Source organism: Chanodichthys erythropterus, chromosome 3, assembly GCF_024489055.1.
Source record: "Chanodichthys erythropterus isolate Z2021 chromosome 3, ASM2448905v1, whole genome shotgun sequence".
NCBI lineage: Eukaryota > Metazoa > Chordata > Actinopteri > Cypriniformes > Xenocyprididae > Chanodichthys > Chanodichthys erythropterus.
Window position 1 is genome coordinate 27,247,021 of NC_090223.1, and position 144,179 is coordinate 27,391,199.

Here is a 144,179-nt window from a genome sequence, read left to right on the forward strand (position 1 = left end):
AGCCAGAGACAGCCCGAAGGGCAGGACCGTATATTGGTATGCCACTCCCTCGAACGCGAATCTCAAGAATCATCTGTGAAGGGGGGCTATCTGGATGTGAAAATATGCATCTTTCAGATCCAGCGAGCAGAACCAGTCCTCGTGGCAAATCTGTGCGAGGATCTGCTTCAGCGTCAGCATTTTGAACTTCCTTCTCATGAGGGAGCGATTCAAAAATCTGAGATCTAGGATGGGCCTGAGGCCGCCATCCTTTTTGGGGACCAAAAAGTAATGGCTGTAAAAGCCTGACTCGCTTTCTGAAGGGGGAACTATTTCTATAGCCCCTTTCTTCAGTAAGGTCATGACATCGGCCCGGAGGACAGGAGTGTCGTCCGGGTTCACCAAGGTTTGAAGCACCCCTCCGAAGCGAGGGGGCCGTCGTGCAAACTGGAGCGAGTAGCCCTGCTTTATGATCCCGAGGATCCAGCTTGACACGTCGGGGATGGCCTGCCAGGCCTCGGCCCGAGTGACAAGGGGTTGAATGATGTCGGATGACAGGCCGCTGGGTAGGGGGCCGTGCACCGAAAGAGGTGGAAGAGGAAATTTGCTCTCTTTTTGAGGAAGTAAAATAGTGTTCGCCGTGAAAACAGCGTTTTGTTTGGGCGCAACATGTGTGGGCCCAGCTACAACACAGGGCATTTCTCCCACGCCCGGAATTAAATGAGGCGGAGGGGAGACTGCACGAGGGTGCTTTTGGGGTGGTCCGATCGTAACGGGACATTCCCCAACCCTCTTCCTTCCTGCTGGATCAGAACGTCTTCGGAGTCACCGGGTCCAGCACAATCTTGGGCCGGGGTCCCTGGCGTCTCGGGAAGGAGGATTGGCGCTTAGCAGGGCGAGGGCGCTGACGATGTTCCTTAGGCGGCGCTGCTTGAGAGGTGGATGGGGCAGGTTTGGTCTGCTGAGCCGGCGCAGTCCCGGGGCGGCTAGGAGCAGACGCAGAGCTGGAGCGCTTGGGCAGAAAGTGTCTCATGGCCTGAGACGACTTCTGCGCCGCTGTGAAGCGCTCGGTGAAACTATCCACCGCTGGCCCAAAAAGACTGGAAGGGGAGACCGGGGCGTCCAGAAAGGCTGTCTTATCCAGGTCCTTGATTTCCGTGAGGTTGAGCCAAAGATGGCGCTCAAGCACAACCAGGCTGGCCATGGAATGCCCGATGGCCTGGGCAGTGGCCTTCGTGGCCCACAGGGATAGATCGGTGGCACTGCGGAGATCCTTGAAGGCAGGTGCATAAGTGCCGGACTCGTCCAAGGAGCGGAGGAGTTTGGCCTGGAACACCTGGAAGATCGCCATGGTGTGAAGCGCCGAAGCAGCTTGGCCAGCAGAGGTGTAGGCTCTTCCAGCCAGAGTAGAGGTGGTTCTGCAGGGCTTGGAAGGCAGGGCTCTCTTGGTTTTCCATCCCACAGCCGCAGGAGGACAAAGGTGAGCTGCCACCGCTTCATCCAGGGGCGGCAAATGCTCATAGCCCTTTTCTTCTGCGCCGTCGACAGCAGTGAGGGCAGAACGGTGCATTGTGTGGAGGCGGGCGGAGTAAGGAGCACGACTTCGTAAGCTCCTCGTGCACCTCGGGAAAAAATGGAGCGGAACGCTGGCGAGGGGCTTGGCAGGAACCACTCATCCATGCGGCTGCGCGATGGCTCCTCCGGCGGGGCCCAGTCGAGGTCTAGCTCTTCCACTGCTCTGGATAGGATGCGGAAGAGCTCGGCATCCATACCCTGGCCGTGTTCAATGGACTCCAGAGGAGGCGGGGGAGCAGGTTCGTCCGGCTCGCCAGCCATCCTTCCGCTTCAGAAGCCGCAAGAGACATCGAGTCATCGGGCTCTTCGTCAGATCCTCCAAACGAGACGAGATTGCTCGCATCTGCAGAGGGACGCTGCTCTGGTCGGGAGAACATGACGGGAGAATGTTCTCTCGGGGGAGAAGGCGAGGCATGCGGGGGCTGGGCCGACGTGAGCTCGCACAACTCCGGGCGCTGAGTCGCTCTACCCCGCTGTCTCTTCCTGGCCGGCTCGCGGGAGGAAGGAGACGGGAGGGCGCGAGCGGCGAGATCGCCTTCAGTGAAGAAGGCGACCCGCAAACGCGGAGAACAGAGGCTCATGCTCTCGCAGTGCGGGCATGAGGCTCCAGCGAGCGCCGTCGGCGTGGGACTTGCCTAGGCACTCGAAACACTCGCTGTGTCCGTCATCACCGTCAGAGCCCCTCTGCACGTGCCACAAGAGTGGCGCGGCATTTACAGCAACGCCGCCGCCGTTATAACGGCGATTGGGGGGGCTCTTTTAGAGCGGCGAGGGCCGCGGAAGGTGTGCGCCGGATGGCGGCAGGAGACACGCTGAGAAGGCGGCCGGAAGCTTCTCGAAGGCGGCGAGCTTCCTCAGGCTTCAGGCGGAGATCAGCGAGGAGATGCGTTGTCGTCGCTGAAGGAGAAAGGACTGAAATCCTATGGCGAAACGCCTGCTTATATAGCCCTTTACCCCGCCCATTTCGGCGGGAAAGTTTGCGCGCTCTCTCGCCATAGGTCACGCAGCTATGCCGCGCCGTCATTGGTTCAACGACTTTGTCTATGAGTGAACCAATGACGATGCAGTTATTGAAAAAGGCTTCAGTGACAGGGAAAAAGGGAGACTTTTCCCCATACGCATTACGAGTGAAGTATCGAAAGGGAACTGAGGTTACACCACTGGAGTCACATGGAGTACTTTAATGATGTCTTTCCTACCTTCTAGACCTTGAAAGTGGTAGTTGCGTTGGAAGGACTGAAACCACTCAGACTTCATCAAAAATATCTTAATTTGTGTTCCGAAGATGAACAAAGGTCTTACAGATGTGAAACGAAACAAGAGTGAGTAATTAATGACAGAATTTTCATTTTTGGGTAAACTAACCCTTTAAGTTGAGATGACTTGGGATGAGAAAATTTCGTTTTAGTTGACTATGAGATAACCTCAAATAAGATAAGTTGACAAGAAAAATTGACTTAAGTTGAGATGAGTGAGATGAGTTGATTTGATGAAATGAGATGACTTCAGATGAGGTCACTTGAGCTCAACTTGAGCTGGTCTGAGATGAGAAGCAATGAGATTAGTTGACTTGAGTTGGGATGGGTGGAATTCAGTTTGAGATTTAGTTGAGATGTACTACATTCAGTTGAGGTGAGTTAGGAACAGCTAAACTGAAGTCCTCAGAGAGGAGAGGTATTGTATTGGACTGGGAGGTGGGAATTTTCAATGGGTCAAGTGCCCTGACAGCACAAGCTTTGGGGCCTAGAGAAAAGGTACAAAAAGAAAGTTAGCAGATTTGTTGAGTGAGGAATTAATTGAGTGTTACAGGCATGAGTCCTAAGACCAAGAAACAAGATTGCTCCATTGTTCTGAAGTCAATTAGTTTGAATGATTTGGTTAAATGCCTAAAATAAAGTCTGTGGTTATCAAGCTTAAAGGTGCCGTAGAACGTCTTTTTAAAAGATGTAATATAAGTCTAAGGTGTCCCCTGAATGTGTTTGTGAAGTTTCAGCTCAAAATACCCCATAGATTTTTTTTTAGTCTCGTTGCATTTGCTTGCAATCTTGCAAATTCTATTCAAACTCAACCTTTCCCTAACTCAACTTGTAGATTTAAAAAAAAAAAAAAAAAATCGAAATAGTTGTTATTTTATAGGCTAACTTGAGCTCAGGCTTCAAGTTGTGTTAATTTGTGAAAGACTCTTAACAAAACCTGTAAGAATCATAAACTTTTGTTGTGCACACAGTTTGTTTTCTCCAATAATCCAAAAGCCAATGAAAAAATTAGGTTTTTGTCGTGTGAACCAGGATGATCATGCTAACTTTTGAGTTGGCCTACAAATGTGTTACATATATAGAATAGCGTAACACAGAGAATCACACAAGAGACATATAATAACCTCTGATAAAGATCCTTTCTGAAGCGATTGGAATAAACCTTGCACAGTCACAAACATCCTAAAGTGTGTTGGTCTGTGTGCAGGGGTCTGGTCACATATAATTATATAATTAAGTCTTGTCTGATTGTTCTCTAAGAGAGGGCAAATGGGCTTCTTGAATGTGTATCTCAGCGATTAGGGACTTTTCAGAGTGTGTGTAGGAATGTGGTGCATTTGGCATTTTTGAGTAAAAGGGCAGCTCTCCGCTTGAGAGTGCCAGCGCTGCGGGATGAGATCATGACTGGAGATGCCCACTCGCTGGAAACAGCGGCACGACTTTTGCCCCCTCGCTCCCTCTCTCCTAACAGCTGGGGGAATTCCAGACCTGTTAGATTATGGATCGAGGAGATTAAGATTTTTAGGACTAAATCAGATTTTATGCCTCTGTTGTGCTCCTGCCATTATAGCTGGAAAATTTCACACTAGCTTTCTTCCGTACTCTTGCTTTCTCATTCAGGGCAGGATTTGGGTGTTTGCTGATAAGCCGTGTGTGTACGAGGAGGCAGGCAGGCCGTTTGCTTTGCAGATAGTACGGTGGTGCTATTGTTGCGCAGCAGGAGTTGTGCAAGGGATAAGAATAATCTGGAATAACGCAGGCGTGAACTGAGATTACGGCTGAGGTAAAAGGCACGTTGGACCTGCGGCCTGCTGCGCTTTTAAAACAAAGATAGAACAAATGCACGCTTGATACAGACTCACAGAGGCATTACATAAGAGCCAGCCAGACTTGATGCCCTTTAGCCAAACACAGCACTTACCCCATATCTAACACCAGAGCCCTTTGGCTTCGCCTCTGAATTAAATGCCTGTTCAAGTCAGTTAAAAGGTCACAGTGATGCCATGTGTGAATTTCATGGTGGATAAAGATGGTAGTCTGGGACACTGTCTGGTTGGCTAGGGGAGAAAAGGTGCGGTCACACTAGGCTTTGAGCGTGTGATATTACTGTGCAATGAATATATGACAGCAACAATATATGATATGGTAATTTCTTTTTAATAAATAAGTCAAAGTCGGCCTGAAACAGAAGTTGTGATAGTCTTTTCATCCCTATTGTGACGTATATCCAGGAAAAACAGCTTCTCGAACAAGAAAAAATGTGGGGCGGGACTTGTTGTTTTTTTTTCATGGTGAATTGATTGGATGGGTGTGGTTTGCTATTGCTGTGATGTCATGTGATTGACAGATTTCGGAGAAGAGATGTCATTGAAAGTTATTTTGATTAAAAATTACAAGGGCACGCGAACGAAATAATTACGTGCATGGAAGAAATACTGCAATAATCCGAATTGTCTTCATTCTTAGTGACTTTAAATATTCAATTTTCTCATAACACACACACAAAAAAAAAACATGTAGCATTGAATTTTCAATTTTTTGTATTAAACGAAGTTTAACAAACCAACTGTATCTTATATTAAAGCTTTAGCATCAAGTACATCAGTGTTTAGATGACAGCATTATTCAGTTGACCCTAATCGCCAAAAATACACAAAACAAAACAAGCGGAAATTCAAAGGAGATCGCTCAGATTTTTTAGAAAAACACTGATCATGAAAGGATATTAAAATAGAAAAGAGAAAGAAATAACTGATTCCCAGGACTTTTTAACAGGCCTTTAAGTTCCCTTCATTTGCCCCCTTCTGTCCCTCTCTCCTTTTTTGTTCTGTTTTTTTCCCCACCCATTGAGAGCAATGTGTATGTGAAAGAATGTCATCATGAGACGCACAGACTGCTCCCTACTGCTGTTTCCCATCTGAAAATCATGCCCAATTCACAGACTTATTTGATTGGCTTCTACATGATAACAGCCCAGATTGTGCCATTCAGTTAGATGTAATAAAGTATTTTTTAGTTTTCACATTAGACCTAAATTAAAATATATAATGAAATAACACTATTTGTAGGTGGCTTTCTAAAACAATTACCTGTAAGCTAAACACATGCAAACAAGTGACACAAATGTGAGACAACCAACCTCGGGCCCAGAGCACTCCCTGGTGTCTACTTTGCTTAAAAGCACTTTCATTACATGTTTAAAGTCACCATGAAATCAAAATTTTCAATTGACAGTTTTTTTGACGGAATATTGCAGTATTTATTATAAATGATTCATCCATCCACATCATTTTATTTTTATTATTATTTTATTTGTAATCTTTAATCAAAATATCTTCCCCTTCTCCTGTTTATTGCCACAAGAACGGGAAAACCTGTCACTCACATGACATCACAGCAATAGAGTGCAACAGTGCCCAGCCATTTTTTCAGTGGCATTGGTTCCGGTTAGCCTGACTACGTCAGACTTCCTACTTCCGCTCAATTTCATTTCGCTTCTGTACTCAGTCTGATACAGCGTCAGAGCTTTCTGTTTGCCACCGGTCTGGAAACAGCCGGGCCAATCAACAAACAGAGGGCGGGCTGAGAGCCGTGACGTAGATGCTAAGCGCCGAGTTTTACATTGTAGGTTAGAGAAATCGAAAACCGAAACGACCGCGGAAATGGGAAACAAGACACGGGATGCAATTCGCTCTGTTATGGAGAACATTCAACTCTTTTTCAGCGCTGTGTTTAAAAGATCTAATCCTAAGTTTGAGAGTTGGCTACAAACATTTTCTTGTTTCACTCTGTCAAAAATAAGTTTAGAGGCCGTGATTGTACCGTGTATGCGTAGATTAACTTCACATAATCTGCAAAAGTCGTTTACAGCCATGTTCACTCCGGTATTTCGCTCGCATCATCATGTGTTTACAACAGGTTTACAGTGGAAGTTCAATCATAGATTTGAGTTCGATGCATGATGTCTGTGCTTCGATGCGACTGTACAGGCGCATAACATACGTCATAACTAAACGTATCTGATTGGCTTACGGGTAACCAATGATTTTAAACTTCAGACAAGCGCCCCCTAGCGAGAGAGAAAACACTTCTCTATTATGCCATTCCAGACTCTGTCTACGAAGCAAAGTGAAGTAGCAGAGTCTGGTATTACCAGGCTAGTTTCTGGTAGGGATCACAACGCAAAAACCATGCAGCTTTGAAAGTTATTTTTTTTGTATTGAGCGAAAAGATCAATCTGCGACATTTAGACCCATTATTGGCCAAACATCTTTTTAATATACAAACTGACAGTTCACCAAACTTATTAGTATGCAATAAATAATGAAGCTTTTTATAGTCTAGTATATTTAACCACTACTGATCTCTCGTCCTTGTTTCTTTTATTGCAAATTTAATTGATTTTAAATTGAGAAACACAAGCTACCAGTGAATTCAAAGCTGGATCTACCCCACATCCACTACCTGTTTTAATTACAAACCATATATATAGATATATATATACACACAATATATTTTAAGTTTTTTTTGCAAAATATGCAAATATATTTATATATACATATTTTTTTAGTATGTTCAGAGTGTAGGAAGACAGACTTGTTTAAAGGTGCCATTGAACATTTTTTTTTACAAGATGTAATATAAGTCTAAGGTGTCCCCTGAATGTGTGTGTGAAGTTTCAGCTCAAAATACCCCATAGATTTTTTTTTATAAATTTTTTTAACTGCCTATTTTGGGGCATAATTAGAAATGCACCAATTCAGGCTGTGGCCCCTTTAAATTCTCGTGCTCCCCGCCCCCGGAGCTTGCGCTTGCCTTAAACACCATAAACAAAGTTTACACAGCTAATATAACCCTCAAAATGGATCTTTACAAAGTCTTCGTCGTGCAGCATGTCTAATCGTGCAAGTATGGTGTTTATTTGGATGTTTACATTTGATTCTAAATGAGTTTGATATTGCTCCGTGGCTAAAGCTAACATTACACACTGTTGGAGAGATTTATAAAGAATGAAGTTGTGTTATGAATTAAACAGACTGCAAGTGTGTAAAAATGAAAATATCGACGGCTCTTGTCTCCGTGAATACAGTAAGAAACGATGGTAACTTTAACCACATTTAACAGTACATTAGCAGCATGCAAACGAAACATTTAGAAAGACAATTTACAAATATCACTAAAAATATCATGATATCATGGATCATGTCAGTTATTATCGCTCCATCTGCCATTTTTCGCTGTTGCTCTTGCTTACCTAGTCTGATGATTCGGCTGTGTGCAGCTCCAGACGTTAATACTGGCTTGTCTAATGCCTTGAACATGAGCTGGCATATGCAAATATTGGGGGCGTACATATTAATGGTCCTGACTGTTACGTAACAGTCGGTGTTATGTTGAGATTCGCCTGTTCTTCGGAGGTCTTTTAAACAAATGAGATTTATATAAGAAGGAGGAAACAGTGGAGTTTGAGACTCACTGTATGTCATTTCCATGTACTGAACTCTTGTTATTTAACTATGCCAAGATGAATTCAATTTTTAATTCTAGGGCACCTTTAAAGGTTTTGATTTCCAGAACCCTTCTATTACACTATTGCAAACCACAACTTGTTGACAAATTCCAATCACTTCCCAATGGAAAAAATCAAGTCCCACTCTACATTTTTTTATTGTTAAAGAAGCAGTGTCATTTGGACATATGTCACAATAGGGAAGAAAAGGCTATCACAACTTCTGTTTCATGCTGATTTTAAACTTTAGGGCTACTACTACATATTACCGAACAGTTAAAGAATACCATCATATTTTTTTGCTTTAAATGTTCAATTTGTAGACTCTGCAATTGTTAATATTGTCACATTTATTTATTTATTTGTTTATATTAAATAACAGCTTTCTTTGATAATGGTCAGATAAAATTCAATTATTTATAACATAATATATTTAATAGCATTATGTAAACAAAGTCATTAAGGCTAAAAAACAGACCAAAGAGATCCGGTTTGAGGTATTACCATTTGTTGTACTACAATAACATAAACAAGTAGAATACTACATTGATTATCCTCTCACATTATACACTATAATCATCTTAAGGTATATAACATATCATGTAAACAATGTTGCTCATAAATTCAGCATAGCATTTCCGCAATATAAATTATACTGTAAAATCAAACTGCAAATCAACTCCAAACATGATGTAAAATGGGAGCATTTTATATAATGTGTGTATTTGTGCATTTAGCAATGTTGTGTCCATGTTATATGGTGAGTTTGTTCCAGTTGTATGTATACCACAGCCACAACTTGCAGCTCTTCCTCAGTGAATCTCCTGTAATGTCCACACACCATTAGCATCACAGGCGGGTTTTATTCCCTTCTTCTGTACAGTGAGCTTGTGAAAGTCAATGTGTCTGAACTCTGCTGCAAAAATCCCAAATAGTGCAAAAAAACCCATGACCAGAGCCCACTCACACATGGCAGCTTCAGAACGAAACCCTGTTCTATGGAGAACAAACACTGAGAAGACAGAGGGTTAAGGACAACAAAATTAACACTTAGGATAAAATGTAGTGAAAATGCACTTTTTTCATTTCTCATTTCAGTTATGAAATGTCATTGTCCATGAGAGCTGAAGGATACTGCAGATGACCAAACAAGTACAGTGGCTGCAGAGGATGACACGCACAGGCACCACCCACTTGCGGTCAGGTGACGGCGGGTTGTAGTACGCAAGCCACGCCTGGACCCAGAAGTAAGCCAAACCCAGGAAGAAGGCCATGAGCGCCCCAAGCAGATGAACCCCCATCACTACAGATTGCTGATTGGACACACACATATGGATGTAAATCATGCATTAAAGGCCCTGATATACTCACAGCCAGTGTTGGGGGTAATGCATTACAAGTAACGCGAGTTACGTAATCAGATTATGTGACGAGCAGGGCGGGCGAGAGCCGTGAGGGAACGGCGCGAGGCCGGTGACGCGAGTGATAATGAGCGTCACCTGCGAGGCGTGCCGGCCTCGAGTCTCTCACGGAGGAGCTCCGGAGGCATAAAAGGAGGAGCGACTACAATGAAGGAGAGAGAGGACCAGGCCTGGACTTTATTTTATGTTTTGTTATGTTTGTGTGGCCGGCAGACGTCCGCGAGGGTCTGCCGGCATTACTTTTGTTTTGTTTGTTTATTTTATATTAAAGTTTGGTTGAATGTTCGCCGGTTCCCGCCTCCTTCTTCCCATATCTACTAACCTTGTTACATTGGTGCCGAAACCCGGGAGGAAGGAGGGACATGCTGTCGGAGAGCCCTCGCTGCTGAGGGGGATCGCGGTGCTGCGGAGTTCGGGCAGCGCGGGAGTGAAGACCGCGAGAGGCTGCCCGAGGCGGTGGTACTGGAGCCTAGTGAAAGGTGGGACGGAGAGCTCGAGGCTGCCCGAGGCGGTGGTACTGGAGCCTAGTGAAAGGTGGGACGGAGAGCTCGAGGCCGTGCCCCTGGGACGAGGTGGGGTGGCTGCCGTCCAAGAGGGAGCGGAGGAGTCGCCGCCGTTCGCCGTGGGCCGGAGCCTGCTGCCGTCCGCCATAAAGGGGAGGAGCAGGGAACGGGGGACTCGCTGCCGGCTGCCCTCAGTCGGAGGAGCCATCGCCGGCCGCCAGGAGGCGGTCGAGGATCGGGCCGTCCACCGAGCGTCCAGTGCCACCGCAGGGCACCGCGAAGAAGAGCCTCTCGGCAGGCTGAGGACCAAGCGGCAGTGTGTCGGGGAACCGGACCAAGAATTTTTTTTTTCTTTTTCCTCTCTCCCCTCTCTCGTCCTGTCGCTCCCCTTGCTTCCGTCTCCTTTCTCTCGTCTCGTCTGTCCTTACCCCCAGGTGCTGCGGCCGCCGAGACAGGCCCCGGGGGGGAGTAGAGCGCAGTCTCGGAGGTACCCCCCGGCCTGCGAGGGGCGTTGGGGGTATGTGACGAGCAGGGCGGGCGAGAGCCGTGAGGGAACGGCGCGAGGCCGGTGACGCGAGTGATAATGAGCGTCACCTGCGAGGCGTGCCGGCCTCGAGTCTCTCACGGAGGAGCTCCGGAGGCATAAAAGGAGGAGCGACTACAATGAAGGAGAGAGAGGACCAGGCCTGGACTTTATTTTATGTTTTGTTATGTTTGTGTGGCCGGCAGACGTCCGCGAGGGTCTGCCGGCATTACTTTCGTTTTGTTTGTTTATTTTATATTAAAGTTTGGTTGAATGTTCGCCGGTTCCCGCCTCCTTCTTCCCATATCTACTAACCTTGTTACAGATTACTTTTTAAGTAACTAGGCAGACGTGTGTGTCACGTTTTCTTAACGGTCCGCCTGAAAACAAATGCCGTGATGCCAAACCCCCTCATGGAAGAAGAATGCCGTTGTGTTTACAACTGTGAAAATGAGCGCTTTCCAGAATCAACTAAATGCTGGATTTTCAAAACTATGTGACGTTTGTGGCTCCATTGTTGCAGTAAACTTGCACAAATTGTTCTTGAATGGTTAATTTAATAGATGCACACTTGTCTGTTATTGTAGGTACATCGACTTTACATTTAACGCCCCTAAAAATGACACAGAACAAAACGAACTGTGATTGGTTGTGTTACATGTCAGTCAAAAGTCCTCGGTCCAATGAAAGCTGCAATAGAGTCCAGACCTTCTGCCGTTAGTCTGAAGGTCGGGCTATGCGAGACTCCTAGGGATGTAACGATACCCTCATGTCACGATTCAATACACATATCACGATACGATATTATTGCGATACTTCAAGACATACGTATGGTTGATTAAAATGCTAAATTTGGTATTACATTGGGAGTGGAAATGAACAGGCTTGGACATGGTGCTGGTAAACCAATGCACAGGACAATGTTGACACCAGAATAAAAATATTCATGATTCTGAAGCTGAAAATACAGAAAAACATGAATATGTTTGCACTCTGTCATTGTCTAGATATATTTAAAATAATGTAGGCCACGTTTTACTGTTAACACAAGATATTTGATATTCCCCCATTGCATTGTTAAACATTATGTTCAACATTATATATAGTAGTTCAATGTAGAACTGACACTAAAACTTTGTAAACTTGAATTTTCACCCATTTTGGGTGAACTGTACACTATACATACAGTATTGTCGCATTTTTGTATTGTGATATATTGTTCTAGTATAAAATCTTAATCTTTCCGGTGTGTTCATGTTATCACTCGCATTTGACCCTGACCTCGACGGACTGAACAGAAGAAATGAACCAGAGAAGAGTTCCATGTCAAAGAAGGCGGAGCCTCAGAGCCACACCTACTGTACCTGTTACGTCAGGGATGGGCATCTTTGGTCAGGGAGGGCCACTGCACTGCAGAGTTTAGGTCCAACCCTGATCAAACACACCTTTTATCAGTTAAACTCTGCAGGACAGGACTGAAGTTGCCCATCCCTGTATTACATCATCGCCATGAACCAAGCTGTTTTGAAAAGCACCAAATGAACTATATTTCAAATTATGTCACATCAGTTCGTTCTTTGATTTTGCTTTAAGTATATCAGGGCTTTAATGCAAAAGCAACCACAAATAAGCACAGCACAATTCGCAAGTAATCAAGTAACTTCCATTCGTTCACCACACAAAGAAACTGTACCTGGAAGTTTCCTAGAATGGAAATGCCAATGCTAGAGATGAAGCCAAGCACCAGACCGGCTGTATTTAAATGAGATGCACGACCCAAATCCCGGATCTGTTGAAATCTGATTGTGACAATCCATAGAGCTAAAGAAAGAAAAAGAAGTCACACAGAAGGTACAATACAATACAGTAGGCCTTTTCCTTTTCAAAACGAGATGAAAGGACTCACCCAACACACAGCAAATGTTGCAGATCTGAGAAAACAGGCAGCTCTGGGGGTTGTATGAGCCACACGTGCTGGAGGAAGCAATATTCATGGATTTTCAATGTTATACTTTCAAAACCCCATGCATTTATGCATTTCTGGCTCTGGAACGTCTTACAGACACATTAAGGTAATGCCAGAGGAGAACACTTCTTGAGGAAGATTAAATCCTTTGGTATTAGCAAGAAGCTTCTTTCTATAGACAGCATACTGATTTGAATCAGGAATGATTTTTGCAAATTCAGAAAGATTCATGAGATTCAACACAGTTTTCTCAACGTTAAGACTTTGATGATTGATGAGACGTCTCCTCACTAGAACGAATGACATCAAAATATGGTTTACTGAAATGGATGTCACTGACAATAACGGCTAAGCTGTGGGGACATTTGAGATTGGATTGTAAGATCAGTCAATTGAACAAAATGATGAAAGATTTAAGTCATGATAACAGTACATGCTCTGTGTACTTGGAGGCCTAAATGAGATTTGTAATGAGCAAAAGGTATCATTTGTGCTTCATAAAAGTAAGTAATCAAGTAAGAGTACCAAGTATTCAATTTTAAAAAAAAATTCCCCCAAAAAATAATACTTAAGCTTAGTCAAGTAGACTACAACTCCACTTTAAAGTAGACTACATACATACCTGATGTAAGGGAATTCTTCAGTTATATTAACAGAGTTATTGGACACTGCTATGGCATACCTGCACACAAACAAGCGCAGAAAGGGTCAAATAAAAACAAAACAATGGGGATTTTATAAAGAGTGAGTGAAACTGAAAGAAATACTCACACAACCCAAAGCCCAATTGTTCCAAACACTGCCAGACTGACAGGAAGTAACGCCCACGCCCACATGACGGACCAATCAGATCAGATCCTGTAGATAGACCATGTGACTCTTTACATATTATGAGTTCACATATATTAGCATGCATAAATTATAACTCTCCTCATCACAATGACCAGAGGAACATCCCAATAACCTTGTATTATTTGTGAAAAGATAACTAGAGACCTCAACACATGCTGTTTTCATTTTTATTCTATTATCCCTTTGCATATACTGCATCACACCCTATTCACCCATTGCCCCCTAGTGTCTATATGCAGGAACTACATAACACATCAACTTGAATATTACAAACCTAAGGTGTCTTCACAGGCTATTCAACCATTGTGAGACAGTTTTAAAAGCATAGGCTTACACAATACATGTCACAGGAAGTGCACAGGGAAATACAATGGATTCAGTAACAATACATGTAATTATGTAATTATTATACATTATGTATAATTATAGCTTTCATAAGTGTCTACTAATACTCTGAGCATTCCTCTCAATGACAAAAACGCACAACAAAAATGACAGTGGTGAGAAAAAGCAGTTAAGAAAGCAATCTGATTATAGCGATATGTATGTTTGCACAAGCTCTGAAATTCAGCGTTCCAATAGCCACGTCACATATTTTTATATAGCACTTTATACAACAGAACCAGGGAACCAGAAAGCAGCTCTAGATAAACAGAGTTAGCCACTATCTGCTTAGATTTTTACAACCCCACCAGTAGGCTATAAGTTATCACAGAACCATCAAGTTTAAGGGAAAGTAACGTTTTTCTCCACAAACAGCTCTGGTTACAGTGGTGTTAAATTTTATTCTGTACAACCATCTGAAGAGCAGAAAATGAAAGTGTCTCCTTACTTTTCTGACAGTTAAAACCTCAAAACCAACTTCTCTTTCAGCAGTTTTCCAAGCTGTATGTCTGCCAGTTTTTCTTCGAATGGCAAAGACTGGTATGCAGATACTGCTATGACAGTTTACTGCTTCACTGGGAATTAATATTACCATCGGTTTCTCATGTATTATTTTTTCAGGCCAGCAAAGTAGTATGACATTCCCCTTCAAGCTTTGGTGCCTCTGATGGTCTCTTCCCTACCACTATAACTAAAGACATTTTAAATCCTCTAAAACTGTTTTCATGACAATTATAAGAGAATAATCTGAATTCAGAGAACAAATGGAAAGCATTAGACTGAGGTACCAAAGGATTTCTTAAGCCAGCATTGAGATGACAAACCACTACTGTGTGTCATGAGATTCATTCAACTATTTTTACAACAGAAAAGATTTTAGCCACAAATCACTTAAACCTGTTAACAAAATCTTCAATTTAAGAAAGAAAAAAAAATAAAAATAAGAGTGGTGAGAAGTTTAACTTTAAGGAAAGAGCAGGCATCGAAGTCAGCAAAAGAAGTTGAAAATATAACATAAGATACACATGTAAACACCATTCTAAAGTTTGGGTCAGTAAGACATTTTATTATTATTATTAATACTTTCATTCAGCAAATATGTGTTCAATTCAAAAGTGACAGTATGATTTTTACATTGTCACAAAAAAAAATAAAAAATAAAAATAAATGCTGTTCTTTTGAAACCTGAAAAATATTAAGCAGCACAGCTGTTCTGAAAATAATCAGAATTGTTTCTTGATCATCAAATCATCATATTAGAATGATTTCTGAAGAATCATGTGACACTGAAGATGCTGAAAATCCAGCTTTGCCATCACAGGAATAAATTATTTTGAAAAAAATACATATTATTTAAATAGAAAACAGTTATTTTAAACTGTAATAATATTTCACAAATATGACTTTATCACTGAATTTACAATTATTTATTAGCTAGCAGACGCTTCAAATTGGGAGCCTAAGAAACCTCTTCCAAATAAAAAATCTTACCAAAGTTACCCAAACTTTTGTAGCATAATATTAAAAATTAAATGTCAAAGTGTAAATGAGAACCTCTGACTTACCGCTCTCTTACAACACTTGCTGCTTATGCATGTATACAGTCGGAAACTTTTACTCAGCACACCTGCTCGTTAATGCGAATATCCAGTATAAATGCGTACAGATTAGGCCTAGTGTGCAAACCAAGCGTCAAAATGTGAACGAAATATGATCTAAGAAGTGACTCTTATCATGGGATGATTTGAGTTTGAGTATCCGCGGGCAAATGAATCCCTATTAATCAGCGAAATAAGAGCAGATTCGCCAGACTGGTTCAAGCTGACGGTATAGTGAACGTCCAACAGGTTTCAAACCTTTGTGACTATGGACTTTGCGCCTGCATAATTTATTTATAACTGCACGAGTCACGACTAGTGTGAGTCGTTTAGAGGCTTGTGTGCCTCAGTTCAAACACTCTTCACGTTTTTACACCCACGGTCATGATGAATTGCTAGGACACCATATCACTTACATGTAAGTGGATAATCTGTCGGTGTCCTCCCTCATTATTTTATTATACAGCTAGTTAAGCCATTTATTGCCATGGTAAAGACCTTTTGCACATTTAAATAGTGTCATTATTATTACTTAACACCACATGTAGCCTACAGGTGTTGGACAATTAAACGGAAAACACCTCATTTTAGACCACAGTAATTTATTAATATGGTGTAGGGCCTCCTTTTGCAGCCAATACAACATGAGTTTGTCTTGGGAATGACAGATACAAGTCCTCTTTCAGAACAGTGGCCAGGTCACTATGTGATGCTGGTGGAGGAAAACATTTTCTGACTTGCTTCTCCAAACCCCAAAGTGGCTCAGAAATATTTAGCTCTGGTGACTGTGCAGAACATGCAATGCTCAGCTTCACTTTCATATTCATCAGATCATTCTGTCACAAGTCTTGCTGTGTACTGGTGCATTATGCTGATATACAAGGCACCCTCTTCAGGGTACAATGTTTGAACCATTAGGTGCACATGGTCCTTCAGCAATAGTTTGGTAGTTCAGCAGTGGATCAAGCACAGCAGTTATCCCTACAGTATTCCCTACTGTGCTTAATGCCATGATATTGCAGCCCAAATCATCACTGATCCAACCTGTTCTTCACTCCGGGCGGCAACAGTCCGGGTGTACACACCGTAACTCCCACGGATGTAGGAAAGACAGTGAAGATGGACTCAGAGAACAATACATGTTTCACATCGTCCATAGTAGTCCAATATTTCCTCTGCTGGCAGCATTGAAATCAATGTTTGGCATTGGCTCAAGTGACCAAAGGTTTGGCTATAGCAGCCTGACTATGAATATTGACTCCCGAGAGGAGTCAGGAGAGTCCAGGTGCACATTTAATTCTGTCGTGATCTGGGCAGATGCTTCTTGGATACAATCAGTACCTGGACATCGCTTTCAGACAGCTTCCTCGTGTTGTCAGTTACTCCTGTTGGATGTGGTTCGTTTGCCCACATTACCCTGGATACCATAGCTCTCCATACACCACAGACTTGTGGTCACAGATGAGGCAGCAAGACATGCACCAACAATTTGTCCTCTTTTGAACTCTGATATGACTATTATGAAGACTCATTAGGCCCATCACTCCTTACCTCACCCCAGCTTCTCAAATGTATTTATGTCCACCAATATAGAAACATTTAAGGCTTAAGAGTTGCATAATAAACATAATGAAGGGTTAGTTCACCCAAAAATGAAAATTCTGTCATCATTTACTCACCCTCAAATTGTTCCAAACCTGTATGAGTTTGTTTCTTCTGCTGAACACGCACACAAAAATATATTTTTTTAAGAACGTCTGTAACCAAACAGCTGATGGAAACCATTGACTTCCATAGTATTTTTTCTCCATACTATGGAAGTCAATGGGTCCCATCAGCTGTTTGGTTACAGACATTCTTCAAAATATCTTCTATTCCTTTTAAATCAGTCAAACTTAAACTATTTAAAACACCGATATCCAGCAAAGTTCCTCTATATAGGGAATTTGAATGTCATTTTAATTGTTTTATGATTTTTAGATAATTGTGTAAATTTGTCAATACAAAAGCAAAGGCCAAAGTGTTTGTCAGAAGGTTGAAACATCAATATTACTACACACCTGATGTATGAGAACTACATGTTGTCAAAATGCCACATAAAAGAGCACACGAAAAGTTAAACAGCTAGACATTTATTCATTGTCATACAGTTCTGAAGCGTCAGTCACAGAGTCGCACGTGTCTCAAAGCTCTAGTTCAATCTTCACGTCCATTTTACTTTTGTATGGTTCTAGAACAGGCCTGACCTCCTCAGACAAAAACCTTGTAACCTGAGAGAGAGGGAGTGAATTGAAGGGTATTACAGCCAACCTCATTATTAAACCACTGAGTAAATCATGTGATGAATATTATTAGGATAGTAGTAGTATGTCTAGGCTGAATGCGTGTACCTGTTGCGGGGCTCGGCCGATGAAGGTTTTGGGATCCAGTAAGGTGTTAAGCTGTCCTAGTATGGGGGTGAAATATGGATCAGCTTGAACCCGAGTCAGTAGGTCATTATCTCCCCCTTCCTGTTTGACCACGGCCGCAGCTTGCTGGGAAAGCACACGGATCTTCTCATGGCAGTCCTGAGTGTGTTTTCAGTACAGACAAGGATGTTAGTTAATGGTAAAAGGCACTATAAACATCTGCTTTGCTCACAAAAAGAATATTTACAGCAAGCAATTTATTCAAACATCTTGGGGTTGATTTGCCAAAGCAATTTGCAATTTTAATTACAAGACAAGATTTTTATTATATGCTGATTGTTCAGACCTGTCTGTTTCCTCCAGCTTTCACCATGGCCATGATGATGTTTTCAGTAGCCATGAAGGGCAGCTCATGACGGATATGCCTCTCGATCACCTATAAAAGAGATGAATCCCATAGGAATAGTGTAAGCTTAGGTGAGAGTAGACACCAAATAGGCTGGACAACAAACTCAAGCTCCTCTGACATTTCTCTTTAAAAATTCTCATTTTACACTTCTAATTCATGACTTGAGTTTTGTTTTGCTCCATCTTCCGCTTCCGCATTTGTCAATAAATCACGGATCAGAGGTCAATCTTCTGCCAGAACTAGACTCGCGTATGACCATTGCCGAAAGCCAGTAATTATAGTTTATGAAATATGGATACAAAAACACATTGCATTGAATCAGATGGCCTTTATTAACCGCCTGGAGCCGTATGGATTACTTCGATGATGGATGGATGCACTTTTTTGGGCTTCAAAATCACGAGTGCCATTATAAAGCTTGGAAGAGCCATTATATTTTTAATATAACTCCAACTGTTTTGTCTGAAAGAAGAAAGTCATATACACCTAGGATGGCTTGAGGGTGAGTAAAGCTTGGGGTAACTTTCATTTTTGGGTGAACTATCCTTTTAAGTAATCAGCTTATCACATAGTTAATTTGATAAAAGCTGATACAGATAATTACCAACCCTGATAAAAAACTTTTTAAAATATCTGTTGAAAAGAGATGTGTACTGCACACACACCTTAGGATACACGACCAGCCCTTCAGTGATGTTCTGCAGAGTGCTGAGGATGATGTCAGCTGTGAGGAAGGACTCGGGTAATGAGATCCTCCTAAAAAAGCAAAAAATAGTTGAGACAGGATGTTGGTGAGAGCCTAAAGTTATGTCTTCACAGAGCCAAAATGGTGCAGTGCCACATCATATTGTCAGACAACAGATGTCGTAACAGTGCCTGTTAGCGCTGTCGTCCAGGGTTCTTTCCAGCCACTGCACTGATGCAGTCTGCAGAGGGTCTGACACCAGCGCCATCAGGTGGCGAGCAAGACTACAGCAGCGCTCTGCACGCATGGGGTTTCTCTTGTACGGCATGGCACTGGAACCTAGAAACAGAGGAAACCATGACAGATCAAAGGCTGATTTAAAACAGGATCAAAATTCTGTCTCACATACAAACTCACCAATCTGCTCTTTCTCAAACGGCTCCTCGATCTCTTTCAGATTAGCCAGCAGACGAATATCAGTGCAAATCTACAGTTGAGAAAACAAAAACAGGTTGTTCTAATCAAACAATTAATGTTTATTGCTTTTCTGTGACCATTGTTGATTGTTCTAGCAGCTAATTTATAAGTGATCTCAGTTATTAGTGTCTGACCTTGTGTACTGTGGCTCCGAGGCTGGCCAGCACACAGAGTGAGTCGACATCCACCTTACGACTGTACGTCTGACCCGTCACCAAGTATGATCTAGAAAAATGGAGGAAGAACTGATTAACCATGTGCACACAAAAACATAAAATGTAACATTTAGCCAACAACATTTAGCATTTAGAAGCAAAATGAAGCATTTATTAAACAACTATACAGAAATGAAATAGCTTGAGCATACTTTTTAAATCCAGCCATCTCAGTGACCATCTTATCCAACTCCTCCACCTTAGATAGAAAACCGTCAAAAGTCAGTTCAACCATAGAATAAACCACAAAGATATGATGTTATTGGCATTTTTTCTCTTCATGCTACAAAACTGCACAATCTACAAAAAGTTTCAAAGATGCAATAAACCCCAAATACAATCAATGCTGATATTTTTGGGTAACAATGTCAATAGGAGTTAAACCTTAAGTTATAAAATAAGGGGGCATTTATGCAACAATATTTTCAACTAAAAATATAAAGTTTTTGGGGACTGAAAATGCAAACTTTTGAAAATGGGTTTCAAAGTCCAAGTTTCTGAAAACGATTCTGTTATCATCTCCATGTAAACTACAAAAATGCGAATCTATATGTCTATATGCACGTAGTGTTCCTTTACGAAGTGACATCGCCAACTACTGGCCTGGCATTGAATAATACAGCGATTTTCATTCGTTTTCACTGAGCCCTGTGAGCAGGGGTCATTTTGACAACATTGTCGTCTATACGTGAAAAAGACAAAGGAAAAACATTTCTGTTTTTAGTACATCGTTGTTGTGTAAATGTACCCTAAATGTATTTGTTAAAACAAAGATTAAAAAAATCTAATCAAAATCAAATCAAAGTTTATTTATAGAGCACTTTATAAAAACAGTAATTGTTTACCAAAGTGCTGTACAAGCCATAACCAGGATAAAATAATTTACACACAACAAAAATAAAAACATTAAACACTAACCAAATCAAAAAACATAAACAACAGTTCTCATACGGAGTTAAACTGAAAAAAAAACAAACAAAAAAAAAACACAAATTTAAGTTTACTATTACTTATCATCATGCACACCGATGGGATATTGCTCAATCAATACTTGGGTGAATCCTTATTCACATCCTCCTCCAAGTACACAAAAGTATATACTTAATTACACTTCTGTTCAAAAGACTGAGATCAGTTAAGATGTTTTAATATTTATGAAAGAAGTCTAACACTCATCAAGGCTGCATGTGTACAATTGAGTGAACACAGTGATATTATGACACATTACTGCAATTTAAAATTACTGTTTTCTATTTTAATATATTTTAAAATATTATTTATTCCTGTGATACAAAGCTGAATTTTCAGCATCATTACTCCAGTCTTCAATGTCACGTGATTTTTCAGAAATCATTCTATTATGATGATTTGCTGCTCAGAAGCATTTCTTCTTATTATTATTATCATCATTATCTTATTATAATGTAAACAGCTTCACTGTTCAATAGTGCTTAATATTCTTTGCTACATTTTATTAATGATAATTTAATGAATATAAAGTTTAAACATATTTATTTGAAATGGTCTTTACTGTCACTTTTAATTAATTGAATGCAACCTTGCTGAATAAAAGTATTCATTTATTTTAAAAGTTTTTAAAAATCATACTAACCACAAACGTTTGAAAGGTAGTGTATCTACTATGCTGGAGACAAAGTACACACTACTAAGTATGAAGTAAGCCAGTGTTAAGGCATAAAAATCAAATTCAGCTGTTGATTTTCTTCTCACTTTACCTTCTCATGATCCCCCTGGAAGAGCTGCAGGAAGCTGGCCTGAGTGCCTGTGGTTCCTTTGACGCCCCTGAAGCGCAGGTCCTCTCTTGCACGCTGAAGATTGCGCATGTCCATGACCAGATCCTGCAGCCACAGACACGCACGCTTCCCGACAGTAGTCAGCTGAGCTGGTCTGAGAAAAAGATGAGGATGAGGAGAGGGAAAATAAACCCAAAACCAGCCTAGTATTGTTGTATTAAATGAAGAAAAGTTGAAAAGAAGGAATATAAAAAGTCAGAGATTTGAAGAAAATTAATAATGTTGTATGGGTTACAAAATGAGTGAATGTTGAAGAGTGATAGAGATGTGTCAGAGATTAGATGGACAGGTCATAAATGAATAGAGGATGGGAAAGAAGAAAAGAAAACGGTAGAACAGTTCATTTGACATGCACACTCTAAACATGCTCTAATACAGAAATACTTATTTGTGAGGTTTAGTACACGCACTGAATCTTGACTTTACTCACTGATAGTGGGTGAAGCCTAAAGTTGGCTGGTCAGCGTAATTCTCTGCAAAGTTCGCCAGCCTGTCTATGACACGAGCCAACTGTGGAAGAGAGAACGTGTGAAAACAATAAACACTTTACTGCAGTGGATGGTAATTATGGAGGACTAGGAGTACCAAATTTATGGCCAAAGCATTTATTTGCATTTAAATTTTGCATGATTAAGGTATTATTTTATTACTGCATTTAATTAACATTTTAAACATTAAGTGAATAAACAATATTTTAACAATGCATTTATTAGTCAATTTGACAAGTCATTTATCAGTTCATTGTTTAATGTTACATTTAACTACATTTTTTAAAAATTATTTAACAGTTTTACACTTTATTTGTCAAAATAATTTACTTTTTCTGAATTAATACAGTACATTGATAATTGATTTCTTCATTTTCTATTTAAATGGCACTCCTAAGCACCATCATAAGCATCAGTTGTCAATTGTCATAAGCTGGAAAATATCAGAAAGTCAAACCTTGGGTAGCAGAATATCAAATCCATCACGCAGCATTATCAGATCCTACAAATGAAGCACAGACACATTTCAATAAGACCATTTTAAAATAATATACTGACTTTAGAACAACATGCTTTTTCTTATAAGGATTTTGCATGGTGCCTTATAATTAATCTTGATTTTAATTGCAACTAAGATTAAAAATGTTTTAATTCATGTTCGGTTGGCATATTCGCTCTATAGTCACTCTGCTCTGACAATTCCAGCAGCGCTTCCACTGAGTCCAGTTAATAGGAACAGATAGTGATGTGATAATATTTTTGCCTCACCGTGTTGTCTCCAACATAACAGGATGTGGCACCCAAGTGGATGATGGGAGCAGCGGTGGGACAGCAGTGAGCGAACGTGTGCACATGAGCCATGACATCATGCCTCAACTTCCTCTCTTCCTCTGCAGCCATGACGAAATCAATGTCCTCCGCGTGAGACTCCATCTCGCTCACCTGGGCGTCGGTTATGGGGAGACCCAACGCCTGCAGACAGGATATTAGAGCGATAAAGAGATGTATTAAAGTCATGATGAAACAGATTTAATATATATATATTTAATGCATGCACAGATAAATTGTTCACAATTATTCATTACATGCATTAGAACTGTGTTTCCCAACCCTGTTCCTGCAGGTACACCAACAGTACACATTTTCAATGTCTCCCTTATCTGAACCATATATTTCTGGTCTTGGAGTTTCTACTAACGAACTGATGAGGTGAATCAGGTGTGTTTGATTAGGAAGATTTGGAAAATGTGTACTGTTAGTGTGCCTCCAGGAACAGGGTTGGGAAACACTGCATTAGAAAAATACATTACATTTTCATGCATTTAAAATTCCCATTGTAATTGAAGCACCAAGTAGCAATATGTAGAAGCTTGTTAGCAGCAGCTTATGTTTTTTTCACATTTGAGGTATAACTGTATGTACTTTTTGTTGTACAAGTCTCATGAAATTCACAAAAACCATTAAAACTTCCACAAGGCTTGAAAATGTTTTATTTTCTGTGTTGCAGGACTACAAACTGTACAGCTCCATTCACAATATAGCAAATTCTATCATAGCTTATTGTTAGAGAAGCACAATACCAATATCATATCGGTTATCATCAGCCAATATCAGAGATTACATCAAATTATTGGTATTGTCAGTATTGGATATTTAATCATTAATGCATTCTCATTTCTATTATCTTTATCATTTATTATAATATCTTCATTGTTATTTTTAGCAAATATTACAATGAATATACATTTTTCATACTGTATGTTTTAATGTTGTGATATTTAACTTCACTTGTAACATTTTAAATAACTGATTTTATTTTTAATGTTTTATTTTATTTATAAAATTTATAAAATGTAAGTTTTAAATATTTTATTTAATTTTTTAGTTCATTTATCATTCTAAAATTATTATAAATATACATTTCAAAGTAATTATTTGCTAATTATATCGGCCTGTTTCATCCTTATATCATTTTGCTGAAACATTTCAATAGCATATTCGTTTCATCTTTAGCATTACACAGAGACAGGGGAAAGGTCAACCCTCAAGAGTCACTCTCCTGTTACCCTGACATTTACATTACTTATTTTGGAAACACACACTCATACGCTCTTTTCCAGGGCTTCGTCTACTGTTAGTGTGTCCCAAGGACTAGATTAGTAAAGTTCTGTAGCGTGACTTTACTTCCAGAGCAGCTAACAGAAACCTGTCTGTCTCAACAGGTCAGAGGATGACCACCATGTGACCAGACGACTGTGTTCAATTAACATAATACTCAAGCAGCCTTTACTTGGAGTTACTGGGCGCTCACACAATCTTAGTTCTTGATTTCTATACACACTTCAAACAAACAATCAATGCAAGCCTTCACATGTCAGCAAATTCCACCAGTCTAAACCAGTCAATAATTTGATTTCTAATCAAGTCGACTATTGTTAATCTCAGCAAATTGAATATCTTTTATCTGAATTTGAGAGTTTGTTTCTAATACTGATTCATACATTATTATCTAAACTGCCGAGTTACTGTGAGCTTATGGTTTGACAGATATAATGACCTTTAACCTGACATATACAGAGCTAGACATGACAGTTATAAAACAGAGATATACGTTTTATGGACTGCATACAAAAATACAGTAACGTTACATCAAATTAGCATGGCACTATAGTTTTAGACACAATAATATAGCAATGTTTTGCATTTTGGGAAATGTACCATAGTAAAGTTATGAATACACAGATGAACCATGTACCAAATACCATAATTATAGTAGCCATTCAGTATCATGGAAAATGTCAAACTGTCATTATTATTACAATCTCCAGCCATCCTATAACCAACACTTTTGAGGTACTTCTGTTTTGCTTTGTTTTTCTGTTCATGTACAATGGCCACCATGTAGTATTGGAAATGGTGAACAAATTTCAGTACTAAGGTAAATATTAAATAATGTACAATGATATTACTATGTAATTCAATCAGCGTACCATGGTACCACCATAGTACTTTTTGTATGGGCAAGGTTGTCAGCCTGGTCCACTTATTAAGCATTAAACATTAAAGCACAGCTCATGTCCAACCTTTCAAACTATTTTTAGACTAAGATAGTTGGCAACTTGAGATCTCCACTCACTCACTCAAGGTCAAAAACTTAAGACAGAATCACACTTGGCATTCAGAGGATCACAATAACACAAAGCATCTAACGTATATAGAGAGCCTATAGAAATAAATGCAGGACAAATAAACAGACCTTCTCGGCCTTAGCGAGATAAATCCACAGTTTTCTCCAAGTTGTGAATTTTTTCCTGTCGCTGAAGTTATAGGCCATCTCTTTGCTGGCGTACCGGGACACCAGCGGTGAGCGGTATTTCATGAACTCGTCCCCGGATCCCTCCATGCTAGCAGCGGTTCAGTGAAGAGCCCAACACAAGACTGCAGCACGCGGATATCTCTTGCAAGTTTCCAAGAGAAGGCAAAGCATACAGGATTTACGACAGTTGTAATAGTTTGACGGCACAGAGCATCATGACTTCTAGCAAGTGGACGCCATCTAGTGTTTCTGCTTTTATTGTTACTAGCCCATGTCAAAACAGCAAACCCTAAAGTAGCTATCCTTTGTATAGTGCTGCCAAAAATGAAAATGTTGTCATCATTCACCTCACCCTCAACTTGTTCCAAACCTGTATGAGTTTCTTCTTCTGATGAACACAAAAGAAGATATTTCGAAGAATGTTGGTATAGTATTTTTTTCATACTATGGAAGTAAATGGCTTCCGTCAACTGTTTGACTATCAACATTCTTTAAAATATCCTCTTCTGTGTTCAACAGAAGAAATAAAATGAGGGTGAATGTGACTAGCCTACACATGCCACGATTTTAAGTCCGGATGTCCCATTCAGAGATTTTCAGAGATAACAAATGTTTGGAGGTTTCACCATGACAACTCCCTCTCTTTGGTTTTTAAAAAGGAAATTGCCTGAATGATCAAATTTAGCACTCTTATGGAAATATGGTAACATTTTGTTATTATCATTTAAATCTGACTAATTTTAATTTTTTTTGTTGTAAATAAACATCTCAGGAAAAACATTATGGGGTTTCAAATCAGAAAATGACTTTCTGGGGCATCGATTTCATAGGGGACACCAGCAGAACTTACAGCATGTTTATCAGGCATTTTGGGAGACACAAGTAAAGTAAGTACATATTAATATTCCTATGAAAGAGATATTATTATGAAAATGTTGCCAAGTTATTACTCCCATTATTACACTTCTTTTTTCATTACATGTTGCCCCAAGAACACATTAATAAGCAAATGATATACAGTGTATACAATGTATAGAACTGGACTACGCATGGCCAGTTTACATATATTGCATAAAGTAAAATAGTATATCAAATCATTCTGATATATCTTTCAAAGTTGAACATTGTTTTTGCCGATATGTCTTTTCATGTGTTTTTTCAATAACTGAGTCACGCGTCCTCTACAGAGGACATAGCATAAAATATGAATAAAATATATTTTCTTACGCTCCAAACAGTCTAATGACATTAAAAAAAAAAAAAATAATAATTTTAATTTCTGGTTCTCAGGAGCATATTCACAAAGCATTTTTGTAAAAACAGATTTTAAGATGAGTACTGAAACTTTGTTGAAAATGAAACAACAAACCCTAGACTTTGAAACTTGTAAGCTTTTCAAATTAATGTAATGTCCCTTAATTAATTACTTAATTATTTTGTTTATTTATTTGTTCTGATTTTTTACAACTATGTTTTCATATAAATATTACTGTTCATACTTACTAGACTGCTGTATAGCCTAATACACTAGTGCTTTCTGTATGCTGACACTTTTAAAGCAATAGAAGGAAGAAAAGCTGTCCAGTGTTTGCTTTACCTGCCCCAGTATTTCAATGCTGCTATGTTTAGGTCATTCTGCAGAATCAGGTGGGCGGGGCTAAACTGGATACTTCCATCTTTTCATTGGTCTAATGACAGCTTTTGCTCCACCCCCAAACTCAACACTTCACAATGAAAAAAATAGGAAACCACTCCACAATTATTATTTGTTACTACCTAAGAATTGTGGGAGGTTGCTTACTGTATCATATTTGTCAGACTCAGCCCACTTACTCTCAAACCACATATTGTCTTTCTCACTCCCTCCTTATAGCCCTCTGCTCTCTACTTTCCTCTCTGCAGCTCCTTCTGCTTGTATCATTTCATGAGGGGAAACAAAGTGAAAAAGAAGCAAAGAGAAAGCTTGTGAGGGGGTTGTATAATCTGAAAATCAGTGGGAGAGTGAGCAAAATAGAGTAGGAGGGAGATAAGAGGGGAGAAAGCCATGTTTTGAGCACAGGCAACTGGCTGCTGAGACAAAACAGCAAGACAGAGAGAGAGAAAGAAGAGGGAGAAAGAGAGCGAGAGCAGGAGGCAACGGACCAGCTAGACACAAGATGGCTACGGTCTCTTCTGATTTAAATGCTGGTAAGTGATATTAAACTTTAACTTCATTCTTATGTCAGACAATCTTCCACTTTCAAATCCCACCTACACAGACAGCTGACTCACTTCCCCTCTGCATTACATGTGCTTCCTGTGACTCTGGGGCTTTCTAATGCAGACAGGAGAGTCTCGGCTGTTGATTAGTTTGCCATAATACAAAAGCAGATGCCCACACAAATGTTACTGAACCTGGGCCCGTATGTATAAAGCCGCTCAGAGTAAAATTTTAGTCTTAAGTGTGTCAAAATTCTAAGAATGATGTAATTTTACTCTTATTCTTAGAATTAAGAATAATTGTGATTCATAAAGGTTCATAAGTGTCAAGACTAGGTCTTAGCTCCTAAATTATTTAAGAGAGCTGTAGAGGTGTCTTAACCTAGTTAAGAGTAACAAGATAGCAGCAAATGCTTTCCAATGAAGATATGATGTATTTGAGTTATATGATGACATGGAGTTGATAAAATGATATAAACTTAATTGTCAATTCTTTTTGTAACTGACCTAATAAGAAATGTAATAACTTTAAAATAAATGTAATAAATAATACTTAAACAATAATTAATATGTTTAATGCATTTTAACACATTTAAAGGTGCTATATGCGATTTCTCAAATTCGTTGTTGAACACTGTTGATATTTTAAATAAACAAACCCACCCCTCTCTTCATTGCTCCGCCTCAAACTCACACTCCAATCCTAACCCACCCTGCTCTGAGTCGGTCTCGAACCTCGGCCCAATCACTGCTGGCATATGCACTATCAATGACGATAAACACCTCATTCTCTAGCGACTGTCAGTGTGCAGTAGTTTACCTGCAAAACTCTCACTATCTGGCCTCTGTTACACAGGTAATGCGAGTGGATGTCTGTTTATCGCAGCTGACGTGAAACAAAATGCTTAATGAAAAATAAAGCGCAGATGATGAACGAATGACAAGGAAGCACAAAAGATGAACATACAGTACACAAGAGTAAATACAAACAAGAGTTTCTTGTTAATCGCCAACAATTTTGCTTAAACCATAAAAATATGAAGAAAATATTTTTATTTTTATGTTTATATTATTTAAATGTTTTTAAATATGACTACAACATAATCAGTTTTTAATATTTAATTGGTTCTCTCTTGTTTTTGCATGTATTCAGAATTTCTTTGCATGACAGACTGGCCAAAAATAATTGAAATTTCATTTCATTATCACACATGAAACAATTGACTCCAAGCACAGCTATTCATCAACTTCACTGACTTTCCAACTGACCATCAAACCATGTGGCAAAATAAAGCCACTTTTATGTTGACTGTGGGTTTTCCTGCAGTTGTTGGAGCCATTGATGAACTCATGACACATCATTGCTCTAACTGTAAATGAGGAGACATATATCAATAGAAAAAGATTCCACCTCAATACTAATTTGTGATAATTTTGCACAATGCAAAGCTATTGCTTTTAAATAAATGTAAATATTAAAACGTTTGTGTTTTTCTTTTTATTGTTTTATATAATAACATTAAATGATTGGTATTGTGCTGCTGTGACTTCACCCTTCCAGGCTCACTATTGGCTGATTCAGAGGTTGAGGGCAGCCATTTTGAGTTGACATCATTGTAGTCCTTAGTTCACAACACTTAAGTCAGCACTTAAGAATCAGTCTTACACTTTACTAAAAGTTGCTTTTTAGCTTCTTTATAAGTTTCCTACTCTTAGAAAACTCCTACTCTTTGCTAAGAATTTTTTGACACTTAAGTCAAAACTTAAGACTATTCTTAAGAGCATTTCTGAGAAGCCCTGATCTTGGTTCAGCATTAGAATGAGATCCTAAAGCTAACGGTTAGGGTTACTTAGTAGAGGATGGAGACAAGCTGTTGAAACTGATGCAGCATTGCTGGAACTATTATCATATGCTGGACTGTACCAAAACCAACAATGACAGGACACAGAACACTGAACATTTGCAGGAAATAAAGGAGATTGTAGCAGAGATTTGACAGAAACCTGTCTTACCTGTCAAATGTAAGTGTTTTAGATTACAATCACAAGACTGGTTACGGTTAAGGTTATTTAGAAGGACTACATGCACAAGTTTTCAATTTATACTACAGCAGTCATCAGCAGATTAAAAGTATATAGTTGTAAATGCTCTGGGGTTTCTCAGAATGTCGGTGTTTTTATTGTGGGTGTAGTCTGCATGGACTGAACTGCAAGTAGTTTTGATCACCTGCAATATAATTTTCGCTTTTATCTCTATCTCTCAAAAGCAGAGGGATCCTCTCCACCCATGCGGCGTCTACTGTTGCTGGGGTTCCAGGGCTCTGGTAAGACCTCAACACTGAATACCATCTTGAGCCAGGAGAAAAACCCATCTGACAATTCCCAAACAGACCAACAACAATGGGTAGACATACTCACCTGGCGACTGTTAATCATTGACACCCCTGGATGGAATCTGAAAACCGAAGACACAACCGATGAGACGGAATCAGAGAACCAGCAGTCCATCATTGATCAATGTTCTCCTGGTCCCCATGCCCTGCTGCTGGTGGTACCCATCGGAGTTCCATTCACTGAACACCACTGGCAATGTCTTTGGTCCCGAGTTAGGGCACTGGGAGCAGGAATATGGAGGCACACCATGGTTTTGTTCACCTGTGCGGACCAGTTGCCGCAGGACAAGGGTGTGGAGGAATTTATTGTGGATGGCGGGGCAGCACTGCAAAGGCTGGTGCAGAGGTGTGGCTGCAGGTACCATGCCTTGGACAACACCTGCTCAGACAAAAGTGCTCAAGTTGCAGAGCTTTTACAAAAAGTAGAGGAAATGGTTCAGGAGAATCAAGGCTGGTTCTTTGAAATGGTGAGGCCAAGCCTTGGATACGATGATGAAGAGATTGAAAAGGAAAGAGAAGAGGATGGAGTCTCAGAAGTGGAGAGGACAGCAGCAATGTTTAGATCTCCACCAAGAGGTGAGTTTTGTCTGATTCATTCTCTTGTACCTTTGTGTTGCTATACCTTTAGAGAATTTCTCCTTAGAACATGCGAAGTGCATTTTCATCATGTGAACTTCCTTTTTGCAATCTCTTTCTTTTTAACAGAGTTACGGGTTCTGTTAGTAGGCTGGCGTGGAGCAGGTAAGAGCTCTGCAGGTAATCTTCTACTGGGCTGTCGTGTGTTTGAATCGGGACGCCCCACTGAGGTATCTGTCCGTCGTCAAGCATTGGTTGCTGGTCGGCGCCTCACAGTTGTTGACACACCAGGTTGGGATTGGTTCTCCGTCCAGCGCACACCCAGCAACATTCGAAAAGAAATCAAACAAGGGGCAGGGCTTCTCCATCCTGGCCCACATGCACTCTTACTGGTTATACCTGTGGTCTCGACCCTCACTCCCAAAAAGAGGCAGGCCCTCAAGAGCCATTTGGAAATGTTTGGCGAGGAGGCATGTCTTCACACACTGGTGCTGTTTTCATGTGGCGATTGGCTGTATGGCACATCAATCGAGGATCACATCCAGCGGGATGGAGGTGAGCTGCTGAAATTGATGCAGCATTGCTGGAACTGTTATCATGTGCTGGACTGTACCAAAGCTAACAAGGATAGGACGCAGGTGACTGAACTATTGCGGAAAATAGAGGAAATGGTTGCAGAGAATGGACAGACACCTTTCTTACCTGTCAAATGTAAGTGTTTTGCATCTTATACTATTATTATTGCTGGTTTTCACATAAGGTTATATATTCATTTGCTCATATGAATATTTATCATATGTAAAAACCTGATCTTTGCATCCTTGTTTTACAGTAAATCAAGAACTAGATGAGGAGGAAACGAGTGGAAGATGCATTCTACAGTGAAATATAAGGCAACATAAAGTGCAGCTTCCATTCACACTGTTTGTATGTCATCTTGATAGAATGCAAAGTGAATTTATACTAGACATTCTTCTGATTTTTAACTTCATTGTCAGTTTGTTGACACTATCATACATTAGACTTAAAACCTACATTTCTGGCTTCTTGAGCAATGTTAAGATTTAGTCACAAGATTTTCATTAAGTCTTAAATTAAGAACATTCACTTTTGCTAGAAGCACATAGCACTTTCTAATGACAAAATCTTTACATAAACCTTTTTTTTTTTTGTAATCCTTTGAGCTAGAGACCACAAATAACAGTACACCTACTCAAATATTGATACTATCCCCAAAAGCATGCATTAGTTTCAGAGCTGATAATTTTCAAGTGTTATGTAAATTGCATGGTGGAAACAAACCAAATTACAATTAATTTCCAGCAGGACTCTCATACCTGGTATTGTACAGTAATGACACAACCTCATCGTGCACATTCAAGAAGTGTCATATAATATTTAGTAAAACTCCATTTCACAAACCTAGAATATTGCTTCTGTGTAGTTTGAATGTACTCACTCTATTATAAGTCTAAGCACATTGGGATTATGTGCACCTGGATTCTCGAATATACAGTTGTTCTACAGACTGAACTGAATGTGCCATTGAGCACCTCAAGAACATTCGGTGGTTTTTTTTGTAATGAATTTGATATTAGCAACTAAGAAGGACATTTCATACTTAGGGTTGTGATGAGAGTATTATATTATATCTAAACACATTTACCAATATGTGTTGAGCATTCAGGGCATGGCTGTTACTATTGCATAGTAATATTTATCTTGCCCGCAAATATTTGACACACTATGAGAACATACTATGAAATCCCAAGTGCATGGGCAACCATATCAGCCTCAAATGCGACATTAAACTGGTTTGACTGAAGACACTGATGACTAAAGAGTTTATCTTTTGTATGCTTTTCACTTCATATTAATAAAGAATTTTTTTGGCACATCAAGAGTTTTGTCAAATTCAGCTTCAAGTTTGAATTTCCTCAATCTCGATTTGTGAAATCTTACAAAACAAAAAGAACCCCATTTATTTTTCTGCCATAAATGTAGTTGTCCTTGGTCATGAGGTTTGACACAACAGTGGGGTTATGTTATTAGTGGACATTGCTTTGGCCCAAACAGGCTAAATGAACTCCATCAATATCATATGACCCATTTATGGAGGTAGTGATTTTTTTGTTATAACCAATTTCACAAGAACTAATTTCTGCCCCCGTTTTATAATTAAGAGAATACACATACAAATGTGTTTTCAAATGTTTATTTAAAAAACATCAAGTTATCTGATAAGCAGTGAAAGGCCCATACTACGACAAACTATTGAATACTATACATAACTTAATAAATGCACATCATCTGAAGAGAGACAGTAGTAAAAGTTTAAATATTAAGCATTTGTACAGCACAATTTCAGTTGGAAAATTCAAGACAAAGATCATCAATCGACAATGCACTTCTATATATAATACTGTGCATACAAACAGATACACAAGATAAAAAAAACACATAGTACTATGTTAAAATGATGCATTTTTACTTGACACTGGGGAAAATCAAAACCGTTATTCAAAACTTCATAAAATACTTTCTTTTAGAACCAACATTCCTAGTATTCTGCACTTCAGGCTATGCTGAAACCGTCCATTTCTCTCAGCTTCAAGCCTCTGTGTCCATTTTATTCTATGACCTCACACTTTTGCTCTCTCTTGCCCTCTTGACTTCTTCCATTAGCTCTTTCAGGTATTGGATCTCTTTAGCTATGGACTCTGCTTTTTCCACCAGTTCTTGATTCCTCTCCTCAAGGACTGTACATTCAGACTGGAGGGCCTCTTGCTCTGCACGCTTTTTCTGTCTGTAGCGGGTCGCCGCAGTCTTATTCTGCTCCATTTTCTTCAGCTTTTTCTTCTCAACCACAACCTTTGAGCCACTGACTGACTTCACTCTTCCTGCGAGGGTAGGCGACTCTGACTGCTGATTTTGGGTGGGCTTAGAACCAGGTGTGGGGTAGGGCTTCACCCTAGAAGACCGAGACTGGGGAGAGGTTGGGATTTGTGGGTCAGGGGAAGTTGGACTTGGGGAATTCTCCACAACCACCTCACCTGGATGGGTAACCATCGCACTAACCTCCTCTTTGGGAGAAAGTACAAGAACGATGCGGGTTGGGGAGAGGGACAGGACAATTTTGGGCACCCGCATCTCGACAGGGGATGGACTCTGCACTTCAGCTATGTCTACCTCGCAACCAAGCTCAAGAGTATCAGTAGGGGACTCGGGTGGAAGGATGGAAGGTGATGGGACTGGGGAGGCCGGTTCAGACTTTATCTCAAACTCAGCCTGGGGCTCAGGGACAACAGAGGAGGAATCTGACAATTCACAAGGTGATGAGGGAATGAAAGGAGTAGGAACTGGAGTATTCAAAGTAAATGAAAGGTTGGAAAGTTGATTGATTTCAGGGATAGGCACTATTAGAGAGGGTGAAGGCGTATTGTCAGAAGCTACAGACTGGGACTCCAGGTCTATCTGTGACTCCAGAGAAGCGATGAGCTCCTCAGGAGAACTGGGTGGATCCTCAGAATCATAGGAGCCAATGAAAGACTCCAGGTCAAACTCACTCAAATCAATTCGCTCCGTCATCCAATCCATTTCACTGAACGAATGATCTGGAAAGAAAAACATTTTAAATATGATGATTGCCTGCTTAAAATATTAGTATGCTGAAATTAGAACACTTGTAATTACACTTGAAGTTACTTGCTACACCATACCTTTGCCACTGTCTGCACCATGATTATCTAGGCACAGCTCATCTGAGGGGAACCAGGACAGGGACAGCTGATTGAGCCCAGCCTTCTCCCCCCTCTGAGTGGAGGGAGGAGAGCAGGGTGGTGAGAGAGAGGGAAGTGGAGAGGAAGAGAAAGATGAGAGGGGCGATTCAGCGCCTCCGAGAGGAAGAACCTCCTCATCTTTATCTAGGAGAGACCCTAGAGGGTCAGCCATCGGTGATGATGGGTCCCAAAAAAGGACCTCCATATCGTCCTGGCCAAACCGTGAGCTCATCAAAGACATGGCTGTCTATTTCAAGTGGAATCAACGAGTCTTCTACTGAGAATTCGAATAATTTCGTGCTGTCAGGTACAGCAAAGATCAGAGTTGCCACAAAGGACCTGCAAACAGATATTAAAAGTAGTTAATCACTTATATAACAATTTTATAAATGTATTCATACAACAGTACTTTGCAAGAGAAAAAAGGCTCATTAGTTATTCCTGACTCACAATGACGTCATCCGCCTACACCCTGCCCATATATGGCATCTACCACGTGACCTTTATCGCTTACTGTCAGCAGACTGGGTTCCATTTCTAAAACCTCAACCCCAGTTTACAGGGGCAAAATTGCTTTTTATAAGACCCTAAAGTTAGCTGATTAGTTATTGTTTGAGGCAAAATGTACTCCGATGTTCTATTTTTATCAAGGTGGATAAAGACTCCGCCATTTCAGGGACTAGCCGCTCCCTTTTCAGGAACGTACGCCATTTTATAAAGCGCACGCGGTGATAAAGAAACGTCAATTAAACTGTCTCACTCAAGTTTATTTTGATTTAAACATATTCAGACTGGTTGGAGATGCATTCACTATACAAAATACAAACATTATAGTACATTTTAAAACAGATATGACTAAAAATTCATCGACTGATGTTGTCACTGTCGGCAAGACATATGGCGCGCTAAGCTCGAGACGCTGGTCATGCCAATTTCTATTATCTATTAAAATTCACAAATCCACAATCTACATTAAAGTCACATTAAAAAATACCTGCAAATATTAACCGCCAAAATAAGGCTTAATTATTTAATGTTACACATACGCCCAACCGGGTCGATGAAACGACGTGACATTTTAAGACAAAAACAATTAAAAATATACTTACGCCATTTTGATATAAATGTACTGAGCCAGTGCACTATGTTGATGCACTGATGAGTTTGCGCGCTGTCTACAGGCTGCAGTTCACACGGCCATTTCGGCGGAGAGCAGAATCGCTCGAATATCAACAAAAAATCAGCTGGGAGAAGAAAAGATCTGCAGACGATGACGTCGAGCTTATGTTTATATAGAGCCGCAGTGCCGCTCAGACATATCCTTCCGCCAGAGCGCTTTGTGTTGTGTTACTGGGCGCAGACAGCAAATAGACCCACCACTTTTAGTAAAATTTTTATCATGAATAGGAAAAATAACTATTAAAGCTAATAACTATTATTTTGTGATTAGCCTACTTCTTTTTGTTTATTTAAAATGGGGAAAAGGGAAAAGTATGCTATTAGGCTAGGACACAGCATTGTAAAAATAGACTCTGACAATGACATCAGCACTATCTGTCAGTCGATAGATTGATAAACAAATGTGTTGTGAGCTCAAGTCTACCAAAACAATCATTTGAGGGAACATTATATTTCCCAGATGTGGTGTTGGGTTTATCGCCCTCTGCTGGACGAGAACTAAACTACAGGGAGAGTTTTGCCTCGGTTGTTTTTACGGGAATTATTGTTATGGAAAAAAAAGACAACGGAAAGAAAAGACAGTTGCTCTTGCTGACGGCAAAACTGAATAAAGAGACGAAATAGGTTGTAGTAAACAGAAAGGACAAGCTGTAGTTTGTTTAGTGGTCCTATTTCAGAGAATTGTTTAGAGAAATTCAACACAGAAAGATACACAATCACATCTTGAATGAATGTATTCATTTATTTTCCACAGTTATATTTAAAAACAACACGTCATTATATTATTTTTTTATTTATTTTTTTACAAAATCCCAGCTAATCAAACAATTAAATTAGGCATTGTGCAAATATTTGACCATTTCTTTCAACATAAAAAGCACAATAATTAAAATTAAAAACCCAACATGTTCTAATTAAATTTTATAAACTCACTGTACAATAAATAGGCTATCAACCAAGATCAAAGGTCATAATTAAACCTGACACATCAACACAGACATAAAATAGTGTATTATTGCAAAAGGCACATGTATTAAAAAAAATAAAATAAAAATTGGTCTAGTTTGGAGGCCGTAACATGTGGTTACATTCTAGATGCCTCCATCTTTTGGGGGACAAAAAAAAAAAAAAAAAAATAACAGTGATAATAATAACAAGAATCTATTTTTATATAATTAGGTACAATTTAAATTTTGTAAATATAAAAGTCTCTATAATATAGTAGCATATTATTGCTGATAATATTCCTTAAATCTTTTGAATCAAAAGTGCTGTAGCTGCTATTGTAATTTTTTACCATATAGGCTACTGTAAAATAGAATAAGCAAACAAAAACTACTATCATTACTGATATTATCTTGTGCTGATATATGATTGATTTGATTCCCTCTCAGTGGATTTCTCTTTGCTAAACATTTGCTAAATGTCAGCCTTTCATCAGATGACCACAATGCAGTCCTGCCGTGTGTATCTGTGAAGAAACCTGATCTTTGGGTTTATGCCTGTCTTTGTTCTCAAGCATTAGTATAGATCAGTCACTAATTCATTCAGCGATCCTTTTCTTGCTTCGGGCTCAGCCTCAGGGGATTGTAAACTGCAGGACATCAATGGAAGAGTGCTGCATAGACCAAGGCCCTCTTGAGCTGTTTTACCCACACATGCTAGTGTGTTTACACAGTAGCTCTATTTTCCAGTTGTATTATTCTCGCTAGTTGTAGTTTCTGCCTCAGGGAACAGGTCAGGGTTTTCTGCTAGCGTAGAGCGGATTCTCTTCTTCTCTTTGAACCGGCCTGAATGTGAGACTTTCACATGGCGCCCCTTTGTTGCCGTTTTGTCCACGATACGCTCCAAGCGGGCGTTAAACTGGCTGTCTACGGCTGCGTCGGGGGTCCCAGGTGTCTCCCCGGCGTTGCTGTTGTGGTCTCCAGGGATTTCGTACAACACTTTCGGCTCTGATTTCTTCTTACGCAGGAAGGTCAGTTTCCACCAGGCTGGTGCAGGTTCTGCGGTCGCCATCGAGATGAAAGCAGACTCTGCGAAGAGGACAGAATGAGAGATTTATACATGAGAGATATGATTTAAGACCAAACAGTATGCCTAAATAAGAAAATGAACTGAAAACATCTTGTTTTTTTGTTCAATTTAACCAGCTGTTTTATTTGAACACAAAAAGTAAGATTAGTCATAATGTGTAAGCTGAGGCCTGAGGGTGTGAGCTAATGTAAGATCTGTGTCTTGCATTAGAAGGGGCAGCCGCTAATGAATTTTTTAGTGTAATTCAATAAGCACCATATGGCAGAGGTATGATAGGGTTTTAACCTGTAGAGTTCTGGTTACAGGCCTCAAATTTCACACACTCTGCACTGCAGATATATGGTAGGAGGATGGAAATGCTTAATATAGACCATGCTAATGCTAAATGATAGAGCGCTTGCGCTCATAATGTGTTCAAGTCCTCCTGGGAAGTTTATATTTACAAGGGAAGTCGTGTTTACGACATCAGGTGCGTTCAAGTACCTTCTCTTAATTAACTACACAAAAATACAGGTTTATAAACTTTACTTCTAAAATGAAGAACAAAGAATGTGCATCAGGTGTGTTTTGCTTTTTTTTATGTTTTTAATTAATTTATGAAGCCACTGTGAACTTTATCGTTACATATTATTATATTATATTACAATGCTGTCATATTTTGTGCAAGAAGTTAGCACTGATGTAAATAAACAAGCCTGACAATGTCACTATATAGATACCAATAAGTAGGTATTCCAACATGTTTCTCACTGACACATCCCCAACTCCAAAACATCGGGGCTTAAAGAAAATCCAGAGCTTTCCATTCGTATTAAAGGATTAGTCCACTCATTTGAGGATTACTCACCTCCATGTCATCCAAGATATTCATGTCTTTCTTTCTTCAGTCGAAAAGAAATTAAGGTTTTTGAGGAAAACATTCCAGCATTATTCTCCTTATAGTGGACTTCAATGGTCTCCAAACGGTTGAAGGTCAAAATTACAGTTTCAGTGCAGCTTCAAAGGGCTTTAAATGATACCAGACAAGTAATAAGGGTCTTATCTAGCGAAACCATTGGCCATTTTCTAAAAAAATACAACTGTAATGCTTTATAAACACAAATGATCTCCTTTTACGTGCTTCCGCTTTCCGTATTCTTCAAAAAGCTTACGCTGTATGTCCTACGCCTTCCCTATTCAACTTACGGAATGAACGCAGCGGCAGTTACATTTTTTCCGTAAGTTGAATAGAGAAGGTGTAGGACATACAGCGTAAGCTTTTTGAAGAATACGGAAAACAAAAGCACATGCAAAGCGATCATTTGTGTTTATAAAGCATATACAGTTGTATTTTTATTTATTTTTTTTGAAAATGGCCAACCTTTTCTCTAGATAAGACCCTTATTCCTCGTCTGGTATCGTTTAAAGCCCTTTGAAGCTGCACTGAAACTGTCATTTTGACCTTCAACCGTTTGGGCTCCACTGAAGTCCACTATAAGGAGAATAATCCTGGAATGTTTTCATCAAAAACCTTCATTTCATTTCAACTGAAGAAAGAAGGACAGGAACATCTTGGATGACATGGGGGTGAGTAAATTATCAGGAAAATATTATTTGAAAGTAGACTAATCCTTTAAAGATAGTGTGGTGGCATCCATGTGCGTTCAATTCGTAAAAATGATCTTTCTAATGTGACTTGAATGCACAATTAATACAGCTTATTTTATTTTTTTAAATAATGAAATTGACAATTTATGCTACGGGTCAAAAGTTTTAGGGCCTGTATTATATTTTTAATGCTCATTCAAAAATACAGTAAAAACAGTAATATTGTGAAATATTATTACAGTTTATAATAATTGATTTCTCTGTTGGCGTCACATGATCCTTCAGAAATCAATGTAATATGCTGTTTGTTGTGCTGTTTAATGTTTTTTGGAAGCCATACATTTTTTTGATGAATAAAAAGTTCAAGAAAACAGCATTTATTTGAAATAGAAATCTTCTGTGACATTATTAATGTCTTTACTGTCACTTCTGATCAATTTATTGGATCCTTGCTGAATAAAAATATGAATTTCTTTCAAAAAAAGAGAGAAATCTTACTGACCCCAAACTTTTTAATAGCATACATTTGTACTTCAATAAAACAGGCTCAAAGGTCGATTGTGGCGAGTCACTTTGAAATCATTAACACTGCAATTCGTCTAAAAATGTTGTTAAATGGACCTGATAATATGGCAAAATATTAAATGGAGCTGAAAGCATGATCACATTAGCAAAAATATTTAATAAACAAACACACGAGAGGCTAATTCTGCAGAAATTTGTAACTGTGTCTCCATCCAGGCCCTAAGTGAATACACTCATTATAGCATCTGAACCCATGAGACTTCACTTCACAGGTCTGACTGATGCAGCTGCTTTCATTTTAGCCATAATATCCAGTGTGTTGTTGCTTTGAATAGATTCTACGTGATTAATTCATTCATTTATGTGATTTTACATGGTCCATTCATGTGTTAAGAGCTCACAGTCCAGACAAGAGTTTGCGGTTCATACACATGCTAGAATGGCTTCTTTGAAGTAAACCATTACAATGAAAGCAAGCACGCCTTTGACATACACGTTAAAACACTGTCCAAATGAAACTTCGTATCATATTGTGAGGCTTACCGCACACTTATTTACACAAAGAAAACAATAAACAAATGCTCTGAGCTGCATATCCTGGTAATTTTATTGCTTTACTGCCCATGATCATATCTCGAACTGAATCAGCCTCCTGTGAAATGAAGAAATGAACTCCCACACTCAAATTCACACAAAACTGCTGTAGCGTGTGGCAATATCCATTCACAGGAAAGGCTTGGCTCTGTTGCTTAGCAACAAAGTGGTCATTTTCATACAGTATGCTAATTTCTGTTCGCTCTCTCAGGGTTTTGACTCTTGCTCCTGCTTTTATGTTTACGAGAGCAAACAGAGATCAGGTGGTGCCGACCAGATCCCTTTCAACCTTACAGCCTTGTTTTTTTCCGCTTTTAACCTTATAAAAGAGGGCATTTAATCCAGATGGTTTTAACAATAAGACATACTGTATTACCTCTTATTTAAAAATGCTATAAAATTCTTTGGTTTAGTGATGCCAGAACTCAATAAACTAAACCCTTGAATTTCATTGCACACATTTATCACTTGCAAGTTTAAAGCGCAATTCATAATACAATAAATTGCGAGAATTGCAAGAATTTGTAAATGTTCTGTAATATTATTGCACTCCAATGCACTTGGTTTTCCAATGTGAGATATTATGATTTAGTCAGGGTTTGGATAAGGAAAGTTTCTCTTTGCATGCAAGGGGATTAACTTCTACACAAACATGGTCTTACTTATACACACTTCATGTTGTTAGCATGTGGTTTTCATATTAAGATAAAAATGATGATAAGGGTCAAGGAAATCAGTGTTCAAAAGGAAACGCAAGTGCTTTCCGGGAACATGTCAATGGCCAGCAGGAACTTTCTGTGTGCTGATTATTCAAGGATTTGATAAGACTGACATATCACGATAATGTAGAAAAAGAATGGCTTTGGTGTCACAAAATCCAACTTTATGATGTCTTGTTACGAAAATTATGGACCGCTTGTTAATTTCCCTAAAAGCATTTCAATTTATTTCAGGCATCACAATGATAATGACACAAAGTACATTTAGTTTCAACAGAAGCTCCCATGAGAAATTAAAATCTCTGTAGACATCTTGATTAATTAATTATTCCTGTTGGTGGTTGGAAAAAAACATCAGGTGTTAACTGGAGGTCCTTGGAGAGCTTCGCTCTGGGAACAGTCACACTCTGATGGGGTTAAAGTGAGTAAAAGTATAGTGCAAATCACAGGAATTGTGGTGCACAAAAGAACTGTAGGAAATATATTCTTGTGTTTGACCAGTCGCGCAGGCCCAAAACGTGCAGTGGCATTTAGTTCAGGTTTATTTTTATGTTGTTTTATTTTCGCACCTTATAGAAACATGTCCCTATTTTTAAAGGGCGTAAGAGTAAAATACACTCTTAAAAGTAAAGGCTCTTTATTGGCATTGATGGTTCCAAGAAGAACCCTTAATGTCCATGGAGACTTTCCATTGTCTATATACTGTAAAAAGATTAGATGTTTCTACACAATAAAAAAGAAGTTCTTTAAGAACAGTTCTTTGGGGAACTCAAATGGTTCCATTATGGCATCACAGTGAAAAGTTATTTTGGATTTTCTATTTTAGAGAGTAGCTAAAAAGAATTAAAAGGAAATTGGTTCCAAGTTTCCACAGAGGAAAAATTTATAGAAGCTCTTTCAGAGCTCAGAAGAGCTTGGAGATATTGATTCAGATGTTTCTTCAAAAAAACACATTCAAATAAGACAATTGTTGACCTAAAGTAAGAGTATATAGCTATAAATTGAATATTGCAGATCATTTGTTTTTGATAGAACTGGATGAGGAATGTTTGCGCTCATATTGAGATGATTGCAGACTTTGGACGTAGCAAATCTAAGCATCAATTGAGACATAGTTGAACTTGAGATCTCTTCTGAAACTGTAGAGGAAACGTGTGAGATCATTGGGGCTTTTTCTCTGGAGAAAAATAACTTATATTTGTCTAGGTAGGAGAAACAAAACTGAAAGTTTTTCATTTTTCTTTCCAATGAGGAGAGGGGAAATTCTGTGTATAAATACAAATATACCCAAGCACATGGTAAACGAATAAAGCAGGGAGAATACGAAGCACTAAACAGCATTTGCTTGTAATTTCATAACGTCATTCGTTTCTTCCCTTGTCCACTTGAATGAAACCCTTAATATTCTACTATGAATATACCATTAATTAGGGATTGAGGGACTACACTTTAAAGCAATTATCTTTGATTCATAATGTTTGTGGACTGTTTTAATTTCAATTTAACGAGTTCAGGTGGTCAGAACTTTCTTGGCTCCTTCCCAATACGATGTTTTTGTCAGGATTAATAAGTAAATTTAAAATCCATTCAGAGACGTTCATTTTGCCTGCTGAACTTACAATTGAAAGAAATGTTTTGCATTTCAAAGTGTTCACTTGATTGCAATAATCCCCCCCCCCCCACACACACACACACTCATCTCAGGCTCCTCACTGTGGACGATTAGTCAGTGATAAAGGTTCACTGTTTGCTATGAATGTGTAATCAAATGTGTCTCTGTCCAAAGGTCATTAAAATTCAAACCTATCATATGCTTTTTTTTCTCTAGAACTTCATTTAATTCCCATTTGATCAGCTAATTTTTTCTCTGGAACTCAATATTAATTTCTATTTGATTTTACCTTTAGCAAACAAGTAGCACTTTATATGTAGTCGAATTAATATAAAACTAACAGCAACTGGATTATATTCCATGGAGTTTAAAGAGTTTTTCCCCTCCGGTGAATTCTGGTAATAAGCCTCTCTCACCTGTGCAGGTGAATGTACGTCAGTTGAGATAGTTGTTATCTGCCTTACAGGGGTCGCTATCCTTTGGTTCAGTTCTCCGTCCAGTTGAGTCCAGCAGGTGAGGTCATCGCCCTATAGGACCCAGCTTTTTCTCTGAATTTTAATTTGTTTTTGTCTATCCCTTCTCTTCTGCCTCCTCTTCAGCTTGGCTGTCCCTCTCGCTCTCTCTGGCAACCAGGTGTAGATTCACAGGTGCTTGACTCCTCCCACCCGCAGCCACACAGACACCCACATCAGGCTCCTCCTCCCTCTGCTGCCTGAATAAACAGGCTTATGTGACATCAGCTTCATAGAACAATAGCTAACATATACTTGGATTGGGTGTTGAAGATTAATGACTGGATCAGCTTTTGATATTACATTAGCTAATATTTAAGAGGCTATAAAGTTAATGACATTGGGAATGGAATCAGCAGGGATTGTGCTAATAGTAAGCTTTTTTCTCTCTTCCTTAAAGTTCACCCAAAAATGAAAATTCTGTCATTAATTACTCACCCTCATGTCGTTCCACACCTGTAAGACCTTCGTTCATCATTGGAACACAAATTAAGATATTTTGGATGAAATCTGAAAGGTATATGTCTTGTCCTTAGACAGCAATATAATTAAAATTATAGTTAAAACAGTCGATGTGACTGCAGTGGTTCAGCGATGAGAATACTTTTTGTGCGCAAAAACAATACAAAAATAATGACTTTATTCAACAGTCTCTTCTCTTCTGTGTCGTTCTCATGTTGTTTACATCCAGCGCTTCCAGGTTCTACGTAAGAATGCCAACTCATTATTGGCCGGCTCCTGCGTCACCATCACTCGCATGTGTCGTGGTGCTAGGGCTGCACGATTTGGAGAAAAAATCTAATTGCGATTTTTCTGGTTAAAATTGCGAATTGCGATTTAAAATGCGATTCTATAAAACATAATAATGTTTTATTATGGCTTGTTTTGCTTGTTTGTAGGGCTGCACAATTTGGCCTGAAATTTTGTGCTAATATATTATTTTGACTAATAATTTTTTATTATTATTATTATTATCATTATTTCTAAATAAAAATATTAAATCAAATAAGACATTTTACTGTTGTAATAACTTTCATAATTAAAGTATTTAGCATTAGTATTTAATTATAAATAACTGTAATAATTAGAAAATATTATTTAAAACGTGTATGACAAAATGTGGGGTAACCAGTTAACATGCAAGCAGTATGTCTATAAATCATTAGAAAGGTCTAAGGATTTATTATCAAATATTATATTATTATGATAAAAATCTGTCTCAATAATTTCTTCATTTTTGTCAGGAGGTATGCAAAATCAAAAATGGTGTCCATGTATTTAACATGTCCGTTTCATACTGTGCGCTGGAGGGCGCCCTTGAGCAGATACTCCAAATATACGCGATATAACAAATGCAGTTCCAGGAAATCCCCAATGGGCATCATGCTATCCCTGTGACTGAATAAAAAGAAGGTAGAAATGCTTTGATTGATTAAACATGAATAAAATAAACAGACAACTACAACAATACATGGTTTATATGTTGTTTTCTTCAAGCCTTCTTGGGTATTTCCTTAATAATAAAGTATATTTATAATCCAATGCTAATCAAAATGCTATTTCAAACACTCAACTGACGTTATAAAGTGAGTTTGGAGTAAAAGCACATTAAATGGTGTCTTTTGTTAGAAAAGAAGTTCATAAAGGCTTCGTAAATAATGACAGGGAACAGAAGAGATGAATAAAGTCTGAATAAATGTTGAATAAAGTCGTTATTTTTGTTTTGTTTTTGCACACAAAAAGTATTCTCGTCACTTCATAAAATTCAAGTTGAACCACTGCAGTCATGTTGACTGTTTTGACAATGTCTTTAGTACCTTTCTGGACCTTGAAAGTGGTGGTTATATTGCTGTCTATGGACAAGTCAGATACCTCTTGGATTTTATCAAAAATATCTTAATTTGTGTTTTGAAGATGAACGAAGGTCTTACAGGTGTGGAACGACATGAGGGTGAGTAATAAATGACAGAAATTTCATTTTTGGTTGAACTAACCATTTAAGACTCTTAGGTTTGGTACATGCTTTCTTGTTCAATTTTTAAATAAATAAATAGCATTTCATGTATATTGAAATGCTAATGCTCTCAAAAACTGTGTTTAACAGCATTATTTACTGTGGTGAATGTTTTTCAGACATTTAGAAATACTACCAGTCAAATTATCAGACTCATCTACTCAACTCTTTATCAGCGTTAGGGGTAACGCATTACCAGTTATGTAATCAGATTACTTTTTCCAAGTAACTAAAGGCCTGTTCGCACCAAGAACTATAACGATAATTTTATTAGCGTCCATAACAGTAGATTAAATCAGTCTGTTTCTTATAAGTGCACACTGCAGTGTTTGTTATCTGCCCCTTTAAATGCTCAAGCTCTTTAAAGCAGGATTGATTCTGATTGGCTGTCAATGTTTTTATCATTCATCAGCTTGAAAAAAATTGTTCTGAAAGTGAGTCAAATGATTGTTTCTCTGTGGCGATTTCGTTATAGTAGTGGTGTATAGCCTATAGTTATCGTCCTTGGTGTGAACGGGCCTTAACGCATTACTTTTACATTTACAACAAAATATCTTTATATTTTATATTATAGAGTTACATTTTCAAATAACTAACACAAGTTACTTTGTTTTCTCATTTATTGACTGACAACTCTCCTGTGAGAAATCGTGCGAGTAAGTGTAAACATGATGTGATGTGAGCATGCATTTACTCATCTCACTTGCACAAAAACATTCGTTAAATTTAACTCTGAATATTATGCAAACCTGCCATAGTTAAATATGTTAAATAATACAAATATACTTTATGTATTTCAACTCAATTTATTAACAAATGTCTTTACTGCTGACTTTGATGATCCAATATAAGCAAAAAATTGTATTTTTGTCAGCTGTTAGGGGAAGGAATTTGCATTCCAGCCTTATTCATTTCACTTTTGGTGTTTTTTTTATTATTATTATTATTTATTTATTTAAATAAGTAAGTGTTAAGTAAAATTTTATATTTTACTTTATATTTTTATATTCTTCTTTTAACACTCTCTCAGGCAATATTGTTTGCTGCATTCTTTTCCTTCAATATTTGCTTCAACCATTACATTTATATTTGTCAGCAAAGCTAATTTTAAGCAGTTCTTCAAGAAAGAAAGAAAGAAAGAAAGAAAGAAAGAAAGAAAGAGAGAAAGAAAGAAAGAAAGAAAGAAAGAAAGAAAGAAAGAAAGAAAGAAAGAAAGAACAATTCCACATCTGACCAGTAGAGGGCAGACTCTCAGTTCTGTCTATTTGAGAGGTAATGCTCCGCAGTCCTGGCTCTGGCATTAGTTTGAACAGGAACAATAGCCAGAGAAGTGTCGGATGCCAGGATGCCCACTGGTGCGATTAGGCTGGTTGAGGGATACTAATGGCTGACCGCTGCCCTAGCTGGGTGTGTTAAGGAGGACTTGCCCTCTGTCTGGGGGCTGCTCGGTTCATGTGGTGCGCTGGCGGTAGGACAGGGTAACGCGGTGTTCATACACCCGGGGATTAAATAAGAACAAGCCACATTTCATGGCCCACTCGAAAGGCGTGCGGCTGGGGGGATGTTCGGCACCAGCTGGGCTCTGGCGTTGGTAGTTCGCTCATGGCAGCCAAGATCTGCCTCTCCACAGTCTGCAGAACACACAGTCCATTAATCATTATCTTATAGCTTCTGATGGGAAACTTCATTTGGCCAGACAAGAGTCATTTTCATTTTAAAGGCAACATTTTGAGCATGTAAAGCATTTGGCCTATTTCTGATCTGACCAATTCGTTTTGAACATTCAGCAGTTCATAAAATTCAGAATTTAAGAATTATCTCCCTTTAAATTGATGAGTTGGAACTTGGTACGGGATGAATTGGAATGACAGGAAGATGAATTTACTGAATTGCAATTGAATGATATTCAATTCTGAAAGATATTCACTTCTATTTTGTAAACCTGCTTTTAAGGTAAATTAGAACATTCTGGGAAACATTGTCTGCCATGGTCCATTAGCCTATAATATATTAGATCTATTTATTTTATTATTCTACTATTAATTTATTTTTTGCAATTTTTGAAACGCCATTATAATTAAATGCAAATTTCTATTGATGGTATTTGGCTACTGGTTATAATGTTTTTGGAAAAATGTTGTCTATTTTGCATTGAAATTACAATTCAACATTTTATTACTCCAGTTACAAATCAGGAATTTGATTGATCTTCGATTTGAGTCGAAAAAAGTAGTTTTTCATTAGCCTAAATTATTTTGTTACCATTTAAATCTGACTTTTAATTCACAGCACAACCACATGCCTCATATTGTTGTTATTTACCTTGCGTGGTATGCGTTGTGTTAGTGCGCCTCCTCGTGGCGAGATTCTTGAACAACAGGTTCGTCCTGTGGAGAGAGAAAACAGTTGTTCGGTTAAAGCGCAGTCTTCTATTTGTCCACCAGGTGACAGTAGCTCCCGTCAGTCATCATTACTGCCTCGAACCACAACAAATTGAAAATAAAATTACTGTCAATCTATTGAGAGAATGAAGTTATGTCATATCATAGTCCATAGAGGGAAGGAAATAGACAGATGGGCTACTGGTGCAGACAGAGTGGAGAAAAAGGATGATGACACAGTTATTTTGTCGTTTCTTTGTTTTATTCTACTGAATAGAATCCCCTCTCTCTCTTTCTCATCTCCCATTCCCTTGTTCCTTATTTTCCCTTGTGCATTATACAATGGATGCATCAGGGAAAGAAAACAGAGCTGAATGCTGTATTCACATAAAGATTTCATTGTTCAAGAATAAAAGAAAACTAGAGTAATATTGTAGGGACAAAGAGTGGACAATAGACCCTGAACAGGATTATTATGGGGTTGGAAAGCGTACCAGAAGCACAAACAAAATGAGTGCACTACATAACTGAAATAAAAATAGCTGTAAATGAATGAAAAATTCTAATGAAATAAACAATGGTTGTTGATCTCATTCTTCCAGAAATCTCGCTTAGAGCGAGGTCTTATTTTGTGGCTACCAGACCTCATCTGTACTTGACGTGCACAAACACAGAGACACTCGTTCATGTCGATGTGGAGAAGGGACGTTGAATGATAGAACCCATCAATCAAAACATCTCTGCTTCCATAGCTTTTTATCCACTGCATCTTCCTGCTGAAGACATATAATCTTAATGCCTCTTGAATAAAATAAACTTCGAACATTAGATTCTGAGTTCAGACTTTGTGGTGGGGAACATTTAAATTCACCAAATTTTCTATTCTTTTTTTATTATTATTTTGCAGTATTTGTTGTAACTGATTTATTCATCCACATCATTATTTAATTAAAATGTATGTGTCCTCATAATCTTTAATCAAAGTAACTTTACATTTCTACTTTTCTCTGATGAAGTTTTTACTGGCTCAAGGGCGGGACAACCTGGCTGTCACTCACATGACATCACAGCAATTGCAAACCACAACCATCCAATCAATTCCCCATGGACAAAATCAAGTCATTTTTTCTTGTTCGAGAAGCCATTTCACTCAATAGTAGCCTATAGGATATATATCACAACAGGGAAGAAAATACCAGTTTCAAGCTGACTTTAAAGGCCCGCTGAAGTGTCTTGGAACACGCAGCATTATTTAATGTGTTAACGCAATTTCTACTGAAATAGGAAGACAGGGCGATATATTGAACAGCCCTACCCCTTTTTTTAAAAATAGCTAATAGTGTTTTGTTTATCACAGCTCGGCCAGAACCATTAAACTCAGTAAAACCTCTGTTTCCTTTTAAAAGTGCTCTATGTAAGTTTTTTAATGGTACTAAAGCATAAAAATACCACAATATGTTTGCAGATATTTATTAAACATGCTCAGTTCACATACTCGTTTCTCTGAAAACCATTGCTACAGACAGTTATTTTACTTCGAAATGTGCGTTCAGTGTCAGAATTTCTGTTTTTGTTTCGGTGCAAGACCGCATGTTGCCAATCTACCCAATAGTATTTCGCCACCCCGGGTTGCCAGTTGGTGGAAAACACATGCAGCGAATTGCAGCCATGGAAGCCAGCGAACAAATTGGGTCAGAGATCGCAGATTCTACCCGACCTAAAAAGCCTCAGCATCTATCTAAAAATCTCTATGAACGGGAGCATATTAAAACACGATATCAACTCATCATAAATCAATAAATCAACTAATTATCTTACTGTGTGTAAGTCTCCTCGCCTTCCGATGTCAATTGAGCTCGCTCCTGTTGCGTCTTCAAACTGGCAACCCGCGAGAGCATCGAGTCTGAGGAGGAGGGGGCGGGGCAAGCAATATTTTGAATTTGGACTGCAGTACCCATTTTAACCACTAGCTGTCATTCTTACATGAGCACCTTTAATATCTAACTGTTTCTCCTCCTAATCTCCTCTATATCACTTTAAAATACAGCATTCTGTGCAGAATTTAAATGGGCCCGATACCTTTCATGGTCTGAGCAAACTCGCGGATATGATCCGCTCTGTGCTCCCGTGTCCCTGGGTTAGAGCAGACTGTGCTCATGCTGCAGCAGTTCATGTTATACTAACGCGAAAACTGACTTTATTCACGTCAAAGGAAAGCATATTTACACTGAATCGTTCCCTATATCCTCTATATAGTGCACTGTGTGCCATTCACCATGTATAAACTAGTAAATGCGTGAGCAAATGACCAATTTTCTGCCACAGAATTCTTTTTATAGTGTAGAAGGGGGCGGGACTTCAGATTCTAGATAGCGTTTGATTGGACAGAAGATTTGATGAGAAGCTGAAGTGCGATGTGATGTCATGAAAATCCAGTGTTGCCAAGTCCACGGTTTTCCCGCGCAATTGGGCTACTTTTACACTGTTGCCGCGGGTTGTTTTTCACGTTGAATCGACCCAAAATAACGTGATATTTAGTCCCTGGAATGCGCATTTTACCAGGGGAGCCAAGCCAAAAAAGCTAATTTTACCCCCCGGAATGCGATTTTTACCATGGGACCCGCCTGAAATGCGATTGGGCTAGTTTTGAGGAGCAATTGGGCGGGTTTTGTTGTGAAAACCTGGCAACCCTGAGAAAATCTGTGATTCAAGTGAGAGAAAGTTTTGAATGATTATCTCTAATGTGAATTTTGTCCTTGTTTTGGAGCACACCAGCTTATTCATAACATTAAGGCTAACATATTCATACTAAAAAAAGTGATTTCAGGGAGACTTTAAATTTCATCTTTTAGTCTTTTTTCCAGCAAAGGTGTCAGAAACACATTTCAACTCTGTCAGGTAAGTTAACCTACTGTGAAGTGGGCCAGCACAAAACCTGAGCCATTCTTTTACCCTTTTCTCTCATTTTGATAAGGTTATTTCATTAACATAAGATCAAAGAGGGAAGTTTCACTCTAAACCGCTGATTCTGTGGGGAACTATCGTGACTCAAACTTAGCGCGTTTATTTATATAAACAGACAGTTCATCTTCCACGCGCCTCCAGCCAAACGGAAGCTTCCGCACCGGGCCGCTTTTTTGGCGGGCAAAAGGGTTAAAACCGATCGGCAGGCATCAGTTTAATCATAATCAACCGAGCTAAAGAGGAGTAATGGAACCTGCGAGCCGGGCGCGCCTGTGTTCCGCCACAGATTAGCCGCTAATTTGCATAGCGCTTTCGTTCATCCACGTCGGCCCGACGACAGGCCGTCCTCCCCGGACACAGCCATGCGTAGCCTCCGGGGCCGCTTTGACAAATGGCTGGCCGCGTAGCGCTGTCTTTGCGCCCAAGACGGGGCAGCTAGAGCGACAGTGATTGATAGTCTGACGGGATAAATAGTGCAGAACTTCTTCTTCTTCGGCTTCTTTTTTCTCTAATAGGAGTACAAGAGGTGTTTAAAAACCTGCGTAATGTAGAAATATGAAGCCAAGCAGAGCAAGAGGGAAGGAGATTATGTGTGTTTGAGTGTTTGTGAGGTAAAGAGTTTGTGTAGAGGCCTACTCAAACATGAAGTGCTTGACTTTTTTACTCCCAGTCTGATCTGGGACTTTACTCAGTGGTTTTGTTCAAATAGTATACTGCTGTAGTACTGCAGTAATGTTAGTGTATTACTGCAGTAACGTTATAGTATGTAGGCTATAATGCGCAGTGGACCATTATGCACATTTTCTGTATGCACTGAATACCCAGATGACCTACTACATTTGTCAAAATAAGAATGAACCAGAACTAATATCTGCAGTGATTTTAATCATTTTAATATCTTTTTGATTCATTATTTGATCAGATTGCCAGAAGTTAAGTCATTTTTATATGCAATTGGTTAAAAAATGCAAAATAAATATTTTTATTTCCAAGATGATAACTCGGATGCTTCACGCTGAATGCAACATGCCCATGTTGAGGTCAACGTAGCATACCTCTGTTCGAAAGTACTGTTGCATTTGAGTGCTATTTAAAATACACTAGGCTTTATAGCTAGCATGTCACCACATATTTAAGTCTGAGGTGGACCAAATGTAATAATATAAGGAAAAACTTATCCAGACAGACCAATAAGGTAAATAATTAGTGGGTTTTGTTCCTGTCAGTGTTGATGGTTATTGTATACAGTACAATATATTGTGCAGTGTGCCAGTATTCCATTCCAAACATAACTAATACTCCATCAACTTTCATTTCCACTGGCAAATTATTTTTCCTCCGTTGTCCTCACCAGCATCATTATCGGTAATGAATAATTATATATAATATGTAATGATTAGCAATACGTAGTGCAGTTTGGGATGTTACTAATCGGTAGAGAAAAAATGTTTAAATTCAAAGCCTGAGAGTTTTGCAATCATATGTTTATTTAAATATTTCTGTAGCCATTCTTCTTATGTTTCCTGTATTTCATAACTGAAGAAACAAGGGCGGGCTGAGCAGATCAGCCATGATGCCACATACTCAACCGTATGGGACCCGAGATTCTCTACACACTAAATGACTGCACGATCACCTTTTACACCATATAACAGATAGACTGAAACATAACTGAATAAATTGACTGAAAATGAATGTGAATACATTCAAGCATTAAAATGCTTTGTTGTTAAACATAAAGAAACATTCCCTAGTTAAACTAAAGCAGGATCATTATTATCTTTTTAGGAACGATAATGCCATATAATATTTTTCAGCTAACCTCACATACGCGCACACACACACACACACACACACACACACACACACACACACACACACACACACACACACACACACACACACACACACACACACACACTCATACAGTATGTCCCTGGGTGGCTCTCTGTTTGCAGATGAGGGTGCAATAAGGCAGTATAATGAATTCATTACATGCTATCTGACACCATTACCATAAGAATGCCAAACACATACATCAGCAAACCCGATTTACACACCTCGCCTCGCTCAGCTGCTAGCACACGTACACACGCATGTTGGGTTTTCATGTTTTATGGGGACTTTCCATTAGGCATAATGATTTTTATACTGTACAAGCTGTATATTTTATCCTCTAACCCTAAACCTACCCATCACAGAATTTTTTTTGCATTTTTAGATTTTCAAAAATCATTAAAAAATTGTCCCCATGCACAAGGACAAGGATTTTGGATATTGCCATCTTTGTTTACCCCCATAACATAGGGTGTACCTGAACCACACACACACACACACACACACTCATCAGTGAGTCCGGATCTGCACAGCTGATGTTCTGGACGTGTATCAATCTAAAAACATGAACAATTTCAATAGACAAAGAACGTCAAAGACATGACATGTTTGCATAAAAGCCATTTTATAATTCAAACAGCAAAAATAAAATAGTTTTATTTTTACAATAAGCTGAAGCAATCAGTAATTTAAATGTTGTTAATATATTTATTATTTACATTTTATTCAGGTTTTATTACAATTTTATATCATTTTTTCCATAAACAAAGCATTTTATTATATTTTCAATTATTTCTTTAATTTTTAAATGTATAACGCTCACCTTTACACAATTACTGTACACACACACACTCGAAGGAATCCTCTGCGGGTGCATTAATGCACAGAGATAGATCGCAGGCATTAAGAAAAATAATGGTGTGGATATTGCAGCCTCTCATCTCTGGTCAGAGTGCTTTAATAAAGTGTGTAATAAAGTGACGGGGTGAACGTACGCTCTGAATTATCTACGGTTAGTGCTGAAGATCTGTCTCGGTTATGAAAACACAGCATCACTCATTCACAATAAAACCCGGCATCATCGACTGAAGCAACAGTGCTTTTCTAGTAGAAATTCAGATGTTTACAGCTGTCGGTATGTAGACAGCAAGTTTAGTTGACAATATTATGCAGGTGCTACATTAAAACATTACAATGTTATATTCTGTTCATTTATGTTGGAGGTTATTAGGTAATTAGACCATAATTCAGGGCAGATGGCTGTTAAAGATGCTTTATTGCATTAGAGCTCCTGGGACCAAAACTCCGGAGAGATGTTTATATATTAATGAACTCATCTGGCTACGAACAATAATAAGATTTCAATTCTCATGTGAGTTTGGAACTAATTTGAATCAATTACACCTGGAAAGTAAGATAAAAACAACAACAACAACAACAACAACTACAAAAAAATCAGAAGTACAACTCAATGTTGCATGAACTCTAGTTTGGGCATGTGAAATGATTTGATGGTGATGAGAACTGGACCGAGACTCTAACAGCTGTATTAATTAATATGACTAATTAAAATGCGGCTACCCTTATGGCTGTCCAATGAGATGTGATTGAAGATGGCAGTAATCAAGATGTGGAAAACTTTTTTAAACCAGTTGACAGAGCTCGATTGAGTGTGTTTGGGAGAGAGAAACAGCCACTAACTACGTTATATAGAAATTCCAGGCACACATACACACTCGTTCAGGTCTGCGTAACATCACGCCGGTTGGCCGCTGCCAGAGCTGTATGTTCACACACTCGCCATAAAGCCCAATTTAACTTCTTGTGTGTAATAAATAGAGTTGCCAGATCATTTGGGCCATATGTGCTGTATCACCCTCCAACACACAGACGGTCTTTCGCTTCCAGTTCTCGGCATGTTGACTGGCAGCGTTCTGGGGACTGAACATGGAAATGTGATACGCCGCAGCACCTGGGAGTCCTGCAGGAGACAGGATGTGTGTTTGGGTTCTGCTTGACTCCCGCGTGTTTCTGTTCTGTATATTATCATGCACTATTGCCCTGTGGCCTGCAAGGCCCCGGGCTCCTTCTGAGCCTGCCAGTCAAATCAAGACTAAAAGTCCACAAGTTTAATAGCAGATTTCACTGGAATACTGAGCTTTTTTTTATTTTTTTTTTATATATATATTATTTGCATAAATTAAAATAATGATTAAAAAGCCTTTTAAAAAAATTAAAGATAAAGGCTGCATTTCAGTTTGCACTAAAAGTATGCACTTTAGTAAGACTGAGGGTTTTCTTTTAATTTACATTTATTCATTTAGCTTTTCAAGACTACAAGATATAAACCAGAGGTAGCTAAGTGCAATGACGCTATGTAATTAGAAATTACGTAATTAACAATTAAATGTCTGTAACTATGTAATTAGCAATGAAAGCATTTATCTGGCACAGAAACATCGAAATTAGGCTGTCAGTATTAAACTGTACTATAGATATAACTAATAAAACTGGAAAAGTCAGTGAAAACATACTGACAAACAGCAGCATTTAACTAAATATGCATACACATTTTCAATATTCACCAGAAATAATAACCATATGGACACTTTTAGCATCATATTTGCAATGTACAGTACTGTTCAAAAGTTTAGCGTTGGTAAGATCTTTTAATGTTTTGATAAAAGTTTCTTATGCTCACCAAGGCTGCATTTATTTGATCAAAACAACTGGAATATTGTTATGATTTCAAATAACTCTTTTCTATTTTAATATATTTTAAAATGCATGTCATATCATGAATTTTCATCATCATTACTCCAGTCTTCAGTGTCACATGATCCTTCAGAAATCATGATGATTTGCTGCTCAAGAAACATTTCTGATTAGTATCAGTGTTGAAAACAGTTGTGCTGCTTAATATTTTTGTGGAAACCGTGATACTTTTCATCCAGGATATTTTAAATACAATTTTTAAATTCTAACTGAACACAAACATTTGAACTGTAGTGTACTATGATCTAGGATGCATTTATTCTAATACTATTTAGTACTCAGACTAGTATATAAATACGTGCGACACTGGCAGAGAAAAACAGAGATGGAGAGAGAATCGGGTGTGGCTAGAAATGTCCAATAGTATGAGAGAATAATAGAGGTGGAGATGCATACATTAAGAATGTGGGTGTCATAGACATAAAGAGAGAGAGAGAGAGCACAAAACAAGTGCATGTCATGTTAAATGAATATGGAAAAGAAAAAAGTGAGGTAGTATGAGAGACATAGCACTTTGACAGACTTTTTTTCACCACACAGGCTTATTTGTCAGATTGAAGAAATTGAGACAAGTGACGTTTTAATATGACTTATTTTAGACGCAGGCATCACACTGCATCAAAATTCAAAACCCCACTCTATCATTGTAAATGTCCAAAACTTTGATTCAGAGTTAAGATTCGTCCATTATGGCCACTAATTCACTAGACACATGCAAACACACACCGCCAGATGTCTATCTCCCTCGCTTGTCACTAAGGAGTTTCTCTGTACAAACAGCAGGGGTCACTTAGTGACCCTTTGAAAGGTCAAAGGTCAGGTTCCCAGCCTGGTGTAGCCATGGTGATGGCATCTGGAGAGTTGAAGCAAAGTGGAATCTCCTCGGCTTGTCAAACCGTCCACACACACACGCACACACACACACACATTCGCTCCTCCTTGGGCTCATTAGGTTTATAATCTGTGTTTTTTATTGTAGTGGACTCCTCTTGGAGCTTGTTTTGATTATATATTCATAATCTCGTTGGTTGTGTACTTAATTATATGCTATAGGGTATGTTGTGCATTGATAACCACAAACCAGAACACCAGCCGCCCACATTATCCCATAAACCCGCCCGTCCTGTTACCTGGGCAACAGCTGTCCATTGTAGCTGACAGTGGCGTCCAGAACCTGCCCGGAGGGCTCCGTCTCCTCACTCCCTGTCCTTGAGATTTTCTCCCCATGGCTCCAGAGCCTGGCAGCTGAAGAACAGAACAGAGAGAGCTGTGTGCATCTGCCTCTGTGAAGTCAGCACGCCTGGAGGCTGGCATTACGACAAGGTCAGAGGTCATCGCTTTCTGGGTGGCTTCTCCCGTTTCATTCTGCTGAAAGTCACAATGTAAAAACACAGTTTGAGAGATGTTTCGCATGAGCTGAGAATTATGATAAATTGCTTCAAACTTTGTGGAAACTGACTGGACTTAAACATGCTTTACATAAATGTACCATGGTAACTAAAGTTTCGTCCAAAATACCATAGTTACTGCAGTTTTGTGGAACTGTGGAACACATTAGATTAAAATGAGGTCGTCAGATAGAATCTTCAATTACAAACAATAATTTACATAAACTTAATATAACAAATAAGCCCTTAGGAAAGAACATTTGAATCTGATTTCTTTCAATCTACGTGATTTATTGGAGAGCAAATGGAGAGTCAGGCTTTATTCATATGCTTTTTAGATTATTCTCCTGAGAACAAAAAACTTTCTTGCATGTCACCGTAATCTCACATGTGTCTCCTTTAGTGCTTCAAAGATCTCAATAATGTTTCAAACTGCTCAAATTTGACAAGATACCAAAGTTTGCAAAGTCAAATTTTAAACAAAACCAAATTATTTGGTTTATTGTTACTTTTACAGCTCTAAACTCTTACTTCACATCTACAGTTTCTCATTTGTGTCTATTTTTATTTATCCAAATAAATTTAAGAAGAAACATCTGAGACAAAATTGATACTTAACTGAGAACTCTATGACAGACAATATGATATGAAAAAAAAAATATATATATAAAATGTGAAAATTCACCAAGGCTGCATTTATTTGATTAAAAACAGTAATATTGCGAAATATTATCACAATTTAAAATCACTGTTTCTATTTGAATATATTTCACAAAGTAATTTATTCCTGTGATCAAAGCTGAATTTTCAGCATCATTACTCCAGTCTTCAGTGTCACATGATCCTTCAGAAATCATTCTAATAAGATGATTTGATGTTCAAGAAACGTTTCTGATTATTTTCAATGTTGAAAACAGTGTACAATTTTTTTTTCAGGACTATTAGATGAATATAAAGTTCATAAGAACAGCATTTATCTGAAATAGAAAGCTTTTGTAACATTATCACTACTGTTCAAAAGTTTGGGGTCAGTAAGATTTTTTTTTGGGGGGGGGGGATAAATTAAAAAAATATATATTCAGCAAGGATGCATTAAATTGATCAAAAGTGACAGTAAAGACATTTATAATGTTTCAAAAGATTCTATTTCAAATAAATGCTGTTCTTTTGAACTTTCTATTCATCAAAGAATCCTGAAAAATAAACTGTACACAACTGTTTTCAACACTGATAACAAGAAATGTTTCTTGAATATCAAATCATCATATTAGATTGATTTCTGAAGGATCATGTGAAGACTGGAGTAATGAAGCTGAAAATTAAATTGTAATAATATTTCACATCACATATTTACTGTATATTTGATCAAACAAATGCAGCCTTGATCATAGTTCATGTCTACATATATATGTGTGTGTGTGTGTGTGTGATATCAGGTGGCAGGTAGGGTGAGGGTGGCAGACAGCTGTCTGAGGGGGCGTTTGATGTCCATGTTGTAAATTCAGGAAGGGGGTTGTCAGTGATGTATATCTGACAGGCCCGTGTGGGTGTGAAATGTGCATATATGTGCAGGGATCTCTATGTGACTCAGCGACCTGTAATTGCTGTAACCTAAGCGTTAGACAAACAGCGCTCCGATCAGATAACACACGTTCCCATCGTCACACTAGCCTTCTCTGATCTGTCTGTGAGGGCTCTCGGTGTCTCAGTAATGTCTGAATGACCCTCACACACATGCACACACATTCTCCCATCCCCTAACACACAGCCTGCCCTGTCCAGATCAGACAATAGTCAGACGCTCTGACATTCCAACATGCCAGATGATCTGACGTGTCCAGCCTGCTTTTCAGCTCTCCAACCCAGCCGTCAATCAAGCGGCTGAGTTACGGCCTCGCCGAGACGCCGTAGGCCTGGCAGATGAGGAGGAGAGTGAAATATCTCTCTGTGAATGATCTGTCTTTGTGAATTATGTGTGTGAGTGTGTATGTGAGGGGTTCCCTTTCTCCTCGCTATTCAGAGAGATTGACCCCGTGGCCATAAACTACTCTCTCTCTCTCTACACACACACACATAGGGATGTTACATTGTGTATGCATCCATCACGCCAACCTCTTCCTGTTTTCAACATCCACAAAAACCTAAAAACATAGATTTCAGCCTGAGTCGTGGTGCAGTGGCTAATAAAGCATTGCATGTGGCAAAGGTTAAAAAATAACCAGGCCATGGAGCAAAATAAATAAATAAATAAAAAGCCAAAATAGCCCTGATATTTAAAATGTAAGAGTAACTAGTGGATTCCTCTGATTTTTAAATCTGTTTTAATATTGTTATATATATATATATATATATATATATATATATATATATATATATATATATATATATATATATATATATATATATCGATTTGACAGCACTAATACATATTTATTATGTGGTTTTTTTTTATAATCAATTGACACTGCTTTTGTAATTTTTTACAAGATGGACAAAATTTGTTACCAAAAAAGTCGGTTTAACCAAAATTTCGGTTGTACCGAATAACACTTTTGGTTAAACCAAATTATGATATTTTCAAAAACTGCTTACATGTTGATATCTATCTAGCCAGCAAAAGAACAATCAAACATTTTATATTTAGTTCAAGTTTTTAAAATATTAAATGTTTTATAGCGGTTGTACCGAATGACCTGATGTTTTGGGACATGCTTATGAACAAGTGAAAACATTAATTTTTCAAATAGTTAAAAGAGAGTTAGTTACTTTGCTTCACGACCTTGTGGTCCTTTACAGGTATCTAAATGATGTCACATCCTGTCACATGATATTGACCACATGACTTGATCCAAAATGGCCCCTTTATATTGGTCACTCTGAATGACATCAATGAAATTAATTTTTCCGGACATTCTTTCTCATAATAAAGCAACAACTTCAACTCCTAATTGTAATACCATTTTGCACGTTTTTGATATTTGATGTTATAAAATTTATTACATTTTAAGATGTTTTAATCACAAATTAAATGGCTGTATTGGCCTTTGGATGGTTAAACGGAATTACCTTTTGACACTTCAAAATCTTTAAAATACCTTTATATGTAGCAAAATATAATTAAAACCTTTTGGATACAACAAAATAGATCTAGTTGCACTACCTTACACACTTTGGATGTCATATCATTGTTTTATTATTAGGCCTTCGGACAAAAAAATGACCCGCCACGTCATTGACCCATTTTCATGTTTTCACTCCATATAATTTGCAGCATTTAATAATCATCCTCTACATCCACCTAATCAAGAAACATCCCCCCCACCCTACTCCCTCCCACCCCCCAAAAAAACAAAAACACCCACATTTGTACAGTAGCCCTTATCCAACCATTCACTGATGTGAGTCCGCCCGAGTCTCTTGTCACATGAACACCATCACTAGGTCCACTAACCCTTTAATACGGCTCATGTCAGGAAGTGTCGTGGTGATTATTGGTTGCGGCGGGGCTGGTCAGTTCCATCATGTGCGCTAGGAGTCGGTTCCCATGGTTACCATTACCATGCCACCTTGATTGTTGCCCGAACTGTAACATAAAGTGGGACAAGAAACGAGCAATGAAACGGTTTCTAGATGCACTGACTGTATGTATACATAAGAGCACCTATATACATTTGCGTGTGATTGGAATATAGAGAAAGCAAAGGTGGTCCCTGCAGTCTAGGGCGGCTGGCAAGGAAACAGATATCATTATGGAGCTGTTTGATATGCATACTGACATGCTCACGCACACACACAGAAGCACCTGACACTCCATCATGATGTCGTCCCTGAACCTCCCAGGGGGCTGCAGGCACTAGCTGGCGTCAGAAACACATTACAGCCGAGAGATTGAGGAGCCAGAGGCCATTATCTCCCCTCTACAGCACACAGCACTGCACTCCTCCTGCAGAGAGAGAGAGAGAGAGAGAAAGAGAAAAAGAGAGAATTAGAGGAAGTGTGTGTGTGCGCGTCTGTGAATCTTCTCATGTGTCTGTGTGTGAGGGCTGTTTATCCAAAATTTATCCAACAGAGATATTAATGTGGCTTCAGCAAACACGTTGGGGAAAAAAGCAATATATTATCCAAAAACTGCCTCTTGGATAATACATTTATGTGCCGATATCCTCATTTTAACAAGAAAATGTCCTTTTCAATACTATATTGTCCCTGTAATTATATATAATATAATGTAATATTGAAGAATTGATGTTTTAACTGTCTGGAAACAATGGCAAGATTGGTGACCTGTAATCTGTCTCTGTTTTTAAGCCATTGATATTTTGCCAAATGTATTGATGGCCTTATTTTGACGAATTGATGTTTTTGTCATGATAATGTTTTTTTAATCACATTAAGATTTCCACCATTGATGTTTTAGTGATGCTTCATTGATGCTTTGCAGTCTCATCCGAGTTTGTAATTTTGCATGTTATTTTAATCAGATATATATTTAAAAGGTATTGACGTTCAGTTTCATTAAGGCACAAATGTTTGGATAGTCGTGATTCTTGCCGAGTCAGAAGACTGCAGGTGATTGTGTTGGGTTTAGTTTAGTTAGTTATGACTGCTAAAGTTTTACAGAGAGGAAAAGGGTTACACTTTATTTTGATGATCCCTTTTGAACATTCTGTTGACTATGAGTAAATTTGCAACTACAAGTCAACTAAGTGTCATTAAAGTATTAATAGACTGTCTGCTTAAAGGGTTAGTTCAGCAAAAAATGAAATTTCTCTTATTAATTATTCACCCTCATGTCGTTCCACACCCGTAAGACCTTCGTTCATCTTCAGAACACAAATTAAGATATTTTTGATAAAATCCGATGGTTCAGTGAGGCCTGCATAGACAGCAAGATAATTAACACTTTCAATGCCCAGAAAGTTACTAAAAACATATTTAAAACAGTCGACGTGACTACAGTGGTTCAACCTTAATGTTATGAAGCGACGAGAATACTTTTTGTGCGCCAAAAAAACTAAATAACGACTTTATTCATCAATATCTAGTGATGGGTGATTTCAAAACACTGCTTCATGAAGCTTCGAAGCTTTACGAATCTTTTGTTTCGAATCAGTGGTTCAGAGCGTGTATCAAACTGCCAAAGTCACACCCCCCAGTGGAGAATTTCAAAACACTTATGACATAACAAAGCCTCGTTTACTGAAATCACGTGACTTTGGCAGTTTGATACACGCTCTGAACCACTGATTCGAAACAAAAGATTCGTAAAGCTGCGAAGCGTCATGAAGCAGTGTTTTGAAATCAACCATCACAGGATATTGTTGAATAAAGTCGTTATTTTGGCGCACAAAAAGTATTCTTGTCGCTTCATAACGTTAAGGTTGAACCACTGTAGTCACATGAACTGTTTTAAATACGTCTTTAGTAATTTTCTGGGCATTGAAAGTTTTAATTATCTTGCTGGCAATGCAGGCCTCTCTGAGCCATCGGATTTTATCAAAAATATCTTAATTTGTGTTCTGAAGATGAACAAAAGTCTTACGGGTGTGGAACAACATGAGGGTGAGTAATTAATGACAGAATTTTAATTTTTTGGGTGAACTAACCCTTTAATATCTGATAACTGTTTTTTGTGATGGTCCCCAACAGACATTCTACAATGACAAAGACTAAGTTCATTTGCAACTACATGTCAACTTAGTCTAACCGTAACCCTACCAGCCTACTAATACTCTACTGACACTCTATAGTGATATATTTATGTTCTAAATAAATGGCATAAAACTGTAACCTTCTATACCGGTTAATACTCTATTGTTCAAAAGTTTGGGGTCTGTGAGTTTTTAAATGTTTTTAAAAGAAGTCTCTTCTGCTCACCGAGGCTACATTTCATATTGTTAAATATTATTACAATTTAAAATAGCTGGTTTCTATGTGAATAACTTTTAAACTTTAATTTATTCATGTGATGCAAATGGTCCTTCTGAAATCATTCTAATATGATTTGCTGCTCAAGAAACATTTCTGATTAATATCAATGTTGAAAACAGTTGTGCTGCTTAGTATTTTTGTGGAAACCGTCATGCATTTTTTTCAAGATTCTTTAATGAATAGAAAGTTAAAAAGAAAGCATTTTATTTTGTAATATTTTGTAAATGTCTTTACTGTCAGTTTAGATCTAATTAATGCACCCAATGCTGAATAAAGGTATATTTCTAATTTTAAAAATCACACTTTTGTTATATATATATATATATATATATATATATATGTGTGTGTGTGTGTGTGTGTGTGTGTGTGTGTGTGTGTGTGTGTCAACATTCGATCCAGGCAGGGGTCAGAAATCAGGATCACTGGGCAGAACAGATGTTCATATGAGCCTGATGGCATCCACAGCAGTAATTTCATTTTATCTAAAGACAAACTGTGCAAAACTGTCTGAAATGAAAAAAAGAGAAAAGGGGGGCAGAAAGACAAAGTGCAAGAAAGACAGAGAGCACTTGGGAGTCACAGACAGATAAAAAGCCTCTTTATGGGTTATTACAAGCACCTCTTTCATTTCCTCACTGACACACAATGAAAAATTAGGATGAGGCACTACTGCTCCGTCTCCAGCAGTGTGGAATCATCAGGAAAAGCTTGAAACTGTCCGCAGCAAGACACAACATTAATCCACCGGCAATTAACTGTCTCTGATTGGCTAATCAGGATTTGTTTGGAAATGCAAAACCAAGTTTTGGAGGGAAAGATCATGTGCGGTTCCTTGAACAGTGGTGTCACGAGGTCATTTGCTTTCAAAAAGCCCTGAAAAGTTTATGGCACTGATTCTGTCTGTGTTTAAAGCCTCTTGCTTAAACAGTCACAAGGGAAAATAAAATAAGATGTCAGACTGACAGTTCACTTTGTTCATCCAATACAAAGCGAACATGTACAAAGTACATACAAGATAGATAGATAGATACACTCAAATTTATTTATTTAGATAATTAGCATTTAAAATAAAATAAACATAAATAAACAATGCAGAAATTGATCCAGGCTAACTTTTAAAAATAGAAATGAGTGAATCTTTCCAAAATCTCTAAGCCATGGCAAGTTCTGAAAGAAGTAAATAAATTGTCAGTCCGACACTTAGAGGCCTTAAACTGACATTTTATCTCAACACCCAAACTTCATCTGTTAAAACTCAGTTTGATTTCGAGTTACTGACTTTTATTGCCTCCGTGCAATAAAATCACAAACACGACACGATAACTGTCACAACAACTCATAACATTTTACAGAGATCGTCACGGCTGACTTCAGCCTGCCCCTCAAACGAGCTCTGAGAGTTTGGATTGGTCACTTGATAACAGTCATTCATCACGACCGGACGTGTAGCGACGACAACTGACATGTTCACACTGTAACAGAATCGCAGGGTGACAGAGATGCTTGATGAAAGTGTAAATGACAAACGTTTAATCAACCGAAATGTAACATCAACAGCCACGGGGGCCGTAGTTAATGAGAAGTAATGGAAGAAGCCTTTGGGGGCTTTTTTTTTTTTTTTTTCGGAGCGTAGGAATGTAACTCACACCATTTAGTGTGAATGGTGCGCCGTGGAATGCTTTAAATAATCAAAACCTGAGATTTATGAATCAGCAAAGGAGTTCTGAAAATAGTCTGCATGGAAAGTTCACTTACTTTCCAACCATATTCATTCTGCTCTGCTTATATGCAATTGATATCTGTTCACTAAAGGTATAATTCAGTATCATTGCACGTTCAATATTCAGATGTCTCAAAATGAACTCTATATTTCTCATCAAATTATCTAAATTATTTGAGCTATGCTATACACACTTGTTTTATATACTCTTCCTGTCTCAGTAGTGTCTAATTCTCCAAAGGAAAAACATCTGAAACTAGACAAGAAACATAGGGTAAAAAAAAAAAAAAAAATTAAAATTGAGTTCATTGAAACTAAAAATGTGAGTCAATACAAAGAAAGAGATTAGTTTAATCAACAGAAACTCAAAATATTATATTAGTGAATCTGTGAAAACATTTTTACAGATGATTAATGACATTTTGTGTATTAAAAGTTTTCTGAAATGTTATCTTTAAATATGCAAATGATGCACTAATTAAATATGCAGCAATTTGCATACATTTCCAGAAAAGACATCTGAACATTGGATAAAGCCATCTTCAAAATTCTTGTTTCATTTTTTTTGGCATTAGTTAATGTTTTTACAGATGGGATTTTGGATATCTCTCTTTTTTATACCCCATAAATCAGTCAACCTTTTCACCACGTTTTACACTATAGGTATGATTCAGCATTTATAGCACAGCGGTACCTGCGGAAACCTCTCGTTGCATCTTTCAGCTGTTGGGTTGCATCAGATCTCCAGAAATAAATCAGGACCTGCATCTATGTGAGTGTGTTTTTCTGCTTCTTTCTCTCCTGCCTTTAAGAGTAAAAAGAGAGAGAAAATGCAGAAGTCACACATCATTTCAGGGGCCTTTGCACTGGCAGGACACTCAAAAGTAAAAAGTAAGAAACCAGATGGATAGTACAAGCAATAAATGAATTAAAAAGCATAAACAGAGAAATTTAAAAAAAAGAGAAAGATTGGGAACGGAGGGGCGCAGCTGGGTTTGCCCTGTGCACACGGAGGGTTCTGGCAAGCGAGAGTGTTCGGGGGTGCACAGGCAGTATCTACCCTCGGGGGGGACATGGTGGGGCAGGAGGGGGGAGGTGGGGGTCTCGACCCTCATCAATCTCACTCAGAACCCGCTTCAAGACACCAGAGGGGCCCAACCCCGCAGGCCAGAAACCCCCATCCTGTTCACCATACGCACGGGGGCGAGGAAAAGACCCCACTATTATACACAGCGGGAGGATGGCACACACGCACACACCCAACGACTCCAACTGCCAACTAAGTTCTCTTTTAAGGGGAATACTTGATCTAAGTGAATGTTTGGGAACAAGAAGTGACTTCAGATAGGTAAAAAAAAAAAAAAAAAAGAGAGAGAGAGAGAGAAACCGTCATGGGATGTCAAAATAAAATGCTTTAATAGTGTCAAGTCCCGCTCGAACACTTGATCATAACACCCACGTCTGACACCTACTGTCACGAAACTAGCATAATCTGTCTTCTGTGTGACATGACACACGCCACAACCGTTTACTACTTTTAATTATTTAAATAAATTGTTTCAAAAGATTAAAAATGATGGGGAATCAAAAGGGGAAGCTGTAAAGCAAATAGGATCTCTTTAATATTTCAATACTAGACAGCAATGAGACTAAAATGGAGACAGTAAATCTCACAAGAGTCTCAAATATTTCTCATCAAATTCTCTTAAAACTGAATTATTTGAGCTATACTGGATTAGTTTGTGAATGTAAGGAGTTTAAGGAGAAAAAAATGAAACTAAATTGATACTCAACTAAAGAATTCACAGGCTAAAAATGCTAACTAAAAGATATCGCAGTACATTAAGATGAAATTCAAACTGAAATGTTATGTTTGAATATGCAAATGAGGCATTATATAGTTAACTGGCATTCATTTCCAGAACAGAAATCTGAGCACTGGATGAAGACAGGTTCAAAATTCTTGTTTCTTTTTTCTGATTTTTTCCCCTCCATAGATCAGAGAATAAAAATTGCACCATGTTTTTATGAATAAAATGTTATACAAACCAGACAAATGATATATATAGACTGAAAAAAAAAAAATCCCAGTAAAATTTACGGTAAAAAAACGGCAGCTGTGGTTGCCAGAACTTTACCGTAAAAAATACAGTAGCAACGTAAAATTTTTTTTGTTAAATTTATGGTAAAATAACGTATTTCATTAACTGATATAATGTTAATTTACCAACCTAATGAAGTACTAAGATCTGTTTTGTACCTTTATAATACACTGACAGTCACTAAACACAGTGGTGATGAGAGTCACATGATGAATCAAAGTTCATCACAAGCAGCTTTTCCACAAGCTGAGGAGGACAATATTAACATATAGAAGGTGCACACAGTGTCATTCACACACACACACTAAACACCATCATGGTAACATGCATGAAATTTTAAAAATGCAATAAACATTAATTTAACAACATTAGATGTAACATAAAACCCTAATGTACATAACTGATTAGAATAAAATGAGAAAAACTAAAAAGAAACAGTTATTTCAACGAAAATATATCAAATGTGAAGTGTCACACTGGGAATCGTGGGAATGTCAATTTACGTTTTTTCACTGTAAATTTTTACAATGAATTGTTATTTTTCACTTCCAAAAACTGTGAATTTAACGGTATTTTACCGTAAAATTACATTAAATGTACCATTAGATCTATTACAGTTATTCACCGTATATAGTACGGAAACTTTCTGTAAACCAATTGACAGTTTTTCACCGCAGCATTTTTACAGTCTTTTACTGTTAAAATCACGGTCATTTTTTACAGTGTACAAACCCCTTTGGAAGAGAAGAATACAGATATGAAGAAAAGTTTAGTGTAAGTGCTGCTGAAGGTAAGATTTCAGTCTCAGTGCAGGAGAAAAAACTCATTTTGAGAAAACGGCCTTTAAAGATATGTATTGTAATTAAAATCTACATATGCAATTATATGAAGTGCAGTAAAATGTGGATGTTTTCTTCCCACTATTCTGAAAGAAGATATGTTATGGAAGCAAAATAGCTAAAATTTAACCAGTGCATGAAAAAATGACATGGTTTTGCCTCTAGTGTCATGCCTGAGCTTTGAAAGAGCAACTTTTGAGCAATGATATTTCACTCTGGATATATTACTGCAAAGTGTTTAGGAAAGAGTGAATCTGTGCATATAAAAGTGTGTGTGTGTGTGTGTGTATTAGAGAAAGATGGAGAGAGTGCTTTGCGTGAATGTGTACTCGGATGATAAGGAGGGTAATTAATTTTGTTTAATTAATTGCTACAATGCTGCTATCATCACAGGGAGTGAAGAGCACAACTTCTACTGTTCTAAAGTGGCGAAACACACACACACAGTCATACAACGTAACCTAATAAAGGTTGAGGACACGTTCATTCACAATACAGATGAGAAGACAAGCTTTACGAACACAGATCCTTACATCTGTGAATCATTTTCCAGACTAATTTATGAACAAAACATCGGCAAATGATACATCCAAGATACATAAACTGAGTCATGCACTCATGTTTCCAGTGCAAAATTCACATGAACTGACCAAACACACGCTACATGACTGATGTAAACCACCATGTTCAACTATTACCCTCATACATGACTATAAACATCAGCTAGAAGTGGGAGAGAGAGGAAGATCAGGACAGGATGGCTGAGGACAAGGGCCAAAATGTAAAAATCAATTTGCCAACTAAAACAGATGACCCTAAACTCAGTGTGGGGCTGGTAATGGTGGGGGGCTCCCTCGGTAAATTCAATTTACGCAGCCCTACCAACTCAATTTGTGCTTCCATTTGGGGGCAGAAGAGAGGAGCGGCGCCACGGGATCAAGCGTCCCCCCAGGCCCCTGCGGCTCTTCTACATATGTTCCTCTTCCCAAACCTAATAATACCCACTCCAACCAGAGCCAGGTATCTCTATTCTGTTTTACACACACAAATACAGTTTCTTTTCTTTGCACCATACGGTTTTCTATCCACACTCTTCTGTTCTTATTGTTTCCTACTGACTAGAATACCGCGGTACTGCTTACGTTTATACTTTTTTTGTAATTTTGCAGATGTTTTTTTATCCAAAGCATCTTACATTGCATTCATTCAGAGTATGCAATTTATTAATTCATGCATTGGGAATCAAACCTATGACAACATGCTCTGTTTCTTGAACTAATATTTCAATGGTGCACTGTTGTCACATGACCTTAATATGCACGTTTACTTATAATTATACTCGTCATATACATATAAAACAGATCGTATGTATTTTTAGTCCAATTTTGTGTTTGAACATCTTTAAAAACTTAGCGTGATCAAAGGGAAATGTTGAGAATTGCAGCTGATGGTTCATTGCTCATGAAATAAAAAGTCAAGCAGACAGCGTTTTGTTATGAGATACAGTATTCTGCACAGTGTGCTCTCAAATTCTGTTCCATGCATGCATAAAATCTGCAGTGCATGTACATTTTGCTGCAGAATTAGTGATAGCAACAGTTTCTCTCTCATCCAAAGTGATACTGAAGAGAAGGACATATCGTACATATCAACCAGTTTGCTGCACAAAAAATATAAAAATATTTATAGAAATTATATAATGAAGCATATTTTGAAAATATTATTTAAAAATAATATAAAATCATATTAAAAATAAATAATTATATAAGTATTATATAAAAAATAACCATGGCCTGGTATGAATAACATGCTCTTCAAAATGACACAAAAAGCATTTTATGATTTTTCTTCTGTCAGACATTCTCAAAGGGAATTCTTGCTGACAGAATCATGCTTCAGTAGTTCTTTCGGCCTTGGGAAATTATGACAGACAGCTCCTGAATTTGAGGTTGTCCCGAAAGAAAACTGCTTCCTATTTCTGTCCCTTTCGGTGTGCCTCAAAACGTCAAGTTTTTAGCCTTGAGCAGGTCCAAACTGTGATTACAACTAAAAGCTATTTTAGGTTTTTAGGCTATTGTTCAAACTTTCAGATGACACAAAACGCTGAGGTACACTTGTAGCGAGCTGACCCCACGCGAACGCATTTACAGACCACTAGTCTCTGATTTGCTGACAGTATGTCAGATAGACAGAGACGCTACTTTCATTCCTAACGGATTCTTACAGCCACAAGGTTGTTTGCAAATGAAAATGCGGTTGAGATGCCAAAGGAAAACCACAGAGAGAGAGATAAAGAGTGAACAGGTTTGGATGGAGTGGTTACACATACAGACTGTTATATCCACATATATAATCGAGTGAGATCAGACAGGCTTCATCTAAATCTCCACCTCTTTTATTCATTCTGTCTGTCTCTATTTTCTTTTTCTCTGTTCCTTTCTCTCGCTTTCTCTCTCTCTCTCTCTCTCTCTCTCTCTCAGGCGCTTGGTTTCCTGCTCTATATTCTCCCTTCCTCTGATTGGCTGCATGGGTGCTTTTCTGTCCTCTCATTGGATGAGATCTCTCTCTCCTCCTTGCTCTCCCACTTTCTCTCCATTTTCCCATAATGCCCATGGTTGGTGAGCAGGAGCTAAGGGTCTGTCCAATCATTGTCTGAGCCATCAATCAAAGCTGACGGGCCCAAGCGACATGAAAAGAAACCTCAGTGGCAGCCATTAACCGAACACCCCTCCACCACCCCTCTTCTCTCCCTCTCTCTCTCTCTCTCTCCCTCTCTCAACCCCCCGTGCTTTGTTTTCCTTTCAGCAGACAAAAACGGACTGACAAGATGGAGGGTTGGACATTAATCAAACCACCCCATGGAACCACCTCTTCCTCCTGATAATAAATAAATTCCACTCTTCTCATTGGACAGATGCTCGCATTTTCGCCCAGCTTTTCCTCCTCCTCCTCGCTCGTTCACACTCGCTCTCTCAGTTTTAAGGATGCTCATCTGCTCTCAGTCAGAGTAATTCCCTACAGATCAGAGTAGGGCAGGTGTTTGCTTCACCCTCGTCCCTCTCCAGGGGCCATGTTGCCCTGACAACTGACCATCCCGAGCCTCTCTCGAGCGTTCGCGGCTGCCGTATGCGTGTTCTGTTTGGTTTGGACCAATGGTCGCCCCCTGTGCTTTAATTGAACATGCACTTCTCAGCGGGAGAACATGCAGAGAAAGGAACAGCCGCAAAAACATGTTCTTCCTACACGCATGACTATGAATGTCAACTGTGCTCAGATCGTTGCATCTTTACGAATGGATTTCTCAGTCTCGCTGGTGGAAAAATCACACTCAGCCCAAGAGAATGCATATAAAAACAGCCTTTGTTGATTTGGAAACATGACAGCTGGTCTTTCCTTGTCCTACCACCATGACAGACAGAACAACAAGATTCCCAAGATGAGTCAAGTACCTCTAATTAAAACAGTACTGAGGTTTATTGAAGAATGTGTCTGTTGTTCAAAAAAACAACACAATGCAACACAGCTGGGTTTGTATTACACATATGCAAAAACAAAGTATAGCAAAGAAACAAAAAATAAAAACAAAACACCTGCTTGGACTTACATTACACATATACAAGATGAAGTCAAAACAGCATACACCATTTGAATTTGTATTACACAAATGCATGATCACAACAAAACAAACATAAAAACAGCTGTTTGGACTTTAACTATGCACACAAAAGATCCAAACAAAACAAAAAGTATGCAATGCAAAACAAAACAAAACAGCTGTCTGGACTTATACAAGGTGAAAATAAAACACATAATGACTGTTTGATCTTGTATTACACAAATGCAACAACAAAACAAAACCAGGCAAAGAAACAAAACAAAAAAAAAACAGCAGTTTAGTCTTTTATTATAGATACAAAATATCCTAACAAAACAAAGAAAAGCGAAAAACAAACCAAATAATGGTAATTTAAGCAATTTTACATAAAAAAATATCCAGACAAAACAAACCAAAAAACATTAGTGTGGGCTTAAAAAATTGCCGGTTTGAGCTTATATTTTACAAAAGAGCAAGACAAAACAAAGCAAAGTGAACAAATAAACCCAAAACAAACACACACACACACACAAAAAAAAAAAAAAAAAAAAATGATGGTGTTATACAGATATTATACATAAGATCCAAACAAAACAAAAAGTATGCAATGCAATGCAAAACAAAACAGCTGTCTAGACTAATATGTGGACTTGTACAAGGTCAAAACAAAACACAGGATGACTGTTTGATCTTGTATTACACAAATGCAAGATCAAAACAAAACTAGGCAAAGAAACAAACCAAAAAACAGCAGTTTAGTCTTTTATATAGATACAAAAGATCCAAGCAAAAAAAAAGCCAAAAACAAACCAAAAAACATTAGTGAGTCAGTTTGAGCTTATATTTTACAAAAGAGCAAGACTAAACAAAGCAAATTGAACAAATAAACCAAAAAACGATGGTTTTATACGGATATTATACATACAAAAGATCCAGACGAATCAAAACAAAGTGGGGGGGGGGGGGGGAACAAACCAAAAAACAGTGGTTTAGGCTTATATTACACATACAAAAGTTCCAGACAAAAAACAAAAAGCTTACAACAAATAGAAATAGAAAACAAACAAAAAATAGTGGTTTGGTCCAAACAAAACAAAGCAAAACAAATGAAAGCAAAGAAATATATAGCTCTTATATTATACACACACAAGAAAATGTACATGTAATCCTACATTTCAGAGTCTAGTCCCTGAAATGTATAGAATATATGTTATGACTGGGATTCAGATGACTGAATTAGACTTTTGCTCATCTTAAGATGCTTGTGGATCACTGAATAGAAGTGCAATGTCATTTCATGGCACAGAAGTACAACTGAGATCATGATCCCATTGAAGAGGAGCATTTCCTCCATACAATTTTTTCCTCCACTTGACAGGTAGAAGAAGACAAATGAAAAGTTAAGATGGCACGTGGAGGCATGTTAGTGAGCCGCAACGGGTACTGTGGCACCCTGCCTTGCAGGGCATTGTGGGATATGTCCTCCACCGAAGTGGCTGCCCAGATGACATATTACAGCTCTGCGGGAAACGCATGGGCCTACAGGAGGAGGCGTTTCTCCTGCGTTCTGCAAACGTTTAATTTCAGTTGTCTTCCCTGCTGATTTTACCCAGGTTCAGCGAGAGCCCCGCGGAGGGCCGAAGCGTGTTTGCCTTGGCCCCTTCAGAGAAGGATGCGAGCCCGGAGGACTGTTTAACGCTCCAACCTTCAACTTTGAAGTTTTCTTTGACTGCGCAGTGAAAATATTGGCGAATACAGCTGAAGCACTTTTCATATTCGTAAATCAACTCGAGCCTTCAAGAGATCAAATGGCCGCGCTGTAACACCGTTTGAAATATTCGCTTCCTTGCAACGTTTACATCCTCACATTAGAAAAAGAAAACATTCTGGGAGAGGCCTCTATCCTGGTGGCATATTCAAAGCGATTTACACACACACACACACCACGGCGCCGATAACACAATGACACAATGAGGATGTCTGAACCTGCAGAAACAAAAGAAGCCCATTGATTTGCTGTTAGCAGATCTAGTGAGTGGAAATATAGGCAAGGTCTGTAAGATGGCTGGATCGGTGAAGATATCGTCCCCAGTGCCATGCCGCTGTTTTCCCGAACCCCAATCTGTTGTATCATTGACACATAAATGGATTAGGGTCATGTATCACTGATAATGGTCTAGCCCAATGCTGGAGTGTCTGCAGTTCGGGTTGTGTGTGCGCGATAAGGCCTATTGATTATGTACCATATGCAGTTCCCACGCCGTCCTTTGTGCCATGTGTTCGGTGATGTGTTTTTTTCCCCCAGAAAGGGGTGTGTGCAGTGATACAGCTGGTGAGTGCGGGGTTAATTTACTCACACAGCCGTTGGCCTTCAGGAGCCTGCGTGCTTCTGTCTGGAAAGGTAAAAAACCTGCACGTTTACAAGCAGCCGATTCAATAAGCTTCTGCGAACAGAGTCTGCAATCGAGACAAAAAAAGACGCCACACATTCAAGACAGACAAGTTGTTTTTTAATAGATATAATCACAGTGGTTTCGAAATGAGAACTGTACTGCTGCGTTTTCTGACTGATAAGGCCACAGTAAGGAGTCCAATATAGGAGGCACGTGTGTATTTCACATTACACAGAAAAAATATATATTCACATTACACGCCGGGGCACACTTTCAACATGTGATCGACTAAAATACCACAAGTCTGAACTACATCAATCACGATGTAACCCCCCTACCAAGTGACATCCATGTAATTTTACAGGAGAGCGATGCTTAACCATCTGCCACTGTGTTCACAGCTTTAGTCTACTTCGTTCGAAGTTTTAGCGCACGACAAACAGTGTGTGATAACGTCTGGCAGTGATGCTGGAGGTACACCGAAGATACTGTTTTCCATCTACTTCTAACTGTGACTCCAGGGTTCATTTTGCAATTTCAAATCAATACAAAGTCACAGTTTTGGGTAATCAAAATGATACACACATAGTTTGTCATGTGCTCTACAGCTTGCAAATGCGACCTTGAAGGGATTTAGTCACTCAAAAATAGGGCTGCACGATTTGGGGAAGAAATCAAATTGCAATTTTCTGATAAAAATTGCAACTTAATGTGATAAATTAATAATCAATAATAATAATTAATTAATTAAATATTAATAATAATGTATTATTATTATTATTACTACTAAAAAATGTAAACAGAATGACAAATATTACCATTGTTATATTTAATTGTAAAATAAAGAGTACTTAATTCAATAATAATTATTTTACAGTACAACTGTAAAAATTACAATACTAATATTTATGGCTGTCTTAATTTCTTACTTTTAAAAGCTTTTTGCTGACGCAAGTTGTTTTATAAGGGCTTCTCATTACAAGTTTGGGTCAATGGTTACATTCCCAAATGCATGTTGTCCACCTTATCCCTACACCCCATGCGCGAATTATAGGTGCAACTTCCGTTAAGCTGTAAGCAATCATTATTCTACTCACCCTGCAACCGTCGAACATTAAAGGGACATTTAAAAGTGTAAAAGCATCAACAAGGTACCAGCAATAACGAACGGGTATAATAGAAATATATATCTGTATTATGTAACATGTATTGCCTTCAATCAAAAATGTTCGTAAACGTCAGCATTGCATGATACTATTTCAAAGTGATTTTCGGCATTTTGACAGATAATAAATTGTATTTACCCATGGGAACAAACCTGGAAAGAGATGAGAAACAATAGTTTCTTTGTGCATTCCAGTGAATTATTAATGGGATATATCGTATATTAAATCGGGAGAACAGACCAAAAATGTTGTCCTTTTTCAAACTCTTAAAGCGGAAAGAAAGGGGGAAAAATAATCATGAGGAAAAGAATGCCATGACTGAAATGATCTCTTGCCATAGATCTTCTTGTTATAACATGTCACATTAAAATACCAAGCATTATGTTATTCTCATGATGTCTGAAAATAAAACATGAAGGAAAATTGACAGCTCATTCAGTCAAACCTCGTATGATTTTGAAATAATTCGTTTCAGTCTTCTCGAATGGAAGTTTTCCAAACTGGAAGTGCAACCCATAATTCAAAATGCAGTAGGCTTGTCAGTAATAAGGTGGATAAGCGACCCAAACTCACAGCACATGCAGAGAGTTTGAGTGGTGCTACATTTACTGCAAACCAGGCCACTCCGAGACACCGGAAACACCAGATCATGAACTGCTCGCGTGTAAATGAATACAGTTCTGCGTTTCACTCTGAAACACACAGAGCATATACTTATGTAATTAAATCACAGTCTTCGAGATTTGATAATCACACTACGTCACATAGTGATTTTGGTTTTATTTAAAGATGAATTGTGCAGCCTTACTCAAATTGAAAATTCTGTCATAATTTACTCACCCTCATGTCGTTCGAAACCTGTATGCATAAGGGTTTGGAACTGTAATTAATGAATGATAGTAGAACTCATTGTCAATTTTTTAAATTCTTTAACTAAGTTCATTGGGGATGTCCAAAGAAAGTCAACACTCAATGCTCAAACGTTGTTCCTGCCTCTTTAAAAGAGCCCACCAATGGATCATCAGCTGGGTGTGGCCTTTTCCGAAGCCTCTTGGCCTCATTTTGAAGCTTCTGCCGAATGTAGCCCTTTATTTCCGAATCCGTCTTTCCAGGGAAGAACCGCTGCACTGTCCCTGTGGAGAATGTTTCACTAGTAATCAAAGCTGCAAACTTGAGACCTCAATTAATCAAAAACTTCACAATGGTCTGATTGCAGTAAATGAAATGGAACTGAATGAATTCTCAAACTAACTAAAAGACGCCCACTGTTCAGTACTTGTTACAAATCGTCTCTTATACGTACTCAGAATGGCCTGGATCTCATGTGCCGGAAGAGCTGGCTTGGGCGTCCCACGCTTGCTGTTAACGATGCCTGAGATTGAGTGAGAAGCCAGACAGTCTCTGTCGTACAGGCTGCGCAGCAGGTCATTGGTGAGTTTCTGAGCGGTGGTCCCTGTGTTGCAGCGCTCCAGAAGATCAGCAGTGATAACCTTGAGAGACAAAAAAAGTTGAGCTGTAAAAAATGCAGTAAACAAATAATGAATGAAGATTGATAATAAACAGTAATGAAAATATTCAACAATAAATGATATTATTATTGATGAGTCAGGTGTTTGGATTGCGCATGAAGAAACCCTGTCAGTGATGGTACATTAAAGTAGTGAAAAATGACCTAAAAACCACATTATGATCTTATAATGCAAAATAATGCAGTCTAAAAGTATGCGATTCAATTTTTGCCATTGTTTGACTTTCACAAAGATTGTGCAGGCAACTCAGTCAAATAATAGTTGTCAAACATCAAGTTTTAAATGTACCACAACTGAACCTGAAATCATATATGCAATGCAGGTAATGATATGTTGGTCCCTATTTATGTTAGGTGGCTTTAACTACTATGTACTTATATCAAAAAATAAGCACAATGTACTTATTGTGATCATATTGTTTTGTAAAACACTTTTGTTGCTATTGAGGTGGGATATAGGTAAGGTTAGGGACAGGTTTTGTGGTATGGTTCGGTTTAAGGGTGGGTTAAGGTGTAAGGGAAGAGTGTAATTAGAGATGTAATTACATGCTGGTATTTTTTAAAATATAAGTACAATGTAAAAACATGTATGTACACAATAAGCGCATTGTATCAAATTATTAAATTAAATGTAAGTACATAATAGTTAAGGCCACCTAATATAAACTGGGATCGATATGTTTTTATATGAACAGTAATTTTAATTAATGCATAAATCCAAATACCTTTTCATACTTAGTTTGTGGTTTGGTAATTTTGGTTATTTAAACTGTTCTGCTGGTTTCAAATTACATTTTTTGTACAATTAAAAAAAAAAAAACACTTTTTTTACAAAATAAAATCACTTTAAATTGCAATTTTTAACTACTTTTGGACACAATGTGTACATTACTTCAATTTGCATATTGTTTAAGTGAGAGCATTGGGTATGATGTCTGATTATTCAAAGAAATAAACAGATTAAGTGATTATTAAAATAGTCGTTAATTGCAACCCTACAGTGAAAAAGTTTGTTTTAAAACAATTTGTCAAAAATGCTTATTAATGTTTTTCATTAAAAAAATAATAATAATGTTGAATTTTTTAACCATTTTATATTGTAACCTTTATTTTAACCATTTTTGGACCCAACATTAATGTTTCACATTGTTTAAGGAGGGCATTGGGCATTATGTCCGATTAATCAAAGAAATAACCAGCAGATTATTAAATTGATTATTGTTAACTGCAGCCCTACGAGGAAACAATAGAAGAAAACAGCAACTGAGGACAAAAACACTTTTTGTTTCAAAACAATCAAACACATGGGATTCTATCAAGAACTTAAAAAAATAAAAAAGTATAATAAACTTCACTGAGAAGTTCTGAAACTGATTACAGAGGCATCTAATACGTAACTCTTACTTTTTGTTCCAGAAGCGTTCCATTCCTTTGCGTTTGCATTGTTTGTGTGACCTCATACTGACCACACCCCTGCTGCTCTGAACTTGCACGTTCATCTGTTCTTCCACTAAGCACTGTTGGAGGAGAAATGTGACTGGGTGGCCTGCTTCTCTCGGGCTCCCTTGGAATGCTGGGAGTTGCAGCTTCGTGGCTGCCACACAGCCATCTATCACTCCTCTCGATCAACTCCTCAAGAGTCTGAGCCAACTTCCCACAAGCTGTAAAAGAAAAACTATGAATTTAGTCTGAGATTGTCTCACAAGGGTTAACCTGTTGTGTAACATGGCACACCACAGTAATACTAAATCTTTCCTCGACGTGAAGTTTCCTCATGAACTTGCTGAACTTTTTTTCCTCAAACTGAAATGATCTTGAAACATGAAATGGGCTGTGAATGAGTCGACTGTTAGCAAGATTTCAGCTCGGTGCACATCTTTCCCATGCCAATGGAAATGCATTGCACTAAAAAAAAAAAAAAAACCCAGTGAGGGCTTTGCCTCCTCATTTCAGATCAGAAGTCCACCACTTTACCTGTTAGGCTCCTGATTTGCTCTCGAAGGCAGTCCATCTCCCTCTGCATACTCAGCACCATGGCGATAAGCTCCGCCCTTGAACGTGATTGGAGGCTTCCGAGTACCTGAAAGGAAATTATACACGCCACATTATAAACTGAGCAGCATAGACACCGACTGTTTTGAAGTGTAAGTGCAATTGACTTTTCGGCTCTAAACCATCAAAAGGCACTGTAGATGTTTAAAATTAATGCAGTCAATTAAATATTCGATTTTTAATAAAGTTACTACCTCCATAGTAAAATCTGCATCCCTTGTTGCATCTCCAAGGGGCTTGTCAACCTCAAAAGCCTGTTTGAGTGAAAACCAAAATAAAATAAAATTACTATTGTTTACTCCAGGGGGAAAAAACAGTTGTTCTGATTTAGTTTGTAACATAAAATATGTCTTTGTAAAAATAAAACGACATTTGAGATTCCTTGCATTGGCAGAACCCTCTTAAGTTCCTCCATCCTTCTGAAGATGCCTCAGATGCACTCCTTTTATTACAAACTACAATATATTTAAAGTGCCTCAAAATGTTTCCCTCGTGATGGAATTCCATGGAGGACCTGATGACAGTCTTTAAAGTTCTAGCAGGAACTTGGGGGTTCCATCAAAGTTCCCCAGAGAATTGATTTCCTTTTGTGAAATGGTACCTAAAGGTCCTCCAGAGGGTTCTGCCAGTGTGACAGTCTGCGGAAATCCAAATAATGCCTCTAGTGTCTTCATTTTTACTGTAAGAGATCCTATTAACCCATATTAACTACTATTAAACAAATTAATTAATTAATTAATTAAAATGTTCTATTATCACATGGAATATACTGTAAATCAATTGTATATTTCATATAATTGTATCATTTTATTACATCTTTAAATATTATAAGTTATAAATGTTAAAAATTGCCATTGCAACAGTTATTCTAATCTATTTGCGTTGCTTATCAGCAAAAAAAAAAAAAAAAAAAAAAAAAAAAAAACTCATCATATTAAGTCAGCAATAAAAAGGAACAGACCTTTGTTTTGAACTTAATATAGTCAGCATTACAAGATGAGATGTCCTCTCCATTCAGTCCTCTCCATTTTCTCCTCTTCGCCGGTTCTTGCTGAAAGACAGTCACATAATTATATCAAGGGTCCGTAAAACAATGACACTACGCAACAAAAGGTTGATATTTACATACACTGAAGACGTGGTTCGCCCTCGCGCCGGTGTCTTCTGGTGTCTTTTCGTATCCCTCGTATCCATTGTACAGGATGCGCTTTGCTATTGTTTTTCTCCTCATCTTTCGCCCATTAGCCGTTTTCCTCGCCGAAATAGCGTCCGGTTCTTTATCATGCCGGTCATGGCCACGCGCAGATCCGTGACAGCCTGATGACTTTCACGCTCGTGGCATTTCGATTAAAGTTAAAGACACTCTGGCGTGTCAACATCACGAGTGCGTCTTGAAACACTTAAATACAAGTAAAATGCGTTTAAAAAGGGGACTCTAAAAGTTTTAACACATGTCAAATACATCATAAACAGCTCATAATCTGTCAAGATGAGATGATTGCTATATAGCTGCAAGTGTTTACATCAGGCATTTTAACGTAAAGCTCGTAACTGCTGCTGAAAGCGAGATTAATAGAATTAATTTAATAATTAGCTACTTCTAATGATCTTCATAACCTCTTGCTATTGTAGTTTTGTTGTTGTTTATTAATAGCTGCTTTGATTTACTGACACTTTCCACAAAATACAGTACACTTCAGTGTGTCATGGCATTTAAAACATTATATTTTTGGTTTAACACCTATATAAAATATGTTTGATAAACTTTTATCTAGCATAAATTTTACATAGCATGAAATGTAGCTTCAAATGCAGTTTTAAATGTCTTTATTCCCAATGAAAATATGGATTTTGACTTGCTTGCTTGACTAATAGTTAAAATCATCAGTCACTATAGTGAATAAAAACATCATAAATCAACATCTATAGAAATGATATTTAATTAATTGTAGTAAAAAAGTGTTTTAATTATAAATAAATTTTAATGACTAAAAACATAACATTACAAAAAGTAGATAATGCCTACTTAAAATTATGACAAAAAGTAATATTAATTTTAGCATTTATTGCATTTGTCAAGCTCAACCACTCAACCATGATAATCAAATTATTGTATTTTTTTTATATATACAATATGTTGTATGCTCTTTAAGAAATGAAAAAAAAAAAAACTGAAGACATGTAAATGCACTTGTCTTAAAAAATGTGTACAATAAAACACACATTCTATCTAAATCTAAAGATATGAAATTATTCGTCCCACATATGGAGACTTTATAAGCCATTCTCTATTTCTTACTCTCTCATTCTTTCTTTTTTTGGCTGAGCACAGAGACCAGTGAGAGGTCAGGTAAGGTTTGACCCCATGCAGTCCCAGGTGACGTACAGTGAGCATTAAGTGTATCCAGAAGCACCTGAGGTTGTAAAAGAGAGGCCTCTCCAGGATTGAGAGGAGGGAAGCAGCTCTGGGCTGAAACAAAGTGGATCCTGTAACTCATTAAAGCAGTCTGGGGATTACAAAAGGTCACTCAAATAGTACCATGTGCACCAGTACTGTCTTGCTTCTGCTTTGTGAATGTGGCTCAGTTAAACAAGGTCCCGTTTGATCCAATCAAGTGCTTAGGCAAGTCTATACCTGCTAGTAAAACGCTTCTCAAATGTATATAATTCTCAGCTATTCTCAGTTTACTTGTATTAAATGATGAGTGATTGACAGGTAAGTAGTCTGGGCACATTAAATTAGTGCTTAAACATCAAATGTGGTTTGGTCATATGCATTTTAAATATAATTTGAGTTATAGGTTCAGAATTCAGTGTGTTTTGGACCCTGTTTACACCTGCATTTAGTGCTGTCCGCTTGTAATGGCCCGAAACTTAATACCAGGAGTAAACGGGGACTATGTGAGGTTTTGACTCCTGTTCATTCAATTTAAAACAGACCAGCACACAAAGACTCACTGTTAGGAGACACAAATGGCATCGACAACAGAATTACTTCGCTACGGACATTAAGAAAGATACATTAACGTACTGGATGAAAGAGAACTGGCACCTTCTCTTATAACGGTGATTAGACAAGCATGAAATCCACACTACATTGATCCTGGTGGCCACAGTCATTTCAGTTCAGACTGTCTGAGAGCTTCTTTCTAACTTACATGAACAAAATGACTTACTCATCCTGCCGGATCCACCGTGACGTTCATAATCTGCAAAGACCAAACACGAAGATCTGTGACTAAAGCAAATCTTACATCCCAGCAGATGTTATTACAGTCCAGACTACAAATGTGACAGCAGAGCCACCATCTCTTGCTCAGACAGACCAATTATTGATCTCCTCCCTACACATTTCGTCCTCCTGAGAGGATCCGAACCAGCATAAAGAGGGGTATTGATGATATAGGCCTATTGATATGCATTCTTTTATTTACTTTTACCATAAGACCTTTCACCTCTCTCCTAACAAATCAATTGCACGTACAGCATGAAGCTTCTTTTCTGGGTCACGGGCTGCCATTCCCCATTTAGTCTGAGAGCAGCTTTGAAGTTTGTCTTGTGACTGTCAGACTTGCCTTCGCTGCATAAGAGTTTGTACTAAAGGAGCTGATCTAAAGTCAGTGTAAACCCTCAAAAAGGGGTTGGGAATCAGTAAAAAAAAAACTGGAACGAAATGATTTTCATGATGCCAGTGAGGACAGAACATTGTACAAAAACATTTTGATAATCTTTCCTGCATCAGTGGCGAAGCTACTTAAACCATTTACCCATCAACCTAAAAATGTGTGTGTGTGTGTGTGTGTGTCTACATGATATTCACATATGCAGTTCATAGGGGACATACATGCATAGCAGTTACAGCATGAAATTTAAACCTATATTTTACATTGATAACTTTTAAACATAGCCTATAACATTTTTATCTCACAATTCTGACTTTTCTTCTTGCATTTATGAGTTTATATCTCCCAGTTCAGACTTTATAACTCACAATTGTGAGTTTATATCACAATTCTGAGGGAAAAAAATCTGAATTGCGCAATTTAAACTCGCAATTCGGAGGAAAAAAGACAGAATAACGAGTAGATTTCCTTCTAAGAATTGTGAGATATAAATTCAGATTTGTAAGAAAAAAGTCAGAATTGTGAGATATAAACTCGAAATTAACTTTTTTTTTATTCTTTTCTTCCATGGCTTCCACAGACGGTTACTGCAGAACTGTCATTTTCTGCCGCCAGGTAGGCTCCGCCCACAAAAAAACATAATCGCTGTTTGCAAACACAAAATAGATCTATACTGCCCTATTTGGCCCATATTATTTGAGACCAACAACAAAGATAATGAACTGGAATATCTGAGTGGAATCAGGATCAGAACTACAATCATTAAATTCCTTACGATTCCCAAAAGTGAAATTTTGCTAGCGCAGGTAACAGACAAGGACCTTTTCTGTACTGTTGCCCTCTCCTTCTCCATCTTTCCTTCTATGTACATAATGAAAATAGAAGAGTAAATAGCGCCATAAAGAAAGAGGCCCTGCCTGGGCACTGAGTGGGATTTAATTGACCATATGGGGGCGTTGGAGTTGATCTCTGACCCTACTCCCATCAACCCTTGGGAGTGCCCTAAAATGATATAATGGACAGAAAAGTGGGTCAGCCACCCAGGCAAAAAAAAGGATGATACAAATGAACACACACCTACATACTTTAATGTCTGTATTAAATGCAACTCTTAACATTTCCCAATGGATGTGCATGCAGAAGCTTTATACTCACCTATCGGTGATGGACAGCTCATGTTTTGATGCCGCTCAGCAGTCTGTCACTTGTTTAGACTCCCCGCCATGGCACTTCTTTCCTCCGCTGCCAACGTTCTCTCTCCCCCTTTCTGCTCATGCATATGGAGAAGCTTAATTTATAAGGACAACAGCACTGCCTTAAGATCTGTCGCTGAAAGACAACATAGAATGACACATGAGTACAAAACAATGCAGGCCATTCGGTGTCCAGGGCAGCACTGAATGTGAAGGAGTGCTGGACAGGGGTCTTGCGGGCCTTTGATGGGGAAAACAAGTTTTTTTTTTTTAGGGTTACATCTCACTTATTCTTTTGTTTAAAGTGAAATGTGTAATTTTTTGTACATTTTGATGCTTATATACTTATGTTATAGTTCAGTATGCAGAGACAACTAAGCCAAAAAATATCATTAATCTTACAATTCTTTGTTGTGCAGAAATTATACAATTCACCTTTAAGAAACTAGCATTCAAATCCAGCATTTACATTCAAAGTCCACTTCAATCTTATGCAAGGCAAATAGTGTAGTTTCTTCATTATCCTAAATCAGACATATTTCAAAATCACTAAACTATACTTTCCTATTTTACCTTGATGGTAGAATGACAAACTCCTAAAATCACAAATTATTAAAGGGTTAGTTCACCCAAAAATGAAAATAATGTCATTAATTATCACCCTCATGTCGTTCCACACCCGTAAGACCTTCATTCATCTTCAGAACACAAATTAAGATATTTCTGATGAAATCCGATGGCTCAGTGAGGCCTCCACTGACAGCAAGATAATTAAAACTTTCAGATGCCTAGAAAGGTAGGTGGTTAAACCTTAATATTATGAAGTGACAAGAATACTTTTTGTGTGCCAAAAAACAAAAAATAAAATAACGACTCTTTCTTTAACAAATCTTTTGTTTCGAATTAGTGGTTCGGGAGCGTGTATCGTTTACTGAAATCACGTGACTTTGGCAGTTTGATACACGCTCCGAACCACTCATTCGTAACAAAAGATTCGTAAAGCTTTGAAGCTTCATGAAGCAGTGTTTTGAAATCATCCATCACTAGATATTGTTGAATAAAAGTCATTATTTTGTTTTTTTGGTGCACAAAAGTATTCTCGTCGCTTCATAATATCAAGGTTGAACCACTGTAGTCACATGAGCTGTTTTAAATACGTCTTTAGTATCTTTCTGGGCATTTGAAAGTGTTCATACTCACCTAATTTTTGGGTAAACTAACCCTTTAAAACTCTTTAGTGAACATTTAACTACTTAAATGGTTATTTCACACAATCATTTACTCACCATAATGCCATTGCAAACCTGTATGACTTACTTTCTTCTGTGAAGTTTCAGGCTCAGGTCCCATTGACTTCCAATGTATAGACAAAAATACAATGGAAGACAATGGGAACCGAAACTGTTTGGTAACCAACATTCATCAAAATATCTTACTTTATGTTCCAAAGAAGAAAGAAACTCATACAGGTTTGGAACAAAATGATGGTGAGTAAATGTAATGAGTAAATTAATGAGTAAATGGCTTAACTATCCCGTTAAGCACATAAACCATTAACAAATTAATCAGTTATATTGTAGCATTCCTCATTTGTATGTTTCTTTGTATAAAAGCACCTGCTGCTAAATGAGTAAACTTTCCCACGTGTCAAATGTTGCTTCTCATCAACTATTAACATCTAACTCAATGCATCTGCTGCAAGAAACAAGACCTTTTCCCCAATAAACTGCTCATCCGGATCTGGCCTACGGTCGTCTGTTAACATGAATCTGAGACTTTCAAGACGACATGAAGCTGTGCAACCTGCAAACTTTCTCCCAGAACACTGTTCTGTTCAGCATCAGCCATTTCTGCCTTTGAGGGATTAGAGTGATGTCATCGGCAAGGTCTCAACCCTTTTTCGCTGTCATCCTGGCTCAGGTCACCGTTAAGTCCGAGCGGCGCAGCTTTTGCATGCGCTATAATTCAGACTGTGACTTTGATGATAATAGCACTAATAATGGCCTGACAGTGACGGATGGGTGCAGGCAATTTGGGGGCCCGTGAAGTGACCCCCGGCCCAATCAGAGCACTTCCAGGTTAAATGTGACCCCAGGCAGCCGGCAAATAGGGAGAAGATCTGAATGGATGAAGGAGAAAAAGAAAGAGTGAGAGAGAGAGAGAGGTAAAGCACTGAAGTGAAGAACACTCCTCAGGATAATAAGTAATTGCTGCTATATGCCATTTCTTTCCCGTTTGGATGCTTCTGCAAGATTCCAAGAGTAGAAACTCTGTCCGCTAACCACAGAGGCAACCACATTCGAATCCCAAGAGCTACACTCGAAATTCTGCCGCGTTGCCAAAACCTTTCGGTTTCACAACCCAAGTCTTTGGCCGCAAACACAGTTCTCTTAATCAGTCCAAACACCTCCCCGGGCAGCAGTGGGAATGCTTGGCCAGGCCATGTGTTAGACATTAAACGCAATCAGTGACGGCGTTTTTTGAGTGCTGGAGAGATTGAGAGGAAGGGAGATCCAGGTTGATAAATAGCAGAGCCACTCAAATGCCCGTCTGTTCACGGGGAGTCTGGGTAATCAAACCAAGGCCTGTTTGCTTTATTTATGCCGCACGTCAAAATGAGAGATTTATCGTTATTGCGAGGCAGCACTTGATTAGTGAGGAGAATGTGGAAAGCTAACCTGGAAAACCTCTACTGGCGTTTAACGTCTTCTTGTAGGGATGAGCACAAACCGAACAATAGATGCATGCTGGTAGAGATGGAAAAGTGACGGGGATTAAGCGTTCTTTGTGGCGAATGCAATTCTGGGCACAGCATTTTCTCATGATTACTGTATGAAAGCGCTCTCCAGCTCTGTTCAAAAACAACTAACATCTGATTGCCATTCATCCTTTAGCGGTATCATCTGCAGATGGGAATTGACACCAAAGACAACATGAGCTATGGAAATGATTAAGCTAGACCTCCACAGCAAATAGCTTGGTTATGCAGTACTATAATTTCAATTTCCTTCGCAAACAACCGTTTCAATATACGCCTGGACAAACCAAATAAACACTTCTGACGTACTTACGGTTTCTGGAGACATATAACCTTTTATCTTTCACTGCCAGAAACAAATGGCATGTTAAGAATTAACGTAACGTCTTCCCTCTAGGTCAACACCGTTCCTCGCCGTTCCTGTATTTTTCCATTAATCCTCCTCCATCTCCCTTAATCATACTGCTGGCCCGGCGACTTGAAAGGCGCCAAGTAACACGCAACTTGTCAGATCCAGCAAGGGAAAAATGAATTAAGTCCAGAGGGTAAAGTTGGGACGGAGAGAAGTGTGAGTGGGCCGGGTATTGAGCCCTGGGGCACCCCGAAAGTCATAACTCAGAGCTTAGGTACCGTGGCCCGCCTGAGGAGTTACCGTCTGCCAATTGATTTAGTGTCATCGGAGGTCTTGGCCGCCTCTTACGATTATGTGCCTTATTAAGTGATTCTCTGAGCATGACAGCTTTAGGATATTAGGTGGTACTTTCTGTGGCCTTTTTCTAAGTACATGAATCGCCTGCTTTTATTAGTCTGAAGGACACTGCATCTCAATCCTGGTCTTTCCTATATAGTATTGACTATAACTACGCCAGTTGGAATAAAATACTTACATTTTCCATAAGGCGCAGTCTCGCTTCGTTTTCACTTCGCATCTCTACAACTCTAGTTTTGACATTTTGAGGTCGCAACCCACTGGACGTCAACATTTCTAAAAAACTGAAACACAAATATTTTAGTACCAAAACACGCTGTAACACCAAGTGAGCGTGTTTCCTTTAGAAGGACATTTCCTCTGGATAGTGTTTATTTTCTTTCACCTTTGTTTGATGGAAAGGTTACGCAAACATATATAAAAGAACGATTTTTGTTTGATGTGTGTATATCTGTGCCTGTGTGTGGATGTTTATGTGTGTGCAAAGAAGCCAAAATTGTGAGTTAAATATTGTCATAGACATTCGTTAGCCAAGTGCAACAATTACAGGGGACTTTTGACCAAAGTTACAACTGCAGGATTATTTTATCAGAAATCACATACACAGAGTTCCCAGAACTCACCAGGAGAAATCTCTTCATCCTCCATGTTGGATAAAATTCCTGTGCGAGATATGCTGTTTACCATGACTCCATGGCTTCATGCATTACTGGAAATAGACAAAGAGAAACCAAAAAAAAGATTAAATAAAGTCTAACTCTGTCAGTAATGGCGATACATATACTGTTGGATATAAAGTGCCTGACGAAGACCTGATGGTCGAAACGTCTTTACGGAGCAGTTATATCAGTGTGCGGACATCACGTTTGTCTTTTGCTTCAGATTGTCCTGCACCTGAGCCCCGGTTGGGTTTGTGGGATGTGCACACCTTTTTTGTATTTTTGATTTTGTATAATGGGTATAACCATCTTTTCAGTTCTGAATTTTTTTACAGAGATGATTTGAACGATAATATGATTTGAATCAGGACTGGGCACAATTTAGAATTTAACAATTGGCCCCTTTTCAATCCATGAGTCAGAATTTTAATTGCATTGGCCACACCCCAGTCAAACTCGATTGGAAGGAGCACAGAACTATTAATTTAAAACGATTCATAAGATAATGCCTTCTGGGAGCGTGCTTCACTTCACGGATCCATATATCTATTTATTTAAGTTTATTAGATTATATCATATAAATGTATTGATCTGTCTTTTTGTGTGGGTTTAGACAGAGGAATATAGATTTACTACTATCATTCAAATCTTTAGGGTAAGTTTTTTTAAAAAGAAATTAATACTTTTATTCAGCAAGGATTCTTTTTTATTTTTAATTAAAAATGTTATTCAACATTTATATTAATAATAAATGTTTCTTGAATATCAAATCATCATATTAGAATGTTTTCTGAAGGATCATGTGACACTAAAGACTGGAGTAATGATGCTGAAAATACAGCTTTACCATCACAGGAATAAATTACATTTTATAATATATCCAAATAATATATTTTATAATATATCCATTTTTTATCAAATAAATGCAGCCTGGTGATTATAAGATTTAAAAAAAATCTTTGCACAGTAATATAAACTACATTTCTATGATTAAACTGATCTCTCTGTCAGCCTATAATACTGTCAAAACTGTCAATTTCAAAACTTTAAAACCAGGCTTTGTCAAACCATCATTCAAAGTTTGTTTCCTTTGTCTTAAAAAAACTTGTATTATCGCTGCACTACCTTTATGGATCATCTCAAACTTTACATTCAGAAAGAATGTCACAAACACCAAACAAGAAACTGTATTACAGCCAATGTGTTAAATCATTCCACAAAGATAACATTCAATATATGCAGTGCTAAGAAATGTTTCCAGGGTCAGCAGGACTCTGAACCTTTAGTGAAGGGTGTTTACTGCTGAATCTTTGTGCCAAGAGAGTTTGACAACATGGCATTATGTGCAATTTATGTCAGGCTTGGTTTTGTGTGTGTGTTTATGTGCGAGAGTGTGTGTGAAAAAGAGTGTGACAGAGATTGCATTCATATGTATGACCTTCCTCTTTAGAGGCACCGTCAAAGATCACAGTCAGTGTTGACAGAGATATTTCTCCCATGCATTACCGCGGTGAGGGCTGCTGTCTAAATGCTTACTCACCAGGCGCCGACTGCACAGGCCGCCAGCAGAGCCAGCCAGTGGCCCTGAATGCCCTTTTGCTGAGTAGACTCTAGCAGCCAATAAATGGAGCTGTCACTCCTGTCAATCTTGCTTTCTCTGACACAATCGGCCTATCACGCCCACACATGCCGTCCTGCCCACCTCAATTATGTCCCTAAAAGGACAGCTTTCTCTGACAGCCCTGCCTCTTGCACGACAAAACGCAAAGATGGCCAATCATCTCATTCTCCGCCCTGGGGATTGAGAAAGAGAGAGAGTGAGAGAGAAAGATTCTTTCTTTATGCAAAGTTTTATTTAAATGTGTAATGTCTCTGAAGCATATTATGAAATAATGTTATCATAAATTCTTTCCTCATATGATGCATGTGATACGGTCACTAAACTTTTACAAATGCAGCCCGTCACATGATATCTCACAATATTTAAAAACAAACCTAGCAATTAAGAAAGTGACTGATGAAGAATTCACACCACTCTGTACCTGCAGATATCTCAGATTCATGTGATTTCATGAATAGCCTGAAATATGAGGAAAGGAACAAGGCCTTAGAACCTCATTTCTGCCTGGTCCAACTGCGTTTTGATGCTCTATCGTCCTCTAGTGGATCGAAGGTTGATGCGCAGGTTTGCTGTAAAAACAGACAATGATAATGTACCACAATGTTTTCAATAAATTGTAAAATGTTCGTTCAATTTGTAACATTAATCGATCAATATTTTGCAATCATACTCATAAAAAGTAATTCATTTGATGTTTATTAATAAAATAAACAGTTTTTACATCGACATTATTAGTCCCATTGTCTTAAGGGCATTTTCATAACCATAACAAAAATCTCATTTCAGAATTTCTCAGCTTCACTTAAAAAATATAATTTTAAACACACGTGATGTCTAATGTGCCTAATATTTTTGTGGAAAATGTGATTCTTTGATAAACAGAAAGTTCAAAAGAACAGCATTTATCTGAGACAGAAATCTTAATGCATCCTTGTGGAATAAAATTATTAATTTCTTTCAAAAACATCTCACTGATTCCAAACATTTGATAATAAATATAGCCTATATAAAAACCTATATATCACTCTAAAAATGCTGGGTTAAAAACAGCCCAAGTTGGGTTGAAAATGGACAGACCCAGCGATTGGGTTGTTTTAACACAGCAGTTGGGTTAAATGTTTGCCCAACCTGCTGGGTAGTTTTACTTAACTCAACTATTGTTTGAAAATTACAGTATTGCTTACTTAAAATGGACCCAAAATATCTTGTTTATATCTTGTTTACATATCTTAATATGTTTAATAAATGAACATTTTCATTTCATTTTAGATTCATTTTAAGTCAGCTATGTAGTCATTTTCAAACAATAGTTGGGTTAAATAAAACTACCCAGCAGGTTGGGCAAACATTTAACCCAACAGCTGGGTTAAAACAACCCAATCGCTGGGTCTGTCCATTTTTAACCCAGCATTTTTTTGAGTGTATATACATATATATACATATATATATATATATATATATATATATATATATATATATATATATATATATATATATATATATATATATATATATATATATATATATATAATGTGTGTGTATATAGGGTATAGCAATACCTTTTAAAGGTTGAGTAAAATATTCAAAAAACTCAATAAAACAATCAATAATGATAGATATAAATAAATGTACATTTACATGATTGCTTTTAATAATTAAATACCTGTTTATTTTTGTAAAACATTTAAAATATCGTCTATATGGGCCCTGGGCGTATGTGTGACACTGATATAGTCTAACTGCAGCCCACTTTATCATTTATTTCTCTAAACGACCTCGCCTACACTTTCCTCTTGATTACTTTTCTGTTGACTATATACTCTGTGAAACCTCTCCATTCCACCGGTTTCCTCATATATTCAGAGACATGTCGCCGTGTTTACCCTTCGCGAAGATAAATCGTGTTTTTTTCCTATCCCGCGCTTCCATCTCGCGCGTTCTGAATGGCGCGAGGGTTTATTTGTTTAGGAGAGCGGCATTTATTTTCCGCGCGCTCTGTTTGGGCAGATGGCGGGTCTCGCTGCGCCAAGTGGACCCGGGTGTTTATTTGAAATGGGGCGTGCGGCACGCGAGGGTATTGAGGAGCCCCGCGGACCATGTGTTTCTCTGTGCGCCCTGATTGGGTGACGCGGAGTTGGCAGACGACCTGACGAGAAACAGGAGACAAAATGGCGGGCAGTCTCTGTATGAGCTTAGGCCTTCCATACGGCGTTGGGTCTGGTTGAAAGCGCCTGGCTTCATGGATGGATTCATTTCATGAGATCTCGAGATCCAGCACAACACATATTTTTATATGATTTTAAGGCCATATGACAGCGCAGTGTAATTTGCTACAGTACTTAAGGAAAGGACCCTGATAGTTAAATAACACAGGCCTCTAAAGTACACCATTCAGTTCTTCCAAGAAACGCACGATTAAAATAGTTAATTTCACGTTAGCTATGTGCACTTGTTTTTCTTTCAGCAGTTTGAGTAATGTTTAGGCTAATATTCTGTGTTAAAGAGAAACTGGCCAGGAACATGAATGTCTTGAAAACTTGATTTATGAATTGTTAGTTATAACTTGAAAAACAGCTATTTTACCTCCACCTTGGGGTGTAAGTTTACTAATTTTGTTTCCATATTAGTACCACTGTGGCAAATAGAGAAAGTGTTAAATTGTTCTGTGGATTAAAAGTGAAATTGTGTGTACATTTGGTAAGGATGAAATACTTGTCGTTTATGAATGTGTTGAGTTGATAATCTGTGTTTTAATTTATAAATATAATGTTTTAAACAAAAATGTTGGCGGTGAAAACTGTTAAAACACTCTTTTGTGTGTATGGGCCCATGATGATTGACAGCACACATTAAATTAGCCACTCCCTATAGTTTTAGCCCTGCCCTGCATTTGAAACGTCATTTTTTTAGAGGAACCAATCAGTAAAGAACCAATCCATCAAAGTCAGCTCCTTAACCAATCAGGGAGAGTATGCTAAACAGCTGCTAGCCAATCACGCTCGGTTTATTCAAGCCATTTCCTATATATGCAGCAACCCCTTGCTGTGCTACATGATTTGACTGAAAATGTGAGTGGGATAACAGTTTCAAGATTTCTGCTGCTCTTCTGCTGATTGTGGATTTTAGCTCAATGAAAGCAAAGGAATTATACAGATTATTGAAATGTGATGTGAGGTTTGTCATATCTGGCTGACTAGAACAACTCATAGAAGAGTCATGGTCACACAACATCTATAATACAAACACACAGTGGAAGACTAGAAACTGGACTAAAATTGCCATTTTTGTGTAGCCCAATAATGCACTTTCAATCACCTCAGTTTGACATTTCTAAAAAGGTTAAACTTACAACATAGTCTCTTTCACGTGATCTCTGTAATGTTCACTCCATATATTCCAAACAGAGCAGCAGTTACATTTCCCCATGTCAAGCATGACACTCTGCCTACAAGTGAAAAATGAGGAATAGTTCAAAGGTCCCACCATATGCCAACTGGCTCCTATGATGCAATGTGACATCAGCGTTGTTGCCTGTACTTCCCAGATGCCACTTAATTATGGGTGACAATTTGACCAATCAGTGTTTCAGAGCTGAACCCCCTCATAATTCATCATAGAGTAAACTTGATGTTTTGATCAATATTAAATGCTCTTATCTGTCTTAAAGATCACCTTTATTTAGATAATTCACACCATGCTGTGTGTTTGATTTAATTTATTAATTCATAAGATACTTTTGTTTTGCACTACATGCAGTACATATAATCCAGTCTTCCCTGGAGGTGTGGGTTTGATTTGAATCACTCCTGACAAACCTAACCTTTGGGGCAGTCATGGCCTAATGATAAGAGAATCAGACTGTCAGCCTGAAGGTTGTGGGTTCAATTCTCAATACCGGCAGGAAATGACTGAGATGCACTTGAGCAAGTGGCATCCTCCCCAGGTGCTGCTGTAAAACAGCTGCCCACTGCTCCGGGTGTGTGTATGTGTATGTGTATGTGTGTGTGTGTACACTGCTCACTAGTCCTAATGTGTGTGCACTAACTTGGATGGGTTAAATGCAGAGGACAAATTCTGAAAATGGGTTACCATACTTGGCCTTCACTTTTCACTTTTCACTGGATCAGGCCAAAATTACCCATAATCACCCATTAAAATACTGATAATATTTATTTGTAAAGTCCGGATTGCCAGGTTTTCACAACAAAACCTGCCCAGTTGTTTCTCAAAACTAGCCCAATCGCATTTCAGGGTAAAAGTGTTGTTCCAGGGGGTAAAATATGTAAAATATGCATTTTTGGCAGGGTTTCCTGGTAAAATTCGCATCCCAGGGGCTAAATATCATGTTATTTGGGGTCGCTTCAACCAGCGGATATTAAAAACAACCCGCGGCAACAGTGTAAAAGTAACCCAATTCCGCGGGAAAACCACAGGATTGGCAACACTGGTAAAGTCTTATATAGATCTTCAAGTTATACTATTTTATACCTGTAGGTAATGGATAGGTGCGTAGGAGAGAAGACCAAAAAGTCAAAATTCTAAAAAAACAAAGAGAATCCCACACACTATCAATACTATAAAAAAATCTTAGCAACGTTTCGGTCACATGACCTTCATCAGACATAAACATACTATTCAAATTCCATTACATTTAAAATGATAACATGACCAATCACAGTGAGGAATCATCAATCAAGCTGAATAACTGAAGACCTTATAATAATATTATCACATAAAATATGTGTTGAAAGTATTTTATTTTATTAGATGAAAGCATTAATAATTCACATTGTGAATTCTTTATAATGAACTGTTTCAGTTTAATTTGACATCATATTATGCAGAGAATGTATATGGTTAGAAAAAATAACTCTGAAAAACAAATTCACAGATCAAATGTTATACCTTAAAGGAACATTTTTTTTTCTTCATTTTGAATGACAAAATTAACAGATGCTTGGTAAAGTGCAATACAGGTGGAAAGCAACCAGGTACATGTAGCAGCAGTAAAGTGCAAATGATAGTTATAATCCTAGTCCAAAGACAAATTATAATAATTATATGTGGCAAAAGTGGTGTCTTAAAATAATATTATTGTCACTTTTTGTCTGAGTGCAGTAGCCTTCTTTCAGAGGTGGGAGCTGGTGTCAGGCCATGCATTGAGGAACTTGAAGTCAAGCCAGGTCACTTTTATTTTTAGAGCGCTTTATACAAGAGAAACTGTTTTGAAGCAACTTCCCAGTAATAAACATGTAAGTAATAGAATTAATGATGCAAACTTCAAATATGAGACAGATTCTACCGTAAAGCATCAGGCGAGCAAGATATTTATTTCATTATTCAGCTCAAGTCAGTTCAGTGTTGATTCAGTTCAGTTCAATAACTGTGTTAAGTTAATTCATTATGAATCAAGTTCAGAAAACTACAGATCTATTACAGATTAGGATAAATTTTTATCTTTTCCCTTCAAGCTTGTAAAAAAACATAATTTCTATAAAAATCAATGAAGCTGTTTTATTAACTTGGCTTGAAAAATCCCATTGACTTCCATTGACGAAATGTTCAAATGAGCCAAGACTGTTCAAAATCCAACTGTCAAAATTCAAATTTAAACTACGGAAGCCCATTAGACTCAAGTGCCATTCTATGTACTATTTCTAATCCATTGAAACTCATTGAAACTCATAAACTCATCCATATCTATCTATCTATCTATCTATCTATCTATCTATCTATCTATCTATCTATCTATCTATCTATCTATCTATCTATCTATCTATCTATCTATCTATCTATCTATCTATCTATCTATCTATCTATCTATCTATCTATCTATCTATCTATCAAACTAAATCTAGCTATCTATCAAACTAAATCTAGCAACACCCTATCAACCACCCCGAGTACCCTAGCAACCACATAGCAATACCATAGCGACCGCCCCGAGTACCCTAGCAACCACATAGCAACACCATAGCGACCACCTTTTAGTACCTTAGCAACCGCATAGCAACACCCTAGTGACCACCCCGAGTACCTTAGCAACTGCATAGCAACACCCTAGCAACCGCATAGCAACACCCTAGCAACCACCCAGAATACCTTAGCAACCATCCTGAGTACCCTAACAACCGCACAGCAACACCCTAGCAACCACCCCGAGTACCCTAGCAACCACATTGCAACATCTTAGCAACCACTCAGAGTACCATAGCAACCGCATAGCAACACCTTAGCAACCACACAGAGCACCCTAGTACTCTATCAAAATTACTAAACTAAAACTGAAACTTTCAAACTGAAAACTTTTAAAACTGCTTCAAACTTTCTGGACCGGCTTTTTCAAGCCAACTTAAACTTAAACTTTTTTATCTAGTTATTGTTTAATGTTTGGTTTTACTGGAGACAAACTGACATAGCAAGAGAAACTCTGCTGTCCATGGTACGGATATCACACTGACTGACAGCTGTCACTTCTGGCCTTCAAAGTGCCAACTGCATGCTTGAATTATGAATATGTGGTAGAGCTTATACGAAAACATTTTCTTTGACTACATAAATGCCTAGCTTTATGTCATTTATGCATGAGTTTATCTTTCATCATGTCAATAAACTACTCAGCACAGGAGAAACGAAGTCAGTTTTCTCATGGCAAAAAAGTGAGAAAAATATAGACAAATATTCTCAAGGTTAAGTCCTTGAGGAAACTAGCGTGCAGTTGTGACCTCGCAGAGGGCTGTATTTTGGGACGAGCCCACAGCGTTGCGTGTCTCTGCTCCATGAAGATGTCTGTGACAGATGAAGGGACGTTCTTTCATCCGGCGCTTCTTCACTTTGAAGCACTTTGTGAGAGCAGCTGCAAGCGATCTGAAATCTATTAACACCCGCTACTCTCTTAAAAACACATTTCCTGAGGATGTGAAGATGGAGCCACACATGTGTCATGCGTTCGCTGCGTGAACCCTCTGTATAATTACATGCAGGAAACATAATGCCATAAATGATGGATTTCAACAAGGGTTAAAAATACATCCATGATATTTGTGTTTGGGTGAATGGATGCCGCAAAGAGATGCTGCATGGTCTTATATGGTCTCATATCCAGGCCCAAGTGTTGTTCAGCTGGTTTAATCTCTAAACTCAGCCAACAGACCAGCTTACCAGGCTGAATGACTAAATGGTTTAAGATGCATTTAATATATAGGAAAGAGCTGTGTCTAATGATATGTCACAAAAAAGAAAAAAAAAAAAAGAAAACTATTGGCTTTAGGTGATGAGAGTCTGGCTTTTTCAAGAGGACAGTGTAGATGTTCACTTGTCCACTAGATGGAGCAAACGACAAACACAGACATTCTATCTGAATGTTGCAGCAGAAATTGAGATTCATCAGACCAGGCAGCGTTTTTCCAATTCAAGTTTGGTGAGCCAGTTTGAATTGTAGCCTCAGTTTCCTGTTGTTAGCTGACAGGAGTGAACCAGTGTGTTTTCTGCTGCTGTAGCCCATCTGCTTCAAGTTTCGACGTGTTGTGCATTCAGAGATGCTCTTCTGCAGACCTCGGTTGTAACAAGCATTATTTTAGTTACTGTTGCCTTTCTAGCTCAAGCCAGTCTGGCCATTTTCCTCTGACCTCTGCAATCAACAAATCATTTTCACCCACAGAACTGCTGCTCACTCTCTTTTTCTGACCATTTTGAACCATTCTGTACACACTAGAGAATGATGTGCATGAAAATCCCAGCAGTTTCTGAAATACTCAGACCTTGGCACCAACAACCATATCACGTTCCAAGTCACTTAAATCACCTTTCTTCCCCATTCTGATACATTGATATAGCCTATATATATATATATATATATATATATATATATATATATATATATATATATATATATATATATATATATATATATATCATGTATACATCTTATATTTCTTGTGGCAGCTTTGGAGGGGCAAATTGTCTAAAACAGCACCTGCATGTGAATTTTGGATAGGCCCACCACCTAACTCTGATGGGGAGCTTCATGATATGGGGAAAATAGCCTATAATTGGCACAAAAGCACAAATGTAGCCTATCAACAAGTGAAACACAACAATACCATTACTAGGTTTCTGAGAAGAGTAATTTTTTCTTTTTTACAAAATCAAAATGGCTTTTTTAAAAAGATAAATACACAAAAAGATGTTGGCATTTGTGTGGAGGCACAACAACAACAACATAATAAGCCCTAATAGAGGTCCAAACTAAACAAAGAAGTGATATTATAGGAAGTAAATTATACCACACTTTAGGGAGGAAATAAAGATAGTAAAAAGACTTATAAGAGAAAGTAACCAAAGTTAACTATAGCTACCTACCGCTGATTTCTGACCAGTCAGCGCTCGCGCTGATCAGCCTCCTCTACACCAGCGCGCGGCCGCTGTGATGATGAGCGCTTCCATGTCACTTGTCCATGACGCTTTCTCTCTATCGATATGTCTCTATAGATCGGTCAGGTGCATGTATTTTTATGAATAAATTAACAGTAAAACTGCCAACACTGTTACATCACCCTTTTAAAGGAACTATAATATTCCAATATATCATAAAATGTATCAATCTATTTATTTTTTTATTTTTTATTTTAAAGGTCACTAGAATGTTTCAAATCAATGCACTTTAAATATCACCTTTTTTCCAGAGGTGCTGCTATTTTTATACAGCTACAGTATTAATCATTTGTAGTTAGAATAGATATAGCTCAACGCATAAGAGTATTAAAAAGTCCATGGCAAGCAATAACCCTGATCTCCTCCAGGTGCATGTATAGTCCTACCCTAAAAAAATCAACCTTCTAAAATTAAAAATGTTAATTGCTTACGTAAATTGTAAGTAGGTAGCCTATATTTATAGGCCTATATATAACTCTAAAAATAAAACTGAGCAGAAAATAATTGAACGTATTGTGGCGTATGCTATCCTAAAATAGATGGAATCTAAGAAGATGATGTAATAATGAGTAAAAAAATAAACAAATAAATTTGTTGGGAAATATCTCATTAACATTTAGAGTTAAAATGCTTAGGAACAGATGATTTAGTTTTAATGTCACAATTCTACATCTCGATATTTGTTAATTTGTGTTAACATTAATCAACTTAATCTGGTTTTTAATTATCAGATAGAAAAACTACATAGGCCAAACAACTACATAGGCTATACGACAAATATAAATCCACTTTTATAGGCCTAATAGCTAGTATATGCTCTGGAGGCTATTTATTTTAGTAGCCTACAAACGATTCTACGGTTATTATTTATTTATTTAGGCTATTTATTTTTTTCGGGTTGTTGTTGTTGTTTTGTTACTTTGTTAGTACTTCATTATTATATAATTATTATTCCTTATTATCTCACGCCTTTTCCCCCCTTTCTTTGATGGTAAAATAAACTCCGTTTTTTCGTTTTGTCTTTTGCTACCACCACACACCTCAATGTTACCCCTTCTAACCCTAAACCAAAATTAGGGAGTTGTAACAGCGATGAAAAGGTTTTTCCTGTTCCTGGTGTCAGTAATTATTATTATTAGCCTATTCTTGTTATTATTATTATTATCATCATCATCATCATCATCACTTCATAATATATATATATATATATATATATATATATATAAAAAAAAAGTAGGCTAGATCTAATTTAGGCTAGATATGTAATAGGCTATTGTTATTTTATTCATTTTAAGATCGATGAAGATTTTATGCAAGAATAATGTTTACTGTTTCAAATTATTTGTATTTTTTTATGTAGGCTAATATTTTGTAAATTGTGCGTCATATTATAATGTAGGTCCTATAGGCCTTTTAATGCAGCCGACCTGCTTTATAAAGGCCTATATGTTATTTGTTGTTGTCGTTACTCTTGTCGACTCTAAAAATTACCTGAAACAACTACATTTAACCTCTAAAAATAATTAACATTTTAAACTATTTAACAAAATATTTGGTTAAATTTTCAGTGGTTATTAGCATCATCATTTCCAAATCGTTTAGCTGGCCTATCTAATTTAGCTAAAATATGTTTAACGGCGTGAAGGAAACTGAACTAGAATTTGAGGTTTAATTTAGTGCTATAAGAGGTCTGATTGGACAGGCACCTGCTGTCTACATACTGCACGAGTTCCGACCAGAAAGAATGAAGTGTGATTGGGTGTTGAACGCCTCCTCCGCTTCCCAAAGTCAACACCCTCCTCTATTAACCTTGACCAGTCACGCTTTCTCAATTCCTCTCCAGACAATCCCTTTGGTTCAGCCATGTGGGTGGAGACTCGGCTTTGAGCTTTCCATTGGCCTACGGCATCCAATGGCAGACTAAACCACGCCCTCTTTATAATTAATATTAAATATATGCGTATTTATGCAGAATATTCATGATGAGCCAAATCTGATTGGTCCACATTCACTCTTCTCTCACCAATAGAGAAGCTGCATCGTTGTCGTGCAGACTGGAAAAGACAGAAACGACCCCACAATTTAAATAATATAAAAACATATTTATTAGTTTTAGTGACATGTTCGTCCGTAATTATTTCCCAAAACCATGGTTTAGAGAAATTAAACAAATTCAGGAGATATAGGCTTAAACATTTTATTTTACTAGAAAATAAATCCTATTAATAAAATATATTTTGTTTACTTATTGTTATTCATTGTATTATATTTATTGAATTCATAATATTGCCCTTTTCTCATTTAAACAAAATTGATTTAAAATAGCAAAATATTTAGTTATAAGCCTATATGTAACAGAACATTGTGAATTATATTTTCGACACAAGGTTGTAAAGCAGTCATAAAACAACAATGACAAATCTGACAAGACTAAAACAAGATTCGACAATCAAGTTATGATCTGTGATTTGTTTTTGTTTTTTTATATCACAGGCCATGCTGAAAGAAAATATGACTGAACCTCCTCTAAACAGAACAACATAAATATAAAACAAACACACACAAAAACATTGCTTTAAAGCTGCTTTGGAAATAGACAGGTATTTGTACACAGACAGTTAACAAATATGCCTCTGCATTTCATTTAAGAAACAAATGACCCAATTTTGACAAAAAATATAAATATTTCAGCACTAAACATGAGATGTAACTCATTGCACCACTTAATTAAATTACATATCGCTAAAAAATAAAAATGAAATTCCCTTTCAATAATTTACAGATTCCTTCAGGTCATGGAAAGTATATGGCTTATTTTAGAATTGACCACTTGATCTGCTCCTTTGCTGACTGTAACACCTGAAAAAAAAAATACACAAAATTTCAGTGAAGGAGGAGGATTTGCAGGATCAACCAAAAAACTACACACTTCAAAAAGGTTCATTACTCCACATACGCAATTCAGTGTGCTCTGCAGCATGACACTAAATTGAGTTGTTAATCAGTTAATATAATATGATTTTTGGATTTATTTCACAGACCTTCCATATGTTGTGAGTAATAATAATAAAATGCCTTTACTGAAATCAGTGTAATATAGCTGTAAAACACCAATATACACTGATTTTATATTATGTAGCTAAATAAACACTATTATGAAATGAAAGATGCAAATAAATTAATTTGCAAAATACTAGACTGAATAGTGCAATAATGAGGTGTAGTATAATTATTAATGACAAAAGTTCCCCAATAAACTTATTTTATATTACGGCCACAAGGGGGCATCTGAAGACCACAGTATTGGACTCGTATTACAGCTGTCTCTTTTATAATTTAACTTCACTTTACATGAGTTTAATTCCCATAACCATGATGTTACGCCTCTGTTGTCACTCTAACAAAATATTTTAAAGATTTTCCCAAAAGATTAAATTAAATATTTACTAGCTTCAATGTACTTCAGCATGCACATTTGTCATTTGTGTGCGAGTGTTCATGCACTTACATTAGAGGTGAGAGCCAGTTTCTCAGTGATGTGCTGTCAAGGTTAGAGTTAGTGGCAAAGGTTAGACCGAGACAGGCGATACAGATGTTAATGACAGTGCAGGCGTTAATGACGGTTAGACAGAAAGGGAAACATTTCAGACCTTTTAGTTTGAAGCTTTAAAATGTTTCACAACAGGAAGGAAAAATGCATCATTATAGTGTCAGTGCGTTTGTATGTTTTTATATATATGTGTGTGTGTGTGTGTTTATACCTGTGCCACACTCTGTTCTGATAATGGGCTGTCGTCTGCCTGTAAAGTAAACAAAATCAAGAAAAATTTAAAAATTAAACAACAAACCGCAACCAACCAAGCTGGATATATCGTGCAAGATGTTTCAAAGTGAGGTCACTCTACAGCAAAACAAAGTGAAGGTTAAGATCAACAACACCACAACTCATCATCTGCCACTGCTGTTAAACAACATTTGTGCTCCAAAATCATCTGTAAATATCTTTGGCTGATGATAATGCCAGCTTGCCCAACTAACAGAAGTGTTAGTTTGCCGTTACGAACTCTTCCGACAGCCTAGATAATTCATATATTCACTAACATTTCTAAAGATCACAAAAAAAGGTGATAGCTATGTACTCAGTGATAATAGACTTGCAATTTTACTAAAAAAAATAAAATAAATAAATAAATAAAAAATAACAATAACATTTTCAAAAAATTAGAAAATAAAACAGTGTCATCTCACTGCATTTTTCATTTATTTAAAATAAAAAAATAAATGAAAAAATCTAATTTAAAGTTAAGTCCCCCTGGTGACGTCCCTGAAGGCTGTGAAAATGAATCTGCATCGTTAATACTTTTGATCTTTTATTTAAAAAAATCTACAAAAATCCAACCTTTCATTGGAGAATAATAATGTTAATTGGGGGGAAATCTCATTATGAGAGAAATGTTTTTTCTCTAATACACACTGCTCACAATTAATCATACCCTTTTATTCAATACTTTTTGCAACCTCCTTTTGCCAAGATAACAGCTCTGAGTCTTCTTCTATAACACCTGATGAGTTTGGAGAACACCTGACGAGAGATCAGAGACCATTCCTTCATACAGAATCTCTCCAGATCCTTCAGATTCCCAACTCCATGTTGGTGCTGCTTCTCTTCAGTTCACTTCACTCATTTTCTTTAGGGTTCAGGTCAGAGGACTGGGATGACCATGGCAGAAGCTTGGTTTTGTGTTCAGTGACCCATTTTTGTGTTGGTTTTGATGTTTGTTTTGGATCATTGTCCTAATGGAAGATCCAACCACGGCCCATTATTGGATTTCTAGCAGAAACAGTCAGGTTTTGATTTTTTTATCTGTTGGCATTTGATAGAATCTATTATTCCATGTATCTGAACAAGATGCCCAGGACCTCCGGCAGAAAAATAAGCCCACAACATTAAAGATACAGCAGTATATTTCATTGTACACATGGGGTACTTTTTACCCCTGTGTGCACCAAAACCCTCTTAAGTATTTGCTGCTAAAAAAGCAAATTTTTTGCTTCTTCTGACCATAAAACATTTGAAAAGTAACTGCTGTATCTTTAATGTTGTGGGCTTATTTTTCTGCTGGAGGTCCTGGGCATCTTGTTCAGATACATGGAATAATAGATTCTATCAAATGCCAACAGATAAAAAAATCAAAACCTGACTGTTTCTGCTAGAAATCCAATAATGGGCCGTGGTTGGATCTTCCATTAGGACAATGATCCAAAACAAACATCAAAACAAACACAAAAATGGGTCACTGAGCACAAAATTAAGCTTCTGCTATGGCCGTCCCAGTCCTCTGACCTGAACCCTAAAGAAAATGAGTGGAGTGAACTGAAGAGAAGCAGCACCAACATGGAGTTGGGAATCTGAAGGATCTGGAGAGATTCTGTATGAAGGAATGGTCTCTGATCTCTCGTCAGGTGTTCTCCAAACTCATCAGGTGTTATAGAAGAAGACTCAGAGCTGTTAAAGGAGGTTGCAAAAAGTATTGAATAAAAGGGTATGATTAATTGTGTGAAATGTGTATTAGAGAAAAAAAATTCTCTCATAATGAGATTTCCCCCCATTTAACATTATTATTCTCCAATGAAAGATTGGATTTTTGTAGATTTTTTAAATAAAAGATCAAAAGTATTAACGATGCAGATTCATTTTCACAGCCTTCTTTGGTCATATTTACTAAGGGTATGAATAATTTTGAGCACGACTGTATATATTATATATATTATATAATATAAGATTTATTTTATATATTTAAGATTTATTTTCAAAATACTTTTGCCCGAGACTAAATCTTTAGATTAGACCTTAATTTAAGCAGACAGCATTTTCCCCCTTGCACTGGAGTAAAAAAAAAAAATCAAACTCAAAGCAGCATAAATCAGAAGTGTGGACTGCTGAAGTCATGCCCGGTCATTGACTGAGTGAGTTTATGTGAGCGTAACTCAAAGATGTGACTCAGTGTCTCCCACTCCGCAGCAAAAGGTTTATGGTCAGTTGTCAGCGGGACGGTTTCTTAATATTGATCGGCTACCTCGCTTACAGCTGTTCCTCTTTCGAGCTTCACACACGCTTGTGCATGCCATGCAGTTACCTGCCCACTCTCTCACCCTCATCCCTCTCTCTCCCTCTCGTCTCTCTCCAGCTCTAAAGCAGAGGGAGAGGGGGGCTGAAGGAGAGCTACAGTAGCTGCCGTCTCTCTCCCTGGCCCTCCACGTTACCAGTGATGTAATCAAAAAGGACGAAGCCATACGCTTGCTCCGACACACACTGACAGGGCAAGAGAGGGGACATTTAGTCTGCATGCGTGTATTTATGTGAAAGGGACACATTAGTTATGGAATGGAGCCTTCTGTCTCTTTCACATTCAAAATAAGAACCTCAAACTGGTCAAATAGAAAAAGGAACTTCCTGTCAAGCTGAAATGATGTGCCAAGGTAATTATAAAGACAGGAAGCAGTGATTGTGGGTAAAAAAACAAGGCAAGCGAGAAACTGCTCACTTGCAGTATACTATTGATATAACTGGGTTTAATAACAAGGTCTCAGAGCATTGTGAAGCACAACTCATAGATACAGGACAAGCATTGACAGTTCATTACACAATTATTTATTGATCTTTCATCCAGTTTCTTACCCTGTAGTTGACCTTCTCAATGACCTGTTGGGGGTCACTCTCCAGGATCACCCTGTAAACAAGTTGAACATATGAATGAAATGGGTGTACTGTATCTTAGTGGGCAAGTATTTTCCCCCTGATGACGTTCGTGCAGTAAATGAAGTAAATAACTAAATAAAATACAAAAATTAAAAATCCATATTGGTTGACAAGAAGAACCATCACTAAAATTGAGTAAAAAGATCACAAAATACAATCGGCTTGCTCATGGAAGAAAGTCCTTTACCTACGGAAGAGGATTAGGGCCAAGCAATAAAAAAAAATAAATAAAACCATCTTGAGATTAAAGTTGTTAAATTTCGAGAAAAAAGTCGAGATAAAATGTTGAGAATAAACTCATTAAATTACGAGAAAAAACCCGTTAAATTTCGAGAAAAAAGTCAAGATAAAATGTTGAGAATAAAGTCATTAAATTACGAGAAAAAACCCGTTAAATTTCGAGAACAAATTCGTTAAATTATGAGAAAAATGTCGTTAAATTTCAAGAAAAAAGTCGAGATAAAATGTTGAGAATAAACTCAAATTATGAGAAAAAAGTTGTTAAATTACGAGAACAAATTCGTTAAATTATATATAACTCATAATTTAACGAATTTGTTCTCATAATTTAACAAGTTTTTTCTCGTAATTTAATGAGTTTATTCTCAACATTTTATTTCAAATTTTTTCTTGAAATTTTTCTCGAAATTTAACAACTTTAATCTTGAGATGGTTTTTTTTTTTATTATTGCTTGGCCCTAATCCTCTTCTGTAATCTTCCGTATTTAACTTAAGAAAAAAACGTAACTGATCGTGTAGGACATAGTGTAAGCATTTTGAACTGCGAGAGTTTTACACTTTCTTCGTAAGTTGAATACGGAAGGCGGTTTGGCGGAAGCTAGATATTTTACTTCATAACTTGTTAAATATGGATATTTTTCTTACACAAACGCTTCGCTTCACTTCATAAGGCTTTTATTAACCCCCCGGAGCCGTGTGGAGTACGTTTATGATGGATGAATGTGGATGGAAGCACTTTCTTGAGCTTCATACTCGTTGGCATTGCTCACTGCCATTATAAAGCTTGGATGCATCAGGATATTTATTAATATTTCTCTGATTGTGTTCATCAGAAAGTCATATACACCTAGGATGGCTTGAGGGTGAGTAAAGCTTGGGGTTATTTTCATTTGAAAGTGAACTAATCCTTTAACGGCTGATGCTTGCCTACACCAGGGCCCGGTTTTTCAAAAGTAATCCACTAGGATTTTGGATAACGGATTGGATCAAATCTTGAAAATGTGTTTTTCAAAAGAAAAAACGGATTACATAATCGGATTAGATCACGTAATCCAATCTTGGTTTTGATCCGGATCAAACCTTTAGTTTGGGTTTTTCAGAACTTTTTTGTATCACTTTGATCCAAAAAACAGGATTATCCTGATCCCAACAGGGGGTAGGATTTCAAGGTGGATTCCAGGAGGAAAATGTAGTAAAACTTTAAAACAAATAAAAAAATACAACATTTTTATCATGTAATATACATACACATTTTTATCTTGCTCTTGATTAGTTTAACTGTTAAAGTAATAAATTAAATGCAGACATTAGTCTACATATTTAGCCTTTCGGTAACCTACTCTAAAGTAAAAAGAAATTTTGGTGCCATAAAACAATCCCTAAACAGCTGTAAATATCCAACAAAAATATATTTAATTCAAAACCCATATTCTTTCTATCAACATGTTTCTTTAGGACCTCCTTAAAGCACTGGAAATCCAGATTTGGTGATCCTGAAAAGTTCCTATCCGGATCAGATTGATCCAATCTGATGTTGCTTTAAAAAACTGGCTCCAAAAGTAAGCTGGATTACGTGATCACGGATCGCAAAAAAGGATTACTAAATCCGGATCAATTTTATCCGGATTAAACATTTTGAAAAACCAGGCCCAGGGGCCAGTTGCATAAACAAAGCCATTATGTTAAGAATGTTTCTTAAGATTTAGTCTTATCACACAGCAGTTAGCCAAGGAGTAAGCAGTCTTACTTTTTGGTATCAGATTAGACCAATCTACGTTTTTATGTAACTTAAAAAAGATTATAAACAGTCTTCAAGAATCCCAGATCATGTCGGAGGATTATATGTTTGTTCAGAGCATTTGACTGCAGATTGTTTTGTAAACGAGGCACAGTGTAATGGGGAAAACTTTTGTTGAAAGGTGAAGCAGCTAACTAAAGTAAGTAAATTATTTAATAATTTGACTGTAAATGTTGGTTTTATATGAATAATGTTTTCGAAACACTTTGGCATTGATACGGTTTCCTATGCAGTGACGTTAGCCAATCATGACAGTGGCCGTTAACTAACAAGCCTTAAAGGAGCCGCGCTTTAAAAAATGTATTGAGGATCAGAATGAGGGTTGAAAATAATCTTTTTTCCACATATAGATTTGTTTTTTGTACAAAAACTTTAACATTATATGTAAACCTCAAGGAGCATATTAAAATATATATGACCTCTTTAACTGTATTGTCACTGTATTATTGTTGTAGACCTATAATTTCACATTTTGTTTGGGAAGTTAATTGTTTATTTTACTTAATAGCAAATATAGGTAAAATATATATATATTTTTTTTATTTATTCATTTAAATTTAATATATTGTTAAGGGGTACAAGGCATCACAGGTCCATAGTAGCACATACACACTACCATTCAAAAGCTGGGGTCAGTACAATGTTTTTTAAATAATTTTATTCGGATAAAGACGGATTCAATTGATAAAACGTGATTGTTCTTTTCAACATTCTATTCATCAATAAATCCCAAAAAATGTACCACAATTTTCACAAAAATATCAAACAGAACAACTGTTTTCAACATTGATAATATCAAATGTTTCTTGATCATCAACTACTCATATTAGAATGATTTCTGAAGGATCATATGACACTGAAGACTGGAGTAATGATGCTGAAAATACAGCTTTACCATCATAGGAATAAATAAAAAAAAATATATTTTTGATCAAATAAATGCAGCCTTGGTGAGCATAAGAAACTTCTAAAACATAAATCTTACTGGTCCCAAACTTATGACTGGTGGTGTATGTTCTCTTGCTGTTCTTGCCTAACTGAATGTGCAGGTCCTAGAAAAGCATAATTTATTATCTAATACTTACCCTCCATCGATGATTTCATCCACCACTAGGAACACTCCGTCCATATTATCCAGCAGAGTCCTTTTTTCCACATTCTTCCTGTTGGAAAAGAACCAGACACCTGAGCACACAAGTCTTCTTCTGTGAAATCCTTGACATCCTGGTGCTGCACTTCACCAGTTTCTATGGTTACCACAGGAGGCTTGCATGCCAAAAATTATGGGAATTCTGACATAAATTAGCCTATAGGCAGCTAGAACGGCGTGGTGTCAATGGAACTGTTCTTAAATATCAAAACATACACTGGCCTCAGTGTTGTCCTAATATTACATGGCTTCAGATTTCATACAGCACTGATCAAAAGTTTGGGGTTGGTAATATTTTTTAATGTTTTTGACTTATGCTCACCAAGGCTGCATTTATTTAATCAAATATTATTACAATTTAAAATAACAGTTTTCTATTCTTTTTTTAAATATATTTTAAAATGTTATTTATTCCTAATTTTCAGCAGGAATTACTCACATGATCCTTCAGAAATCATCTTAATATGCTGATTTTGTGCTTAAGAAATATTTATTCTTATTATTATCAATGTTTTTGTTTTTTGTGGAGACTGATTTACTTTTTTTTTAGGATTCTTTGATGAATAGAAAAAAAAGAAAAGAAAAAAAAAAGCATTTATTTGAAATCTTTTGCCACAATATAAATGTCTTTATTGTCACTTTTGATCACTTTAATGCATCCTTGCTGAATAAAAGTATTAATTTCATTAAGAAAATCTCACTGACCCCAAACTTTTGAACGTTAGAATATATATCAGAGCATGAACTCACCTCAACATCAGACTGAGAGACTCAAACAAGCAGTTCAGCACTGCCATCAACATGAGCTGAGATCAGACAAATACAGGAAGAGAGAGAGATGGGCAGAAAAGGAAATGCGATGAAACAGAGCTGACTTTTTGTTATATCTGTATCCTCTTGGAGAAAAAAAAATGACAAACTCTACAATGGTCGGAAAGAATTATTGTAACATGCAAAATCATTGACAAGTTTGGAGTTTGGACAACACTTCATTCAATCACAGGACAACTCATCTGCATACAGGACTTACCTCATTCTCTTGAACGCTGCCAACTACATAGAAGAACAAGTCTATGCTGCTTTTGTAGACTATCGTCATCCCTTCTAAGAGGGCAATCTCATCTGTGCACACACAGGAAACCAGAAGACTTACAATACATAAGATATACAATTTATTTGTACATATGTGTATATTCGGTTATATAAACATCAGAGATCTAGAAAGAAAAACTGTTCTCAAACTATATAATCTTTTTTACACTTTCAAGCAAGTCTTTATCAAGCCAAAGTTAGTCTTAATTAACCTTATATATATTTGTTTTGTTATTTAAAGGGTTAGTTCACCAAAAAATGAAAATTATGTCATTTATTCAAGTGGTACTCACTGCAGAGTCTATGACGTCCAGTGGGGTGGAGAGAAAGAGTTGTGGGTAGGGTTAGGGTAGGATTAGGGTGTGGTTGTACATTCGCTCCCCCTCGCTAGACGTCCAGTGAGGGGGAGCTAATGTAAGCTCCACCCATTTGCTCTGCAGTGACCACCTTCTCCATTTATTACTCACCCTCATGCCGTTCCACACCCGTAATACCTTCGTTCATCTTCGAAACACAAATTAAGATATTTTTGATCAAATCCGATGGCTCAGAGAGGCCTCCATTGACAGCAAGATAATTAACATTTTCAGATGCCCAGAAACCTTAATATTATAAAGTGACGAGGATACTTTTTTTAGAGCCAAAAAAAATAAAAAAATAATGACTTTTCAACAACATCTAGTGATGGGCGATTTCAAAACACTGCTTCATGAAGCTTCTGAGCTTTACGAATCTTTTGTTTCGAATCAGTGATTTGGATCGCGTACAAACTGCCAAAGTTACATGAACTACTGAAATTTCAAAACATTTATGATGTAACGAAGCCTCGTTTACTGAAATCAAGTGACTTTGGTTCTCATAACCACTGATTCGAAACAAAAGATTCGTAAAGCTTCATGAAGCAGTGTTTTCAAATCGCCCATCACTAGATATTGTTGAAAAGTCGTTATTTTGTTTTTTTGGCACACAAAAAGCATTCTCGTCACTTCATAACATTAAGTTTGAATCACAGTAGTCACATGAACCATTTTAAATATGTCTTTAGTTCCTTTCTGGGCACTGAAAGTGTTAATTATCTTGCTGTCTATGCAGGCCTCACTGAGCCATCGCATTTCATCAAAAATATCTTAATTTGTGTTCCGAAGATGAACGAAGGTCTTAAGGGTGTGGAACGACATGAGGGTGAGTAATTAATGACAGAAATTTTATTTTTGGGTGAACTAACCCTTTAATGGGCAACATTATAGATACCCAGCTAACAAAAATGTGTTCTAAGAAAATTTTGCTAACATTCCCATTAAAAGTTAGCCTGGATGCCAGCCGAACTTAGCCCCGCCCACAACATTTCGATCCGTAGAGGAGTAATTATGCCCGAACAGAAACTGTTCGGACCAATCACATTGTCAGGGCGATGATTGACTGATTATCACCAGAAACGTAATCATCCACGTCATCAAAGAGCGCTTGGGGAGTTTGATTGACAAGCGATCTAACCAATCAGAACGCTGCATCCGCTATTTTGTCAGACAAAGCAGTCAGGAGTTAGAAGATTAACATCGGTGGAGTTAAACTTGAAAAATTGTGCATATTGACGTCTTTCCGCGTTTGAAACAACATTCATTCTCATGTTCATTCATGTTTATTTGATGCTATAAATGGACTAGTAGGAAGAGATGATCGGTTCACGAGCCTCTTGAGCTGAGGCGCTACAGCAATCTGTCACGACCATGGTCACAACACATTAAAGAGCCACAAAACGGTTTTTATTGTTTGAATTTTTTAAAGAACTACACAGTTTGAAAGCTGGGACTTTGTTTAATATCATAAGTAACTTGCTCTGTCTCGTCTGTCGATGTGTTGTCAGTTTCCTCTTTGCTCCGCGATGTATTTTCCACTCTGTGTGGCGGGACAGCGCAACGGCTTGTCGGACAAAGCAACAGTAACTAAGGGGGGCGAGTCTTTGCGAAAGGTCTGCTGTTGAAGAACTGAGATGTGTAGATTCCGCCTTCGCGTCCGTTATAGAAGATATCGACAGCGCATTCATTTTAAAAGAGGAACAGAGGACCGCGATCAAGGCATTTGTCGATGGGAAAGATGTCTTTGCCGTCCTTCCTGGCCCGATGGTCGCTAAGAAGAGTTCTGTTGACAACTATGCGTCGCTCAACTTACGTCACTTACTCTGTAGCTCTGATTGGTTGTAGGTCTATCGAATTGAGGTCTTTCCTGGATCGGTTGAAATACGCCCCCATAATAAAAGCTCACTGGAGCACTAAAAATGTGTGATATCGCTTAGAGGACCTTTAAGTTATGAAAACATTATTTTGAATGTTGTCAGAACTATAAAATCATCCTTTTTTTAAAAAATGTTTTAAAACATTTTTCTTGATTATGAGAATGTTACAGAAAAAACATAAGCAAATGTTCCCTTTTATCATTTTGCAAACATGATGACAATGTTACTTTCTGAAATAAGTAGTTGGTAACGTTTAAAAAAACGTCATACAAACATACAACAAACATTTCCGGAAAAAAAAGACAGATATATATCGTATCCAAACGTATAAATAATGTTTTTGTGCTAAAGCTTTGAGGCCAGATAACCTTGAATAAATGTTCTATTAACATTACTGGAAGAGTATTTTATTCTTAACTTTGACCAAACTTTGCCAGAACGTTAGCTAAAGTTCTGAGAACATTCCCTGTTAGCTGGGTAGAACAAGACCGTGGAAACTACAATGCTTAAATGCAATTTACAGCACAGTAGGTTTTGCAAATTTAAGATCAGTTTCAGTTTTGTCTATTAATATGCACTAGGAAAGCTGATCCCAGATCAGTGTTTTACTTTGAGATGCTGCGCTAAAAGGCCCAGGTGTCTGATTACTGAAAGTTTCATGTGAAGCTCAACATTTGGAGGTCAAAAGCTATTTCTGCCACTTCTCAGTCAAGAATTTAAACAGATCAGACAGTTTCACCTTTCATCGGATTCACCTATAAGAGACAAACACAGGTGTGTATTTTAACCAAGCTAAGTCAGTTAACACCTAAACAGGTGAAAGGATCAGGGTGGTTTTGTTATCCAGGTGTCATACTTCTTCACCCCACAGGGCAAGTAACAGAAACATTTATGTATTCTAGAAACAGGTTCTCCACCCAGTTTTCCAGTAATCTGACCTACAAGCCCCAGAGGAACCTTGCAAATGCATGTTCTAATGACCAAGAACCACTGTAAACTAGATTGAAACTTGATCTGGGACTAATCTGGGACACTTCTAATTTTACTTAGAGAATGGATCTGATCCTAATCGACACAATAAAGTCTCAAAACTCCCCTGAATTTAGCAGGAAACAGTGATCTGAAGAGAAGAGCTTGAGTTGGAACATAAAGCAGCCCATCAGGTCTACTCACTATACATTTGGCAGCATCCCAGCTAACAGGGAAAGTTTTCAGAACTTTAGCTAATATTCTGGAAAGGTTCTCTCCAAGTGTTCTTCCAATAATGTTAATAGAATATATGTTCAAAGTTATTCGGTCTTTGATAATGTACATTATGTATACATCGTTTTAGTTGGACGTTCGTCTAACATTTTTTAAATGTTACTGCTTGTTTCAGAACGTTCAGAGAACATTCAAAAGTAACATTCCCATAATGTTTGATGAATGATCAAATGGAACGTTTCCTTAACATTCCTATAACCAAGAGCAAACGTTTTTAAAAAATTTTTTGAATGTTCATAGAACATTCAGAAATGGCATTTTCATACTGTAACTTAATGGGAAGGTTAGCAAAACATTCATATTTTTGTTATCTGGGATACTGATTAGTAAAGTGCAACATAAACGCTGTTAAATAATGAACTTACTGTCAGCTTTATGTGTTTTGTTGAAGACGTTCTTTTCAAAATTCTTCTGCTCTTTCATGGAAGGGTAGAGTTCTGGATCATAGTACTGTAAATGCACATGAGTACATACATAATTGCACAGCACATATAATCATGACTGTTTTTCCTAAGTAAAATGTTTCAGTGGCACATAAAGGAGGAGAAGAAAAACCTGGATTGTCTGGTTAAGGTGTGTTTGATTAGTGCTGGAACTAAACCCTGCAGGAATTCAGATTTCGGAGCACGATTAAGCACCTCAACTGATATAAAGCATCATTTTGAATAACCAAAATACACATCAAATATTTTATAAATGTTTTATTATGTTTTTATTAGATATCAAGTTCCTTCATTTCTCTTTCTAGGAAAAGTAATAAGATTCTATCTCTGTTCTCTTCAATGTATTAAATATTGAATGTGCTAACAGTTTAAAATGTGCATTGTTTAGAGCAATTCAAAATAATTTTGAAAACATTTTCTGCAAAAAGAAAGAATATCAGAAAGGGTCTAAGCACCTTTGAAAGCAGTCTGTTTCCATCGTTGTCTAAGATGAAGACAGCCTTTACAGTGTACAGCGAGGGTTCCTGGTTGAAAATAAATCAACATTATTTTCACGCATTCAACAATACGGGGATTTTTGTTTTGTTTTGTCATAAATACACATAATATGGTTTCACGCCTACAGACAGACAAAAAGACGATGAAAAAGAGAAGGTTTGTTGGCTTTCTCTCGACTGGGTCCGGCCGGGCCAAAGTTCTGTCATGCACTGACTACCACTGATTCAAAGTCTGAGTGTATCACAGAACTTGAGCCAGGCGAACAGAAGGAGAAAAATTTCCTTTGGTCACCTTGGAATACAAGAGAATCATGTCTCGATGCAGACCTTCAGGGCCCAACAATGAAACTTTGCAATATCTATTTCACAGTAATGCAAAGTGATGACCCTTTAAGTAATATATTCTGTTGAAAATAACAATAAAATATGCAGCATATATCCATTCCATCCAAGTAAGGGTTCCTTGTTAAGTTAAACAATGCAAAGCCTTGTATTTTTATGAATAAATTAACAGTAAAACTGCCAACACTGTTACATCACCCTTTTAAAGGAACTATAATATTCCAATATATCATAAAATGTATTAATCTATTTCATTTTTTTTATTTTATTTTAAAAGTCACTAGAATGTTTCAAATCAATGCACTTTAAATATCACCTTTTTTCCACATAAAAGGCATTTATTTCGTAGAATAACTAGAGGTGCTGCTATTTTTATACAGCTACAGTATTAATCATTTGTAGTTAGAATAGATATAGCTCAACGCATAAGAGTATTAAAAAGTCCATGGCAAGCAATAACCCTGATCTCCTCCAAGTGTCCACCTGTGGAATCAATCACGCGCACCATACAGGCAGCGCGCGCTCCGCTCCGGCAGAGACGCATCGAGGACGTGGCATCCACGTCCCACTCTGAAAAGCCACATCTTCCACGACTAGACCGAGAAAAACTTTCAGAACAAACTGAACACAAGTGGAGAATGAACATAAACAAACCCGTAGTGCGCGAGAAGTGGAAACATCATGCATTCCGAACCGTTCATAATCAGAAAAATAATATTATGGTTTGCTCCCATTAATTTTCGATCGCTCGTAAACAGAAACTATCTGTTTCTGCCAACGGGTTTGCTTTCGCGAGAGAAAAAAATACATGCACGAGCATTTATATTTCAAGACGACACACATTTTCAGTAGTTCACAACTTAAATATTCTTAAATATTGTTCCAACTTAGCAAGCTAAGCCTTTGAATAATATAAAAAGAAAATAGTTGCTGTCGAAAACACATTTCTCCATAGATTCCAAGAGAAAAACTGCGCACAAGCTGCCAAAGCCGGTCGGTCTACTATTTCAGCGTTTACAGTGAATAAAAGAAATAAAAACAGCGATTAAATGGTAAAAATATCTCACCAGAGCCGCGGAGTCCATGGTGGTAGCACAGTGTTGACGTGGACAGCTTTGAGCTGTCATTACAGTAGCGCTCCTAAAACCCTCTGACTCACAGGGGGCGTGTCTGCAACTACAGCCCTCAAGCCGCCATGTTGGCTCAAACCTTCATAGAGTTCTACATCGGCAGCGCTGCCATACACGAGCCAAAATGGCGGCTTTCATCGTAAGCTCTTGTTTGTTGAGAAGTGTTGGGAACTAAATTAATATTTTTGGCGTCATGTCATTTGCTCCCGTTTTGAATAGAAGGTTTCACGTGACTGCCACATCCAACAGGACATGCAATGAATAGATAATGAACGACCGCTGTAAGCCAATGAATTATGTAACGCCACCTCTTACTAGCGCGACAGGGGGCGGCAAAGCTGAAAAGGTTCAGCGATCAAGGATCTTGCTTACACACAGCTTACTGTAAATACATGAATTAAAATGTCATATATAATAACAACAAAAATAATAATAGTCTGCATACTCTGCAAATCATATGAATACAAGTGTAATGTACTGCATAATTTGCCATCATGCAGTATATTTGTGTAGATAATAAAAGAATAGTTCATTTTATCCTTTCAGTTAGCCTATTTCATGGTCCTAGGGTAATTAAAGAAAACACTTATGACGTGTTTTTGTAGGCTAAACTGACAAACTGGGCGAGCACGCGCGCTCTTGCCGAAAGAAAACCGAAAGGTTCATCATCACGTCATTTAGGGAGGAGACCATTACTTTCCACCACTTACTTCTGCCCCATAAATACACTCGCACACTGTTATAGAGCATGTGAAGTTGTGTGATTCAGATCATCCAAGAGGAGTGTCCTGCTCTCACGCCTTTCTGTAGTGACCAAGAGACGAGGTAATGTTTTGACTAACTAAATCTAAACAGCAGATATTGCGAGCATAGTGCGCGTGGTTATGGATCTAATAACTCTCTATACATCATATTAATCACTTAAAAACGTTCGAGCCCATCTAAGATGTGGTTTATCAGCGTAAAGATAAAAACGAGATGTAAGTGCTCATATTCTGATCGTGTCACCTGTTATGAGAAGACAACAAATATTAGGCTATATTATGATTTATTGTGTTTTTAACATATTAATATATTTTATTTAATTATTTGAACACTTGTAAGATTAATAACATATTAATATATTTTAATTATTTTATTATTTGAACATTTGCAAGACTAATGTTTATTTAATGAGATGCGTTTTGATTACATCATAGCTGACTCAAGTCGCCCGGTTATAAAGAAATCATGAAGAAGTGGGTCAGCGGGAGTGTCACGCGTTGATGACTGCTGTTTATGATCACAGCCTTCTTTAGTGTTGTTGACTCCAAGATAACAGAATATTCTCGAAGTGTCGCGCGCACACCGGAAAATTAGGCTTTTGATTCAAACTTCCTGGACTAAAAAACAAAGCACAGACTCGCGTGCCTCATTGCTTTTTAAACGGTCATCACATATTAAGTGCTTTTTTTCATTGAAACTGTATTCTGTAAATTAATTAATAGGCATCCTTCCGCTAGAAGAAGTTCCTGACACAACAGAACGACTTTATTATTATTATTATTATTATTATTATTGAGACAACACAGAACGATATGCTAGCTGGTCGCGTCACTACTGGAACGCTGTATTGGCCAATCAGAGGCCAGGAACTCAATAATACGCTTAAATTGTACTTAATATTCAATGAGGTCTCGGTCTTTTACAGTAACCATGATTTTTCTCATAAACATTTATAACTTAAATATGACTTCTATTTACAAAAAAAATAAAATAAATAATAATAATAATAAGTCTTTCACATCTCTCACATTCAGAAAAAAAAGGGACGGCGCTGGCTGTACCCCAAGGTACAAAAGTGAAAAGGTACATCTTTGTACCTAAATGGTGCATATTAGTACTTTAAAAGTACACACAGTATTAGTACTCTTTCACTTTTGTACCTTATGCCACTGATAAGCTCTGTACTTTTTTTCTGACAGTGCAGATGTAATGCATGCCTTTTTGAAGCTATATTAATAAATACAATAAAGATATTGATATTTAAAGTATATTTTTTATTGAATACATTAAAAAAACAAAACAAAAGAAGACTTAATCTAAGCAACAACACATTTGCATTATACATCTTAAATTCTTATTCTTCTCCTCTGTTTCAAGATTTTGTGAAAGATTTATTTTTCTGTGAACTAAAAAAAAAACCCTTTTATTCTCTGAAGAGAGCTTTGAAAGCTCCTGGCACTGGTTTGGGTCATGCCGGACCTGAAGAAGTACTTCATCGAGGGTCTGATTCAAGTGGCTATTCTTCTCAGTCTGTCCGGGATGCGTGTAGGTGTGGATCCCTACCTGCCCCCTCTTAGTGAAATCATTCAGGGCCCAAGTTTAGCTCTAACTCAGACTCAATTCCACAATCTCCGAAACATCCTGGATGGATACAACCTGCACCCAAAAAGCATAGACCTAGATGGGTTCTTCACAGCCCGCAGGCTTCTGAGTTGGGTACGTTCCCTAGACCGCCTGCAGGTGCCAGCGGCAGAGTTGGAAGCCTGGCTGGTCCACAGCGAGCCTGACAATGGAGTCTCCATTCCAGGTCAAGTGGGTCTCCTTGAGGAAGCTGGAGGACTTGAAGATGTGGAAGATCCCTCAGAGCTAAGCATGAGGTTGGGAAATGGAGGAGAACTGGGTTATGACGTACTTGAGGACCAAACCCTTGGACCTTTGGGGCACATGCCAAGAAACATCAACCATTCAGATGATGATGAACTCATTAAAGAGGTAAGCAGTGAAGCCAGTGAAAGCTTCAAAAAGCTTTGCGGTTTGTTACATAATAGATTGAGTAAATATTTGAAGAATGGAAGTCGGTGCTAGCAACACCCTTCATGCAAGGGTGTTTCACTCTCATTAGAAGCTTCTAAAATGCTATGAGAATAAAATAAAATATTATAATATATAATAAGATACTTCTTTCAAAAGCATCTTGCCAACCCCAAACTTTTTAACTGTTGAGTAAAAATATGTCAATTATAACATTTACATATTTACAACCAACTTCTTAACTCCTCTAATTAGCTATACAATGTATTTGTCTTCTACAAAGTGCAGAAATGTGCTTGAACGGGTGTAAGAAGAAAAAAAAAATGTTACATATGACTTTATTGACCTGCCATCTAGGGTTTTATTTCCTCATGGCATATGATTTCCAGTTAAGTCATGCCCTAACAAAATAAGGAAGTGTTTTACCTGTGAATTATTTGGTTATCAGCTGTGAGTTGACAGTGAGTTGCAAAATTATGTGAAACAAGTTAATGCAAATGAAAAATTACTGGTATGCACTTTATTTATTCAGACATTAATAATACACAAGTAGCTTAACCATATTAAATAAACTATTTGCTAATTGCAATTCTAAAAACACACACCCAAACACAAACAGCACTGGCTCAATACCAGAAACGTCTGGTCCGGATATGCACATGGATTTGTTATTGAGTTGGACAGATGCATGTGTCCCCGTATTTGCCCCGAGGCACCGCTGAGTGTTAAACAACTTCAAACATCTTGGCTGGGTTTCCCCCTCCATGTCTTACTCAAGTGTTGCATGTTGTTTTTGTCCCACTGACCGTTAGAGTTTCATAAGGCCCAGAATATTCTGGGTAATATGGGGCTAAAATATGATCTCTGACTTGTATACTAGCAATGTTACATAAGTTTCTATATTATAAAAACAATTTCAACTTAAGACTTAAGTAGAAAATGAACCTAGATCTAAGATTGATCATGTTATTTGTTAAACCAATACAATTTATTAAAAAACAATTTATTAAAAGAGCATATAAAATGCTAAAACGAGCAAATGAATGACTAAACAGTCATTTAAAAGTATATTAAGTTCATTGTTGAGTTAGTTGTTAAAGTTCCCCATCATGCTATTTTAAAGGTTTCTAATTTTGTTTTGGAGGTCTTCTACCATTACCATATCTGAGGCTTTATTGTATCTGTTCTGGGGCAGCTAATGAAGGCCATAGCCTGGCATTATATGCATTACAAACATGAGGAAGTGAGACTGGAATTACTGACGACTCCTTTCAGGCGGTTCAGAACCGTTATTTATTCTTGCGAGACAACTTTATTTGTTGTGCACTTTGATCCACTTTGCAGACCTTTTACATTTACAAACATCTATATTACACAGTACATGAAAGGTAATATCCTAAAAAGCATAACAGGGGCACTTTAAACTGGTTTATCACATGACCCACAGCAGACTGCCAGCATAGGCACACAGTGTCCAGACTATTTAGTGTCACTGTACGGCTGCCTGGCTGTGCGCCCACATTATTGACATTTGTGAGAAGCATCGAGACGCTTTCTTTTGCTTTCTGTGCACATGCATGAACTCAATGGGACAGCTAGGGAATTTTTCACTGAATAATTTTGCTTTCTGTTCCTCCAATGGGCTTTGAAACTGAATAAGAGGTTGCACACAGTATAGCATTTAGCCTACTGAACCCGAATTCCCCTTGAGTAAGAACCCTGTACATAGAAACTGTTGCCATGGGCCAAGTCTCCACATGTACAGACCAGATCAAATTTGACAGGTTTCCATGCACATGATCCACAGGGCTATTTCTGAACCAAGAGCCAGTCTGTTTGTTAGTGTAGTATGTACAAAAGGCTGCATATTTGACCCTATGGCACATTTGTCCTGTACTGACTGGCGGCCATGGTGTTTCTGGATCAGACGGTTGACTATTTTACCCCTAGAGATTAGTAGAACCATGCAGTTTGGTGATTCGTTCATCTCTGAGTTTTGTGTGAGAAATAGCAAGTACTGATGCTCATCTATTCATAGTTTTCAGTCACGTGACTCATGCGGAGACCTGGAGGGCAAAACACCCATAGAACCGCAGCACAGGCCTGTCAATTTTCCATCTTAAAAGAAGAAAAACGAAAATATGTGAACAAAATGGGCACTTGTTTTGGGGCACTTGTGATCTATATACAACAAATATCTTTTTGTGTAACTTGTGTTTCTGTTACTTGGACTTTTAGGTTGTATTCTGCCCAGTTCTTTTCCTGTTTCCTATGACATTTTGTAGTCAGTTTGTAGTTTTCTTGTTGATTAGTTCTCTGATTGTTCAGAGAGCATAAAACTGAACTTATGTAAAAACTTAAAATACTATCTTTTCTTTCATATTTTAATTCGCATACTTTGTTTAATGCAATTTGTTCAAATATACTAAAGCAAAGGGCATTTTGTCAGAACTTAGTAAATTACATTATTTATTCAGTAAACTACTGTTCAGGTTTTGTAAATCACTAAAATATTTTTCTTGAGAATCATGATTCTAAAGTGATTCTCAATTTTTCCAGAATTGTGAAGCTCTTTCAGCATAGCATGCACAATTAAATATCAAATATTAATCAAAACCGATAAATGAAAATAAAACTCTTAAAATCGCCAATTAGTGTTGTCAAAAGTACTGAAATTTAAAAAATGTGATGATTTGATCGCTGTTGAGCAGATTCGTAAACACCTCTGATTGGCCATTGTGACAACATATACGTCTGATTGGTTACAATAATCAACGCTTCAAAAACATGTTGTAAATAGTCATCAATGACGCTCTTCACCGCACGCTTACACAGATGTACACAGGTCCGCTGATAGACACCTGGTTTCAAACGCTCACGCTTTCAAATTCAAACACTTTCGGGTGTTTTCAAACACTCCCATGTAGCCAAACAGACAAATGTGCTGAGCACGTGAACACACAATGGCCAATCAGAGGGGTTTACGAATCTGCTCAACGCGTCACATTTTTCAAATTTCAGTACCAACTTGGTATCGAAGTCTGTACTTTTGACAACGCTATAGCTGATACCCATATATTGCGCATCCCTAATATCTGTTATCTTTGCAGACTTCTATAATGTTGGACCCACACAAAAAAAAGTCAATGAAAACTCCAGGAATCATTACAGTATTGAAAAATCCCCCTCTCTAAATCACTGTAGTTCAAACAAGGGCATCTGTACTTGACTGAGCAAGCTTGTTGTGACCCCAAATATAAACTGACCGCTGGTAGATATGCCTGAGCATGTGCTGGCTTGGCGTCCACAGCACCATCCTGGCTTGTTTTGTAATCCGAGAACACATGCACATTTGCTTTCGCAATGCCTGTTTACCGGCTACTGATTAAGTACAAGGACCCTTCCCCTCAAAATCAACTCAACGGACAGTACATGAAAGAAATCTTACTGCTAAATATACCATATGCTCAAAAGTGAACAGGCACTGTGACCTTGTCAAACCCTCTCTAGGACTTAGCATATATAGGTGTCGAAGTTGATTTGTACTGAATAGGTTACATGATTAAATGACACCCTAGTCTTAACTGTAAGGCAGGGGGGACTTGGGTTGTTATTCCCCTAATACCAAAAAACATATTAGTCAACCCTGCTTGTCACAAGGACCACAGGGGTCTGTGGAGGCTAAGGGGACTTCGAATAACAACAGCACCGACACCCAAGAGACCAAACGTTTTTATTAATCCCCCTCCAGAACAGGGAAAGGTTAAGTCTATTTATAGCCAAGAGCTGTCTGTTGTCTGTAAATGTATGGGTTCCATATAGGCCAAAACATCATCCATCTGGATGTGTTTGTATGCATGCATGTATTAGAGATGCAGCAATGTATCGGCCGCCGATATTTATTGACCAAAGCGTGCACCTGGAAAGCCGCATCTCAGACAGCACGAATACTGAATTGAGTTCTCTTTCGCTGCTTCTTGCGCTTGAACGGAAATATCAAAATGCCCATCTTGGCAAGTATCCTAGTAAACACTACTTACGGCTTAAAGGGTTAGTTCACCCAAAAATGAAATTGAAAGTGATGGACGATTTCAAAACACTGCTTCATGAAGCTTCAGAGCCTTATGAATCTTTTGTGTCGAATCATGATTCAGATCCCGTGTCAAACCGCCAAACTGCTGAAATCACGTGACTTTGGCGCTCTGAACTGCCGATTCGACACGCTGATTCATTTACGCTCCAAAGCTTCCTGAAGCTGTTTTGAAATCAACCATCACTTTATAAGTTTTAAACTAACTTTTTAAGTGAATGTAAACAGTTGAGAAATAAAATGCAGATGTGTAACAGTATATTGGATTTGTGCAGCTCTTAAAGTGACAGCAGCCTAAAATTCCTGCTGCACTGCTGTCTGTGTTTTAATGTTAAGCAAACAACAAAAAATATATACATACTGTACATACCAGCGAAAATGGACCATGTCCTATCCTTACTAGACCTTCGTTTTGCATTTTCAGGAGGGAGATGGTATGTCTTTCACCTGGGAGCAAGAACCTCAGCAAAATGTCCACCAGGAACAGTTGGAAAATGCAAGAACACAACCTCTCTGCTTGTTTAATGAGGAAGAAGAGGATGAATTTATGGTGGATAGCTGGAGAAATACAAATCCATTTCACAACCAGATGTTTGGAGAGGATGTACAGGTATGACAGTGAATATACTTACAAAAAGGCATCCAAATATTTAATATTTAGATTTTGAATTTAAATTTAGCTGCAATATCATTTATACAGTAGTGGCCAAAAGTGATGTCCAGAGGGAATATTTGTTTTTGATGACCCTACAAGTTTTACTAAACCATTTTTTATATATATATATATTTTTTAAATATGAATGAAGAGCAAAACACTATAATTAAGGTATTTGACAAAATTATTTTGATGTCAATTTTATTGGCCAGACATTTTTGGCCACAAGTGCATTTCTTAAATAATTTTACATTATATTCTACCCAAAACACATTTTTATTTTATGTAATTTAGACTTTAATTTGCAGAGGATTATGTACATTGAGCTAAAATTTTGTGAATAGGACACAAAATGTACAATTGAATTAACTTGTTTAAAAAGTAGATTTGCTATTCAGTGCGGCTGCTGACCTTGATGAAGTCTTTCCACATTCCAAAGCAGTGCAGCATGAGCGTCATAGCTTGACCTTGACAGATAACAGTGTGATATGATTTTTATTAAACAATTTCCTCAAACTCACTTGCTCTTCTTTCAGTTGTCAGGTGTAAGGGAAGACACTTCTCTTTCCATTGAAGAGTGCTTGCATCTCATCGATGCCAACTTCCCCTCAGAAGAGGATCCAGAGGTAAGAACCTGATCTAGAAAGCAACGTTTCATCTTTTTACAACAACTTCTGCAGTAGGAATTGTGTGTGTGTGTGTGTGTGAAAGGGAGATAAAAAAAAAGGAAATGCAGGCTTTCGAAACTTGTTTAAAAATCTTAATGTCTTAATTTTCTCAGTTGACAGGTCCTGATTTACAGAATGTAGGAGAACATACACTTCAGTTTCAGAGGCCACTCATCTCACCCTTGTTGCCTGAACAGGAATCCGCATTTACCTTAGAGCAACAGTGGCAAGATGTTTTGTCCATCATGGAGTCACAGGTACAAATGCAAGCTTACAGTCTCTACAGATTTCAAACATTAAATGCAGTTTTGACGATCTTTAATGTGGCGTGACAGATTGCTATAGCCGCCGACCCGGGTATATTTAACTTTCTGTACTTCGCTCCATCTTTCAAACTTTACTCAATGGATGGATGCCTTCCACACATGCGCAGTAAAATTTTAGGGGCTGTTCACATAGTCTTTTGCACTCTCAAGTTCGTTATTTTAAATGTAGACGTGCAACAAGCACTCTCCCAGTAGAGCAATGCCGTTGTAAAGCACTCGTTTTTTTCCCAGGCCATTTTCTCTTTTATGATAGCCAGCAACAATTTAAATGTTGCTGGAAGGATTTGGTAAAAACATAATAGTTATTTCAGAAAAAAAAAAAAAAAAAAAAAAAAAACACTTTTTCATTTAGGACTAATGTTTTTTTTAAATCAAATTGTGTTTCAGGTTTAAAGATTCAAAGTGATGTACCAGGTCATGTGTTTTGTTGACCTGACAGTCAGATAATTTTTTTTTCTCTCCTTTTATTGAGTAACTTCTCTTATCTTTACAGGACATGGATATAGCCGAAACAACAGGCGATTCCCCAGTCAATACAAGTGATTCAGACAGAAATACTGGATCCATGGACAGCTTTATTCATCAGGATGTTAGCCTTCACGAAGCCACTCTACCAAGATCCACCGAAGCACAAAACAGCGTCACCATGGAAGAAACCTGTCGGATTAACAACTCCTCCATGCCAAACGTCAACTTGGACACCTCTGCTAACGTAGAAGCTTTTGAAGACTCTGATATCATAGGCCTCCTTACTGGGACTTGCCTGCCAAGCCCATTAGATCCTCTGCTGGAGGAGGCCATGCTTGATGAGATTGGACTAATGGATTTGGCCTTGGAAGAACCTGGCCAGGCACAATTTGAAGAGCAAAACCAAGCAGATTCTGACTCTGGTTTATCCCTGGACTATAGCCAGAGCCTTACCTCCCCTAGTGGATCTGAATCTTCCAGTTCATCATCTTCTTCATGCTCTTCATCACCTTCCAGCCCAACCACTAGTTTGATGCCCGAGGAAGGTGCCGTGGGCTACACCCATATCAAGGAGGAGGATGAGGATGATGGAGCTGTGGGTGGCTTCATGCCAGAACAAACCAAAATGTGTCAGTCAAGTTTTTTGGAAGCCAGGCAGTTCCATCGTCTTCCTTGGCTCGAACACATCGGACATGATCATACCTACAACCAACCTCAAATCCAGAAGAAACCTCCAAAAGATCCCTTCGATGAGTTGAAAGAGAAAGCGCTGGACCATCTGTCCAGCCGGGATGAGAAACGTGCACGTTCGTTGAATATCCCGTTATCCAACGAAAGCATCGTAAACTCGCCCGTTGAGGAGTTTAATCGTTTGCTAGCGAAATATCATCTCAACGAGGCTCAGCTCACGCTCATCAGAGACATTCGCCGCAGGGGTAAAAACAAAATGGCTGCTCAGAACTGTCGAAAAAGGAAGCTAGATGTCCTAGTGGGATTGGAGCGTAATGTGGATAGTCTGCGACGCCTCCGGATCAGACTGCTTAGGGAAAAGTCTGAGATCTTGTGCTCCATCAGGGAGATTAAGCAGCTTCTTAATAGCCTGTATCAAGAGGTATATGAGAGACTAAGGGAGGAACAGGGACTGCTTTACTCTGACAACAACTTTACTTTGCAGGAAGACTGCACCAGCCCCGTAACATCACAACGCAGATCAAATTCACACTCCAGACGCAAACTTGGCAAGAGACAAAAACGCAAGAAGTGAGGAGGACTCTGCAATGAGCTGATGTTGATTAGTTCTACATGTCCACCTGCTGGTTTTCCACAGTCCAAAGGGAATTTGCACCAAGTAGGGTATTTTTACCGAAGAGAAGATACTGTGTAATCACATAATACAACTTGACCGAAATTGAAGATCCACAAAGATTTGATGTTCATTTAAAGGGCAATGAGAGTTTCCTTGACGTAAAAGACATTTAAATATACTCTAAAAACAGAGTAACAGGCAGCAAACTTGCAGTTTGTGCCTGAGGCTGAGTCTAGCCAGAGAAAGCACTCAAAGCTGTAGCCGATATTACACGAAAAACAGGCGTTTCTTAAAGGCACAGCAGTAAATAAGACAGTTTATTTCTAAGGGCCACAGAGAGGGTGGAAAATGGACAAAAAAGCCAAAGTATGACTTTAACAACACCTTTTAAGTCACAATGAAATCAAAATGGACATTTTTATGAATATTGCAGTTTATCGATTATTTATAAATGTATTATGATTTATCTGTGCACGTGATGACGTGTGCAAGGGCAGGACAAAGATCTCTCCTTTCCAGCAACCTGTCACAGACTTACATGAGATTACAGCAATTAGCAAACAAAAAAAAAAAATCGATTCCCAATAGAGAAAATCCATTTTTCTTGCTCCGTTTCACTTGGATGTGTCACAATAAAGAAAAGACAATCACAACATTCATGCTGACTTTAAGAACCAAACTGGGCTACAAAAACATCGGAAGTATCGGAGTATCGGAAATTGTTCCCAAAAACCAGTAAAATGCTAGAATGGCAATTGTGTTTGGAATTATGCTTGGAATCCAAGTATTGAAACAAAATTAATGCATTTTAAATATTGCTAACTGGTTTAATAAAAGTGTTGGTTTGCATCTCATTATAGGGAACACCATACAATGTACATTTAGTTTTGAGCTCAATTAACATTAACTAGATTACAAGGCTGTAACATTTAAGGATTTGTGACCCACCATGTTTTGAGTGAACTGGAATTCTGTCCTTGAGTTTGTGTGGTTTATTTGAGATTGTATTGCTGGACGTAATTGATGAAAACTGGTAAAATACCAGTTCTGTATTTGATTTCATTAATATTTTGAAATAACTTGTAAATAATTTAAACCTTTTTATATTCAATTGTTTATATACCTTGTGTTAAATATTTTGCAGTGAATTTAAGTTCTTCGTGACAAGCTCTTTTGTTTTAATTAAAAGCTATTTATTGTCCTTAACTTTTGATTTCTTTTCTAATATGACAAAATACATTTTTAAACAACATTTCTTAAAATAAGTATAGATCAAAACACACACAATTAATAAAAAAGGTTTAATGAACAAATAGTCTCCCCCTTGAAAAAGTGAAAATTAAAGAAAGTAACATGCTTCAAACAGTACACTTTAAAAGAGAAAACAGACAATCAGAGAGGAATATAAAGCGGTCACATTACTGATTGTGTACAACTAAAAGTACTTCAGACTTCTCTGGTACGCAGCAGAAGAGTATGCCACTATTAATACCATATTTAGCGAAAAAACGTATCCAGTACTATTTTACGATCCAAGCACTATTTTAGCCAACGCAAATTTTTTTTTGAAGAGATTCATTACGTTTAAAAATTAATGTTACCATAACTAACATGTTTATGCTGGTGCAAAGGTGGTACTAAGAGACCTGATCTGTAGCATGGTAAAACTTTTTTTTTTTTCATAACACATTTACATGTTTATGATAGAAAAAGATGCAATAAAGCTGTGTAGTACATTCTAATTCTTGAGCACCACCAAAGAATTGAGTAAAACAGCAAAGTGTTTAACTTTTCATTAATGTTTTCTAAAATATTTCCAAAGCCTGTTCTGGCACTCCTTGATCAGCCTATAAAACACAAAAGTTCAGTCTGAGAAGCTGGAATATAAAGAACATATCTCCTCTTCACACAGTAATGCAACTGATAAAATACACTGACAGCTAACAGTTAAAAATAAAAACGTTTATATAAGATTATGGGAAATGCAGTTTACTAAGCTTAGAAATAATCATCAAAAAAATCTATTTGTGAATATATTTATATCCATGCGCAGCGTAAATCCTCAAGTGGTGAATGAATTAAGGATGAGAATACTGTATACATGTTGAATAAAAATTCAAAAATACTGCTAAAAGAGCAAGAACTGCACTACACATCAATGTGCTCACTAATAAGGTGACAACAGCTCTGACAAATGCATTTACACAACAAATTAAATGGAAAGGAAAAAGAGAAGAAATTAGGCCATACTGCCCTGCAAAGACAAAACACTGTAACTACACACTCAAAACTGAGTTGAGCAAAAACTATGCCTAGATTCAGAGAAAACTGTGTACACACTGATATCAAATCAATCACAATTTACTCAAACTTTATAACCATTGTTTTTTTTTTTTCCCAGTTACAGTGTTGCGTATTTGCTGTGTTTTAACTTAGAGTAGCATTTTACACAGTGACACGTTCTTTAGACATTAAAAGTCCTTCAAATCCCTTGTCAGAAAAATACAGAAAGTATGAGGATGTGCACATCGGATCCATCGCATAATAAGGCGTTCACCACCAGGAACAACAACTGAGCAACTACTGCAGCATTATACCCCATTTCCCATAATCAAACAAAAAAGAAAGAAAGAAGCAAAGAGGAAATAGAATAATCCTGTGTTTCTTATGGGAGGGTCAGTATTCTGACTAATGTCACTTTTGCCCACTAAAGATCACTCCACGTCTGCATATCATGCTCTGAATATATCTTGAGTCCGATTTTATGGCATTGAGAGTAAGAGTTTTTGTCTCCGTTTCCTCATTTCTAAACTTCCCATGCCCCCCCCGCCCCCACCAAGCTCATTCAAACTAGTTTAACAGCACCCCTGACTTGCCACCTTTCTCATTCTCCCTCACAAGCCTAGTTCTTATCGTCCTTCTTCTCTTCTTCCTCAGAAGGGTAAGAGTGCCATGTCAGTCGCTCTTCGTAGAATGAGATGACCACCTGCGGGCACTTCACATTGGCCTCTTTGGCTGGAACGAGATCTGCCTCGTCAGAGTTTTTCCTGTAGAGGACAGGCAGAGGGAATACAATACAAGCACTTGAAATAATGTCATTTAGCCCCTTAGTATTCCTAAGGTCTCTTTTGAATGGCAACCACGAGCGGTACAGCCAAACTTTAAAAGGTTAGCTCAACATACAGAATGGGGTTAAAACAGAGGCATCTGGGCTTTGGCTCAGCATGCCTAAGAGAAACATTCTGCAAGTTTCACAATCTGGATTGAGGCTGAAAACTAAACTGGTTGCCAGATGTGAGGGTCTTCAGTATGAATATATGTGCACAAGAATGCAAGAAAAAAGAAGAAGTGGAATATACTGGAAATGGCGCATTCCAAGTACGAGAATCCATGAACCGTATTATTAGAATGTGTTCTAAGGCTGCACAATGTATTAAACATTTAAAAACCATACTATAGCATAAAGCTATTGTGAATTCACAAAAGCTGCAATTCAATTAAATACATGCCCTGCGGTTTTAATATAAATATGCGCTTTATTTGCAGTACGCCTCTGTTCACAGTAAATGCTGTTACACACGAACCTTTATCATTTACATGCATGGAGTGTCTTAAACTCCATCTCTGCATATGCTGTGAGTTTGGGTTGCTTATGTCATTCATCTGAGAATGCAATGTGCACCATTTCATCCAGTTTTTAAGGTAAATAATTTTAAACCTACACCAACACAGGAGCATATGTCAATGTTTCTAAATATGCAAACTGTTCATCACAACTTCAAAATAAAAGTTTAAACCCTTGCTCTGAGTTTGCATGTTTTGATGTCCACATATTCTTGTTCAAGAAATTACAGTGGTTGTAGCATTTCTATCGTATAGAAGTGGCCAGATATTAAAGATTAAGTAAACATTTGAATTAATTTCTTTGGCCAAACATGGATTTGAACTGCTGCGAAGTGTAACACCAGGCCGCTGGCATTTGTTATAATATATTATGTACATAAGTTGATTGTTTCTATTATGTATATTATATTATATATTTTTTCAGTGTTAAAACCATATGATTTATTGCTTTTGATACTTTATTTAAACCAAATTATTGCCTCGTTATTATATATGCATTTTAAATCATTTTAAAAGGCTATTGAGTTTGGTATCAGACATTGTTTGACCAAAGGTGGTTTTCATTATTTTCGCAACTCTATTTTGTGACACTAATAGAGCAGAAATTACACACTTTACAATTTTTAAATCTTAACATTTACATACCATTTCATTAGAAACATGAGCTCGCCACTGGAATCTGTGGCTCCAATGATGCGTTCTGGGTCCAACCCCCGTGAAAAGCCCCTCGGCTTGTCTTGCTGAAAAATCATTAGGAAATTATGTATTATTTGTATGCAGAAAAGTTTATTCCAAGCAGTCTTCCAAACAAGAACATTTTTTTCTTCTTTCTGATCAGCATGTCTTTATATGAGGTTTGGATCACCTTTTTTTAAATTTTAGTTTTCACAGGGAAGCAAAAAGGTGATGCTAAGATTGTCTTGCTAAAGCTAATTTCACAGCTAGCATTTTATGTATCCCAAATGCACACAATGAAATATTTTTATATTAAAACATTTTAATACACTTTTACATAAGACCAATTTTCAGATTGGAATTGATGTACAAAAATATTTTTCATAAATATTCTCTTTTTTTCATGCATCACGACAAAAAAAAAAAAAAAAAAAAAAAAAGAAGATATTTGAAAGGAAAAACAAATGATGAATGCATAATAAAAACATCTACAAGACTTACAAGCTTTTAATTGTATAGTATAGCCTATATTTACATATAAATATATTTAGTTTATGTCATGTATGACTCAAACATTCATGAAAAACAAGCCATGAGTCATGGATGAAGGAATCAGCTGGACTCCTGTTTATTTTGAATGGCTACCAAGCTAGTGAAGCTTTTGGCTTATTTACAGTTGTTGCACTGATGCACAAATATTTAATAAATAATTTACTACATTTGTGTATGTTATTTTGTTTTACAAAGTTAGGAAAGTAATGTTTAAGTAAAGCCTGATACGTTGCACAAAAGAATAATCCCAGTTTCTTCCACACAGTTAGGCATCTGGGTATTGACATTTGCATCATTTCCAGCATTTTTGTGGCAATATTACAGCACTTCACTAGATTTGTAATGAGACTCGTTTGTAAACCTGTTTTTCACAGAAAATGCAGTTTTCCGCCAAAATAAAAGCTAAAATGCAGTTTTTAAAAGGGCTAAAAGGGTTTATCTCTTGTAAGTGTAGAAATTAAGACAAAATTATTGTAATTTATTGTAATTTCCCTACTGTAGGGTAAAATAAAATATACTTATTAATATTTATTTTTATTTATTTTACAGTGCATTTGTTTACAATATTACTATTACTGTCCTAAAATTCTATAATTATCCAGCTTCCTAAAACACCAGTTTGAATGTAATCGATTGAGACACTTTATCAACAATAAACAAGTTTGAGTCCTCTAATGTTCAGGTATAAATCAATTCACTGACTTTTTCCTTGTTCAATTGAACATGGGTTGGAGCTCTTCATTTTGAACTCTCAAAGTGCACCAGTTAAATTAAATTAAAAAAGTTAAATTGATGCATTTAACTTTAATATGTACAAAATTTTCTTACGGGAATTTTCTTACATGCTTCTGGACCCCCAAACAAGGACAGAGATCCACACCCTATCAAAAATCCTCTGGGAAACACTGCATATGCCAATTTGTATACAACATTTTATTTTAGAAACAAGTTGTATGTACCAAAAGTCTATAAAATATTATTCATCAAATGTCAAAATAAAATCCAACCTCATCTTTCCTCTTTTTAGGCCGGCTGTCTTCTCCACCGTCTGTGTCAGATTCTCCTTTCCTCTTTCCACTAGAATCTTTTTTGTCATCACTTTTATGTTTTTGCATGTACTCTGCAATGAGATCAGGACAGTCCAGGTTGTCCTCTGGTTCCCATGTGTTGTCTTCACTAAAGAAAGGGAAATAAATTCTCAATCATTTGACAGACCAACTGAAACCAAAAGTGCATATTAGGAAACCATTTATTCTCCCTTTGTTCTTTATATAATGATAAAATGACCATCATGTTTGCTAGGAATCAAGTTCCATACCTTACATAAACGCTTTTAGTGGAAATCTAGCTGATATTAGTTACTTACTCTGAGAAGCCCTTCCATTTGAGCAGGAACTCCACTCTGCCCTTCACAACCCGCCTGTCCAGGACTTTCTCCACCACATATTCTTCCTCTTCCTCGACAACCTCCTCCACCTTCTTCTTGTTCTGCTTCTTTCCAGCGGTGGCCGCCAGCTTGTCTTCTGTGGAGAAAGAAGAGGGCAGAAAAGAGAAAAAGGGAGGTCAGTCTCTTCTGTGGATATAAACATTTTTAAATATTCAAAAAATTAAGCAAGTTAAACTTGAAAACACACTATGAGGCTGAGCAGAACACACACAAACAGTGATACTTCACAAGCAGGGAATGGTGCATAAAGAGGAAGATAAATTATTTGGGGTTTTATTTGAAAGAAGGTAGGCCAAGGTCAAAAAGGTCTGTCTGCCAACATTAGACAAATCTTGCTGTACAGAGCAATGTGTCAAAATCAAAGACATTTTGACTGCAGTATAAAACCACAGCTCTTAGTGTAAAATTCTTGCTTTTGAGAAAAAGGCCAGAAACTAAAATCAGTCAGAATAGTTATCAAAACACGTTTTAGTGTTTCAGATTCATTGTCCACCACTTATAAGGGATAGTACAACCAAAAATGAAAATTGAGAAAATACTCATTGACTAACCCTCATGTCATCTGAATTGTATAACCATGTAACAGACACACCTTAAGCGGTTCAAATTATCGCTTGTTAAGAGCAACGTTAGCATCACATTCCAAGCAGGGGGAGATACCAGTCTGAACTAGAACCATAACCACTTGACGCTTATTACACAACCTCCCGGGACTAGTATGAGACCAATTAATCAGGAGATATTAGCATCAAATATTTTCGGGTCAGTAAGATTTTTTTTTTCAAGGCTGCATTTATTTTATCAAAATACAGTTAAACTGCAATATTGTGAAACAAATGTTTTCTGTTTGAATATATTTTAAAATATAATTTTCGGCATCATTACTCCAGTCTTCAGTGTCACATGATCCTTCAGAAATCATTCTAATATGATGAATTGATGCTCAAGAAAAATTTCTGATTATTATCAATGTTGAAAACAGTTGCTACTTAATATTTTTGTGGAAACCATGATACTTTTTTCCAGGTTGCTTTGAAAGTTTCAAGCATTTATTTGAAAGTCTTATGTAACATTATAAATGTCTTTACTGTCAATTTACTGATCAATTTAAATCAATCCCTGCTGAATAAAAGCATTAATTTCTTTAAACGAATAAACAAATCTTACTGACCTCAAACTCTTGAACAAGTAGTGTATATTTTGTGAACAATCTCATCCTTCATCTTTAAACTACTGTACCATTAATATCTGGATTATATCAGTATCAGAGGCAATTCAACTCCCTGAATATCAACATCCATTACATGATTGAATACACCACAGTAGCTAACAGCTAGTGTGAGGAACAAATGCTTAACTACTAATCAACTACAAATGAGGGTACTACAGCCTACACATCAGTTCAGGAAATTTTCAGTAACATTTTACAATTTGGTCTCATTTCTTAATACATGATTAGCCATGAACTAACAATGATCAATTTAAATATACAGCATTTATAAATAATTGTTAATGTTAGTTACTAAAAATACGGACATACATCTTGCCAGTTACAATAGTACAATACAATTAGTAATTAACTTGATTTTAAAAATGTTACAAACAAATGAGACCTTATTATAAAATGCTTCCCAAATTTCTTCACTTTGAAACACTCATTTTGTCCTTTTTGTGCATCAGACCAGAATCACACTTCTTGACCTTATAAATCACCAGCAGAAGCACCTCTATTAGTCAGTGACAGATAATGGATCACATGGCAGATGAAACAGCAGTCATGAAAACAGACATTGTTAACAACAACCCGTGATTCAATAAAAAAAAAAATATATATCTTTAAGGCTTTATACATTAAGGTGATCTGAATGTCTGGAAATAAACCCTCCCCCCACACACATTTGTAAGAAAAACAGCAGTGAAGGAGAAAGTTGTGAGACACCTTCGGTGACGCTGGGAGCATCACTGGCTGTGTCTGTTGGTTGGCTCATGCTCGTCATGAAGGGGGGAGGCTCTGCGGAACCTTCAGGTTCCTTGTCAACGTCAACAGTGCTGAACAGAGTGAAAGTGTGGATTAGAGGGGATGGGGGGGGGTCAGGTGATATCAGGGAAAGAACAACACAAGGCAGGAAATAAAATTACACAGCACTGCGGATAACAGTTTGGTGGCTCTAAATAATACATCATTTCATGGTTCACGGATCCCTTTGAATTGCTTTACAGTTAAACATTACAGCTATGGATTTTGGGTTAATAATCTCACAAAAACGCGCCCAGTTCACACTGAAAATATCTTGCATAATGAAACCTATTTTAGGACCATTCAGGGCTCTACACTTACATTTATTTTTAGGAGCACCTGTTCTCCTAATTTAAAAAAATTAGGAGCACCTTCTGATCAATGACAGAATATTAGCCTTCCCATTGAGACGATATTTGAATCCTTAAAATACTTGCAGGGGCATTTTTTAAATCTTTACAAGGGCACTTTTTTCTAACCTTATTAAATGTGTCATCTTTTGTCAAACTCATAAATTGAGTTAAAATAAAAATACACAATCAGGAAGAATAAGTTGCCAATCAAACAAAATCAGTATTAACAAAATTCATCTTTGCACTGCGGAGGTGGCACAGAAGAACAAAAAGGTGGCATTATATTTACAGACTGTTTAAATACATTTACATTCATGATAAATGTTATAAGTAATGTTTTAAATAGAAAGTTTTGAATATAGAAATATTAAATTATTTAAATAACTGAAATGATACTTCAAGGTGCTCTAAGTGATCTTGGGTGGATTTAACTTCCTGTTGACGTTCGAAGTGTTGTCAAACAAAACAGAGGCTAGCTAGACCCTCCCTCCTCCTCCCCTCCCATCCGTGCTTCCTGAAACGGTCATGAACGTGCATTTAAAAATCATTCTTGTCGGTTATTGGCTGGAGCATGTTTATTATGTTTTGTGGTCCAGGCTGCACCAGTTTGTTTTTATTGCCGTTTTCGGAGCTTGTGGCGACTACAGAGACCGCGTTTTTTTACAGTGTGTTCAGGGGACAGGCAGCTAGTGGATAGTGAGGAGATGTTTGCTGTATGTGACAAAAAATGTTTTGGCCTAAAAACGCGTGACATCACTTAGAGCACCTTTAAAAAGTGAAACTAAAACCACCAGTAGGGGGCGGCAAGTCACTGTCCTTGTCACTGAATTATTCATTCAATCGATTCATTCAAAAAGCTGATTCATTCAGGAGCAAAGTAAGCGACTGTTTTTATGAATGGGTCACTGAATCACTGACTCACTAGATTTGCTTGAAACAGCAGATTCATTCATAAATGAAACACCTGTGTTTGCTCGGAGATGCACAGCGGTTCAGCTGTGATTTTGTTTGAAACTATTTTTGTTAAATGAAATGGAGCAAAATCTGACAATACTCTTCCTAAAATGCATGTCACTTAATATTAACTTCATGTTTATTGACTTATTGTCAATTACATTTGCAAACTCCTTTTACAATCATTAAAAAGCTGTCACTCGTCTCAGTTCATCGCAATCTCACAAACGTCCGTTATATTCAATGAAGTTGTCTACACTGCACAATGAATCCCTTACTTACATCGTGTCTGTACTGTTTGTTATAATGAGAGGATTGGTGAGCTGGCATAACTCAGCACTGTTCAAAACGCTGGAGTTTGTTCAAGAGTGGATTTTAACTTAAACGCTTCTAACTGTCCTTGGCATTCAAGAAATCAACAGATATGTCTACGATTGTCTACATTGCTCACTGCCGCAAAAATGTGTTCTCTCTCCACGCTCTCCAGAGTGTAAACAACAATACGCATTGGTGCATTTGCGAAATTGTTTGGCCAATATGTTGTTTAGTTTCAATTGAGGGTGCACCCATAGAACTGGGCCTGATCGGGTCAGTCACACGGGTGCTCCTAAATACTTTTTTCCACAGTTGCACGCAGTAATTTTCAGTTGCAAATGTGACTGAAATTGTCGCACTGTAGAGCCCTGCCATTTAGATGTTCAGTGCATTGTGGCATTTTCTTTAGGGCCGAATTAAAAATATTGATTTCGATTTTTCTTGATTCTCATTTTGATGAACCAATATCGATTCTTAAATCCAAATAATTGATCTTTTAGACCGCTTTTACATTGCATGGTTCAAGTGATCCAATTTAGATTTTTCCTCCCATGTGGCACAGATCGGATATGAAAGGCGAACGTGCAAGCAAAGAAAAAAAAAAAAAAGCACACAGATTCCGATACTCTCAGATCAGTTTCAGGCCTCATTCATATGTGAAAATAAATCTGATATGAACTGGATACATGCATTTGCGTCTGCTCTGTAAGCAGACAGATCAGAGATTCCCCGTTCAATAAAAATCACACGTCCCTGAAAAAGCGGCGATGGCGAATAACATCAACTCAGGTGGACACCAACTGAATATGACAGAAATACGTCAAAACGTCCGGCTTGGTGAGTATTAGCTTAAACATTGTCGGCTATGTCTTAAGTGAACAAACAGGAATTAAGTCGCATGTGCAACAGTATATCGAATCCATTCATTCAATCTCAAAGTGACAGCATCCTAATATTCCTGCTGCCATCTGTGTCATTAATGTTAATCAAATAAAAAAAGACAAAGAAAATCACTCACTCCTCTTTAGTACATTAAAGGCCCCGGTATACTTTAAATAAAGTTCTTCGTTTTGACCCGATTTTGTTCGAAATGACGTCACATCAGTTCGTTCTTCGATTCCGTTTACATTAAGTATACCGGGGCCTTTAGTAGGATTAATCCTTATTTAACTTATACAGAAGACTATGCAGTGTTGTTTTACATTTGATTACTTTGTTGATAAAGACTATCGGTTTTTCTGTTTTTTTATTTTTTATTATTTATTTGTTAAGCTCTAAGCTGTTCCTAATCAATTTTTTTCTAATACTTAAAACACTGTTGTTAAATAGCTGGCCTATTATTTATTTCAGTGATTGTTTTCGGTGATTGGACAATACTGCTTCCAGTGATTGGTAATCCCCCAAAATCCTGATACCTTAGTTCTCATTAATACTTTTCCCCCTGGCTTCACAGACAAAGCTTAAAAGGAACACTCCACATTTTCCAACTCCTCTAGAGTTAAACAGTTGAGTTTTACCATTTTCGAATCCATTCAGCTGATCTCCGGGTCTGGCGGTACCACTTTTAGCATAGCTTAGCATAGTTCATTGAATCTGATTAGACCGTTAGCATCTCGCTCAAAAAAATGACCAAAGAGTTTTGATATTTTTCCTATTTAAAACTTGACTCTAATGTAGTTAAATCGTTTACTAAGACTGACGGAAAATGAAAAGTTGCGATTTTCTAGGCTGATATAATATCATTGCGCCTGCTGCACACATGGTACAGCAGCAAAGTTCCTTGATTATTACGCCTGAATGAGAGTATAGTTCCTAGCCATATCGGCCTAGAAAATCACAACTTTTCATTTTCTGTCGGTCTTAGTACACAATGTAACTACAGAAGAGTCAAGTTTTAAAAAGGAAAAATATCGAAATTCTTTGGTCATTTTTGAGCGAGATGCTAACGGTCTAATCAGATTCAATGAACTATGCTAAGCTATGCTAAAAGTGGTACCGCCAGGCCCGGAGATCAGCTGAATGGATTCGAAAATGGTAAAACTCAACAGTTTAACTCTAGGGGAGTTGGAAAATGAGCCTATTTTCAAAAAAAGTGGAGTGTTCCTTTAAGCTAGTCCCAGACTAAAATGCATGTTTAAGCTGTTTTAACTGAAAGCAACTTGTACTGACATATCTTAAAATGGCACTGTTGTTTTGTCTTAAGATACACACCAGCAATGTTCCCTCTAAGCTGCGCGCATGTGCGGCCGCGCACTTCTAAAGCAGAGGCTGCGCAGACAACAGACATGAAAATGATTGTAGTAGCTCAAATGAGAAATAATTACAGTGCTCTGAACAACCGCTATAGAATTATTGTCGCTATAGAGTTGGAACCGGTGAATGCGGTTTACAGGTTTCATAGAAAGAGAAAGATTGAGCGCGTGTGAGCTGGCTGGCCCTGAGCCAAATAATCAGTAGCGGTAAGAATACTGTCATGTTTGCGGACTAAATACATCAACACGACAGGCAACGCGAAACGAAAAGAAATGTGAAATAAAACGTCATGTTTTAATGAAAAGTGGCGGAAATAACAGATGATGGGCACAGAATGCTAACAAAACTCTGAGACATTTACAGTCACACACCCACCACAGGTGTAGCTTGCAAACTCTAAATACATCAGTGATATACCTCAGCTTAAATAGATTTTGTGTGTGGTGGTGCTGTGGGTTTCAGGGAGGTTTAGAAAAACTATAAAAGAGTTAACATTCACTTTTCTTAAAAATATTTAGCTATCAGTTTAAATGCTTCAGTTTGTTGTCACTATATAATATATTAAAACAAATGGAAGCATTTAAACTGATATAATACTGTATATCAGTTTAAATACTTAAATATATTATATTTTATTATATTATAAATGTAAGCCTAATAAAAAAATTGATCTCACAAAAGGCTTGTTTAGGGCTCCTTGCCACAAAACATCTTGAAACCTCCTGGTATATAAAATCTGGGAAATTCATAAGCAATAAACATGTAATTTTGATGGTTTAACACTGTCTGTTGCTAATAATTGACTGTACAAAAAAACATTATGGCTGTTCCAAACCATCATTGTAACTGCTCATATTATATTATTATGAAGAATTGAACTGTCCTGCAGGAGGACAGAAATAATTTAATAGAATTTCTTGGTAAAGACTGGTACAGTTAATACAGCAATGTGAAAAAATCTCAAGTAACCTAAAATGTGCTTAATTTAGTGACTGAACTGCTTGTTTTCAAACATATTATTTAATAAAAAAATTTCACACAGCAACCAGTTGTAAATGTAATGTTATAACAAACATTGTAAATGTAATACTAAATAAAAACCAACACAAATGCCTGGCTTGATGTTCTTAAGTTTGCATACCATATTGATGGCGAACCAGCACCAACAAATCAAAAGTGAATTTTTTTAATTAAATGTTTTATTTTGTTTAACAAAAACAGTTCACGCGTATTTTGCTTTTATGGTGCCATCAGTAAACACTCACCGGGCTGAAGCACTGAGATGCATCACCTAAAAAGGGCGTAAAAACAGAAATCCTAACAAATTAAAGGTGCAATAGGTGATTCTATTCAGAAACATTTTTTGTTAGGCTGACTGAAAGTCTCCTCTTATCCTGATAGCAATCACTGTTAAACGGTAAATGTATTTTTATAAATATATATAATCTGTGAAATACGCAGGACCATAAAATGTTCATTCAATCATTGTTCAGTCCAAACAGGTAAGTACATGGTATGATTCGATTCTGATGTAACAATGTAGCATACGCAGTTTGTGTAGCTTTACTCATTAGCTCAACGACAGCAGAAGCCAACGTCTAATCGGGAACTATTTTTGTTTTTAAAGTTAACGAGCAAACTAAAACGTCCACACCTTTGGTGGATTCGTAAGACCACCACCACCACCAGATGTGTCGACCATTGTTTCTGACTCTTGCTACAAACAATCAGTAAAACATCTTGTTTCCTCCAATTAAAATACCCTCAGCATGTCAGTGTATTGTGCATGCCATCCTTGACACAAAAGATAGTTTTGTGTTGTTCCTTCGCTTGATATTCTGACGATGTTTACATTGTATTTTTGCTGAAATACTATCACCATTCTGGTTATAAAGACAGTGATGTGGTTTATTTTGTGCTCAATACTGCTAGTTATTCATCAGCTGTCACATTAGAAATGTCAAACATATCCTTGCTGCATCTAATTCCGTTTTTAAAAAGTTGTTAACATTATTCTGTTATTCACTGTACTGTAAAGTTTTCTCACCAGTGAATGACACATGGTGTATGTAACCCAATAACACTGTCTTCTGTCATCTCGCTTCTGGTCTGTGCGCATTCATGCGTTTTGGAGGCGGCGTGGCTTTGGATGGCGATTTGCAGGGAGGGTGGGACCTACACTTTCAATGCTAGCAGGCCAAAGTTAGCATTTTCCCAGATCACCTACTGCACCTTTAAAGGGTTAGTTCATTTCTCTCATTAATTATTCACCCTCATGTTGTTCCACACCCGTAAGACCTTCATCTTCAGAAAACAAATTAAGATATTTTAGTTGAAATCCAATGGCTCAGTGAGTCCTCTATTGAGAGCAAAGCCATTCAAACTCTCAAGGTCGATAAAGGTACTAAAAACATATTTGAAACAGTTCATGTGAGTTCAGTGGTTCTCTCTTAATATTATAAAGCGACAAGATGATTTTTTTTGCAAACCCCCCCCCGAAATAACGACTTTTCAACAATATCTATGGGCCGATTTAAAAACACTACTTCTTGAAGCTTCAGAGCTTGATCTCCTATCAAACGGCTAAACTGCTGAAATCACGTGACTTTGGCGCTCCGATTCACTGATTTGATTCGTAAAGCTCAGAAACTTAATGAAGCAGTGTTTTGAAATCGGCCATCACTAGATATTGTTGAAAAGTCTTTATTTAGTTTTTTTGGTGCACAAAAAAAATATTCCTGTCACTAACTCATATGAACCATTAAAAACGTTTTTAGTACCTTTATGGATCTTGAGAGTTTGAATAGCTTTGCTCTCAATGGAGGCCTCACCGAGCCATCAGATTTCGTCAAAAATATCTTAATTTGTGTTCTGAAGATGAACAAAGGTGTGGAACGACATGAGGGTGAGTAATTAATGACATTATTTTCATTTTTGGGTGAACAAAACCTTTAAGCTCCAAGCCAAGAGCCTCGATTTTTTTTTTTTTTTTTTTTTTTAAATCACATTAATGCAATCACCTTTTTATTCTTAACGCTTGATCTTATCTCTTCACTTCTAAATGAAAGCAGATCGTGCGCGTCGTTGTTTTATTTCTTCTTATAAACAGTGTGAGAGGAACAGCATTAAGTTAAAATGTTAAATTCAACTTCCGACGTGCACGCGCAGACGCCTTGCCAGAATGTTCGGCCCACTTCCCCTGCTGCAATAGTAACCACAAACCAGCGAAGCGAAGTCACGCTTTAAGGTAGAAATGCAAACACCATGTAGATGTCTTTTTATATAAAATAATAATAATAATAATAATTAAAAAGAAAGAAAAAAAAAAGAAGAGGGGGGGAAAAAAAGTGTTCCCGAGTTCTTTTAACCCCAGGCGTGCGCGAGGAAGGCGTTTCTGTCTCGCGCGGAGATGGTGGGCTAGACTAACACTTTTGCTCGTACAATTTTGAGTCTAAAAGCTACCATGACACCAACAACACGTATGCTGTCCGATAAAAAGATGCATAAAACGTTCCAAAGCACATTATATTTAACTGATTAAACCCCAAAATGGCCCTAAAATACGAGACACCGACTAGCCTTGTGGCTAATGCTGCAAAAGCATGGTCGCTCACTTCTCCATGTTGACCTGGATCCGTGTAGAAAACTACCGAAAATATCTCAAATATGACTAGATATCATTCAAGAGCAATTAGCTGTTTAAAGTACTCAAACATCTACCTGTTAATTATAAAAATGAATCACACTGCTCAATACATAACGTTAGTCAGTTCTATAGTTTATATCACAGTCTGCATGCAGCGCCACTTACCTGTGAATTACGGAATTAAGGGCGAAATAACACCAAATGAGGTGGTTGAACGCAGATAGAGCGGCTTTAAGTGTCGACAAACGTTTGAAATATGTCGACTGGGGAAAGAGTTTGCAGTTATTTTATCGAGGCTCCTTGGATGGTCAGACAAAAGGTAACGCTACACGCAAGCTCCAGCAACCCGCCAATTCCGACGGAACGTGTTACGTGTCTCTCTACGTACGCGGATGGTGCATTCTGGGAGTTGTAGTTTTACGTGCGCAGTGTAAAAATGAACAGATGTTTGTTGTGCCTTGGTACCTTTTTTTTACAGTCTATGCTCGGTACCCTTCGAAAATTCCTCATATACCCGAATGTTTATTCAAGAATTTCAATAGTGCTTAAAACATTTTTTCTTGATTATAGACCCTTTTCGGAGACTGTGATAACGCGTTTTAATGGTCATCAATATATCCTGCAAAGTTTTTTATTTTTCATAAAAAAAAAAAAAAAACATATTTCTTTCTTCTGACTGCTGTTATTAATCACTCTATTTTTTCCTTTTTAGAAAGTTGTGAAAACACTATTGTGGAATTTTTCTTTTGCTATTTGAGCAAATGGAAACACAAAAAATATATTTAATGTAATTCTATGACGACTTGCGCTTCTGAGAAATCCGGAAATGTGAAAAGTATTGGGCTACTGGAAAAAACAATGTGACGTTCTTTACAGATTTTGCAGGACTTGTGGGGCCATTCATTATGTTATTCTGATAACTTTTGTAATTGCCTAAAGATTTTTCACCTGAGGATCCTCAATGCCTCAAGTTTGAGGAAGTTTGCTCTTTGGAGCACTTGTTTTTCTTGTGACTGAACAATCTGGATATAATGTTATTTTAGTGGATTTATGAACATTGTTATAACTGTAGATTTTATCTGAAAAAAAAAAGTATATGTGGCTGTGTCTGTGAACAATTTATGTTTGATGTTTTCATAGAAAAAAGGAAAATTTGTGTGGCCGGTGTTCAAAGGGAATAGGAAATGTGTGGAGTTTATTTCTCCCTCATCTGTTGGTTCAGATCCCTGTGAGATCTGACCAGATTTCATAGCTGTGGACTGTTGGAAATGCAGGTAACTACTATAAAGGCTGTGATTATATTCTGATTTTGAATATATTTTAAACAGTAAGTACAGTATTGAAAGCATTGAGGGTCCTTGGCATCAACGTTTGAAGTTTGGATTATGGCTTATGTTAAACTTTGGTACAGTTTGCAATCATTTCAAACTGATATTGATGACATAAATATCATCACACTTACACTTGAATTGCTTTCAGAGAGCATCTTGCCGTCATTGCAGCATTTGTATTGCACTCCTTAACAGATAAATGCATGTGCCATTCTGTGCGCATACGTTTTTTTTTAAAAATAAATCAAGGGCAAATACTTTAATAACTGAGTGAAACTACCATTTCCCTCCTATCTTAGTTACAGTAATAAACTGCAATGGTGCTCAGGTTGATGTGGTTCAAACCCAAAAGTGCAATTTGAAAAGACACCTGCTGAAGGATGGGAGTGAAACTGAATTCTGGTTCAGACCAGGCAAGTGAACCATGAAAACAGCCTGAAAGCCTGTCATTATCTCAGTGTTTGAGGTAAATATAGAGTCAGAGATCTGCAATTGAATCCCAGACTGTTGCACAGTGATGCACTTTGCCCCTCTGGACAAGAGCATGTGACCTTGTAAACACAGAGAGTAAGAAACAGCCTCTGTTATATCTAGTTTTGTCCTGTTGCAGTTCCATCTCTCTGGCCCATTTGCATGGCTGCAACCTTGTACTCCACAAACAGTGGCAGAAGACTCAGTGTGTGTGTGTGTGTGTGTGTGTGTGTGTGTGTGTGTGCACATGCCGGGTTAATGTAGAGGAAAAAGACCTGCTCAGAAATGAGTGGAGAACAAAAGAGAAGCATTAACAAAATTCATCATCTGTCTGAGTGTCGTGATTGAGTTAATTACCTCATTACTCAAACAAACCAGCCTCACCATCCGCAAACAGAGGGTGATATTTATATTGTTTCATTCAGCGTCTGTAAGGGTGGGGATATGAAATTATAACTTTCTTTTCTCTCCAAAAAATATTTATAAACTGATGCAAAAAAACAGAAAATTATCAAAAATTATTTGAAAATTCATACATACTGTGGTGTTGTGGCACAATGGCTGTCAATCTAGATTCTGCTAATAAGAAATCAGAATACATTAATAATGTAACTTACTCTTTGAAGGATTAGTTCACTTTTAAATAAAATTTTCCTGATAATTTACTCACCCCCATGTCATCCAAGATGTTCACGTCTTTCTTTTTTTTCAGTCGAAAAGAAATTAAGGTTTTATTCTCTTTATAGTGGACTTCAATGGCCTCCAGACGGTTGAAGATCAAAATGACAGTTTCAGTGCAGCTTCAAAGGGCTTTAAATGATACCAGACGAGGAATAAGGGTCTTATCTAGCGAAACGATCGATCATTGTATATGCTTTATAAATACAAAATATCGCCTTGCACATGCTTCCGCCTTCCGCATTCTTCAAAAAGCTTACGCTGTCCTACGCCTTCCATATGGAAAAATGGAACTGGTGCCGCGTTCGTTCCATAAGTTGAATAGGGAAGGCGTAGGACATACAGCGTAAGCGTTTTGAAGAATGTGTTTATGTTTATAAAGCATATACAGTTGTATTTTTTTAGAAAATGGCCAATGGTTTCTCTTGATTAGACCTGTATTCCTCGTCTGGTATCATTCGGAGCCCTTTGAAGCTGCACTGAAACTGTAATTTTGACCTTCAACCGTTTGGAGGCCACTGAAGTCCACTAGAAGGAGAAAAATCCTGGAATGTTTTCATCAAAAACCTTCATTTCTTTTCGACTGAAGAAAGAAAGACGTGAACATCTTGGATGACATGGGGGTGAGTAAATTATCAGGAAAATTTTATTTGAAAGTGGACTAATCCTTTAATATATGGCTGATGGCCCCCATGGAACATGACCAGGATTTTTGGAAACATACAGGACAGGACTCTTAATTTCATTGAAAACTTTACAATAGCTAATATCTCAGTGATCATCTGTTGACCTTTTTTGTCATTTTGTTGGTGAGGTACAGACTGCAGTGAAATACAGTTTACTGGCCTTAAAATATGCATAAACCTTAAATTGTCTGGATAGATAACAGAAATTCACTTTTCTGAGAATTACTTTTAACTAACTGCTCAAGTCACACAATCAAATAAATAAATATGTCCCACTGAGTTTGACAAACTTAATGACATTTATACATTATGTGATTTAGTCAGTGTCCACTCAAAATACATCATGGGGTCTCTGCACATGCACTACTGTTCAAAAGTTCAGTATTAATGGTATTGCAATAAATCTCTTATGCTCACCATTATCACCAAGACTGTATTTATTTGAAAACAGTAATATATGAAATATGATGTAATTTTGACTGTATTATGTAATGTGCAATTTAAAATGGTTAATTATTACAAATTAAACTTTTTTGAATATATTTGAAAACTATTAGGCTATATTGAATATATATTGAATATATATATATATTTGAAAACAGATGCTTAATTGTTTTGTTTGAAATGTTTTGTTTTTTTCAGAAGTTCAAAAGTGACACTGTGTGGTTTGATGTGGCATGACCACCAAACAGCAAAGTACAGTCTGATTTAGATGATAGTTTGTTGATCCTTTATCTGTTGCTGGTTTGAGTGGCATTTGAGTAAACATTCTTATAGTGAGACTCACTTATGCAGATTTGGGAAATGAAAATCTGCACCTTAAATTCATTTATTTGTATTCGACAATCACTAAATGATCACTAAACTTTTGCCATGAAATCACTCTGCTTCTATGAAATACATTTTTAGAAATTTTTAATTGAAGAAATCTGAATGAGCAATAGTCTGGAAACACAAATGTTTTTTTCCATACACTTATCCAGTACATTCACTGGCTGTCTATAATGTCCAGCTCTTTGCTTCACTGCAGCAGTTGACATTTGTAACCATGGACACACAGCCTAAAACTGAATTGAATCCATCACACTTATTGATCTGTAAGGACTCAGAGTGAGGGGTGAGAAATGAAAAGAGGAGGAAAGCAAGAGGGAAC

General features: G+C 37.5%; 9 protein-coding genes across 16 annotated transcripts; 2 read left to right on the top strand and 7 right to left on the bottom strand.

Annotated features, from left to right (window-relative positions):
• Positions 1-8,464: 8,464 nt before the first annotated feature.
• Positions 8,465-15,821, bottom strand: tmem150b (transmembrane protein 150B). The gene is made up of 7 exons (XM_067372558.1): positions 15,534-15,821; positions 13,504-13,590; positions 13,355-13,414; positions 12,673-12,740; positions 12,460-12,587; positions 9,455-9,632; positions 8,465-9,331 (listed from the first exon to the last, which is right to left on the bottom strand). The coding sequence occupies exons 2-7, from the start codon at positions 13,566-13,568 to the stop codon at positions 9,132-9,134; spliced, it is 699 nt and encodes a 232-aa protein (XP_067228659.1). The 5' UTR covers positions 13,569-13,590; positions 15,534-15,821; the 3' UTR covers positions 8,465-9,131.
• A 1,869-nt stretch (positions 15,822-17,690) lies between these two features.
• Positions 17,691-25,529, bottom strand: adsl (adenylosuccinate lyase). The gene is made up of 13 exons (XM_067381591.1): positions 25,319-25,529; positions 22,831-23,034; positions 22,520-22,564; positions 22,005-22,084; positions 21,497-21,668; positions 19,913-19,959; positions 19,680-19,770; positions 19,486-19,555; positions 19,260-19,407; positions 19,049-19,139; positions 18,321-18,410; positions 17,957-18,133; positions 17,691-17,836 (listed from the first exon to the last, which is right to left on the bottom strand). The coding sequence occupies exons 1-13, from the start codon at positions 25,463-25,465 to the stop codon at positions 17,750-17,752; spliced, it is 1,449 nt and encodes a 482-aa protein (XP_067237692.1). The 5' UTR covers positions 25,466-25,529; the 3' UTR covers positions 17,691-17,749.
• A 1,759-nt stretch (positions 25,530-27,288) lies between these two features.
• si:dkey-110g7.8 (GTPase IMAP family member 8) lies at positions 27,289-32,366 on the top strand. Its single transcript, XM_067381593.1, has 4 exons — positions 27,289-27,565; positions 29,845-30,546; positions 30,676-31,257; positions 31,379-32,366. The coding sequence occupies exons 1-4, from the start codon at positions 27,535-27,537 to the stop codon at positions 31,429-31,431; spliced, it is 1,368 nt and encodes a 455-aa protein (XP_067237694.1). The 5' UTR covers positions 27,289-27,534; the 3' UTR covers positions 31,432-32,366.
• Positions 32,367-32,751: 385 nt separating this feature from the next.
• On the bottom strand, positions 32,752-35,592 carry atf4b (activating transcription factor 4b). The gene is made up of 3 exons (XM_067372559.1): positions 35,435-35,592; positions 34,266-34,664; positions 32,752-34,160 (listed from the first exon to the last, which is right to left on the bottom strand). The coding sequence occupies exons 2-3, from the start codon at positions 34,564-34,566 to the stop codon at positions 33,181-33,183; spliced, it is 1,281 nt and encodes a 426-aa protein (XP_067228660.1). The 5' UTR covers positions 34,567-34,664; positions 35,435-35,592; the 3' UTR covers positions 32,752-33,180.
• Positions 35,593-36,256: 664 nt separating this feature from the next.
• On the bottom strand, positions 36,257-43,213 carry prr15la (proline rich 15 like a). The gene is made up of 2 exons (XM_067372560.1): positions 42,992-43,213; positions 36,257-37,537 (listed from the first exon to the last, which is right to left on the bottom strand). The coding sequence occupies exon 2, from the start codon at positions 37,518-37,520 to the stop codon at positions 37,188-37,190; it is 333 nt and encodes a 110-aa protein (XP_067228661.1). The 5' UTR covers positions 37,521-37,537; positions 42,992-43,213; the 3' UTR covers positions 36,257-37,187.
• On the bottom strand, positions 43,146-79,002 carry LOC137004280 (BEN domain-containing protein 6). The gene is made up of 10 exons (XM_067364465.1): positions 78,901-79,002; positions 78,733-78,822; positions 77,966-78,025; positions 77,694-77,799; positions 77,124-77,380; positions 75,495-75,681; positions 75,174-75,324; positions 74,765-74,883; positions 56,188-56,302; positions 43,146-43,287 (listed from the first exon to the last, which is right to left on the bottom strand). Exons 1-10 carry the CDS (start codon positions 79,000-79,002, stop codon positions 43,146-43,148), a joined length of 1,329 nt encoding a protein of 442 aa, XP_067220566.1.
• A 19,886-nt stretch (positions 79,003-98,888) lies between these two features.
• copz2 (COPI coat complex subunit zeta 2) lies at positions 98,889-113,730 on the bottom strand. 6 transcript variants are annotated; one of them, XR_010894595.1, is made up of 11 exons: positions 113,653-113,730; positions 112,202-112,270; positions 111,669-111,753; positions 107,746-107,837; positions 107,466-107,521; positions 106,651-106,728; positions 103,447-103,498; positions 102,921-103,080; positions 100,529-100,567; positions 100,276-100,308; positions 99,581-99,626 (listed from the first exon to the last, which is right to left on the bottom strand). XR_010894595.1 is itself a non-coding variant. In XM_067381613.1 (10 exons), the coding sequence occupies exons 1-10, from the start codon at positions 113,710-113,712 to the stop codon at positions 99,579-99,581; spliced, it is 612 nt and encodes a 203-aa protein (XP_067237714.1). In that variant the 5' UTR covers positions 113,713-113,730; the 3' UTR covers positions 98,889-99,578. The 6 variants fall into 6 exon arrangements, 2 of the variants coding, with proteins under 2 accessions (XP_067237714.1, XP_067237715.1); XR_010894594.1 differs by having other exon boundaries at positions 99,588-99,626; positions 102,905-103,080; XR_010894593.1 differs by lacking the exon at positions 100,276-100,308 and having other exon boundaries at positions 98,889-99,626.
• A 703-nt stretch (positions 113,731-114,433) lies between these two features.
• On the top strand, positions 114,434-125,225 carry nfe2l1a (nfe2 like bZIP transcription factor 1a). The gene is made up of 6 exons (XM_067381608.1): positions 114,434-114,540; positions 115,917-116,472; positions 121,026-121,211; positions 121,793-121,882; positions 122,038-122,181; positions 122,744-125,225. The coding sequence occupies exons 2-6, from the start codon at positions 115,951-115,953 to the stop codon at positions 123,980-123,982; spliced, it is 2,181 nt and encodes a 726-aa protein (XP_067237709.1). The 5' UTR covers positions 114,434-114,540; positions 115,917-115,950; the 3' UTR covers positions 123,983-125,225.
• A 101-nt stretch (positions 125,226-125,326) lies between these two features.
• Positions 125,327-140,242, bottom strand: cbx1a (chromobox homolog 1a (HP1 beta homolog Drosophila)). 3 transcript variants are annotated; one of them, XM_067381610.1, is made up of 7 exons: positions 140,026-140,242; positions 137,480-137,531; positions 132,262-132,371; positions 130,242-130,398; positions 129,883-130,051; positions 128,294-128,388; positions 125,327-127,071 (listed from the first exon to the last, which is right to left on the bottom strand). In XM_067381610.1, the coding sequence occupies exons 2-7, from the start codon at positions 137,500-137,502 to the stop codon at positions 126,927-126,929; spliced, it is 699 nt and encodes a 232-aa protein (XP_067237711.1). In that variant the 5' UTR covers positions 137,503-137,531; positions 140,026-140,242; the 3' UTR covers positions 125,327-126,926. The 3 variants fall into 3 exon arrangements, with proteins under 3 accessions (XP_067237711.1, XP_067237710.1, XP_067237712.1); XM_067381609.1 differs by having other exon boundaries at positions 125,328-127,071; positions 137,480-137,505; XM_067381611.1 differs by lacking the exon at positions 137,480-137,531 and having other exon boundaries at positions 125,328-127,071.
• Positions 140,243-144,179: the final 3,937 nt, after the last annotated feature.

Bases quoted from the DNA above. Each gene is read 5' to 3' on its own strand.
- tmem150b (XM_067372558.1), bottom strand. From the start codon at position 13,568: ATGTGGGCGTGGGCGTTACTTCCTGTCAGTCTGGCAGTGTTTGGAACA. The intron at 13,415-13,503 runs GTGAGTATTTCT...GTTTGTGTGCAG, and splicing joins ACAATTGGGCTTTGGGTTGT to GTATGCCATAGCAGTGTCCA. The intron at 12,741-13,354 runs GTATGTATGTAG...TGCTTCCTCCAG, and splicing joins GAAGAATTCCCTTACATCAG to CACGTGTGGCTCATACAACC.
- adsl (XM_067381591.1), bottom strand. From the start codon at position 25,465: ATGGAGGGATCCGGGGACGAGTTCATGAAATACCGCTCACCGCTGGTG. The intron at 22,565-22,830 runs GTGAGGCAAAAA...CTTCATTTGTAG, and splicing joins GTTATGTTGGAGACAACACG to GATCTGATAATGCTGCGTGA. The intron at 18,134-18,320 runs GTCTGAACAATC...AAACACACTCAG, and splicing joins AAGCTGGAGGAAACAGACAG to GACTGCCATGAGAAGATCCG.
- si:dkey-110g7.8 (XM_067381593.1), top strand. From the start codon at position 27,535: ATGGCTACGGTCTCTTCTGATTTAAATGCTG. The intron at 27,566-29,844 runs GTAAGTGATATT...ATCTCTCAAAAG, and splicing joins CTCTTCTGATTTAAATGCTG to CAGAGGGATCCTCTCCACCC. The intron at 30,547-30,675 runs GTGAGTTTTGTC...TCTTTTTAACAG, and splicing joins GTTTAGATCTCCACCAAGAG to AGTTACGGGTTCTGTTAGTA.
- atf4b (XM_067372559.1), bottom strand. From the start codon at position 34,566: ATGTCTTTGATGAGCTCACGGTTTGGCCAGGACGATATGGAGGTCCTT. The intron at 34,161-34,265 runs GTATGGTGTAGC...TTTTCTTTCCAG, and splicing joins TGGTGCAGACAGTGGCAAAG to ATCATTCGTTCAGTGAAATG.
- prr15la (XM_067372560.1), bottom strand. From the start codon at position 37,520: ATGGCGACCGCAGAACCTGCACCAGCCTGGTGGAAACTGACCTTCCTG.
- LOC137004280 (XM_067364465.1), bottom strand. From the start codon at position 79,002: ATGAGGAGAAAAACAATAGCAAAGCGCATCCTGTACAATGGATACGAG. The intron at 75,325-75,494 runs GTACGTATAAGA...CATTCTCCACAG, and splicing joins TGAGATCCAGGCCATTCTGA to GGACAGTGCAGCGGTTCTTC. The intron at 43,288-56,187 runs GTAACAGGACGG...CTGTTTATTCAG, and splicing joins AATGGACAGCTGTTGCCCAG to GCAGCAGAGGGAGGAGGAGC.
- copz2 (XM_067381613.1), bottom strand. From the start codon at position 113,712: ATGACAGCTCAAAGCTGTCCACGTCAACACTGTGCTACCACCATGGAC. The intron at 112,271-113,652 runs GTGAGATATTTT...ATTTTCAACCAG, and splicing joins CCATGGACTCCGCGGCTCTG to GAACCCTCGCTGTACACTGT. The intron at 100,309-100,528 runs GTATAAACACAC...TAACCTTGACAG, and splicing joins CAGAACAGAGTGTGGCACAG to CACATCACTGAGAAACTGGC.
- nfe2l1a (XM_067381608.1), top strand. From the start codon at position 115,951: ATGCCGGACCTGAAGAAGTACTTCATCGAGGGTCTGATTCAAGTGGCT. The intron at 121,883-122,037 runs GTAAGAACCTGA...TAATTTTCTCAG, and splicing joins CCTCAGAAGAGGATCCAGAG to TTGACAGGTCCTGATTTACA. The intron at 122,182-122,743 runs GTACAAATGCAA...TTATCTTTACAG, and splicing joins TGTCCATCATGGAGTCACAG to GACATGGATATAGCCGAAAC.
- cbx1a (XM_067381610.1), bottom strand. From the start codon at position 137,502: ATGCATCTCAGTGCTTCAGCCCG. The intron at 128,389-129,882 runs GTTGGATTTTAT...ATGATTTTTCAG, and splicing joins CTAAAAAGAGGAAAGATGAG to CAAGACAAGCCGAGGGGCTT. The intron at 127,072-128,293 runs GTATGTAAATGT...TGTCCTCTACAG, and splicing joins CTCATGTTTCTAATGAAATG to GAAAAACTCTGACGAGGCAG.